General features: G+C 43.7%; 5 protein-coding genes across 9 annotated transcripts; 2 read left to right on the top strand and 3 right to left on the bottom strand.

Moving 5' to 3' along the window:
• Positions 1–7,108: 7,108 nt before the first annotated feature.
• fam83d (family with sequence similarity 83 member D) lies at positions 7,109–14,913 on the bottom strand. The gene is made up of 4 exons (XM_054785851.1): positions 13,766–14,913; positions 12,515–12,682; positions 12,260–12,384; positions 7,109–9,419 (listed from the first exon to the last, which is right to left on the bottom strand). The coding sequence occupies exons 1-4, from the start codon at positions 14,240–14,242 to the stop codon at positions 8,609–8,611; spliced, it is 1,581 nt and encodes a 526-aa protein (XP_054641826.1). The 5' UTR covers positions 14,243–14,913; the 3' UTR covers positions 7,109–8,608.
• A 5,678-nt stretch (positions 14,914–20,591) lies between these two features.
• Positions 20,592–51,072, top strand: zhx3a (zinc fingers and homeoboxes 3a). 2 transcript variants are annotated; one of them, XM_054783675.1, is made up of 3 exons: positions 20,593–20,913; positions 38,693–41,470; positions 48,292–51,072. In XM_054783675.1, the coding sequence occupies exons 2-3, from the start codon at positions 38,853–38,855 to the stop codon at positions 48,323–48,325; spliced, it is 2,652 nt and encodes an 883-aa protein (XP_054639650.1). In that variant the 5' UTR covers positions 20,593–20,913; positions 38,693–38,852; the 3' UTR covers positions 48,326–51,072. The 2 variants fall into 2 exon arrangements, with proteins under 2 accessions (XP_054639651.1, XP_054639650.1); XM_054783676.1 differs by lacking the exon at positions 48,292–51,072 and having other exon boundaries at positions 20,592–20,913; positions 38,693–41,474.
• A 425-nt stretch (positions 51,073–51,497) lies between these two features.
• Positions 51,498–70,426, bottom strand: top1a (DNA topoisomerase Ia). The gene is made up of 21 exons (XM_054783677.1): positions 70,277–70,426; positions 69,781–69,805; positions 68,189–68,279; positions 67,973–68,075; positions 67,839–67,891; positions 67,630–67,728; positions 67,149–67,218; positions 61,441–61,532; positions 61,259–61,374; positions 61,067–61,188; positions 60,853–60,975; positions 60,099–60,286; positions 59,874–60,018; positions 59,022–59,165; positions 58,765–58,950; positions 57,226–57,294; positions 57,030–57,144; positions 56,794–56,921; positions 56,498–56,592; positions 56,260–56,409; positions 51,498–54,149 (listed from the first exon to the last, which is right to left on the bottom strand). Exons 1-21 carry the CDS (start codon positions 70,307–70,309, stop codon positions 54,047–54,049), a joined length of 2,250 nt encoding a protein of 749 aa, XP_054639652.1. The 5' UTR covers positions 70,310–70,426; the 3' UTR covers positions 51,498–54,046.
• A 1,680-nt stretch (positions 70,427–72,106) lies between these two features.
• On the bottom strand, positions 72,107–86,782 carry cyldb (cylindromatosis (turban tumor syndrome), b). 4 transcript variants are annotated; one of them, XM_054785836.1, is made up of 14 exons: positions 86,637–86,777; positions 86,096–86,565; positions 85,780–85,909; positions 85,246–85,490; positions 84,984–85,152; positions 78,064–78,196; positions 77,824–77,928; positions 77,571–77,650; positions 76,583–76,649; positions 76,370–76,502; positions 76,179–76,287; positions 73,722–73,840; positions 73,457–73,637; positions 72,107–73,287 (listed from the first exon to the last, which is right to left on the bottom strand). In XM_054785836.1, exons 2-14 carry the CDS (start codon positions 86,528–86,530, stop codon positions 73,082–73,084), a joined length of 2,112 nt encoding a protein of 703 aa, XP_054641811.1. In that variant the 5' UTR covers positions 86,531–86,565; positions 86,637–86,777; the 3' UTR covers positions 72,107–73,081. The 4 variants fall into 4 exon arrangements, with proteins under 4 accessions (XP_054641811.1, XP_054641812.1, XP_054641810.1 ...); XM_054785835.1 differs by having other exon boundaries at positions 72,108–73,287; positions 73,457–73,661; positions 86,641–86,782; XM_054785834.1 differs by having other exon boundaries at positions 72,108–73,287; positions 73,457–73,661.
• A 16,105-nt stretch (positions 86,783–102,887) lies between these two features.
• Positions 102,888–106,162, top strand: snai1a (snail family zinc finger 1a). Its single transcript, XM_054784697.1, has 3 exons — positions 102,888–103,139; positions 103,528–104,046; positions 104,474–106,162. The coding sequence occupies exons 1-3, from the start codon at positions 103,064–103,066 to the stop codon at positions 104,656–104,658; spliced, it is 780 nt and encodes a 259-aa protein (XP_054640672.1). The 5' UTR covers positions 102,888–103,063; the 3' UTR covers positions 104,659–106,162.
• The last annotated feature ends 28,697 nt before the right edge of the window (positions 106,163–134,859 follow it).

Raw genomic sequence — 134,859 nt, forward strand, 5'->3', positions numbered from 1 at the left:
TGCCAATTTAGATGAAAAAGTCCTACATTTACAAGAATAAAGTTGTACATTTACAAGAAAGAAATTTCGTAAATTTCCGACTTTTTCCTTGTAAATTGTACATTTTCTTGTAAATTTACGAAAAAAAGCCTTGCATTTCTGACAATGAAGTCGCATATTTAGGAAAAAAAAGTTTATTTATGAGAATAAAATCCTAAATTTACGAGAAAAAAGTTGTCAATTTACAAGAAAAAAAGTCATAATATGACCTTTTCCCAAGGCCAAAGGTCACATGAGCCCCCCCTTTTCTTCGCTACGACGGCGTATGAAAATAATGTGAGATTCCGAGAACCAAGTGGTTCGTTTACGTGCATTTTGAAAGCACAGCGAAACCGTGAGGAGATCCTGACGCCGGTTCTTGTGCTCTTTGTCCACGACCGTGGCCTCCTGTTGCAGTATGATAATGCACGGCCCCGTGCTGCAGGGTGTTCCTGGAAGCTGACTACGTCCCAGTTCTGGCATGTGCAGCACGCTCACCCAGTGAGCGTGTTTGGGGCGCTCTGGTGGTCACAGCAGATATTCCGGCTCACCCGTGCCTCTCATGGGGACAGGCGGTATAGAAAATGGATGGTGGCACAAAGAAAAGAGGGGCAAAACACTTTAGACGTGCGGCGTGCAGGTTGTTGTGCTGGTGCCGTGCTGGACTCGGGTGGTTCCGTGACCACATCCTGAGTCACCGCTTCGCACGGGTTGTTGTGTTTCAGCGGCTATCAGCGGCCTCCCGCTCTCTGATAACTTGCGTTCCTCGCTGCGTCAGCTGCTGGGAATATGCCGCATCGTAAACACAATACATGCGATGCCCCCCCCCCCCGATACTTCAGCTCAAGTGTCAAGGCACCACAGCTGCTTCTAACGGGCCCGTCCCGTAAATCTCTGGAGAATGGCTGTTGTGAGGGGTGGCTGCTGAGGAGCAGCTGTGCCCGGCTAAATATAACGTGAAGGCCTCTGCCTTCGACAGTCGACATGCAGCTCAGCACAGAGAGCTGATCAACAATGCCCCCCACCTGCATGGGCCCGCCCGAGGCCCGGCATCAGCACGATGGCACAGGAAGCCAACGTTGACTCAACAAGAGGATCACCACCACACACTCACACTTTGGACTTTTGCGGGGCAAAACATTCACAATCAGCACCTCGTGGTCAGAGGCAGAGCGCTCCCTGCTTGGTGGGGGTGACAGCCAGCAGCCAACCTGGGGGGGGACTCACACTAATCCCATTTTATCAGTGTTTTCTCTTGGTTGTGTTGGTTCTGTCAGTGGAAGTACGAACTGTAGATGCTGATGCTGATGCTGATGCTGACCTGCTGGCTCAGCCTGTGACTCCCACCTGTTTGGTCCGGATGCAGGGGGGGGGCATTTGAATAGTTTTCATTTAGTAAACGACCCGATATGCTAAGAAGCTGTGCATATTTACAGAAAAAACAGCTGGCTTCTCAGCGTTGTGCTCCAGGCAAGGAGTGCACCACTATTAGTGTTGTTAGTGTCAACACTTCCACTTTTTCAAATGTTGCTGTTGTTCTTTGAGCACACGCCACGGGCCAGCAGAAACCGTATCGTTCAAAAAACACTTAGTTGAGCCTGGCGTGAGTTTATGAGTAGATACATGTGGGATCAAAAATACACATTCTAGTCACCAGGAACAAAAGTGTAGCTTTGTCGTTTTAGGCAAATTCAAGCAACAAAATGTTTCAACACCAGCTGACATTTTTTCAAAAGGAACATCCTTTGGCAACTTTCACATCCAGTGGAACCTCGGTGAGGGTCATTAATCCCATCCGATGAAAGCTGGAACATAACCCAACTCTAATATTCAATAATAAATATCAATAATAAGTTCAAAAACTACAGTAATCAAATCCAACTTTATTTCTACAGAACCTCACAGCATCCCAATGCTGACCGAGGTGCTTCACAAAAGAGCCGGTTCTTTGGCTCGGCTCACTAGACTTCTGGCTGCCAAGTGGCAACTCAGACTTTGTTGTGGTGAATTCATGTATTGCCAAACGATGCGTATCGTATGTGTTACCAATGTAAAAAAATACATGATGTCAAATGTTATATTATTTCAATGGATGCATTTAGAAACTCGATGAGCGGCTATAAAAATATTAGGGGTGTCTGATAATATCGGCCCGATGTTAGCATAAAAATTTGATATCAGTAGACATCGGTTTCAGGATATTAAAAATATGCTGTACAGATGGACATTTTAATGTTCACATGTCCAGGATGACACACATAAAGTGTCAGTGCCTCTGACTGGCCTGAAGTCGGCTAGCTCCTCACGTTAGCATCCGGGATGCTAGCTGTTAGCCATTCAGTGAAGCACAAATAAGCTCCACCACTTGCCAGCTGTATGTATGTATGTATGTATATACTTACATATGTATGTACTGTATGTATGTATATATGTATGTATGTACATAGGTATGTATGTATATACAGTACATATACTTACATATACTTACGTATGTATATACATATGTATGTACATAGGTATGTATGTATATACATACACTTACATATACTTACGTATGTATATACATATGTATGTACATAGGTATGTATATACATATACTTACATATACTTACGTATGTATATACATATGTATGTACATAGTTATGTACGTATATAGATACATACATACAGCTGGCAAGAACATCAAGACCTTCAGGGAGTGCAGCTTATTTGTACATACATACATAAGTATATATGTACGTATGTACATACATACATACAGCTGGCAAGGATGTCAAGACCTTCAGGAAACAATCCAACAATCCAACGCTTGGTGAATTCTGCTTGCACCCTTCTTGAAAGGAATCCAAACAAACGGCGGCTAGCTATCGGCTGGTAGTGTCTTAAAACCGCAAACACAACAGCCTGGGCTGCCGGCGAACTGACTGTCTGGCTAGCTAGCACCCTGGTGTGTTTTGCCACCAGCCCAGCCTCTAGACGCTCCACCACTTGCTTCTCTCGCGATACCCGGCGCATGCCTCCGCAATCGATTCATCTAAAGATTTATGGCTCAATATTATCGATCGAATATTATTATTGAATTCTTTTACCGGCGAATCGTTTGCTCCCCAAACCGCATATCGGGTCACATGGGTTTAACGTTCACATCCCTAATTTGAGTCAAATTGATTTTCCATTGATGAGATGATAGTAAAGATGTCTCAGGTAGCAAACACGCTGTGCCCAATCAGTAACGGCAGTGGCCTAACACGCTGATGTTCATAAGTGCACTCATCCATCGTGTGATGAGTGCACTCTGTCTGCGTCATCCTGATCAATTCGGTGACGAGGGGGAGGCTGTGGAAGACACCAAGCAGACCAACTGGCCAACTGCTCTCCTAGTGTCCCAAAAGGACAATGTTGGTAGACTCGTACTGCTTGCTCTTCCTCACGGGTGACAAACTGCAAAGCACGTTTTACAGACCCGCCATTTATTCATATCCTATCCCAATAACCCACAATGATAATAACAAGGTACTTTTCAAAATGTCAAAAATCTTGATTTGTAACATCATGGAAGATTAAAGGCACTTGTGAAAAGATGGGATTTGGTTAGTGGTCCCCTACGGACGTACAGTATCAGTGTAGCGTTCACGTTTACAGTGTACTGTATACATATACTGTATACTGTATATGTATATCCTGCCATTCCTAAATTCTTTCATCTGTAAAATCTTCACCAGCTATGAAAGCTGATGTCAGGAATCCACACTTCAAGGTACGCAAAGAAGCAATGAATGCATGCCGCTGTGCATCTACACCAGCCTCCGAAAACTACAAGGTCTTCTTGATGAATTAAAAAGGGTAATTGGACATTTGCATCACACTTGACTTGTGATTCCAGACATGCTGGCTAACTGGATGAGAGCCTAACGCTAACAATATTTGGACGGAAGCGATGTTACACCTTTTGTCAGACACGCTGACGTCTACAAGGACTTCAGCCAGCATGCAACCGGCGCTTCGCTTCTCTTGGGAGCGTAAGGTGACCTGAAGAGGACGCCATCAGTCAAATGCTGCTTGTGTCTTCATGCTATGGCTGTATAATAATAATCATCATCATAATAATAATGCATCACATTTGTGTCATGCTTTTCTACACACTCAAACCAAATTTAAGAGATGCAGAAAGAAATAAACAATAGTCTAATAAAGTACCAAAATTATTGTAGTAACATTATGTGTATATATATATATATATACTGTATATACTATCATACTGTATTATAATATACCATCATAATAGAATTGGGTGACTATCACGGCATTTCTTCACTTATTGGCGAGGAGAAATCACATGATTGTACATCTGCTGTGTTTAAATTACGTTTGTCACACTTAAATGTTTCAGATCATCAAAGAAATGTAAATTTTAGCCAATGACAACACAACTCAACACTTGATGCACTTTTTCAATGAAGCGTTTTACACACACACACATGTATATACCGTATGTGTAGTGTAAAATGTATCATTCCTGAACGTTAGGGCTGCAGAAGTGCAGCAGCGTTGCAGATATGCAAGAGGAGGGCACTCTCTGGTGGTTGCAACCTGCTAGTGATGCTTTAGTGCAGCAACACCCTTTCTAAGAAAGCAGGCCCCAATGCAGGGGGGGGGAAGCCCAGAACAAAATCCTTGATACTGCTTTTTCATTTTTCATCACGCGTGAGATGAAATATGAAAAGGTTTTGTGTTTACCTGTGAGCCTAAACTAATAGGTGCAGACTGTTGCGCTGTGCATCCCCCACCGCTTCCCTAATTACAGCCAGTGTTGCTTTGCAGCAGCCTATTAAAATCAAATAGCGTTCTCTCCCATATTACCCCCATTGTATTTGCTCATGGATCAGTCCCCTTCAGCTGTGCTCTTTTACATAATGAACGCAGAGGCTTTTGATGTGTTTGCCTGCTAGGAGATGCACGCTCCACAGGAGGAGGCGCCGCAGGGCCTGTTGTCCTCACCTTCTTCCTTTAGAATCATTTCAAGCGCCGCCTGAATCGAGCCCGAGTAGTCGTAATGTAGCGTGATGCAAGTGAAACGCATGAAAACAAGCCGCGGCGTAACATTGTTTTCGCCAGGAACCAGTCGTCTGGTGATTAGCGTTAACGATGTGAACGTGCAGCCGCTTGTTCCATGCATAGGCTGAAAGAGGAAGACGTGCTGAGACGCTTTGAGTCAGACAAACGCTTAAATGCATGTTTCTAACTACTCTGGACTCATTTAAAGCCTCGCTATTCACATCGAACAAAAGGCTTTTGTTGGGTTTGATTTGCCAAAGCGAGAGACGAGCTGGTAAAAACACCTGATTTGATTCAATTCATCCCTCAGCAAAGTACATTCAAGCAACCACCGAGCCGTCTCCTTTCCAAATGGAGTCGTGTGTCGCATGCAGACAATGTCATGGCAGCTCCAGCAGAGCATGTCGTGTCCTGCGTGTGGTTGGAGGCATGTGTTGCCTGTGTACGCCACCACAACGGCCTTGGAGTAAAAACCATCCAAGCAGGGACTGAAGTGTCCACTTTCAGCTTTAATGGAACGTTTCACTAAGATGTGGCATTTACCGTTCATTTTCAGTGACTCAAATATATTTGCACAATTGTCTCACAGGACGTTCATCTTCCAGGGGTGTCCACACGTTTTCCACCGAGGGCCGCATGATGCTCCACGTATATAACCCTGTCCTGCCATTTATCTTCCTCTTCATGAAATACCGGCAAAATGAGCACCAGTGGTGATTAATCGTGATTAATTCATTTGAGCACTGTGAATTATGTGATAAAAATGCAATCATTTCACAGCCTTCATTTTTATACTTACTGTACATATTTCTAAAATGTGCTCCAAGGGCTAGAAAATTGTAGCATGCAGTCATGGAGAAGACAATGAGAGCAGCCTTGTTTCTGCAGCTTATTGATGCACTAAAGGTGCGTTTGTTCGGACAAATATAACGAGGATAGCAAATGTAACTCATCAGAGTTTCATTTAAGAGCTGACATCTAGCGACTTCCATGCTTTTCTTACATGAGTTCTTCCTTGAATAGCTCTAGCATTGTACTGCCAAAACATCTCTTATGAGCTGTTCTTGTTGTCAGCGTTATATTAGTCCACACAAAGGTACCTTTAGTTGTATCAGGCCTTCAAATGGATCAATGAACTAAGAAACAAGGCTGCCCGAACCATGTTTTCCATGACCGAAGGCCGCGTAGTGAAAAAAATCTTAGGATGCTGGGGGCTGTTTTGATATAATCCTGTCATTTATCTTTCTGGTAATAAAATACAGTAAAAATGAGCATATTTCATCCATAGTTGCAAATGGTGATCAACTCATTCAACCCCAGCCATTCTTCAAAGACCATTAGGACTGATCTTTCAAGGCACACAGATGATTGTGTTGTGTGCTTATATCAACATGGAACCTACCAAAACAAACATTACGCTCCCGTCTTTCAGCAGAAAAAGAACGTTTGTTTCTACCTTTTTTGCCTTCTTTAGTAATCAGCAGTAGAACATCGGTAAGTTTCAGGAAAATATCAGTCCCTGACTAAAACAGGGGGGAAAGCAGCTTCTGGTGAAAAGATACATTTCAAGCATAACTTTCACTTTGACACATATGTTTCGCTTTTGTGGCAGCTCAAATATCTAAACGACACCAACATAGACAGCAAAATAACTATTTACAAATGTAACACCATCAACTGTTTACAATTTGGAATTGAACTATGTGTGTGCGCGTGCGTTAAAATGTCCCTACGATGCGTAAACCTTCTGCACGCTACACTCCTCGACGCTCTCTCGCTTCCTCCTTGCTGTCGAGTGCGTTAATGCATGCAAAAGATCCATGCCGAGCGCTCATCAAATGCATCCCTCCCACCTTGTGGCCGTTTTTGCCTGAAAAGTGACTTCTTTTAGTCTGTAGTTGCGTCATCACCTCTTTTTGCCTCTCGTGCAAAAAAATGAAGAAAAAAAAAACGTATTAATATGTCTTTGGTATCGAATGAGTTAATCATGATTAACTGTGATTAATTTGAGTACACATTTTTAATCATTGTCACGGCAAGTTTATTTCTAGAGCCCACAAGGTAGTTCACAGTGCTTTACAGAAAAGAAGGGTACAATCACTTCATAAAACATAAAATCATTCCATAAAACCCAAAAAATCCAAATGAATGAAAAGTGAAGAGCACAGATCAAATACTCTACACTACACTCATTGTTATATTGAAAAGTTTGCTACAAAAACCCTTGTATGCATTTGAAGACAAAGCTTTGTGTTATTCTCACTAGCATCAGCATTTCAGCCTTTTCTCTGCCCTTTTTCCCCATTTTTGCAAGTTTTGGTTTTTATAATTTTATATCTGCAACGTCCCGCGGGCCGCACTTTGGACACCCGTGATCCACATGAAGCAAATGAAAATTGGGAGGTGGCGTTAAGATGAGTTGGCATTTGTCTACCATTTTAAAAGTCATAGAGATCCCATTAAGCTGTGGGGGGGGGGAATACTTTGGATTGATCTTTTTGTCGTCATTTAGTGTTTCATATTTTCCAAAAGCTGAAAACTGTGAAAAAAGTTGCTGATGGGAAATGAACAAAACGAGCACAAATAACCCAAATGCAAAAAGTAATGAACGCGTTGTTTTGGGCCGTGTAAGCGCCGGATGCTCCTTCTCCTGGGTGGATTCCTAAATCTGCATACATCCGTGTGGAACAGTCGCACCTCGGGCGGCGAAACATTGGACACATCAAGCTCAGCGGGACTAAACGTGAACACACTTCTCACTACCAGAGCCAAGACTCTGATGTGTTTTGATCATTCACAGCGGGACCTTCGGTGCACGATAGGAAGTTGAAAACACCGCTCATGCCAGGCTCAGCAGCGTTAGCGCCCATGCAAAGCTGCTATTATGTTGAGATTCAGGAGGACGTTCAGCAGAGCATTGCTAATGTGGAGTTATGCACAAATTCCTACCCCCTGCTTCTTCTCCTGTCTGGAAATCTGATATTTCCTGACTGCTTTGTAAGACTGTGTGAGCTGCTGTTGAATAAGTGTGTGTAAATAATCAGTCTGCCTCATCTACGCTCACGATCAATGACACGGCTTCTCCAAAGAGGTGCCAGTGTCCCAGGCGCTGTCTCCACTCATTTAGTCAAGACTGCAGCGCAAAAGACACCCGTGCTTATTGTCGTTGTCGTGCCACGTTGGCAGGGTTTGCTTCCTCGTGTGCTCTGAAGCTTCTGATCCCGTCATTTTATGACAACTTGTTTGCAATTAAAAAAGAATAAAACGGGGCTTAAAGTGAACACGGCACGCAACTAACGAGCAAACAGGCCACTTTATTATTAGCAAGGCACAATGACGAAGTATATTTAGATGCATTTACCGCAGCCGTGTTTGATGAAATCAGCACAAAGGCACGTTGCCATTTCACTGAAGGTCGTTCATTACAGTGACAGTCATCTTGCACAACGTCTGCACAGCGTTAAGTAGTATTTCCTAAGAACTGCGTAGAAAGGACTCAAAGAAAAACAAGCTGAAGTCAGACCGGTGAGCACGTCTAGCACTTGACCATGGCTTGATCAACACCCAGTCCGGGGTCCGTCCACAGCATATCTTTCTGCACCGCCTGTCTACCACGAGTCATTGCGGCCATGTCTGCTAGCTCTCGCCGCTGGGACAGGGCGGCCATCATGTGCTCCAGCTTGGAGCGGATGGCCGAGTAGTGGTGCTGGCGCTCTTTGGTCAGATTGTGAAGACAGTCCTTCAAGGTGCCAGCCGGAGCCGCTTGGCTGGGAGAGGTTGCCTGCTTCTGGCTCCGGGTGCCGATGTCCGGAGCCAGGCCAAGGTTCCGCGCAAGATGGAGGTCGGTCTGCGTGTCGCCGTCTGCCACGGACAAGCTAGCCTGAGTGGCCACATGGCAGAGCACTACGTTCGGGGCGGCGAGCTCGCTTTCTGCAGGCCGCTCTGCCGGGGAACTCAAAGCACCGGCAAGGACTTCTTCTTGAATGTTCTTCTGCTCCGACCAGTCATCACTCGTGGTAGACTTGTCTGATGCGGCGCTGACGCTTTTACCCGCTTCTGGAGCAGAAGCCTCACGGTGCGGATGCGGTGATGATGCTGGGAGCTTGCCGGTCACACGCACCAACTCCACAGGCCTCTCCCTCCTCAGGTACGGGGAGGAAGTGAGCAGATGTCTGGTGGGAATGTGCTCAAAGATTCCACTGTTTCGGACACTGGGAGGTGCTCGTGTGTTTATGGGTAGAGACTGTGCATAAAGAATCCGGAACTCTTCATCAAATTTCTCTGTTATCTGCCCAGAAAGCTCGATCAGGTTGCTGGTGTTCAGTTTGCCGTCAGTCCAGTCAAACCTGCATGGAAGATGGAGAGTTAACATCGTGAAAGGCGATGTCAGACGTTACAGCCTTTAATGGGATAGTTCAGACATCCCCATCAGCGGTGTAGTCCATCAACGCCACTGACCCCCACTCGGTCCCTTAAGTCCAGTTCTGAGGCCTCACGAGGAAATCTGGCCAAAAGTCTGCATACAAGAAACCCAAAATGTGCGTACGGACAAAAATACTCAGGCCTAGAAAAAAGTGGCGTACGCACACATTCACGCAATTTGTGCTTCACCTGCTGTCCAAATGTGCGCACGCAACTCCACCCTTCTCCTAACCCTCGAATTCGCCATAAATGGTCGATGCAAAGTGGCTCATGAATGCGGCATCCATATTTAATCACCCTTGATTGCATTTCCCTCGCTTCCTCTGAATCACGGCTGCTGAGAAGCCGAAGACAAAGAAGCGGACCGTCACCGAGACTGAGATGGAAATCTTAGTTGGAGAGCTGGAGGCCGGTAAAACCATCATATGTGGGGGCCACAGCAGCGGCACTACCAACAAGAAGAAGATGCAACAGTTGATGTACTACACCGCCGATGGGGATGTCATACAACGTCATGTCAAAAAACCCAACTGTCCCTTTAAGACAGATAGGGCGGAGTGTAGCTCATGTGCAAGGGTTTGGGCTTTGAAAATGGAGGATCGTTGTTCAAGTCCCGCTGTGGACAAAATCTAAACCAAGCAGGTGATGGAGAGATGCTGCTGTGCTTCCTGACTACTGACATCTCCGTGGCGTGCCGGCGTCTGTGTGGTCTGCTGCTGCGTGTCGCTCAACAAGCAAATCAATCGCACATCAACATAGTTTCATTTCTCTTTTGCACGCATCTGATTCGTCGTGCATTGAAGACGTGAAATGGGAACGTCCATGTTAAATTCCAATTGCTACCACATGTGCAGGCTAGATTAGAACCACATGAAACTTTTGACAGATCCTCCATACACATTTTTCCCCAAATGGGAAGCTATTATACATGGATGGTTCTTTTTTATGTATTTCACTCATCACAAACTTAGTTTTATTTGTGTTTGCTGACAGTCTTGTGAAATGGATAACTACTTTGATGGTGTTCTATGCATGCTGTGAGCATGATAACTTGTCATACTTGCTGTATTTTCATCCTTTTAACTCATTCGGTCCCCGACACTTTTCAAATGGCAACCCCTTCAGTTAGCGGCCGTTATGACCGATCTTTCAAGTCACACAGAATATTGGGTTCTACGGCTTTATCAACATGGAACCTACCAAAAGAAACATTCGACTCCTGCCTTTCATCAGAAAAACAACGTTTGTTCCTACCTTTTGAGTTGAACATAGCATTGAACATAGTTAAGTTTCAGGAAAATATCAGTTCCCAACTAAAAAAAAGGGAGAAAAGCAGCTTTTTGTGAAAAGATACATTTCAAGAATAACTTTTAATTTAACTTAATTTTTTGCCTTAGTGACCGCTCAAATATCTAAACAACTATACCAACACAAAAAAGGCTGGTTTTACATCAAAAGAACAATTTATTTACAAATATAACACCATCAACTATTTACAATTTTCACATTTGGAACACAACTGTGTGCGTGCACACGTGTGTGCGTGTGTTAAAATTTCCCTACAATGCATAAACTTCTGCACGCTGTTCTTCCACTTCCTCCTTACTATGTATGTTTTCCCCCATTCAAATTCTTATCAAACACGCTTCTGCCACTTTGTGGCTCTTTTTATGGCTTAAAAGTGACATCCATTGGTGTGCACTTGTGTTACCACCTCTTTTTGCCTCTTGCGTCTTCGGGATCGGCGTGTTCGAGTTTATAAAAACGTGTTTTAGAAGCCGGCCGGGCAAGAAGAGAGCGTGAAACATTGGCGCAGTCGTGACCGACATGATTTGGTGGCGTAATAAATGTGAAGCTTGCCAAGTCATGCCGACAGAAAGGATGGCAAGGCTTTGTGTACTTGGCGAGGAGGGCATTGCTCCAAATGTGAAGTGTGTTAGTGGGGACTTGCATCGTCACCTCTTTTTGCCTCTCGTGCACAAAAATGTAAAAGACATGTAAATACGTGGTTGGGGTCGGGAGTCTGATCTTTATTTTGGTAGGTTCCATGTTTATGTTGCCATAGAACACAATATTCTGTGTGCCTTGAAAGATCAATCCAAACAGACTAAAATGGCCGCCACTGAAGGGCTTGTCTTCCGAAAACTGTTTGGGATCGAATGAGTGAAGGCAGGTCAGTTATGTCAATGCAACATTGTTGGCGTTTTTTGGAGGGTCGAGAGTGGAAATAGGCGTGTCCCCTTATGTGCATTGTTAGCGTCCTAGAACACACAGAAAAGGGGAAGACGTGTCTTCATCTTTCACAGGAGGATTGTGGATGACATTGTGGTGCACTTTTTTAAGTGCAGTTGAACTTTAAATATGAATGAAATAAAATGAGACATGAACAAAAACAAACTAGAGAAGCACTCAGAGAGCACAGACCTTTGTCAAGCGCACACGGTGAGGTCTGGGGATCTCACAGCCAAGCACAAAGAGCAAGATCTCGGCCGGGCCCCCTTCCGGCCAACGTCACCGGAGGAACAATGTGACTACAGCGCCCCCGGTGGCAGCCGTTCAGAACTTAGAAAACATCTGTTCCAAATGGTCAAGGACTCATTCCATGACGATGCTTGACAACTGAAGCGATGCGTCATGAAATCTGTTCATTCTTTTTGAATAACCCTGGACTTTTGGAAGAATGTCAGTTCATCGCATGAAATCCTGGCGGATGAAATGAAAACATCCCTGAAATCCACTTGCAATGAATAAATGGTTAGCGTACCTGTATGAGCCTGTAGCCGCTCGGATGCCGTCAATAAGCATGAAGCGCTCATGAACTCTCCCGGTGATCCTCGCTCCGGATCTCGTGTAATAAGTCGTACCAGTTATGGTTCGCACTCTCATTTGCTTTAAGGATTAAAAAAAAAAAGAATGAAACAAAAGAGCAGTCAGCAGACTTGCCCGGTTACATCAACTCTCAAAGGAAATATTTGGATTTAATACTACCAGATGTTCACTTAAGGAACCAGAAGCCTACCTGAAGGTCATCCAAGCACACACCGATGTTTCTGCACATCTTGAGGAAAGAGGGACAGCTTGACCGGTCCAGCAGAACGTAAACGGGGACTTTGCGGGCAGAACATGCCTCTTGGAGATCCTTAAAGATATCCAGGTCTGTCAGGGAGTCTGTAACTATGGCAATCACCTGCAGTGGAAAATTACAGAAGCGTTCCATCAGAATTATCGTAGGGCTGCTGCAGCAGCAGTGCTTTTTCAGATGTCGAGCGGATTGTGTTGTCATTGTTATCAAATGCAAGGCCTCACTGAAACAGAATTGTGAATCTCAGTCAGATGCCCTCTTTCAACAGTGGTCTGTTACCATGGCAATCTGCAGTAACACTTGGTCAGCAAACAAGCGACCTTTCCCCCCCCCAAAAAAGAGACAAGTGCCTTTTATGAGGGATTTGTTTTGCACCGAGATTTTCCACGTTCACCAAGAGGGGTGGAATTTCACATGCTGTTGTGTGCGGAGGATTAGATATGGATGTTAACGTTAATCTCAGATTTAAGACTCCAGTCTGGTCATAGACACATACAATCTCATCTGCCTTATTTGAATGAAAATGCATGGATTATTTGAAGGAGGATGTGCCAAAACAGAGAAGTGATAATTATGCACAGTTGCAGTCTTTTGTACAGTAAACTCTGCGTGCTACAAGTTCCTTGGCGTGACAAAAGGCTATTATCTGACATCTTAGTTCATACAAAAAGTCCAGATTTAAAGTCTTTTTCTACAAAACAGACAAAGAAAGAATCAGAATTTTTAACGCTCTCCAACAAAAGTGCAACTTAAAATGACAGCAGCAGAGCAAGTCGAGGCACATCTGCTGCAAGGCCTGAGGTGCTGCCGAAGCCACAGCTCCTCCTCAACTGTCTTTTCCTTCTTGCAAGACTAGACTGGGTTGTCAGCTCAAATAAGGCATTATGACGCCTCTATGAATATTCATCCTGCTTTTGATTGCACTTCCCTTTGGTCATTTAGGTGTCATTAAAACCTGCAGGAAAGAAAATGAGCTGATCAAACAACACACCATGGGGATCATCCAGTATGACAACTTTTAGTTTAGAAAATATATTTTTTATTCTAATTCATTAACTGCATTCGTGAGGAAGGGCTTGACCCTCTTAATACTGCATATGCAGGTGACAACATTAATAATACTTCAGGTTGATTTACAAGTAGAAAATATTCCAATAAAACGCATAGCTGGTCATAGTCAAGCTGTACCTCTCTGGCACTGCTGATCATATTCCTGACAGCCTCCTTGCAGGCGTAAATACTCTCCCCGTAACTGGGCTGGAAGTGCGCCACGGCCCTGGTGACTCCCCGGTAAGAGCCTGCAGTGAAGGCCGGCCAGCCGATCTCTAGCGGCGGCGGCTCCACGTCCGACACCTCGGGGAAATAAGTGACGGACGAGCAGTCCATTGAGCTGCTGAGCGACTGCTCCAGCGCCTGGTCCTCGCCGAGGAATGACACGCAACGCGGGGCCACGGCGTCGCCGAGGATCCGTTGGATCTCCTCGTCCGAGAGGAAGTTCGCAATGTCCTCTTTCCTGAGGAAGTCCAGAAAGTTGTCGACCCCCCCGGACAGCAGCTCCTCCAAGGCGAGCCGGTGTCTCTCATTGTACACCTCCTGTATGTTCGACTCTCTGTGCGTTGAGCTCACCCGAAGCGGCGAGTCTTCCAGACACTGAGACAGCGCCATTTCTTCTTCCCTGTTCAAAGCCCGAAAGCGCCTAACCGTCCCACGGGTGGAGGCTTTTTCACCCACAGGTATACGGGTTCGTATTTTGTGGTTTAACGCTGTTCCCCCCTGTCCTGTATCGCGATTGGTTGTCTAGAAACTCTCGTACTCGGATTGTGGCGCTTGATTGGCCAAGCGGGACTGTCATTTTAATGTAAACACTATTTGATTGGCTGGTTTGGATGCAAACACGGTTCGTGGAAGTCCCTTTGCTCTGCCCTCCTTCGACAGAGCACAGCAGAAGGTTTCACTCTGTAGTGTTTCCTCTGTCCTTAAACGCGTCGTTCTAAAAAAAAAATCACGAGGTGAACTTGAACTTTATTGGTTCTATAAATGTTAACAACATAGCCGATATATGTGGAAGATGCATCCTGTCTACAGGGTTTCTACGACATTTACTTCCTGTTAAAAACCCTTTGCTTCTGTGTGTAAGAATAGCTTTAGCACGGCTGTCCAACACTGAACTAGTTTTACTGTCCTGTGATCACGTCCTGCTATCTCACCTCGGGGTGGGCGAATCGATCCAAATATCGACCGTATCGATACCAATGGTCGATAAGATTGATGATTTACACTTCTTCTTTTTTCTGTTTATTTTTATGTCGTTGTGTTGTCCACATCGTTGCTATTGATACTTTTATATACTATATTGTTACATCGTTTACACACTCAGTTTTTGGACACAGGAGGGATTTGGTGGCAAAAAGTCAAAGATTTGAATGAGAACCAACAGTTTTTGCTGTTGTTCAATTATTTAGCACTATATTGACTTTATTTTGCCCAAACAATAGTGTGTAATAAAAGGAATAATTGTGTTATTTTGTTGATATTGTTCCAAAACACGTGTTTGCCTAAAATATTTGCCCTGTGTTTTTAATGTGATTACAATCCCGTTTAATACAATAAAGGCAAAATCACAAAGTCATCGGATCGGCACCAACATTTGCAGTATCGCCCAGCCCTAATCTAATCTACCTGTGGGCACAAAAGTGGAATCAAATGTAGGTATTTTAAAGAAATAAATGGCGGACATTCTTATACTAACGGGGAATTTAGCCATGCATATACAACTTGTTCAACCATGGGGCACATATATATATATATATATATATATATATATATATATATATACATATATATATATATATGTATATATATACATATATATAAATATATATATATATATATATACATATATATATATGTATATATATATATATGTCTGCTGCTTGTTCCACATAATAACATTTCTTTCTGCAGATTACTCTCCTGCATTGCCCAATTTAATCACTGGTATTGTTTGTTGACATGACTCTTTTATTACTAGTTGATATTCCCTCAGAAGTGATATGAATGTCGAACTGAAATGCCAGCTAGAGAATGGAATGTAGGGCTATAATGCGGCTTGATACGTCACGGCAACGCCAATAAACCATGCATCTGTGGCAGAGTCATCTTAACAAGTTAGTCATACAATCTTCCTGTGAATCCAAGACATTTATCATCACCGCTTCACTGCAGAAAAGGACAATATTTCATAACCAATAAGTGCTCGGACTGACAAAAGTAATAACTCGCTCACCCCACACCAACCCTGCACTTTACCGAGTTGAGAAACAGCAACGCTGTCACATGTTTTTCTGTGTGGTCGTATCCAATTCACACAAATACAGGACAGTAGATCCTCACTATTTGCAAAGATCACGTTCCGAGAGCCCCTGCAAATAGCGCAAAACCGCCAAAAATGCCTATTTTTGGCACTAAGCCCTACAATATACCTCACACTTATTAAACACGTTTTCAATTGTAAAATGTAACCTGTTTGATAGGAGAACAGATCATAGGGATCATAGTCGCAGTCTAGCCCAGGGATGGGCAAACTGCAGCTCGGGGGCCACATCAGGCCCGCTAAGCGTCTTAATCCAGCCCATTGGGAATTTCCAAATTCCTTTTTTAAACCATTAACATGGAAAGTGGGGCTGGCAACATGACTTGCAGGGCTATTGTGGCACGCTTGAGTCACCAAAATAGTCAGACGCAATCTGTAGAAAAATCTTGTAGAAAAAAAGCCATCCAAACAACACAACATGTCAACACACACAACGCACAAAGTATCCTACTTACTGCACCATGTGGGCATTCAAACAAATATCTACCACGCCTGGTCTAGCCCCTACCGCTACAACCACGCTTCCGTCTCCTGTGGTGCCACGTCCATGTAGCTCTAAAGCGGTGGTACACGACTCCGCTGCTACGCAAGCCGCTGGGTCCTCCCAGCTAGCAGTCTGAGATGACGCAGGCATTCCTCCAACGCCTCATTTACATAATCCACACTGCTGGAACTCCAGAAACGACTTGCATTCACCTCGCCGCAATGATTGTTTGAGTCCGTATGGCAACAAAGTTGACTGTTGAAAGACGCACGTGCATGCTGCGTTATTACGCTGTACATAAATTATTACCGATTTAAGCCTGCATTATGCTGCTGCATATTCACCACACTGTCCCTTCAAATGCCGTCTTGATTCATTTATAGCTCTTTGCCTGGGTTCAGTGTGTGATGTGCAGTTCTCTGCTGAAACACTAGGGGCAGTGTTTTCCAGAGAGTCAACTCAGGCAGCAACAATGACGGCGATTTGATTTAGTAGCTTGTTAGCCTCCTTCGTTGCAAGTGAGCAATGGCAATCAAGGAGAGTTGGGGAGTGTCATCAGTGAGTGTCATTTTTATTGCAAATGTTGATGTGAAATTGGGGGTGCACAATACACTACGCAGGAGGGTTTGGAGGGGGAGGAGTAAGATGGCGTAGTATATGCTGGCGCTTTGACACGTGAGTATAATCCAGGCATGAGTGTAAATGTGATGGGTTTTATGCAAAAAAAAAGTGGCTATTTTCGGAGAGAACACACACAAATGTGCGGGTTTTCCCCACAAAAACAGATCAAAAATTCTGAATTGCAAAAAGGAGGGGATGACCTGCACTTACTAACCCCCTTGATCCATAATGATTGCATATTTAGAAACCATGTGCAGGAGCTAAATGTTTTACGTGTACGTTTTAGGCCACTTAATGGCCTGAGTCCATTTAATATCCCGGTCTTGGCAAAAACACACACTTGGTGGAATACTGGTCCTTCATCTCAGTCGCATTTGTGTCCAAGACAGGACACTGGTGCCCCCTCCTGCCTCACGTGCTTGTCTTGGCGGTGACATTACACAAGAACCGGTCTATACATTGAAGTTTGGCCAGACGACAAATTTTGGTTTTGATCGGATACCAAATGAATACAGGCCAGTATTGCTGATACCAACACGGATACTTTTTACTCGGACATTTTTTAGCTCATTGATTGATTTTGTGACTTTTGCCTCTACATTGTTGACCATGACTATAATCAGACTAAAATAAAAAAATGTATCAACACATTTACTGAACAATTGAATAATATTTAATACAACATCCATCTTCTATGCCGCTTATCCTCACTAGGGGATGCTGGAGCCTATCCCAGCAAGAGGTGGGTTACTTAATACAACAATATCAACAAAGACGCCTCCCTGGTGAGGTGTTCCAGGCATGCCAGGCCAGGACAAGGCCCGGGGGCAGACCTCGGACACGCTGGAGGGATTATGTTTCACAGCTGGCCCGGGAATGCCTCAGTGTCCTCCCGGTGAAACTGGGACTGGGAAGTCTGGACTTCCTTACTGAGACTGCTCCCCCCCGCGGCCCGGACCCGGATAAGCGGAAGAAAATGGACGGATAATAAAAGTATTCTCTTTTATTACGTACAATTTTTTGAGCTAAATTAAGTTGTGCAAAATCCATCCATCCGTTTTCTTTCTTTCTTATCCGGGTCCAGGTTGTGGGGGCAGCAGTCTCAGTAGGGAAGGCCAGATTTCCTGGTCTCTGGCTACCTCCTCCAGTTCCACCGGGCGGACCCCTTGGCCTTCCCAGGCCAGCTGTAAGACATAACCCCTCCAGTTTGTCCTAGGCCTACCCTGGGGCCTCCTCCCAGCTGGCATGCCTGGAACACCTCACCAGGGAGGCGTCCAGGAGGCACCTGAAGGAGCAGCGCCTCTACTCAAAGCTCCTCCTGGAGCTCCTCACCTCACCCCATCTGTTAGGGTGAGTCCAGCCACCGTAAGGAGGAAACACATTTCAGACGCTTGCATCCGCGATCTTGTTAATTCAGGTCACGACCCAAAGCTCATGACCATAGGAGAGGGTAGGAATGTAGATGGACCCGCAAATCAAGAGCTTTGCTTTCTGGCTCAGCTCTTTCTTCACCACGACGGTCCGGTACAGTGAAGGCATAAGTGCAGACACTGCGCCGATCCGCCTCCAGCCTTCCCTCGCTCTTGAGATGCTTGAACCCCTCCACCTGGAGCACAACCTCACTCCCAACCCTTGGGTGCAATCCAGCCTTTTCCCGCCGAGGACCATGGCCTCAGATTTGGAGGTGCTGAGCCTCATCCCAGAAGCTTGACATTCAGCTGCAAACCTCCTCGGTAAACGCTGAAGCTCACAGCTTGATGAGGCCATCAGGACCACATCGTCCACAAAGAGCAAAGATGAGACCGTAAGGACCCCAAACTGGACACCCACAGCACTTTGGCTGCCCCCAGATGTTCCGTTCAGAAAAATAATGAACTGATGACAAAGGGCAGCTTTGGCGAAGGCTGAACTTGCTGCTGGCAATGTGAACCAGACTCCTGCTCCGGTTGTACAAGGACGGTGAAATGCCTTTTCCAAATCCACAATGAGCATACAGACTGGTTGGCCTTGCAGGGGTGTCATGCTGGCACGACGTTCCATGACCAGGGTGAACACCACATTCCACCTCCTGTGGCTAACGGTGGTACTTTCGTCTCCAGCACTGCGTAACAGGGAGGCTGATGAGTGGGATCCCCCGTAGTTGTAACAATGTCAGCAAATGATTCCCTTTTATGACACACAACTGAGCAAAATAAGGTCAATCATGCAAAATACAGCGTTCCCTCGTTTATGGCGGGGGATAGGTTCCCAAAATAGCCCACAATAAGTGAAGTTCGCAGAGCAGCCACTTTATTTGTTTCCAATGATTGTATATGTTTGAAGGCTGTAAAAGCCCCCACCATACACTTGATACACTTCTCTCTGACAGGCATGAACATTTGATCACATTTAAACACTCAAAGTTCACATTTCCTTGGAATTGTAATGATCAACCTACCAGGTGAGACACAAGAAATGATTATTGTTATTTGTATTTTTTATTTATTTTAATTTATTGAATGAACAAACGGCAGAAGAAAGAAGCAACAACCCCAGCTCCACCCCAGTCCAGCTCCACAATACCCGAGGAGACAAAAATCCACACCAAGCAATCAAAAAGAGAAGACACGCAAACACACCATCCAAAAATACAAACAAAAGCAATTCAAATAATAGCAATCAGCAATCACAACAACAATAACAATAATATATCATAAACTATCATCTTCAACAAGAAATTATGAAGTGACTCCTCCTCTGTTTTTGTATCCTTGTTAAAACATGTTGCTCCTGCCGTCGTCGTCCTCCTTGAACCGAACATTCATTTAGCCTGTTCGCTTCTTCTTCTATTGTTTATTGGTGGTTAGCAAGCAGCTCACACAGTTAGCTAGTTTATAGTTAGCTAGCCATTGACCACAACAGGAAACGGAAGGAGATTGAGTGACAATGGTCTACAGCCAATCAGAACGCAGAGCACAACGGGCAGGTTCTCCCTTAGCCAATCAGGACTGTTGTGGCTCTACTGGTACAGGCACGGAAACACATCCTGAGACCAGGTGGATCTCCCACATGAGTGTGCAGCACCCTCGACTGGTAGCAGTGGGAAATACAATAACACACACAACAGAGCACCGATAGATAGATCCTCTAATACGCCACAAGGACGCACAACACAACGCGCATTCATATGCTGTTAAAAAAACATGCAAAATTGCACTTTTAAAAATCCGTCAAATAGAGAATCCATGAAAGGTGAACCGCGATGTAGCGAGGGATTACTGCAACTACACACAGCCAAAGCCATGAACGACTTTTCGCCCCCCAGAACTTATTCCCTGGATTTGTTAACAACATTTAAATATACTTGAAACACAACAAAAAAACACTGATATGTGAAAATAGACGATATCACGCCGGTATCGATCTGATGCCAATACTATACCGCCGCGGTAGCGGTAATATCGATGTGTGGATCGACCGGCCCAACTCTCGTCTATACGTCCCCCCCTCCTTTTTATTACACACACACGCACACACGCACACACACACATCCATCCCCGCCCCTCTCCAAAATTTGAGATGAAAGGGCTTTTGGATTTTGGATGACGCTCCCAATCACGTGCTCCTAGGAAATACACTCGCTATCATTTTTTTGGAGCTGCCTCGTCCTGCATGGCGGACAGTAGTTGTTGAGCAGCTCATGTCATGTAATGTACCTTGCCGTGGTCACTGACGGGTTCACGCCAGTTCACCGGGTTCACTTGAGGAGAGCCCCCACCGCCCTGCTCGCCTCTTCTGCTCCAAGCTCGGCCGATCGGAGCTCATCCAATATTATTCATTTCTATATATTCATGTCGGATTCCATCTGGCCGCGCTGAGGTAAGGACACATCGACTCTTTCGGAGGCGGAGCAGCCGAGCTCCAAAGTTGTTTACCAAAATGTACGTCTCGCTCTCGGAATTGTGGATGTTGATCGGGTGTAGTTTACATGAAGTCGCCTATGTATAAAATGGCGACAGGAGGTGGAGGGGGTGTTTTTTAATTTTTGGGAGGAGGGTTGACTACACTAAAGGTCGCATAGGGTGCCAGCTGGCCGTTGGCGAGTGTCTCCGAGGTTGTGTGAATGGACTTGGAATGGCTTTACGCGTCACTTTGTCACACTTGGAGCCCGCCGTGCCGCCGCTGTAGGCTCCAGTGTGGCGGATACGATGATTTCGGTGGCACAAGCGCCGTCTTTCCTCGGTCCTCCGCCGAGCAGTGCGGGCTCAACATACAGCCTCCATACGCACGTCCTCCTGTGGTAGGCCTGAATGCACAGGCAGGACGCTTTCTTTCATTTCCTCCTCTTCCTCCCACCAACATGTGCTTCTGCCCTACTCACTCACACCCACTCACGCACGCACACACGCACGCATAACACTGGCAGAAATGACTTGCTCTTTTCTACATGTTTTGCACACTGTGGGTTGTCCTCGAGCTGTTGAACGTATCACTTCCGGTATAGGAATGTATTTCTCCCCCCCCCACTGCACATAATTATTGACCCAGCTTTGGAAAGCATGTGCCCCCTCTGCCTTAAGGGGAGGGACCGCTGTGCTGAGTAATGTTGCCACTGTGGACCGTGCAATGTGGGTCCACCAAACAAGAGGCCAAATGAATCGTGGCAGCTAGACGGGTATGATTCACTGGCACATTTGGGAACGGGCTTGAATTATTTCACCATGTGAGGGCGTTACATATAATGTAGGTCAAGGAAAGGACTGAGGTTTTCCACGGGGGCGTGCTCCGTACTCCATCTGTGGGTGTGCGCACGCTGACCAGCAAGTCGTGGTAGACGAGCTCTTGGCTTGTTGTCGTTTTGGCAGCTTGGCCCGGTGAGTACTGTGTGCGTGGAGGTTTTCACTCCAGCAGGATGTACACTGGGAACAGGCTCCCGTGTCTTCAGAAGCGCTCTAATGAGGCCAGCCAGCCTCCCTTTCATCCCTCGCTCTGCACTGTCACAAATAGGACTACAGTAGGGGTCCCTTTTTGTCCTTCGGTGGTAAAATGTACAGTAAAGTACCCCATAGGGCTAAATGCTGGAGTGCACGCCAACTGTTTTTTTCAGGGCCAAGAAAGTGGAGGTATGTTCCCAAGCTGTCAAATGTGAGACACAAAAGCGGATACCACCCGGCGTGGGGCTATTGTACCACTTTGTACAAGTCCATCGCGATGACTGCAATTTAGAGCCAATTCTTTCCATGCAAAATATTGGAAATACAAATAACCAAATCACCAAATAACCGAAGACAGGCCCATCTTACAGCCCTTTTTAAGTGCACAGGTCACGTTTAAACGACACTTTCAACTCCTTCACAAGTGGAAAACAATTAGCAGCCAAACATACAAACAAAGGAGATTACTGCTTTACTGGTGAGTCTTTTCTGGGGGGGGTCCCGATCCACATTTTTTGGCTTCCGATCCAATCCGATTTTTTTTGTAGTCTTGTCGATCCAATTCGGTACTGATCTTTTTTTTTTTTTAACAATAAGGTTTTGTTCCAAACATGAATGTGTGGAATTGAATGTGGTTATGAAAATAGCATTCAAAAGAATGCAAGCAAAGTATTGCTGAATGTACTTTTTTATTCCACAGCATGAGCAACAATATTGTTTGGCTTTTGGAACAAACGTCTGGGAGTCAGCTCCCTAATCCAATAAAAGATCCAATTGTAAAAAATGGGCATAGAAAATACTTTTAGGGTAGGACCAATCATTTGACATGCTTATAGATCCATTTGTGGTGTGATTTAGAATATGACTTATTTTTTAACAAACTCTCTTATTGTAATGTAATTTATTGACAGTCCCTAGAATAAACAACACTGTCTGTGAGCGCGCACCATTTAGCACTGTGCTGTTTATATTTGCCGACTGTAAACGCCTCAGTAAGCGTTGACTGTTGAGACGAAGGCTCCGCTGCACGAGGCATCTCCATCGGTAGGTTTTTTTTTCTCCAGTTGAGAAAACTGACCATGTCGGTGGTCGGTGTTCATTCCGTTTAAAACCAGAATGTTCCCACACCGAGGCTGTCGGCTGTGGCATTCGCCCCGAAAACCATCGCCTCTGCGCCTTCTTCGTGTTAGCGTATGCTGCCTCACGAAGCTAACTGCTAACCCTCTGTAGCCACCCACTCGTCACCCTGCCTCCACAAAGAGGTTGAACGATATGAGTGCTCACTCTCTCCGTTCATTCTACTGGGGAACCAATGCGCACGGATGAAACACTTATTGACCTGTTTTGTTTTTTTATCGTTGGATGAATCGATGTATCGCTTATCGTGACAGGCCTGCCAGGGACACACTACAGGTGGTCCTTGGGTAACGTATGAGCTTTGGTGCATGTTGGATCTTCTACCTAAATGGCACTGTAGCTCAGTGAAGGCCTGAGTCAGTCACACTGTACACACGAAGGACATAAAATACTGCAATAAAACACTTAAGACAAGAATGAAAAGAAACATGAATAAAAAGCGCGTTAACGGTAGTAACTAATGTATTTCATTGATCATGTTATTACGTAATTAACGCATGTGCATCACGTCAAGCCACACCTCTCTGTTAGGACGGCAGACGGAAGCGTAGCGTAGCGTCCCCACACCGCCACGCACGAGTCTGCTGCTTTTTAATAACTTTACTCTGACCTGCACACATCAGCAGCGGTGCAAGTCACAAACACGTCTCCAGTCCTCCTCGGAACCGCACTTCCTCATCGGCACTGGACCACCGCGGGGGCCGTTCACCGTCGCTCCAAAAATCACAATGATGTCTTTTTATCATGCCTGTATGTGTGGTACATAAATAAACAGAAAGACTCACTAGTGTAACGCTTCCTGCGGAAGTACAGTTTGCTGCACTTTAGTATGCTTGGAAACCCCAGAAAATACATCTACACGCAAAGCTCAACTGAAATTACGTGGTGTCTTTGAACGCAACACTTCTGGGCTCCTAAGTGCTACTATTAGCGTTAGGCAAGCACATTTTCACATATATGTGCTATCTTTTAGTTCATTTGGGGCTATATATATATATATATATATATATATATATATATATATATATATATATATATATATATATATATATATATATATATATCTTTATATTTGCATGCTGTCATTTATCTTTTTATTCATGTTATGTTTTTGTTTATAAAATACAGTAAAAATAGGCATATTTCACACATTGATTGATTGAAATGTTTATTTTGAATATATTTGAATCAGGCGCAAAACAAACAATAAAGAAAGCACAGTTTTCCTCTCTCTCAAAAAAAAATCCAATAAATAAGAATCAATGGAAAAAAGAAAAATAAAATTGTATATTCAAAAAGGAGTGAGAAGAAGTAAAACTTATTTACTCCCACCCCCTCCTTAAGCAAATATTAAATCAACCTCTTTCCATCTCTAACACACACACACACACACACACACACACACACACACACAAAGAGATAAATAAATATAATCACATGACATTGGTTGGTTGGTTTGGTTTAGTTTGGTTTAGTTTATTTGAACATGAAGGTTCCAATGGAATACATCTCATGAATCATTCTTTGACAGTTCCACATGTCCAAAAGGAGTAGGAAGAAGCAAAGCTTATTTAATCCTACCCCCCATCCAAATCTACATCTAGTACAGTACATGTTGTTCACTTCCTGGATTCCATGTCGTGTTTTCTGTGATAGTCAGGATAATACATAATCCATATTGGTAAGTCCCAAAAAATAAGTAAATAAGTAATAATAGTAATAATAAGTGATAATAAATAAATAATTAGATAAATATGAGTAAAGAATTTTTTTTTCTTTAAACAAAACAAAACAAGAAATAGCAAACCTGACAGAACATCATTGTGATGATGAAGACTCTTCTGCTTGTATTTAGCAAACATCAACTGCTTGTATTGTTGATGAATGTGCTCATCTCTGTACTTTGTTGGACTTCCTTACTCAATCCCTTCCATAGTTTAATTCCACACACGGAAATGCTGTGGCTTTTCAGCGTAGTTCTCACATATAAATGTTTTAGGTTTCATCTTCCTCTAAGATCATATTTCTCCTCTCTGATTGAGAAATACTTTATTAGGTTTTTGGGTAACGAGTTGTTATTAACTTTATACATTATTCTAGCAGTTTGAAAGTGTACTAAATCTGCTAAATCTAAATCTGTGTGATATTAAAAATAAAGGTTTGTATGTTGTCTATACTTGGTATTATGAATGATCATCACTAATATGTGATATTAAAAGTGATTTTTGGTCAAGAACATATTTTGCTTTATTCAATATTGAGATATTTCTCACCACCTTTTGCTGTATATTTTTAATATGAGATTTCCAACTCATGTTTTCATCTATTACAACCCCAAGGAATTTATATTCTTCCACTTTTTCAATATCCACTCCATTAATTTGTATTTGGTCGTACGTGTCCTTTCTACTATTACCAAATAGCATTATTTTAGTTTTACTTAAGTTCAAGGATAATCTGTTCCTGTCAAACCATGACTTTAATATGACCTTTTCATCCTTGACCTTTTAATGAGTTCTTGTGTGCTTTCACCAGAACAGAAAGCGGTGGTATCATCGGCGAATAAGACCAATTTTAAGTTGTTTGTTACTTTACAAATGTCGTTAATGTACAAGTTAAACAGTTTTGGTCCCAGTATGGACCCCTGGGGTACTCCACACGTGGTGTATAAACCCCCAGATGTATATTCTCCTAGCTTTACTAATTGTTTCCTCTTTGCTAGGTAGCTTTTAACCCAATTCAAAACTAATCCTCTAATTCTGTACCTTTCTAACTTTGATATTAAGATAGTGTAATTAATTGTATGGAAGGCTTTTGTCAGATCCATGAATACAGCAGCTTCACATCTTCTGTTGTCCATAGCAGTAGTGATTTCCTCCGTGATTTCCATCAGTGCCATTTGCGCATAGAGCAGCCTGACTGGCCACACCTCCTTCATCCTGGCACCTTTTAAGAATCCTATTTTTTAAAATTTCATCTGAAACTGTGTCATGTTTGTCCGTGGCTTCATCCTCCACACTAAACCGCTTCAGAAGTGATAAACACAAAGCTTTTCTGGTGGTACCAAACCTTGGTTCTTTAAAGTTACATTTTCTTCCTTAGATTGGAACACGCGTCCTGATGTTTGAACAACTGCCGGATATTCCCTGGGAGTAGTTTATTTTGTGCTTGGAACATCATTATTAGTGATTCATTTGATTCAAATTTCTAATCATTTGACAGCCCAAATAAAAAGCCATTCAAAATAAAAGCCTTTCCACTGTGCTGCTGTTGTTACTGTCGCTTTCATAGGAGCAGGTCCTTTAACATGCTGCAGAGACCCGGCGCTGTAGTGCAGTTTCGTGTTCCCTGAGTGAGCGTTGGCCGTGTGTGGGCAGGACGGCGATGGCTCCCCGCAGTGAGGATGGTTGACTTTGCCGATGCTGTTTCGGTGTGGCTCGGCCGTCGGTAGCCGCTTTTGTTTTCGCAATAAAGAGATTGTCGCTCGACCACCATGCTTCCAATACAATGTCTGTACTTACCAGTGGTGGGATCAGCACGGCTGCGTGTGAGCCGCACATGTCCGCCGTAACCGGCGATCCAGTCAGTCTCGTGTTTTCAGGCCAAAGCAAAGTTTGTTATTATTTTACTGGGAGCCTGTGCGTAGCCGCCAAAACGCTTGTGTACAGTGGCAGGCGGAAGCATGAAATGCTCTTCCACCACATGGCAGGAGTTGCCACCTGTTGCCGTGGCTATTTTCCTTTGGTGGTTTTCCGATGTCCTCACGAGGGTTGCAGGGGTTTGCCCGGGATGTTTCTAACGTAAAATATGCGCCTTGGCTCCATAAAAGTTGAGGAACACTGCTTTGATGACCTGAAGTCTTCAAACTGCTGATTATTGTGCATCTTTGGAGGCGTGTTTTGCATATTGGAACTCTTTCTGTTCCAGTATGGCCGCCATAGAGCGTTTGTATCCAGCGACAAAGTGGCAAGACTGGTGGCACATGGCACCTCCGTGTACCTTCTCTGGTGTTCTGGCAGCACCTTGCCGGTATCGTGCTTGCGCTTGTGCCTCCCACAGCTCCAAATGAGTCCCCTGCCTGAGAATACCAAGGGAGGTCATATGGTCATGGTTTGCAGATTTAGCTGACTTGGAGCGTTCAACATTCCTCAACTTCTCAGAAGAGAATCAACTATCTTAATGCCAAACCGATCACATTTCCTGCTGGTTTTCATACAAACAAGCATTCACGACGCCAGCGGATTCTCACAGAAATGCACGGGGCCGCGATATAGAGTCCTGTTTGTTTCCCGGGAAGGACGGGGTCTTACAGTACGCAGGTGCAATCTAGTCGGGCCTTTCAGCTCAGCCTTTTTCTTTTTTTAGTGTGGCTTTTGTGTCGTTCTTTGCCATATCGAAGCTCGGCCCGCTCCAAAGCCTCACTAAAACAGCATGTTTGCACAGTTCCAAGCAAAAGAAACACTTGTGCTCGGGGGGTGGGGGGGGGAGAAAAACCGTGGGACTTGTGGGGAAAGAACCCCTGCCACTTTCTCTGTCCCATGCAGGAGGTGGCAGTTGCCAAGCGTAGAGGAGGCTGTGATGTCAGCCATTTTAGGATGGACAGTACAATGTGTGGTACGCCGCCATCTTTCTCACTTTTCTTCTTAAGTCGCCAAATGAATGCCTGTAGTCTTGGCTACAGAACTGAAGAAGTTATTCATGAAAAGTGATGCAAAAGGATGCGTGACTCAGATATTTTTTTTTTCGGCGCGCCATGGTTTATTTGTCCGTCATTCATGTGGGCCGCAGATAGAAGGCTTTGTAGAACAATGTGCGCTTTCCACAGCGACTCATGACAGCACCAGGAGGACGTGCAAGGAGACGTTACAAGTACGTCCCATCGACAAACATGCACATGAGGTCTTCTGCGACACGTTCGCTTGTGCTGTTTCTTTAATCAAACCCTTGGAAGAGTGGAGTTTATGTCGCCGAGGAAGAAAACGCCTCAGACCTCACCCGAAGTGGCCTGAAAGAGACTCGGACCGTGAATGGACTTTTCACTGATGTGGCTGGCGGGCCCGTGTGGATTAAAGTTTGTCCTGCGCCGGATGCAGTCCGAGGAATTCAGTGTGTATGAGTCTTGAGGTTGGTGGGTGTGGGCGAGTGTCTCGGCTGTGTGTGTGTGTGTGGCAAAGTGGGCAAGGGGAGGAGAAGGGTTGCCATGGTAATGTTAACACATGAGTGGCACGACCGACCGGTCTCCCAGTGGACGGGGCTACAGTCGTGGAGGTAAAGGAGGAGTGGGGGGGTTGTGTGTGTGAATGGGAGAGAGAAAGGAGGAAGACGAAGGCGAGATGGCTGACAGCACCTGCGCCGCAGACGTTCAGACACACGAGCACGTCCCCGTAGTGTTTAAAAAAGAAAAGAGAGAGCGCAGACGAGACGAAGACGATCTGAGGTCACGTTTTGTCTCGAGCTGGACAGCCGGCGTGGACGGCGCTCTATTAACGCTGTGCTAATCACCCTGACATCTCCCACTTGTGTTTCAGCACACGTATCGCTCCAGCCGCACACGCCTTCACGCCGCCAGGCGTACGGTGACACGCACCAGGCGAAACCCATCCACTCTTCTACTGTAAAAGAAAACCACACGTCGGTCCCAGCGTGTCTGGCGATGGGCACGGGGGACGAACGGCAAATGCAACAGTCGCACTTTATTTCCGAGCTGGCGGCGTCGGACCACGTTTGCCTCATAAATGAGCCGCCATTGTTTCCAATTGGTGCAAGACAATAATTGTCAGTGTCTGGCTTATATTTAGGTGTCCGGCTGATCCCCTCACATGACATTCAGCTCGCTATTGGACACCCGGGCACGAAATTCCCCCTCTAGACAGATTTTCTGATCCTCCAAATGGATCTGTCATGGCTCTTCCCTCTTGACTCCATTTATAGACAGATTTAACAGCAGCAAAAGAAACCCACGCTGGATCACTGTCTGTGCAAATTAACCACCAAATGTTTGGAGAGTGAAGGATTGTTGTCTTTCTGGCTTTTAGCTCTTCTGCAACAGCGGCATCAAGAGACTCCTTGCCAGTTATTTGGCTCAAAGAGAAAGATTTGAGAACGTCGAAGGCGCTAAATGTTGCCGAGGTGAGGAGGGAGTGTGTGACGGTGTGTCGACGCCCGACTAGGAGGTGTCAGCGGGGAGGAATATTGAAAGAGCGCAGCCTGTCATCATCATCAGTCATCCTCACGCTTTACTCCCAGACGTCTGAGCCTCGTCTTCCTTTGTCCCGCTTCTTCCTCCTGCCTCCACGCTTCCCTTCATGTGACAGGCGGCGTGGTGCAAAACACAAATCTGTGTTTGTTCATGTCAACTGTAGCTGACCCAACAATCTGGGAGTGTCTGAATCAGCGGGCTGTTTTGAATTAAATTTTAATGTCTAGCAACCACTTTGCAGCCTCGCCTCTCTTTCCGGCGGTGGCGCGCTGCGGACCGGCCGCGTTTTTCACGTTGTAATATTCTAATTGCTGCAGCAGTTTATGAAGTGATGAAAGGACGCCCGTGCTGCTGCACTCGGCCGTATAAAAGTGGAGATTATAATGCTACGTTAATGACATGTGAATATGGAAATGACAGCGTAAAAGCACACAGGAGGGGCCCTGCTTTAAACCGTAATGCTGCTGTTAAATCAAGGCTGAAGGTATAAAACACACTACGATTCAGTCTAATCCCATTTGGATGTTTTTGAGCGGCGCGGGCTGAGTTGAGCTGAACAACGAGGCTGTGTGCTTCCTCCGAGGTGCATGTGACACCCTGTGGGGACAGCGTTGTCCACCTTGTCACCAAAACACAAATCCTGGCTTTTCATGGGCAACGTTCAATGGCGCCCTGTCTTGGGAAGCCCTTGTTTTGTGTCCAACGGCACATCGTGCTCTCCAGATAAAGCGGCCATTATTTTGATAGGTGACTTGACTCTTTCATGTGGCGTTGCCAACCGTTAGCTCGTCTCGGGTTGTCCCGTGGTTGGAGCGAGCTGCTTTTTTACCTCTGAATGTCTCCAGCTGTGCATTTCTATGCCGGGTGTTGCCTACTCTTTCCCGCTCGGTTGGTGTTTTGTACGTCACGGCCTCGAGGGAGAAAAGATACATGGACCCATTTAGGCAAAACACACACCTTTGCGCACAGAGGAGATGGTCATGTGATGCGCATGAATGACAGGCCTGGGGTGTTTTTAAAGTGGTGAGGAAGCCATATGAGCGCTGCACATGCCAACACGCAGCATGTACGCCATCAAGGTCTTGAGTATTATGCAGAGTGGAAAACACAAGAGGTGCCCCCCACCCCCCCAGTGATTGAAAACAATTGTATATTATTTTTTAATCAAATGAATTTCTATGTTGATTTGAATGGACGTATTGTATTATTCCTCGCAGGCTTTCATGACTTTTACGCAGCACCAAGGAAGGATGTATTCATGTGTTTACACGAGACCTTTTTTTGGTTCAAAACTGGCATTTTGGCAGCTTTTTTTTTTCCTTTCACGACAACAGTGTTTGCAAGCTTTAGGGCGGCACAAACGATTGCATTGTGGATGCACGCTAACCTGATCTCATTTCTAAATAATGAGCATTTAAAAAAAGGATCATTATAGTAACGCACAATGTATTACGTAATGTACTACGTGCGTGTGTGTACAGCATCCTCTTATTATTTTATCATTCTAAACAAACACTGACATTTTACTCACACTGCATTGTCTTTGGCGTGGCGGCCGACACTTCCTCCTCGCTCCCCCCTCACCCCAGCAGGCCCTGACCTGCGAGACGCGCTGACTATCATTCATCAGCGATGGCGCTCATTAATTGACTTGTCTTTTATTATGGCGTGAATGGAATGTGTAGTGAGCGCATTATTTTGTCTTTCAATTCGTTTCTATTTAAACAAGAAAGAAGTCCCCCGTCAACTGTCCTTGTGGGACATCCCACGGTGGTGTGTGTGTGTGTGTGTGTGTGTGTGTGTGTGTGTGTGTGAGAAAACAATCAATCAATCAAAAAATTGTAATCTCAACCGTGAGCAAGAAAACGGTGAGTCACACTTTTTACAGCGCATTCCCAACCCTGATATCGCGTGTGGGTGAGCCTGGCCTGACGCACGTTGGTGAGTTCCAGCGTCTGGAGGTCTTTTTGGAGCCCCGCATGAATGAGAGTAGTTTGTGCACACAAAACTTAAGAAATAAATAAACAAACATTTTGCTCCATCGCTCTTGTGTCTACAGGCCCTGAGGTTTTTAGGAAAAGTTTCACAAACAGTCCAAAAAAAGTACTTGAAACCATCTCAGGGCACATTGACCAGGGGTCGGCAACCTTTAGCATGAAAAGAGCCGTTTTGCCTCCTCTTCCAGTAACAAAACAAAAACAAAAAGTCTGGATCTGCAAAACATGAAACTTTTTTCAAACGTTACCTGCGACACCGAGCAGCAGTCATTGAAACACTGACCTCTGGAAGCCTCCTTCAGGGGTTCCCGTTTTTCTTTAAAATGAAAAGTTGAACACCAAAAAGCTCATCAGAGTTCACATTTGTGCATGTGAGTGTTGTTCGCCTGCCATCAGTAACCGTTCCACTGGTCCCATCCTCGACTGTCTTTGCAGAGAGAGGCGTTCTTTCTTTTTCTCAATCATTTCCTGTCGATGTTTTAATTGGGACAATAGATGCTGTGATGTTTTGAAGAACCATTCACATTTCCCCTGCTTTGGTGTTAAACAGAATCAGCAAAGGGAGCCGCAACAAAGGGGCTGAAGAACCGCATGAGCCTCCGGAGCCACGGGTTGCTGACCCCTGACATAGTCCTTTTAAAAATGCCTGAAAATGCTGTATTTGCACGTCAGGCCAAAAACACTACACTAGGGATGTCCCGATCCACATTTTTTGACTTCCGATCCAATCCCATTTTTTTTATGGTCTTGCTGATCCGATCCTTGTTTTGTTTTTTTGTTTTTTTAATAATAAGCTTTTGTTCCAACATGAATGTGTGGAATTGAATGTTGATACCTGAAATGTCCAGATGGCCAGTGGGGTGGCCACGCCCACCCATGGCCACCACGTAGCTGCGCCACAGCAGTGCGGGGCACAGTGAGGGGGAACTAGGGGGAGCCCAATATGTGAAAGTAAGTTCACCAGGGGACACCTTGGACATGTGTGCATGGTGGTGTTGCCTTTTCTTCTTCTTGTGGGTGGCGGGAGTCGAGCGGCAACCGGCTTTGAGGAGCATTCCCTCACCTACCGTGTTGGCGCGTGGCCCACAGTTGGCATCGTGCTGCGGATAATATCAGTGCACGATATCACAGAGCAACAAGCTCAGTATGTAAGTTTTGCCTTCGGATTTGAAGTATGCAATTCGCCATGACTGTGAAGTATTCCGTGTTGCTCTTCGCGTGTTGCGGCTCTGCCTTAAAGGAAAAGTGCGCTTTTTATTGAATTTTGCCCATCATTCACAATCCTCATGTGAAACATGAACACATATTTATTTCCATTTTCTGTGCGTTCTAACGAGAGAAAGTGAATTAGCATGAGCCAGCTAGCAATGCATGTCATGGGAGGCACCTATTTTGAGGCTAAAGCCCAAACAAAAAACACCAACGGTGTTCCATTTCCATAAGTGAGCTGTGTTGTTGTAGCAGCTAACAGGAAAAACTACATTTATCTGGTGGACTAACACGACGCCTCGCTAGCCGCTAGTCTCAGGCCACTGCGATGGGACAGACACAAGAGTGGATACTACTGGCTCTCCATTTCGCTACGAAGACGCAACAAGATGCTCGTCAGCGTTTTTACCTGATGAGGCGGTATCGTGCACGAGTATTGTGCCGGAGGACACCGCCCTCCCGATGACAGCGGACATTGGAAGTGTCGTCGCTGCTGACGGAAGTAGCTTTAGCTCCGATGGACTATGTCGAATTATTGCGCCAAGCAAAGAAGTTTTACATCATGAAAATGTACTGTAAGTATTTCATGGTATCATCAATGTACCTGTATGTGCATGATCACAGCAGGGATATGAAACCAGAAAAACGTAGAGGTTTTTTTTAGAGGGCTTCATAGTCGAAACGGGTGCCTCCCATGACGTGCATTGTTAGCTGGCTCATGCTAACTCATATTCAGAAGTATTGATGAAAGACGCCTTTCTCCCCCTCGCATAACCAGCGCTTTATGTCACGTTCCTCATGACGGGTTGGATAGTAGTTCTGGTTTTCATGTAGTTCCCTCTGATTTTGTGTTTCCTGCTTGGCAGCTGGTCTGTGGTGGCTGGAGAGCGCGTGCAGCAGTACCCGTTTCTCAGCGCTACTATTTGCAGTATTTGTCTTATTTTGCACAAGCGCTGTTTATTTGTGAAACACATCCGGTGGAAGAAACATAATGTCTGATTAGTTTGAGGGAGGCGCTGCTCTCGGTGTTGCTAATGAAGTGCTGGACGGTATCGGATATCGGTAAGAACGCCAGCGGCGCTCATATTTGCGTGTTGCATATTGTTTCGCTGAGTTGCGCCTCAATCGCGTAGTTTCTTTAGTTTTGGCAAAATTTGTGGCGTTTTGCGGGTGAAAAAAGGTGCACGTCAAGGGCATTTTTGTGGTGCAAATGTATTACTCTTTTCAATGCATGTTGTTTGGAGAAGCCAAACTCTTTCCCTAAATGACCCAACAACTAAGCAGAACTACAGTAAGTCACTTGGGGGGGAGTCATACTACTTCATGTCCAAAAAATACAAAGCATCCCTTTAAGTCCTCCATTTTCACAATAATGACAATAACTTCAAAGAGCTGTCAAGTCCCGTTATTGGCTTTTTTTCAGATATCCGATATGCCGATATTGTCCAACTGTCAATTTCTGATCCCGATATCTACCGATACAGATACCGATCTGTGTAACATCACATATCTCCTGTCGTGGAAGGACTGGACTGGACAGGACTGCACTTTATTACCTTATTATGTACTTTGGATGTATTATTGCACTTTAAATTAGACGTGATCTGTTAGGATTTATTTATTTATTCTATTTTCTTATCTGTCATGTCTTGCCTCAGTCGTTTTGTTTTGTGATGAAGTGATCGGGGGGGGGCATGGCTCAGGTGGTAGAGTGGTGGTCTCCCAACCTGAAGGTTGCGGGTTCTTCCTGTAATTGTGTTGAAGTGTCCTCGGGCAAGATAGCGAACCCCCAGTTGCTCCTGGGGCTGCGTCATCAGTCACTAAATGGGCTAACAGCGCTTCGAATGTCTTGGAGGTGGGAAAGCGCGACATAAGTGAAAGACCATTCACCATTAAGTTCATTATGACAGAGCTGCTGCCAGAGATGTCCGCCATCTCCTGGTGTAACGTATTAACCACATGAGGCATATTAGCAGCGTATTCAGCAACGTTGCCACTTAAAGGGCTACATTGGCTTTCATTTCACCGATATTACACATGTGGCCGATATTATCGGACATCCCTACATGCTTGAGTTTTCACCAGTCATTTATTTACATCCATCCGTCTCCAGTGAGCCCAACATGCATGTTTGGACTGCGAGAAGAAGCTGGAGAACACAGCTGGAATTTGAACCTAGAACCCTCTCGCTGTGTGGCATCAGTGTCTCCATCTGCATCTACAAAGAGAGTCTTCACAGCTAACGTTGATTTGTTGCTCCAAAAGCATAACGGCATCTTTCATGCAGATGTTTCACATGTGCATGACGCCGTCCGTCTGTTGCGCGAACACACTTGTAAATCCTTTGTTCAGGGAACAAACCTGGTGTCCTTAGCAGGGGTTAATTGAGTGTTCCATCAGAGGATATCATGACCTGTCTGGCAGCAAAACATACAGCACATGCCTGAGTCTGGATGCAGTGAGGCGGGATTACCGCATAAGATGCTGGTGACCTACTTTTTTTTTTACTGTTTGTTTTGTTTTGTTTCTTTCTTTTTTTAAAATGTATTTTATGTCCGAAGGCAGCAGTTGTAAAATGAAAAACAATAAATAAGAAGTAGCTTGTCACCGTGCAGGTCAGCGAGTGCCGCCGGGCGGTCATTTGAGGGTTTTAATTCAGGAACAGGTTCATCTTTTATTTAGCAGCCGGCCCGCCGTGGTGGCTGCTTTAAAATGAACGACGGTGGAAGTGCTCCTCAGTGTGTCCCAGTGCCACGTGATCGCGGGAAGACCAGTGAAAAATATGTAACTATATAACCAGACCCGCGTGAACGCCTGATGTCAGCACTTTATTGTACCAATGTTGGAGTTCTGCTCTCAGCGGCGTGATGAGCTTAGTTAGACGGGATTCACTCTCCCAAGCACGCCACACGTCAACTGTTCTGCAGCCCAGGAAAAGAAAAGAAGAGAAATATGATCGGCGGTTCCGTGTGTGTCACAAGTTCATGCAGAGGGCAGAGGGTGAAGAATTTACTTCACTTTTTTTCCCCCCCATTTTTTTCTCTTGTCTTTGACTTTCCATCCGTCCGCAAAGATTCAAGCCAGCTGTCTTGCTGATGCCACGCAAAGCCACAATTCAGTTCTTTTTTTGCCCCGCAAATTTGAATATGTATGACTTGGTGAGGGGCATATTTTTCACCTCATAATAATACGCGGGAGAAAGGAGAGAAATTCATGACTGGAGTGTTAGAAGACACAGCGGGTGAGGTTTGCACATGGATTTGTGCATTCAGCGTGATGTGTGCTTTGCTTGTATGCATGCTTTTTCAGCAAATGTGCGACATGATCGTTTGAGCCGGCAGAATGAATTTCAAATGTATTTATAACGCTGGCTGGAATACAACACAAAAACACCCGTCATAATATTAGGTACCCCTCAAAACCTGCACAGGAGCTTCATAGGTACCAAAGCACGCTACGAGTTGTCAAAAATAGCTATTATGTGGGTAAAAATTCAGTGATAAAATAAATATAAGGATAAGTCATACTTGCACACATTTATACAATCAAAACATCAAGTATTCACTTTAAACGATCCGCTTGTCTTAATTCCATTTTATGGATGCACTCATTTGTGAAGCACAGTTGCACCCAAAATGATTCAACCCTCGTGAATTTGTTTGCACGCCTTATAAACTTGCAATAGCCAACAAAAAACATTTCATGATCACAATTTATTTCTTATTTTCATTAAAGTTACAAGGAGGGTTTGGTACTTTTGAGCGCAGACAAAAACGGACACGTTACGCTTTGCAGATGTGCGTTACTACAAACGACATCCACACTTAGAATAAACGTATTGTTCATATATTAGTTTATCTTTCTTTCTTCTTATTAGTGCCTCATTAAGTGTCTCTTGAAAACTAGAGCCCAGATAATGTTGGAAAAGGAATTGTACTAAATAAAACAATGTAGAATCATCATGATAGAGTTGTGAAGACCCCCTGTACGGTACCCTGCATGTACTTCAGTAGGCTTCACGCAAAAGTGCACTTTTTGTGGAATGTTGCCCGTCGTCATGAACACACGTCTTTCTCTTTTCTGTGCGTTCTAAAGATATAAAAACGGATAAAAAATGACTGCACGTAACGGGACACACCTGTGCCGCTATTAAAAGACCTCCAAAAACCTCCAACAAGGTCTTCTGCTTTTCTATCCATGCTGTGAGCATTTAGTAACAGGCTCATTCATGATAACATGGAACACTTGTAGTATTTTCTCATATTTCTGTCCTTTTAACTCATTCCATCCCAGCTGTTTTTCAAAAGGCAACCCCTTCAGTCGCGGCCGTTTTGATTCTGTGTTGTGTGGCAACATAAACATGGAACCTACCAAAAGAAACATTACACTCCCGTCTTTCAGCAGAAAAAGAAAGTTACTTTCTACCTTTTTGTGTTCTTTAGTCATCAGCAGTAGAACATACTGGAGGTACGTTTCAGGAAAATATCAGTTCCTGACTAAAAAAGGGAGAAAAGCAGCTTTTTGTGAAAAGATACATTCCACACATAACTTTCACTTTGACACCAATATTTTTTGCTTTTGTGACGGCTCAGATATCTAAACAACTATACCAACATAAACAACACAAAAAACATCAAAATAACTGTTTATTAAAAATAAAACACCAACTATTTACAATGTTCCCATTTGGAACTACACTGTGTGTGCATGGGTGTGCCGTGTGTGTGCATGCGTTAAATTTTCCCAACAATGCGGTGTGGCGAGGTGTCACTACGCCAGTCATGTAGTTCTTGGGCGTAACAATGTTGGTAATAATAATCTCACTGTGGCTTGGTTAATATGTAAACGGAGCGTTGTTGGCGCTTTTTGGAGTTTTTTTCACCAGGTTTTATAGGCGGAATGGGTGCATTCCTAGCTGCCTCTTTTTAGCTGTTTTTATATCTTTAGAACGCACAGAAAAGGGAAACATGTATGTGCTCATGTCTCACATAAAAATTGTGGATGTTGGCCAGCATTTTTTTTTTAATAAAAAAAAAAAGAGCAGTTTTCCTTTAACACACCCTCTGGAAAAAAAGGAAATACAGCAAGGAGAAATACACAAGCCGGTGTGCATATTTTTGTATAATTTTACTTGCAAACAGCTGGAAAGGGCTGGATAGATGCGGCACTATCAATCAAGGTGGGGGTAGAACACACACCACTCAATAGGCTGAAAATCCCAGAGGAAGCGTGCGGCTAATATTTATTCGCTGCTAATACACTCCTTTCCTTGAGGGAGCCAGGTGGCGTCTGGCAACAAATATCGCGCTCTCATTCAAACCCTGAAAATCACATTAGAGGGTATGCACCCTGGCTATAGTCAGCGTGCCAGCCTACACCATAATTACGGGGTTTTTTTGGTTTTTAACGGCGTTGGTTCCGTGAAGCCCTACTAAAAATAACCGTGGACACATGCCATTAATAATTAGCCGAGCCAAAGCTAAGGCAGCAGTCAAGGAAGACAACAAATATGGCAGAGATGAGACGCTGTCATTGTTGGCGCTGTTGGTTTTCATGCTCTCTTTTTGAATTGATAAAAAGTGACAGCAAGACAGAAGTCTGAAAATCCAAATAAATAAACACAACCCTGACAGGTGATGTTGATTGTGTGTGTGTGTGTGTGTGTGTGTGTGTGTGTGTGTGTGTGTGTGTGTTGCCCTCAGCCCTGATCTTGTTGAAATGCCGTTGTGTTTGTATAGTCACTTGCATTTCAAAAACACCCCTTTTTTAAAGAATAGTCAGACAAATCATCAATGTACACTTTGATGCTATCAATAGCTTCTCAAACAAGGGTGTCAAATATCTGCCTTCCATCGATACGTAGTGCTGCAATTTGATATAAGCTTCTTTCACTGGAAGCCAAAGGAAACAACGGCCCTGGAGGTGTTTTACTTCAATGCAACACCGCCTACACTGTCACACTGTATTTCCACCTACACTTATTACTCTGCGTGGGGATATTAGCTTCCTCCGTTCACGGCTTACTGTTGTTATCTGTCACGTAGAAACACTTTGTGTGCGCGCAGCTCAGGTGGGTTACGCAGCTGCATCTTGCCACTCCTGCGCCGTCCTGTTCAGCGACGACTGCTGTTTCAGTTTGACCGATGGATTTGATTTGCCGCTTTGTCTGTTGTGTCGCACAGGTTCCCTGGGAGCTTTTCGAGTCGGACAAGGGTCCCGCAGCAGCAGAAGGCATGAAGCAACACTGTGGCTGATCCATGACACTAAACTCCACTCGCCCTCTGCTCTCATCAAACCGGACAATCAATCACTGTCTCACTCCCATCTCCACGAAGCTGCACCATGGCCAGCAAGAGGAAATCCACCGTGCCCTGCATGATACCATCCAAATCCAAACATGTGCGCGAGGAAATCATACTGGGCTCGCTGCCAGAACTCCTACCGACAATCCCAGAAGACGGCATACTCAGCATCTCTGGAGTAGAGTCTGGCCACGTCTCTCACAGCTCATCCAAATCTGAATGTGGCAGCGAGGTGCAGAAAGGAGGCACGTACAGCTGCCCACCGTGCTCTTTCCAGTCCAGAGATTTAAACTACTTTTTGGATCACATGCACAACTGCCACTTAGACTTCAGGGCCCAGCCCACCTTCTACTGCCTGAACTGCGGGGTCTCGGTTGTCCGCTTTGAGGCGCTGGCCCTGCATAATGCCAACACCCATCCTAGGATCATGGAGGGCTTGATGACCGCCTCCCTGAGCGTCAACAAGAGGGATGGCGTTACAACAGTGGAGCAAAGCCTCTTCACGGACAACGAGGACGACTACAGAGAACCCGGACTCTCCCTCAGCAAAACCCCCATCGCAAAGATGATGAAAGCCAAGGGAGAGCACAAAAAGATTGTAGTATCTCACACCGTGGAAGTGTTGAAGAAAGCCAGCGGGAAGGACGTGGACCCCAACATGCTGACAAATGTGCCTGAACTCCAAAACGGGGCTCTCAGTATTTCTGGTGCCCAAGCTATGCCGAGGTCAACTGTTAGTCACATGCTTGCGACGACAGTGTCCAACCCAGTCTTTCACCAGCACACTCCCTCCCTGTATTCCCCCCCCCCCTCCGATTCCCACAAAGACCTTCCAAAGGTGATGATCCCTCTTAGCAGCATCCCCACCTACGATGCCGCCATGGACACCAGCAGCTTTCTGAAGACATCCTTTGGCAAGTTTCCCTACCCGACCAAAGCTGAGCTCTGCTACCTGACGGTGGTGTCGGAGTTCCCCGAAGAGCAAATCAAACTGTGGTTTACCGCCCAAAGACTCAAGCAGGGCATTAGCTGGTCTCCGGAAGAAATCGAGGAGGCCAGGAGGAAGATGTTCAACACCGTGTTCCAGGGTGGAGCGCCCCAGAAGCAACCCGCCCCGCAGCGTCATGTCAATCACATTGTTACTCACCACACCGTCACAGCTCCTCCGGGTTCTAAAGGACCAAACTTTAACACGGCCAAAGTTCCCTACGGCGGTATGAAAACCAGACCTGTTGGAGTCGTAGCCAAGCAGGCCAAAATGTCAACTCATCCTCACGTCACAAGGGTGTCGTACTCCACTCCCATTCTCCCCCAGAAGGTTCCGTCTGTATTCAGAACAACACAGGTACTGACCAAGAGTATTCAACCCGCTGCAGATCCCGACAAGAGCGACGGCCTGGGAATGGATGCGGTGGTGGCCGGAAGCAATCGCAGCAGCAGTAGCAGCAGCACCTGCAGCAGTAGCAGCAGCATCACCAGCTATTCCGGCAGCAGTAACGGTGGGGAGAGCGTCTTCAGGAAAACGGTGAATAGCGCCATCCCGGCCGACGGCGTCAACAGCTTTGCCGCTTGCTGCACCAGCATTAGCAATAACGATTTGCACTGCGTTGCTACCGCCAATGACAAACGCAACAATTCACCGACAGGACTGGAAGAGAGTCATGTCGTCCTAAACAACACCAGCAATGTAAATGTCTCCTATAACAATCATGACAGCGGCATCGGCGCTCCTCAAGAGCAGGCAGACGCCTTGAGGAAGGATGAGCAACTCCATGCGAACGACAGCAGTATTACCGTAGAAAAGCCCGCCTCCAAAGACAGTGTTCCCCGCCTGAACCACGCCAGCACTTCCCCGACTCAAAGCACCAGCACCACCGTCATCACAAAAAGCACTTTGTCTGTGATGGATCAGGGCAAACGCAACAAGGAGTTTAGCATAAAAGGCATGTCAATCTTGCAGCAGCTCATCAAGGACGACGACCTTTTTCCCGCAGACAGGAGCTGCTCCGAGCTGAAAACCGAACCCGTCAAGATCAACTTCAAGAGGCTGAAAATGAATGAAAGCGAAAGCACGTCGGAGATTGCGCATCAAGAACACAAGTCAGAGATAGCCGAAGGGTCCTTCTCACCACCCTGGGCCAACAAGAACCCCCGGCAGCTGCGCATCCTTCGCCAGGCTTTCTCCGGCACGCGCTGGCCCAACAGCCAGCAGTACGAGGAGCTGAGCAACCAGACGGGCCTTCCCAAGTCCGAGGTGGTGCGCTGGTTCAGCGACAGCCGGCACAGCCACAAGAATGGACAGCTCAAGTGGCTGGAGACCTATCTGCGACCTCCTGTGGAGGCAGAGGAGGCTAGAGGTCAAGGAGACGCTGAAGCCAAATCGCCGGCTGCCAAAAAGAAGCTTCTCGAACAAGATGTGAACAAAGCCCTTGAAGGAGAAGCGGGACTAAACACTGGCCAGCGGGTTCTATGGCAGGGTTCAAACTCGCCGCTGCGGGGTCTGATGGGGTCTGAGGGGAGCAGCGAGCTAATCAAAGCTGAGACCTCCGCACAGCCGGGAGTCTTGAAGGACCCCTGGCCAGACAGAGTAGAGGACCACCAGAAGCTGCCTGCCACTCAGCCGCTCATTCAACAACCCAATGATGCCAACAAGACCAGGTGACTAGAACGTTTTTCTATGCCTTTTGCCCTGGGGTGGGTTCTTGCATGCAGACAGGCATGTTCTCTCCGTGCTTGTGTGGGTTTACTCTGGCTTACGTTGGTTCCGGGCCGTCAGGGCAGCGTACTGAAGAAATTGGAGTCTTGTGAAAGTTTGGAGCGCTTGTGTATATTTTCAGAACAAACAACCTGCAGCTCAGCTTTCGCTGTTTTTTCCTCTCTCTTTTTCTCCGTATCTTACATTGATTTTTGCTCACTTTTCCATTTTTGCTGTTTTTTTTCATCTCGTCATTTTTTGTCTCCTAGTTCTCCAAAAACTTTTTTTGTTTTGTTTCTCGTGATGTCACGGCGATTAATATTTCGATGTTACGCATTTAAAATGTTGCAATGACATTCTCGGGAAATTACTACTGTTTTTTCTCATAAAATTACTATTTTTTGTCTTACTATGACTTTATTCTAATATTTGGACCTTTTACGACTTTTCTTTCTCGTACGATTACAACTTCTTTGTCTTGCTATTATGATTTTATTCTTCTAATACAGGGGTCACCAACGTGGTGCCCGCGGGCACCAGGTAGCCCCCACGACCACATGAGGTGCCCGCAAGGCTGCTTTTCATTCAGTTGTTCAGTTAATAATGAAAGAACAGTAGAAAGAAATGCATTGTGAAATACAACATGTGAGTTGTGGACACCAGCATTTTGTTCATGTTCTGGTAAAACAAGCATATTTGCTTTGTTTGGCTTTAAAATAAGCTCTGAAAATAAATGTTAGAAAAATGAGTAGCTCTTGGCCATTTTCATTTTGTAAAAGTAGCTCTCACGAGGAAAAACGTTGGTGACCCCTGATCTAATTAATCGATTATGTTTTCATAAAATGACATCTTTTTTTCCGCATTGATTACAAATTTTTGTCTTAATATCATGACTTTATTCTCCCAACGTATCCCATATTTCAACTTTATTCTGATCAAATTATGACGTCTTTTTTTCTCTTAGTATTATGTCTTTATTGTGTCAATATTTCCACTTTGATACTCTGATAAAACTACAACTTTTGTACATGTTTGTTGTCTTATGATAAATTTACTCTCCTAATATTTCGACTATAGTCTCATAAGATTACATTTTTCTCTTAATGTTTTGACTTTATTGCCTTAATATTTTGTTTTTATTCTAATTAAAATACGACTTTTTTCCCCCTGAAAGATTACAATTATTTTGTCTTAATATTTTGACTTTGTCTTAATATTTTGTCTTTATTCTACTGTAATTAAAATACAACTTTTTTCCCCCATAAGATTACAATTATTCTGTCTTAATATTTTTACTTTATTGTCCCAGTATTTAAAATTTATTCTGATAAAATTCCGACTTTTGTTCTCGTAAGATTACAACTTTTTTGTCTTACGATTAATTTACTCTCAATATTTTGGACTTTATTCTCATAAGATTCCAACATTTTTCTCTTAATAATATGACTTTATTATCTTAATATTTTGTTTTTATTCGAATTAAAATACGACTTCCCCCCCCCCCCCGAAAGATTACAATTATTTTGTCTTAATATTTTGACTTTGTCTTAATATTTTGTCTTTATTCCAATAAAAATATGACCTTTTCCTCCCCGTAAGATTACAATTATTTTGTCTTAATATTATGTCTTTATCCTCCCAGTATTTTGACTTTATTCTTGTAAAATTCCAACTTTTGTTCCCATAAGATTACAACTTTTTTGTCTTATTATGATGGATTTACTCTCCTAATATTTTGACTTTATTCTCGTAAAATGACAACTTTTTTTCCTGTTACGATTGCTATTTTTTGTCTTAATATAATGACTTTATTCTCCTAATATTTTGACTTTGTCGTAAAATTCCTGTTGTGATTCCTGCCACGCGCTGCAAGTGGCCCCCAGGCTGCACGTGGACACGCCTGTGTTGCGTTCATGGTCCATACAGTTCGTGTGAATGTGAGCGTGGATGCGTGTTTTGTTTGCGTGCGGTGTCTCAAACTGGCATTTTGTTGTCTCCTTTGGTGTCGTGACAGCCTGCCTTCCTCGCCAGGCCTGACAAGAGCAAAGCAGGAGGTTGTGTTGGTCTCGGTTGCAGACGTCCATGTTTCCCACAAATGTGTGTTGTCCACATAGTCTGTGAATAAGAGAATGCTTGAATTCTACCACATGACCAGCCTTTAAATACTGAAATGCGCTTGTGAAAGGGTTAGTTTGGGTTTTTTAACACCGGGTTACACTTTTGGCATACGCGTCATCTGCTGGTGTCTCAGTGCCGCACCGGCTGGATGACGAGAGGGTTCATTCTGCATGCTTCTATAGTGGAATGAACGGAGAGAGTGGGCCCTCCTGCCCTCTCATTCAGCCTCTTTGTGGAGGCGGGGCTACTAGTGAGTGGACACAGAGGATTTAGCAGTTAGCTTTGTGAGGCAGCATACGCTAACATGGATGACGGCACAAAAGCAATAGTTTGAAAGTCGAATGCCACAGCCGCAGTGTGGGAAAATTTTGGTTTTAAACAGAATGAACACGGACGGCCGACACAGACAGTTTTCTCAACTGGGAAAAAAAAAATACCGAGGTGCTCGGGCAGCGGAGCCCTCGTCCCGACAGTCAACGCTTACTGAGGCGATTGGGCAGCAAATGTAAACAAAACAGTGAAAAATGGCTGGCTATGTTGCAAAAACATACGAACAGGCAACTTCTGTGTCCAGCTAATGTCTCACACAGGTACACCCTACACCATACTTGAGTACCATCTAGTGGTTCAAAGGTGAATTACACCCATCATGACAATTAATGAAAAAAGGGTCAAAAAAGTGAAAAAGATGGCGCCCCTGTGTTTGGCTGTCCGTCTGCCTCTGCTGTTTTTTTCGCTGTTCGTGTTTGCTATAAGGAGTGTCTCACTGCTGCAGGTCTACGATCGCCTGACACTTCTTAATATTCGTGAGTCTTTGGAGAACGTGTCTTTATGTCACTTTGGTGGACATTCAAAGTCGTCTCCGCCTTTCCTGGCGTCCATACCTCCACATCTGCTGCGACTTCCCTGCTGCCTTCCCCGCAACAACCGCCGCAGAAAACGCGGAAGACGCGGAGGAGTGCTTACCAAGCTGAAATCCTACTTGCCGTCTTCCCGTCACGATACCTGTCGCCAACCAGCTGGATCCTCCTCTGACTACAGAGGCTACGATCTGCGGGGTTCCACTGAGCACAGATATCGATGGCTCCGGCCGGTCCTCCATGACACCGAGGCGCTGCTTCCGTGTTGTCGGCCCGTGCGGATCTCCCAGCGGGGCTGTGTGCCGGCGAATCTCCGCTCGCTCAGCCGCCTCCCTCACCTGGCTGACGGACGCTCGGTTCATACCGCGCTGATTAACGTCAGATCTCTTATGAATAAAACATTTATTCTGAATGACTTCTTCATGACTCATGACCTGGATTTCCTCCTGCTGACTGAGACCTGGTTGCTTCTCGGAGCAATTGTAGACACGGCTATATCTGATCACCTCCCCATTATCTTTGACTTTGCTGCCCCCCCACCCGCCAATAAGCCTGTTTCTTCAGCCCTCAGACGCCGCATCTTCAGTCCATTAACAGCTGGAGAGTTTGCTGCTGCCTTCAGGGACTCTCAGCTACATACTGTCACTAGGCTGGTTCCTCCTCTCTGTCCAGACAGCCTACTCTCCACCTTCCATTCTACATGTCCTGAGATTCTGGACTCTGTTGCCCCTTTTCGGCAAAAAAGCACTAAAACCAAGTCTGATCCCTGGTTGAACGACCACACCCGGCTGCTCAGACAACAATGTAGACAGGCTGAACGGCGGTGGAAAAAAGACAGATGGGGTTGGTTGGTTGAGGGACAGATTGGCCACCTATCAGAGAGCCCTGAAGGAGGCAAAGTCCAAATATCTGTCCTCCATTATAACCAACAGCTCTCACCAACCAAGACTCTTATTTAAAACCATTGACTCTGTTATTAATCCACGCCCCACTATTCTGTCTGATGCCACCACCACAACATGTGAAGAGTTTGTCTCATTGTTCTCTGACAAAGTGGCATCTATCAGGAAGAACATCAGCAGCTCAGGGATGTCTTCTGAGGATGTACATGGTCCTCCTGCACAGACTGCCGTCTTTGAGCGGTTTGAGACCATTTCTCTGGTGTCTCTCACCAAGGTGGTTAGTGGCATGGAACCCACTAACTGTCCCCTAGATGTCATCCCAGCCAAGTTTTTAAAAAGAGGTTTTTAATTCTGTTGGGTCAAGTTTGCTTGTTTTTATAAACACCTGTCTTAACTTAGGATCTGTCCCAGCTGCCTTCAAACATGCTGTGGTTAGACCCCTCTTAAAAAAACCTCATCTCGACCCCTCTGTGCTGTCCAATTTTAGGCCTGTCTCACACTTGCCCTTTCTTTCAAAGGTTTTAGAAAAAGTTGTTTTTACTCAGTTACAAACTTTCCTAGAGATGAACTCTGTTCTTGATAAATTCCAGTCTGGTTTTAGATCCCGACATAGCACTGAGTCGGCGCTGTTAAAGGTGCACAATGACATTGCCCTGTCTGTTGATGCTGGGAATCCCGCCGTGTTGGTGCTGCTGGACCTCACAGCGACCTTTGATACAGTTGACCATGCAGTCCTGGTATCCCGCCTGGAGCGCTGTGTCGGCATCCAAGGCATTGCTCTCCAGTGGTTTAGGTCAAACCTGGCTAATAGGAGCTTCTCCGTTATGATAGGTGACCTCTGCTCCTCCCATGCGTCCCTCTCGTGCGGGGTGCCACAGGGATCCATCCTTGGCCCTGTTCTGTTTTGTCTGTATTTATTACCCCTGGGTTCAATTTTGGAAAGACACAATTTGTCTTTTCATCTCTATGCTGACGACCTGCAGATATATCTGCCTATTAGACCCACTGACAATACTGCGATTGTATTACTGATGTAAAGCAGTGGCTGGATCAGAACTTTTTACATTTAAATGACAGCAAAACAGAGTGTATTTTATTTGGTATGTCACCAACATTGCACACTGTTGCAGCGAACTTCGGCTCTCTGGCCCCCTTTTTTAAACCTGATGTCAAAAATCTTGGGGTCATATTCGATAGTGGACTTAAATTCGACAAACAGATTAGCTGTGTCATTAGGACGAGCTTCTTTCAGCTCCGTCTTCTGGCTAAAGTGAAGCCTTTTTTAGGTCAGCAGGATCTTGAGAAAGCGATCCATGCTTTCATCAGCTCAAGACTGGACTACTGCAACGCACTTTACGTTGGCCTGAGCCAGACCTCAATTTCGCGTCTGCAGTTGGTCCAGAACGCTGCTGCCCGGTTTTTAACAAACACGCCCAGACGTGAGCACATCACCCCGGTGCTGTCATCACTCCACTGGCTTCCAGTTCGTTTTAGAATCGATTTTAAAATTATAGTATTTGTTTTTAATGCCATTAACGGCCTTGCTCCGTCGTACCTGTCGGAGCTTTTAACTATCCGCAATCACGGCAGGGCCCTGCGTTCCTCGGGACAGCTTCTGTTGGAAGTCCCACGGGCAAAATACAAACAGTGGGGCGAACGCTGTTTGTCCGTCGCTGCTCCCAGACTGTGGAACAAACTGCCCACTAATATTCACACCACTACTGAAGTCGGCCTTTTTAAATCGAAATTGAAAACTCATTTATTTAGACAGGCGTACAACACCGACTAGGGCGGTCTTGTATTTATTTTCATTTGATGCATATTTAGTTCTTGTTGACTCCCATTTTATGTACTTTTAAAGGCTTTTAGCACTCTGCAGCACTCAAGCACTTTCTCATAGAGTTTTTATTTTGTTTTTACTTTGTGTTCATGTTTTATGTATCGTCTTATTGTAAAGCACTTTGGGAGCCCGTGGGCTATTGTAAAGCGCTATATAAATAAACTTTGATTGATTGATTGAAAAGTGCTGATAATATCGATTATCGACCAGCAAAATTTGTTATCTTGACAGGCCAAGGTGTTGTCCTTTTGGCCCTTACTGGGACTTACTGGGAATCCCATTACAGCAATCCCTCGCCACTTGCACTTCAAAAATACACAAATGATGAACTCGTACTTTTGGCATGGTTGAATGCAGCCTAGTATTCGTTAAAAAGCATGCGTATGTTTGCCTAAATGAAGCATTTTCAAGCATAAAAATGTCTAAATGAACCAAAATACAAGCATGAGGCATTCAGAAGATGATATGCAGTGTTGTACATTGGCCACTAGGTGTCAGCAACCATACATTGATGAGACAATACACGGCACAGGACGTACGGTCCAGAAACTGGAAGTACAAAAGGAACAACAACAAGGAACTCTCCTCATGCTAACGTGTCAGTCTACCTGTGTATTATGTCTTATTTTCTCTTATCATGTCCACCATATTGGCTAATGGGAGTGTAAAGGTGACTCTAGGGGTGTTATTTCATGTCTAGAGGACTCTAATCATGTTAAAAACTGTATTTAGTAGGTCTTAAAGAGGTTTAAAAAGTGCACTTTTTTGGAACGTTGCCCATCATCCACAATCGTCACATGAAGTATCAACATCCCTCTTCTGTGCGTTCAAGCGGGTTATTGCTAGTATCCCGCTTATTATCCTTAAAAAAGACACCCATGCTGCTCTCAGCCTATCAAGGGTCTCTGTTTCCACATCTATTTTTAGCAAAGCGGGAGTGAATTATAGATTGAGCGTGCATGCTAATACGTGTGAATAAATCATGACCGCTGAGATTGAGGGGGGCTTCTGCGTAACCTTCCTCACCTGTGTGTCCGTGTTGTGTGTTTGTGCGTCCGTGTCAGGGACCGCCTGAGGATGGAGCTGCTGGAGGCGTGATGAAGCCGACCCAAACACGCGTACGAGGCTGGTTCGCTCCCTGGCCGAACTGGGAAAAAAGAAAAGAAAAGAAAAGAAAAGAAAAAAAAAGAGTATTTGTAATGACAGCAAATGTGATTGTAGCTGGACCGTAAGACTCTGACTGTAACTGTGAATACCCCCCACCCCCCGCTCTTCCTCTTCCTCCTCCATCTGCCATCACTTCCTCCCATCGTCTGAAGAAAGAACTCGTCACCTTCTTGAGTCCTGTGATGTTTCAGCCTTTCATGCTTCTTGGTGGTCGTGTGGCGAGGGCGCACAACCGGGTCAGTACGAGGGATCAAAGACAAGAACGACAAGACGCACACTGACTGGAAAAGTGACTTGAATGAACGCAAATAGGATAGGATGAGGCCGAGAGATAACGTCTTGGGGTCAGCGTGAGAAATCTATCTATCTATCTATCTATCTCTCTCTCTATATATATATATATATAAATATAAATATATATATATATATATATGATGAAAACTGCACTTTGGAGGGGGTTTGTACTGATACTGACTGAATGGACAAAAGATGTGTCAAAGAAATGTTATTGTTGGCTTTGTGATATTTTTTACTTTTTTAGCAACCAGTACTTCAGCACTGCCTTGAATTTGACCTTTTCTTTGTTTTTGTTTCTCTTGGCTTTTTCAATTCTATTTACTCTTCTATAGTCACTGTAAGTCCAGATGCAATCAAGCAGATCTGTATCAGTGTTGGTGATCACTTTGTGGTTGGGCTACACGCAAACTAGACCGCATTCGATGCACTAATGAAGACAGCGACGCTGAAAATCACACGGCCCCGCTGCAAAGGCATTGACGTCTTTGCGCCGGATCGATACACTACAACGCCCTGCAAACGAAACAGAGACAAGCCTGTCACGCTAACGTTGCCTTACTCAGCTCTGTCCATTTGTTTATGTGACCCGTCTGTCCATCATCTCGCTTTCCAGCTGCTGTGCTGTCCGTAAATGTACACACACACACACACACACACACACACACACACAAAACAAGCCAGTGCATCAAGGATTGCTGTCGGTCTGTATCTGTGAAAACTCTTGTGCTGCTTTGTGTACACTTGGAGATGTTTGGTTTGAGCTGTAACTGTAATATGGTATCAAACGGTATCGTGACTGACTGGCCAAGCAAAATTCTCAATTGGATCCTTTGACGCTGACAGAGTGAGATGTCCGTGGAGCTAGAGAGCCAAATAAGGAGAAATTCTCTGGATTTTCTACAAAAGCTACCAGTCACTACGTGGATATCCTATGAAGCTGCATCCTTGTCAAGCTGCTAATAGCCAAGAACGGTGCTATACCATCCAAAGTGAAATCTCCTACCAGCAGTGTATGCACTTGTGTGGAATGTTACACATTTCTTTTGCTTTGAGATCAATGGAATCTGGACTTACGGTGTAATGATCACTCACGAGGAAAAAAAGAAAACAAACATTTTATGAAATAGCCTGATCATAAAGCACTGTTGTATCATCCTTTCTACACTTTCTCTGAATCTTTACAGAATAAAGCAAATACTCACCAAGCAGAAGCTTTCTGTCGTTTCTTCAAATACCCCGACACGCCAAAAAGTCCTACATTTACCAGAAAAAACTCCTAAATTCATGAGAATAAACGTCCCGCATTTACCACAATAAAGCCCTAAGTTTACGAGAAAAAAGTTGTACATTTACACGAGCAAATTTGCTAACTGACAAGAAAAAAAGTCACGAGAATAAGTCATACATTTAGAAGAAAAGTTGTAAACTTAGAGAAAAAAATCGAACGTATAGGAGGAAAACAAGTCGCAAATTTACATGAATAAAGTCGTAAGGTTACTAGAAAAAAAGTTATAAATATGAGAATAAATTCGTAAATTTACAAGAAAAAAAGTCAAATTTACAAGAATAAGTTGTAAATTTATGAGAAATGTCAAAAATGTACAAGAAAAGTCATAAATTTATGAGAATAAAATCATAAGTTTACAAGAAAAAAAATTGTAAATTTAGGAGAATAAAGTTGTACGTTTACGAGAAAAAAGTCCTAAGTTTACTAGAAAAAAAGTTATAAATTACAAGAATAAATGTGTAAATTTACAAGAAAAGTCAAATTTACAGGAATAAGTTGTACATTTATGAGAAATTTCATAAATGTACAAGAAAAGTTGTACATTTATGAGAATAAAATCTTTACGAGAAAAAAGTTGTAAATTTACTAATAAAATCGGAAATTTACAAGAATGAATTCGTGAGTGTACGAGAATAAAGTCAAGTTACGCGAAAAAGTCAAATTTACAAGAAAAAAAGTCGTACGTGGACGAGAAAAAAATCGTAAATTTAGAAGAATAAAGTCATATATTTATGAGAAAAAAGTTGTAAAATTACAAGAAAAAAAGGTGCAAAGTTGCGGTGGCATGGCTCAGCTGCTCGAGTGGTGGTCTCCCAACCTGAAGGTTGCTGGTTCGATCCTCCATCATCCTGTGATCATGCTGAGTGTCCTCGGGGAAGATACTTAGCTGTCTCAGGCAATGCCTGTTATGAAGGAATATTAAAATAATCTGAGATTTTGAGAATAAAGTAAATTTACGACTTTATTCTTGTATAATTACAAGTTGTTTTCTCGTACATTGACGACTTTATTCTTGTATATGTAAAATAAACTGGAGGCTAACTGGTTAGCTGGCTAGCTTGCTAGCTTGCGGCCGTCTGGAGCCCCTGCAATATAAGAGTTATGCAATGTGATGTAAATAAGAGAATAAAAAGAATAATAGGAGTGTAAAGGCGACTATAGGCGTGTTATTTCATGTCTACGGGGCTCTAATAATGTTAAGAACCGTATTTACACAGTCATAAACAGGTTTTCGATGCTCCAACAACGAACATATTCCATTTATTAACATTGAATCCGTTCGTGATGGAAATTTCGTCTCTTTTTAGAGAGTTGGCTCTTTTGGCTCGGCTCACTAAAAACCGTCTCTTTCGCCTCAGATTTTCTTTCTTAAATTTAGTGTAAAATTAATTACCAGTGTAAAAAAATACATGATATCAAATGTTTATTTAAATGGATTTATTTCAACCGCAATGGACAGCTACAAAAATGTGTTATATTATAAAAACAAAGACCCATCTCAATAGACAAATTTGGTCAAAATAGGTCAAATCTCTTCATACAAATTTCTCACAAACGAATCAGCTTTTAAGAGCACCGCAGCGTGTTTAACCCGAAGCCCCTGCTCAGTGTGGACACAGACACTCCCCTTTTACAGAGAAAAAGAGGAAGAAAAAAAATCTAGTCGGCTCTCAATTGACTCCCAACGACGCGCATCGGTTCCTCTCGTTCATTTGAAAAAGCTGCTCTTAGAGCCGGTTCGTTCGCGACCGACACATCACCATAACGCTGCATGAAGCCATGACGTCAGCCGTGGCGTGTCACACATGATAGAGTACAAAACGGTTATGCTCCCATTCTGTCTGGAAGTTTTGGGCGTAAGTTTAGAAGAAATAAATTCAAGGCCAACAGGGTAGCTCGCTAGTTTGCGGACGTCTGGGGTTCTTGGGCAATGTGACGTAAACAATAAATTCTAGGTTAAAGATGACCGTAGACGTGTTATTTTGCATCTACAGGGTTCTAATAAAATAAAGTCAAACTGGTTTTCTATGCTCCAACAACGAAGTTATTAACATTGAATCCCATATCACGACAGGTCTGCAACCAATTCACGGCAATAAAAGAGGGACGACTGTATTTATTTATATATTGTTTCCAAACTCTGGCAATAAGTTATCGGACACATGAGGGCAACAGGGGCAAAAAGCCAAAATAAAAAAGGACTTGAACGAGAGCCCTCTGTCTAGTTACTTTGCTCAAGCTGTAATAAAATTAATTGTATTCTTTTTGCCTAAAATGTCTGCTCTTTGTCTTATTGTGATTAGAATCACGATCAGAAGACTAAAGGCAATAGCACACAATCATTCCCGCCAGTATCGCCTTCTGTACATTTGAAATGAACGAGCACCGAGCAGTGCTTTGAGGGCCCCCTGCTGGTGAGCAGTTGACAGCACAGTCGCCAAACTGGCACAATAAAAGGCGTTCCAGCTCGTTTCCATTTCTTTTTTTGTTGTCTGGAAGGCAAGATGGGAGGTTGGCCTGAAAAGCGTATTTGGTAGACAATGAGTCCCCTAGTGAAGGGACAGGACAGGAAACGGCGCTTTGGGTACGGTGGCATCATGTGGGGCTGCCAGATGTCACTTCTGAGTTTGAATCCATCCCGTGACTGGAATCAGCAAGAGTACAAGTCGTGTTTATTTTGTGAATTATGTGGAAATTGATTTAGGAGAAGTTTAACCGGAGCGCCACAGGGTGACAATTTTAATCAGACCCAAGGACAGGCATGGTCGATGTTGGGGGGTAAAAAAAAACAACAAAAAACCCCCCACAACAAACCAAAGAAAAATGTTTTTGTGTGTAGCGTTTTATTTGTTGACTTAACCTACAATGAGCATAAAACTTAACATGATCGAATGCTAGGACATAAAAGGTAAAAGAGGAATAGGATGTTGACTTTACAGCTACTTACATCAACGTTCCTATCCTAAGAGTGGAATCAAATGAATTCACATTAAAATGTTACACTGCTTTATCCTCATTCTTTACACAATTAAAAACTACCTAAAATTGTAACAGATTGGTGATTTTTTTGTTTGTTTTTGGCAAAGTTGATATCCCTCTCACACACACACACACACACACACACACACACACACACACACACACACACCTCTCTTCAGTGAGGAACACTTTTCCACTCACAGATTTAAATACATCGTCTTCAAGTAACAGGGGTTCTTTTTTTTCCTTGGAACAAATGAAGTTAAATTGGGACATGGACTTGGTTAAGCAGCCGCTTCGGAGGGGTGGGGCTTGCCACCGACGGGATACAAATGATTGGTTCACATTGACACTGAAAAAGAAGTCCCTGATGAAAGGCTGTAAAACGTAGATTCACATTCTGCTTGCGCAAGTCATGGTTGACATGGTTGCAGTGTTCCTCCCCACCCGCACAAAGCTTGCCCACTTCCCAGACAAGCTCAACTATTTCTAAATAAAATCACCCAAAAACAGACAGCTTTTATGGTTGGGGGCCCACACACACACACACACACACACACACACACTCAAATCAAGCTCACATTTCTCCTTGTCCTCAGAAGGCCTGTGGGTGGTATTAAGGAATTGATTTGTTTGAAGTGTATCTATCAAAATATAGACTCATTAATAATAATAATAATAATAATACATGAGGGGGCTAAAATAACAGCAAGTGAAGATACAATGATACAAAGCATTTTCTTTTTTTGCTTAATACAGAAGCAATAGAACCACAGAGTTCAAAGTTCAGGCATGGTCTCCAGAAGGAGAAAATGGGTGGAGGGAGGGGTCGGTCATCCAATGACTGCCACTATGCCTTGATGCAGAGTTGTGGGTTTAGTTCCGCAGTGATGCCTGATCTCAGAACAGATGTTTCGACTGCCCAAACACCCTCCTGCCACGTGATTATGGACCCCCATCTCATCTTTTGTCTTTTTTTTTTCCCTGCTAAAACCTCCTGAAATTCCTTATCAGCTGTGTCCATTGAGAAAAATTCATTATAGTAAAAAGAAAGATCCGAATAAAAAGTTAAAACCACAACCTGGGATTTAAAATTCAAAGTCATCATCTGCCATGTCGATGGCCCAGGCGAACTTCTCACGCTGGGTTTTGTTGTAGATCTTCTCAACGGGAATGCCCCACTTCTTACACCTGTCAAGAGGAACATAGGATGCTGCATGGGATGCTTTGGATTCCAACTGACTTGCCGGTCCTTTTTTTGTTTGTTTTGAAATAAGCTTTTGTTCCAAACATGAATGTGTGGAATTGAATGTGGTTATGAAAATAGCTCTTCAAAGAACGCAAGCAAAGTATTGCTGAATGTTCTTTACTGTTCCACAGCATGACCAACAATGTTGTGGCTTTTGGAACAAACCTCTGGGAGTCAGCTCCCTAATCCAACAACAGATACTATTGCAAGAAATGGGTGTGCAAAATACTTTTAGGGTGGGACTAATCGTGTGACATGGTTATACATCAATTTGTGCTGTGACTTAGAATGACTTGCTTTTTTTAAAATTTATTTATTTATTACAAAGTCAGTTAAGCTAAGCTAGGATGTGCTGTTATTTTGTAGGCCGGAAGTGTTGTGTGTGTGTGTGTGTGTGTGTGTGTGTGTGTGTGTGTGTGTGTGTGTGTGTGTGTGTTGAAGTCACCGTTTTGAGGGAGTCACCCACCCGCTCGGTTACACTTTTTATCGCAGTGGTGTTTTATTGACGGTCCCTAGTATAAACAACCAGTGGTTAGAGCGGCACTTCCCGTGTGAGCTCCCCGCACCATGACAGCAGTCCGGTCACTACCGAGCCCAACATCCAACACACTAAGTTCACCATGGTACACGGCGGACATGTCTGCATGGCGGTGTCGCCTTTTCTTCTTCTTGCGGGTGGCGGGAGTCGAGTGGCAACCGGCTTTGAGGCGCATTACCTCACCTTCCGTGTTGGACTGTGGCCCACAGTTACGAACGCTATACGGCAACCGAATTGACCTGATCTCGTGGCAGCAGCCGATATCATCCGATCTTCAAAATGCAGAGGCTCGGCAGTCGATCCCGATCCTGAAGATCGGATGGGAACATCCGTAGTGTCCGACAATATCAGCCATAAAAACAAGATCTCTGATCATATTGGTGTCAGGTTTTTTGCTGATAATGATATAGGTGCACAAATGGTGTCTTTCCACACTTTTTAATCTAATATGTTGCGTGCATGCGCGATGTTCTAAATGGGCCCAGTTCTCCACTTACTATTCATTTACTTTGTTCTTATAAGGATGTTTGTGCCACATTAAAAACGGTAGCTAGTCAGCATTATTTACAAGTGCTTGTTATTTCTGTTATTTTATCTGGGTTCCAACTAAAAGTTCTGAATGGCTTTGGATGAAATTGTCAGGGATTGTCAAAAACGGGATATGGAAGAACTGATTCAATTTTGGGGGGGTTGATTCGGATCACCGGCTGGATCCAGTAATTTTTGAAAGGATTCTTTGCGAGATAAGACCGTTTTCAGCATTTCTACATAGAACTCCACACAAAATAGTCAGAGCACTTGGAAAAAAAAAAATACAGAACAAGTTTCCAACCGGTTCTACAAAATATCAAAAACTGATCCAGATAATGTACAATTATTATTTTGGTGTGAATCACAATATTGGGGGGGGGGGTCGCTACGTTTACATGCAGTCGATATTCGGGTTAAGATCAATATTCCGGTTTCTGAAATATTGGGAATAACCCGCTTACCTGCGCGACGTTTGCTTGCATGTGGCCATGTTTACAAGTAGTTCCTGCCAAAGACAAGATTCCTTTCCAATAGAACATGTACACAACACAAAGTAATGTTCCTTTCCACATGACCCAACATTGGGGTTAGAAAAGGAGTAAGCCATGGGTAATATTTGGGGTTTTAAAAAGCAAAATATAAGCATATTCCAGTCTTCCAAAAGGGTTATTGGTGTGCATGACCGTGCACAACCAGGTTATTGCTAATATCGCAGTTCTGATGGGGTTATTGGACTGCATGTAAATGTACTATATGGCATTTGGGAGGTCTGTGCTCTCCGAGTGCTTCTCTAGTTTGTGAAATGCATCCAGTGGCATCACTGATGTGTTCATTACGACAGTTTGAGGGAAGATCTGCTGCTTCTATCAGTATGGGTTGATGTCGGCATTGGAAAGGAGTATGGGTGTAACAAAGGCAATGTTGAGCATCTCTAACTTCAAGCATGACTATGCAGTAAATGCTTTGCTTCCCACATCACTTACCAAGCCACAGAGATGCGAGGGTCGAGATAGTTGAGCTTTGAAGTGCCAAGCGCAATTTGCTTGTTCTCTTCACGATCGGTCGCCTGCACTTCCAGCTTCATCAGCTGCTCCTCTATCCTCTGAACGGCCTTCTTTTTGGTCTCCACAGCCCTGTGAGGTGAACGTTCACGGGTGACATGACCTGACAGGACCGACCAGCCTGGCGACGTCGGCATCAGTTCTCGATAAGTGGACTTACTTTTTGGACTTTTCATCTTTCCGTACTTTGGCATCAGCCTTGGCGCTCTTCAGCTCCCTTTTCGCATCAGACAGCTGGTCCCTTTTAGCTTCGATCTGAGACAAATGAAGGTGACGCCACTCAGACTGATTGTACTTTGTTACATGATCTGCATGCTAATGAGCATGTGTACGGATGCCCTTCACAAAGGAGATAACAGCAGGAATCATCATCATTGTTGGAAACGTGCAGGGGATGTGACATGACTTCCTGTGCCAGAACCATCAACCACCAGCAGTCAAGCCACACTAGCTCACCTTAGTCTGCAGATTCTGCATAGACTTCTCAAACGTCTTAGGTGGAGCCCTCTGGTGGTTACACAGGATGGCCACAGCTCGGTTGGCCCTGTTGTAGGACAGGATCTTGGCTGGGACGTTCTCATCCGCTAGAAAAGGGACACAGATTTGATGTGACCATAGTGAAATGCTTCATTGAAAGCCTTCCTGTAACTGATGTCATCAATCTAAAAAGAGCCATGCCGATGGCAGCATACCACTTGTGAGCTCTTTTAGCTGCTGTTGCAGGGTAATTGAGGCGTTGTATGTACGGAAAACTTTGGCTGTCAGACCGTCCATCAGCTCCTGAAGGTGCTTGTTGAGAATTGAAGTCTGAAGAAATACAAGTAGAAGGAATGGAACATTGAGCACTGTGCCCAAATATTTAAAGACAGTAAATGCTTGCTGGCTTACATTCAGGCGATCAAACAAGTCGTCATCTGGCTCCTTGTTCTCCATGAACAACTGAAGATTTTTAAATACCTAAGAGGACCCAAACAAAGCAACAAAAATAATGACGTGTTTGAACGTTCAGATAGTGCTGCTTCAGAATGCAATCTTTACCAATTATATTGGGGGTGGAGGGGGTGCCCCCACACTCAATGGTGCCCCCAGCTAACCCTAGAAGGTCATGCTATTTTTTTTTAAGCCATGCCAGAACACACAAAAAATTTTTTAAACCCTTAAATGTCCTCCGAGGTATACTCACTCCAAGTAAATGGAAAGCTGTCCTTGAACCATTTGCAGTCGAGGCATGGCTTTGTGCTCATGCTGACATTTCTCCAACAGTCACAATCTGTCTACATGATACCGGGTAGCGAGACTTTTAATGCACCGAAAAATAAGGACTTTTTCAGGTTTGCCTACATTTTCCAGAAACACGTGCCTTCAAAACAACAGGCTTGGAGGCATTGACTGGAAAACGCAAGCATCTTACCTGCTGTTATTTTGTGACAATCCTACAACAACAACAAAAGTATGTAGTAGGGATGCTCTGATTAAGTTTTTATGCTGCCGATACCAATACCGATTATCCATGAGTGAAACTGGCCGACAGAGATCACATACAGGTAGATGAAGTGTAAATGTTTAAAGGTTTCTTGTTTTACAACATGAAAATGGCCTAGAGCTACTCATTTATCATCATAGCTTATTTCAAGGCAAACAAAGAGAATATGCTTGTTGTACCAGAACATGAACAACACGCTGGTATCCACAACTCACATTTTGCATTTCTTTCTAGTTTTCTCACATTATGAACTGAAAATCTGAATGAAAAGCAGGCTTGCAGTCGGCAAAGCTGGTGTCGTCCTCCGCCGCCGGGCAGTCCAATGAATCCAACCACTTTTCGTGCTATCCTCCTAACACCTCAGACTGTCACGGGCTCGCGTCCTGCGTTTTGGCTAATTAGCCGCCGCCCGACCGATGATCACATTGCGAGCATCAAAAACTCACCACACTCTGCCAAGTGCCCGCCCCCCAGATGCAGCACCAAACTCAGACTTTTAAAAGGCACCACCCAGTGAGATATTAGCATGATTTGCACAGTGCAAAACTGCTATCACTCTCACGACAGTAAGTCTCACATGGCAGACATGATTGTGTTGGTTTTGTGAAGGGAAAGTGGGTGGGAGACGGTCGCGATAGGCCGAGTGCTGCAATGGGGGCTGAGCTGATCGGCAAGGTGGTAGGCGTTAAAAAGCAAGTATTAGCGTTTTGTTGCTTTTACAACAAAAGTCAACCCATCCAGCAAAGCAATCACATTAATTATGACTCAACATTTGAGTGAGTTTTCTGTGGTATTTGGTTGTGGATTATTTTGGAGTAGTGACAAACAGATGAGGTGCATAGTTAATAGACACAGCTGGCGAGAAGCATTATATGACTGTTGGTCAAAAGGTGCCATCTCATCAATCTCTATCCAAGTTGTAAACCTAGCGGGACGTTGCTTACCCTTTTCTCCACAGGGACTTTGTTGTAGTAGCGGATGGAATCTTTACCCAGGAAGTCAAACTCCACCACAAACTCTTGACCATCATTCTCTGGGTAGAGTTTGAGGTGCTCAACTCTAAGTGAGCAGCAGCCTACGGTGTCAGCCGTCTCTCCTTCCTCTTTCTCGTTGCCTGCTCTCAGGGCCAACTGCAGCACATCATAAGCAGGTTTGCCATTACATGTGTGAGCTGCACGCACACGTGCATCAAGTAGCTCACCTTGTCAATGAAGTAGAGCGCCACGGCCCTCTGTCGGATTCTCATCTCCTTGGACTTCCAGTCATCACGATACTGGGTTCTGATGCGGTCCACGCATTTCTTCAGTCTACGAGCTGTTTCATATTTCTGCCAGTCTTTCTCTCCCTGCAGACAAAGCACATAAACAGTTACAATTAAAGAGGAAACAAAACATCAAAATTTCTAAAATAGAAAAAAAAAAATTCTAAATTCGGTCACTTTGATGTCGTACAATAGCCTCAATCACTAGCTGGAACAAAACAAATTCTAAATAAAAATGCATGTCGACCTGAACCACTGACAAAAGTTGGGGAAAAAACTTAAACTCCTTTCTTATGGAGCGTGAGTGAAAGCTAGCGGGGTTAGCTTACATTAGCACAGCATGTTAGTGCGGCTGCGCGTGCAGGAGTGTGTTTATACTATGTTGTGTTTGACCGCTTGCTGATGCAAACCAGGGTTTTATGATGCCCGCTGACGACATGCAAGTTGTGAGCAAAATAAGGAGAGGCACGTTTATTCTTGTTCGCAGCTCGTCTTAAATAAGAGAGCTGGTCGCCAGAGGTGTGCAGAGGCTGACATCCCAACGTTTCTGAAATACTGGACAAAATTGGCCAATGGTGTATTGCATCGATAAATGTAAGGATTTTTGCATTTAATTAGCATGCATTTTCTTTACTGTCACACAATTACACACTGGTGGTAAAATAAGTAAAAGTTCAAAAACAAAATTTAAGAAATTTTAACGGGAAAAAAAATTGGAAAAAAAAAAATTTGGGAAGAGATTTGATAGGGCCCTGCAAGTAAAGTATAAAGCCAAGTGTAGCACAAGCCTACCTTAATCCTTGAGCTGGGGTTCAACATAATGTACTTTATGGAGCCTTGGATGTTCTCAGTCCACGACACCAGCCAGGTCACCTTGTTATCGTGACGAACCTCTTTCCATTTAGTGCCTGGTGGCGGCTGTGGGTGCTTGGAGTCCCTGTGTGCGTAATAATTCGATATGTTTGTGCAACAGACAAAAGAAAAAAAAGCCTTCTGGCCTTCAGGAAAAGTACTAACTTGCTGCAGTTGACGATGATATCTTTAGGTCTGATTCGACGTTTAAGCATGCCCATTTTGGGATGGTCCCCACGACCACGGAACAGACCGGGAGGCTCAATGCGGAAGTTGGCAATGCGTTCCCTGTGGTTGTCCATGATGCAGAAGCCGTACTCTTGCAGAATGCGCTCATTTTCCTCCTTAATTTTCTGGTAGGTAACAAAGGCATGAGGAATGAGAAAATGCAAGCAGTGTGAAAAAGATTACTGCAGGTCTCATAAAGGGGAAAATAATGATGCACACAAACGGTAATTGGTGGATCAGGTGCGCTAGGTATGCAACAGCAACAACATGCGCGCTTGGCTCGTATTTGTAGGCTTCAACATGGAAGACAGCTGGGTTTCCATCACAACACGACTACATGTTTGATGGAGGTGTGTGTCACTGTTGACTCCCTGGAGATGGTGGTGATGTGGGTATTGGATAGTGTGCAAACATTTCCAATATGTTACAAGCTTATTTAAAATGTGTTGTGAACAAGCAAAAACAAGAAGTATAAGTTACATGTTCATAAACTGCAAATAAATATTTACAATAGGGTGTTGAATAATATTGAGTGTGAGGAATTTGTCAAAATATAAGCAACTATCAATTTTTCATATGAATCTTTTCATGCCATGTTCCTGACTAATTCCAAGATGGCTCCAGTGATGTTCGTCAATGGCAAGATGTCAGTGTGGGGGCAGTTTAACAGCGCTGCTTCATAGACGTGTACCAGTTTTTCCTCTTTAGACATGGCCTTCCTTGCTTCAGATTGAGCCTTGAAGTACTCGGCCATCTCAGAGAAGTTGCACTTCTTCAAGTCTGTGATCTTAGCCTTTTCCTCCGATGTCATTTCCTGAATTGGAAAGATATCCAATGAAATAAAGAGACAGAAGTGTATCTCATCAAGAGAGGACTGCCGCAGCTTTTTGTTTTTTTCCACCTACTTTACGCCAATCTTTAAAAAAGTTTTTGCGAAAGATGTCCTTTGTGGTGTACTCGTGGTCTAGCATTTTGGCAAAGAATGTGGCTACCTCTTCTGCCTCCGGACTGAGCTTCATGGGCTTACCTTAAAAAGATCAAATTTGTTCATTAGCCATTGACGTTTGGTGTGATGTAAAGTACTCAAGGTTTCTTACCATCATAGTAGAAGATGACATTGCTAGGGAGGGGTTCATAAGGTGGTGCAAAAACTGGTCCTTTGTGCTCCAGAAATTTCCATTTGACACCATCCGTGTACCTCTCCTCTTCCCACCTGGAATGAGTGTCAAATGTAAAGCTTGAAAGCATGCACAAACCTATCCACCAAACCACAACTCACCACTTCCACTTCTCCTCTGGTTCCTTCTTTGCTTTCTTTTTTCCATCAGCAGTTTCTCCTTTTTTATCTTTAGTCTTTTTAGACTTGACATCCTAAAAAGGGAAGTGAGTGAACTGAGTTGACATTGACCAAAAAAAAGAAAGAAAAAAAAAGAACCCCTCCAGAAACACTTTCTGATGGAGCTTGGTCCGGTACAGCTACCGCATTACTGCAGACGCTGTGCCGATCCACCTGTTGACCTCACGCTCCAACCTTCCCTCGCTCGTGAACAACACTCCGAGATACTTGAACTCCTCCACCTGTGGTAAGATCTCCCTCCCAAACTACATGTGCAAAATCCCAATAAGTTTTGCAATAAGTTAAAAATTGTCGTTTTTTTTATGAATCTTCTGTTATTTATGAACCTTCAAGTTCCTTGGCACACACATCAGCGAGGACCTCACCTGGTCTCACAACACCTAACAAATTCTGAAGAAGTCCCAAAGGAGACTGTACTTCCTGAGAAGACTGAGGAAATTTGGCATGTCCACCACAATCCTGAGTTGCTTCTACAGATGCACCATCGAAAGCGTCCTTACCGCCTCCATCACTGTTTGGTACGGTAACTGTACAACACGTGATAGGAAGGCACTCCAGCGGGTGATCAAGACCTCACAGAACATTGTTGGGGCAGCCCTCCCCTCACTGCAAGACATTTATAAAACTAGAGTCCTACGAAGAACACACAACCTCATCAAGGACAGCACACATCCACAACACTCATTATTCACACTCCTACCGTCAGGCAGACGCTACAGGAGTTTGAAGTCTAGGACCACAAGGCTGGCAAACAGCTTTTACCCACAGGCCATCAGGCTTCTCAACCAAGCACTCACACACGCCACACGCAACACACACTCATAGCACTTAATTTATTTACTTATTTGTATATTTATTTGTATTAATGTCTGTTCTTTTTGTTGTTGCTTAATTTATTGGTATATATGTTTGTTTCTTATGTTCTTATTCTTTCTTGTTTTCTTTCTTTTCTTGGGAGAATGAACAGAATAAGATTTTCATTGCATAGTATAACTGCTGTTTTACCATGCACATGACAATAAAACTCTTGAATCTTGAATTTATTGTTATTTAACTTATTACTATTTATGTGGTGCAGAGTGACCGCCCCCTCCTGTCAATTTCGTTGTATCCTTGTGCATCAACAATAAAAGGCTATTCTATTATATTCAAAAGGAATCAAATCTATCCTACTGCTAAAGTTTCTTTATTGGGGTGTGACGGTACATCAATCTGTACCTTGGTTTTAAGGTCATGGTTTGGTTCAACAGCGGAACAAAATGCATAAAAAAAATAATTACGTTTGTCTAAACTGCTTTGATGGCAAAATAAAAACAAAAATTAATAACAAAAAAAATCTAAACTATACACATTTTACAAGGTTTCTTTTTAGGCAAGCGCATTAATACAGACAACTGCAGCAGTTTGAAGAGTGTGAATTATGAGAGTTCTTTATTGCCTCAAAAACATACAATAAACTTTTCTTTTTTCCACCACAAAAAAAACATACCACCACCGGCTAGTAGATGTAACCAATAGTAGTTCAGGGTTATGGGACTAGGAAAAACAAAATTCAGATAAGTAGTTAGACCCTTTTTCTTTGGGGTTTTGTCACAGCCGACAGCAGTAGTACACAACCGCTCGATGGTGACTGATTCTCAGTCAGTCAATCACAACAGCATATAGTAGCTTACTTTGACACGGCTCCTTACTGTGCGTGCACACACACAAAATTTGGTCATTTTCAAAAGAAGACTGAGAAGGTTGCTGCTATTCAGGACATTCAACTATCTCGGAATTCTCCGACAGTGTGAGGTAATGGAAGAGGATGTCGAACAGCGATTTAAGGAGGACACGTGTGTGTTTCTCTCTCCAGTGCGACTGATGTGCGTGTGGCAGGTTTGCCGTTTCCTTACAATGTTTTTTGATGATTTGCCATTGAAAGGACATACAAGAGGCAAAAGATGCTTTCAAAGCTACTTGGCGTTCCTGACAGTTCTCACCGGCATGCTTAATGATTTGAAATTACAGCACCGGTGTCATGTGATCAACACTATTAGTTCATTGAACACATTTAAAAAGCAGGCTGCAACTGCTTTTGAGTCGGCGGTAAGGCGAGACTTTGGTCACATGAAAGCGGCACTCCAGCCTCATGGCAAAGATTCTGCACAGCTTGACAGTGCACATTATGAGCAGCAAGTTCAGAGCATCTCATTAGAATTTGAGAAACATTTTCCTGACTTTACATCCATGGAGCCTGCTGCCAGCTATGTGTTTTCCATTGCAGGAGAGCATCAATGTGGATTACACCATTTCCAACATAGCATCACTGTTTCTACTGGACAGGTCTGCTGTTGAGAGGGAGATTGCCATTATGCAGTGTGACAATGAGATCAAATTCAGGGCAACACCTTGCAAGAAAGAAAGGAGACCTCTGGAACAGAAATATCCCAACCTCAGGATTTGCTTTGAACTTGAAATTTTTGGATTATCTTATCCATGTGAGACAGTTTCCTCTCGCATGAAAATCAAGGTGAAACACTGGTCCACAACAGCCACCTTGTGGCTGGCCTAAGGCTTGCAACCAGCTTCTACTGCCCTGCTGAGAAACTAGCTGCCCCCTCCCAAAGCCAGAGGTCCCCACTGAGGTAGAAAAATACATTTTTGTGAAATTGCTTTGCAACTCAAACTACTTTATATCTGAATGGTTTACTTGTTGTGTGCGTGTTAAATGCAGAGCTCTGCAAAAGGACACTTATATGGCTTCCCATACGGTATGCACTACTTTATTATACAGCAGCACTGTAGCAAATCCTTTCACAGGGATTATAATTCTCATTAATTTTCATCTAATCTGAATAGCAGTTGCCATTTTGGTGAGTGTAATTTGTGTTAAACTCTCCAGCAAGCCATACTGCTTTCATCTGAAAAGGCCTATTTATCTGAATTACTGTCATTTGCAGACAAGAGCGCATCGCTATATAAGCCACACCCAAATTTAGAAGGGGGGGGTGTTCATATATAGGCTGCACCAGTCTATGAACCGCAGCTTTCCACATCGTAACATGGAATATTTACTACACAGAAATAGGTTTACTTTTTTTTTTTTTTAAACTTACAATGAAAAGTGCCCCCCCACCAAACAAAAGGCAGGGTGGGAAAAACAGCTAGTTAAACAGTAGCCTACCAGAATCACTCACCGTCTTCACCCTCCTCCTGGGAACTAAAACCACTAAAGTCATCATCTTCAGTGTCTGAATAAAACAGCCCAATAATTCCTTCGTCACGCACTTTGTCAGTCTCTCTTTTGTTGTTGCTGTGTGTCACTTTCGTCTTGAGGCAAATTAGCCCTAGTGTTTGCACTGTCCTCTTCATTACGCAGTAGTCCAGCCTTTTGAAACTGCTCAACGCTGTCCGGATCCACTGACAGACTTGAGCACAAGTTGCTTTTTGCAAGCGGCCAGTTTTGGTAAATGATTCCTCACCACGAGTCATCCAAGCCTCCCACTCACCTCTGTGTGCCACTGTAAATGCACGAGTCACACTGATGTCGAGTGGCTGCAAATACTTTGGGTCCCCAGCAATCACAGCTGGAATTGAGTTTCTCCACTTGATGTCTGCTTTCACAAAATCTGTTATATGGGCCCTCATGCTGTCCTAAACGAGCCATGCTTTTTTCCCCCGCTAAAAATCCCCCCGGTCGCTTGCCGTAGCACTCCGTCAGCCATTCCTTCATTAGGCTTTCTATCATCCACCCTTTCTTGTTGACTTTCACAATAATTTCTGTCAGGAGTTTTTTCTTTTGGCGTCGCCATCCATCTGCTTGAATATCACCAGTGTTGGAAGCTTTTGTCCAGATGCTGTGCAGCCTAGAACACAAGTGAAATGCGCTGTCTCATCACCATTTGTTTTCAGTGTGACGGACGATTTACCTTTCTTGTTCACAGTCCTAGTAAGAGGCAGGTCAAACGCCAAGGGCACCTCCCTCATCCATATTTATGGCGCTACCTGGTTGCATGGAATTCTCGGCCATCTTTGTTGGATTGTATTTCCGGAAGTTTGTAACTTTTTCCTCGAAGTTGGGGAGTTGCTGGCAGTCGTGCGTGCCCTGATGAACAATCCTTTTCGTCTCATGAATCAGACACCATGACCTACAACATCTTCAATCTTCTTTTCAGTGGCGATTGTTTTGGCTTTTAGTCGGGTCTGCACAGTGAAACACCTCGGCCGCGTGCTCTCTTCACGCAGTCTTCCAGCATGTTTTCAAGTACTGTACAGCTCTTTTTGCATTGTGTTAGCTTTTCACACTGCCATCTAACCATAGACTCATTGATGCCAATCTTACGTGCAGCAGCCCTCTTTCCTTCTTCCTTCCCTCTTTCACAGCCAATTCCATCACCTTTAACTTGAAAGCTGCGTCATATGCATTTCTTGGTGTGTTTTCCATGAGGATGTGTGCATGAAGAGCAAAATGTCTGTTCTGAAGTATACGAGATGTTGCAAGATTAAAAAGGTGACCATATTACCCGCAGGATTCAATGCGTGATAAAAAAAAGTAGCTGCTTATACATTGGAAATTACGGTACAAATTAGGGATGCAACTATTCCTCCTTTAATTTGAGTACCTCGATTACCAAAAAAAAAAGAAATCGCTTACATCACCAATGCGCTTAAGTCACGCACGCAGTGGATGAAGGAGGAAGCGGATGGCGCGGTAAGGTTGAAGAGGCGAGAGAGTGTGACAAGGAAACTAAAGGAACAAACAAAAACAGAATTTTGTCGCCAAACAAAATGTCAAAGAGACAGAAAATGTGGCTAAACAGCAAGTTCAACACTGACGTATATCCGTTGTAACACGGCGCTTACATACCACAACAGCACATCGTATATGTTGCATCATCTCCTCCCGAAAGGAGCGGAAGGCAAACGTAGCGTTAATCTGTGAGGTTAAGGTTAATGTACCTTACTAATGTAACATTAGCTGTGTGGAGGGCTAGCTTTCTCTTAATTATGGCTACTTGCCAATGTGTGGCACTTTATTACCACCGTAATGTGACTTGATACAGGCTTTATTTCATCTGCAAAAACACAGCATTGTGGTGGAAAATAAAAACATTTTAGCTCACTCATCAGTTGCTGCTCATTTCGAGCAAACAGTAGTGCAACGGAACAAGGAAGTGCGTGTCTCACTTAGTTGAGAGTAACAGGTGTCGTATTTTACTTTGAACACTGCAACAAGTCATTATTTAATTACGAATATTTGTCTTATTTCTAGTCAATAGTTAGTCTGGGATGGATGAATTCATCTCCAAAAGCACCATCATGTAGTCCATCAGACCCAGGAAAATACACTTTGTTCCTATGCACAATGTCTATGTAAGAAAAAGCGCTTCATTATCGAAAAATAGAAATGAAATAATTCAACCAATTGGTTGTTCATTACTTAGTGAAATGTTTTATTTTCACTTGTGTATTTATAATTGCACTTTAACCAAGCAAAAGTATGTTTTTTGTGAATACTGGATGAATCAAACACTTTCAGTAGAATACTTCATTACTAAAACATTCTATAGATGCAGCCCTCGTACAAAAGGAATACGTTTTAAAAAGTAGAAAGTATAGCCGAGTTGCATGGCATGGTTGGCACTTACCTCTGTTTGTTTCCTTTTCTTGTCCTTCTTGTCATTTTCTGTCTTTACTTTTTTGGCCTTAAAGTCGTAACTGAAACAAACACCAAGTCAGCAAATAATTCTGGTCACCTTAAAGGGGTAGCTCCCATTTTTGGACATGAGGTTACATGACATCCCCATCAGCAGTGTAGTGTACCAATGGTGACTTCCCTTCCCTTCCCCCAACCCCCCTTTTTTTGTGTTAGCAACAGTTTTGTGATGCAAATGTATTAGTTTTTTGAACGCATATTGTTTTGAGTAGCAAAACACTACAGCAACTAACCGTAACTACGTTCCTCTTTGCTGAAATCCGACCAGAACTCTGCTCGTGGAACAAAGTGGGGGGGTAAGTCACTGTCGATACACCACACTACTAATGGGGATGTCATACAACATGTCCAAAAATCCAAACCATCCCTTTAAGAACTACATTGATTACGTTGCACGTGTATAGGTCACTCACTCGTCATCATCATCCCGATCCCGCTCTCTTTTTAGAGACTTCTCGTGTTTAGGGGAGTGGTAAAAGTCATCCTCAGGCTCACACTTAACATGCGGAGGGCTAAAAAAAAATAAAATAAATAAATAAATAAAAATTTTAAATCACAATCAAGCTTTCAAGCTTTGATTTATGCATGAGGATTCCTTCAAATAAAAACTGGGCACACGTACCTTGCAAAACCATTCTCTTTCTCCTTTTTGACTTTACCATCAAGGACTTTTATCTGTTAAATAAATGCATCAGCTGATACCAATATTTTATTCTGGTAAACACGACCTCTCGTTACATGTTCCATGCGGCTCACCTTCTTCTCCTTGTGCTTGTCCTTGTATTTATCTGTGCTGCCATCTTTGTGCTTGATCCTTTCCTTATCTTTGTCTCTGTGTTTTTTGTCAGACGAGTGGTCACTTGTGTGTCAATTAAAACAAAAACAAATCTATTTAGTGGAACGACCTTTAAGCAGCACACAAGGCAGGAAGGTATGCATTTTTTTAAAAATGTGGCGATACTGAGGCATTACCCATTGCCATGCTTTAGTTTTTCCCGTTCCTTATCCTTCTTGTGGTCCTTGTGTTTGTGTTCTTTATATTTATCTTTATGCTTGTGGGAATCTAAAAGAAGAAAACAAGCTTCTTACATACAAGTAATGATCACCATCAGGTTGCCAGTATTTCTACACAACATGCCTCATTTCAGTGAGGATTTTATTTAAAAATATATGAACAACCGCCTCAGAGTACCCCCTCGTGGCTACAGGAGCCGTTGTTTGAGATCATGTGAACCGGTGACAGGTCAAAACATGCAAGTGAGCAAAGTTTTTTATTTTGTGGCTCAACCAAGGCAGATACAAACTGGGAATTTTATTATAGGAGATAAATTAGAGTTAGCAGCAACGCATTTCAGGTGTTTTAATGTGCACAAAGTTGACTGCGTTTCCCCAAATGAATCCTGAAGGTTGTCACTATAGTTCTATAGTGTGCACGTCTATGGAAACACTACACCATGCATGTGATTATTCAGAGTCAATAGCTTAACAGCATTCATTCAATGATCACTTCATATGTTACACCCTCACACAGCCACAACAAAAGTAATCACATACGTGCACAAATGCATTTTGATGCACAAGCTAAACTGCCTGAAAACTACAGTTCAGGTGTATGATTAAAAAAAATGCATGTAGCCACTAATCAGTCGTCATAATGCATTCAAATCGGTGAGCGCTTAAAGTACAAAGAACAAGAACATTTACTCAAGCTGTTAATTGTGGGTGGTGCAACAGCCTTTCCATACAGAATAAGCAGAAATCCTTCTGCACACTGTCAGTGTGATTGAAACAACTGTTTGTATCATTAGATGATGCTGCACAGGCTTGAGACTCCTAGTGTTACTTTTAGTCAACTCCAATGGGGAATAATAATAATAATAATAATAATAATAATAAAATAGAATTTAAAATCAATTCCCTTCATCCGTGCGTATTGGGTAACCTAATTGCAATTAAAAAGTCAACGATCAGCTTAGAAAGAAGTCAAAAGTCTGGCTGGTGCTGTCAAAAGTTGGTCTCTCCTCGGAAGGAGGATTTAACCCCCCGTGGCCGAAACACCAGTAATAATGTCAGAAATAAGGATACCGGCATCGCACGTAACATGAAGTCGCTCATTGTGGCTTTAGAGGCTGCCTGGAGCCCTTGCAGTTGCTCTCAGCCACGCACAGCGCTCGGCGAGGGTTCAGCTTGCAGCAGTCAGGCCGCTGCGCCGAAAAAGAAAATGGCGCAGAGACTAAGTCCTCAACCCCCAAACCCTCACTTTCAGGTGGAAAATGTACCAATTTAAGCTCGCCAACTGGTACATTTAACGCAATCAATCGATAAAACACCTCCACTTTTGTCCAAATAGTGATTCGGGTTAAGAATAATATATTCAGAACAGCTGTGGCAAGACCTCCCTTTTGAACAATAGACGCTTGTGAGTGAAAGAGAGGACTTAGTCTCTGGACGCCATTTCTGTCCTCTCTGCTCTAAACTAATCTCATGTTGTATTTTATCGCCGGAGATGTGTACAAATGAGATCAAATAAATTATGATGTACACAATAAACGTAACACGCTTACCGTTGACACGAGAGCCACTGTCAATCTGGAAAAAAAGCAACAAAACAGATAATGGTTACATTTCGTAAATGCTAACCAGCCGGCTAACTAACTTTGAACTTGCTGGATGGCAAAGCGACAGTATCTTAGCTTCCCGGCTAGGTGAGTTAGCTTGCTACGCTGGCTAGTAATATGACTTAGCGGCTAATAGGCTACACAGACTGCTAAAGCTAAATGCTAACGCCACATTAAATGGAGCCTCACCGCACTCTTCATTCGTGTTCATGTCTGACCACAGACAATGATATGATATCTCGTCTGGTCAATAACACCATTTCGATAAGTTGTCAATACGGTTATGGACAAGACGAGCCGGCTTGAAAACACTCTGCCAGGGCGAATTAGCACACTGTTCACAGTTAGCTAAGTTACCCTGTCAAGCCAAACAATTCCAATGGTAGCAAACATGTACGCGTTAACCACTAATGATGGAGTTAGAAAATGCGATCAGCGTTACCTGGTCCTCGTTGTGGAAATGGTCCCCACTCATTTCCTAAGCGGTGATTGACTGGGGGAAAAAACAAAAAATGAGAAACGTGAGGGGCTTAAACACACCGGCGAGCAAATGCAGGCAGAATGAAGAAAGGACTGGATTGTGTAAGACACTAAGTCCAGTTTGTTGTAAAGTGCGCATGTGCATACATTTAAATGGTAGCAGTAGCGAGGCTCCTCCTTTGACGAAACGTGTTGCTCTTTTAGCTGAAGTCCCCCCAAGCGCACTGCCTTGCGGTGTACACAACTACACAACATTAACAATCTGTAAGAACTCGAAAAATTGTTGCGTCGGTTGTTCATATACTTGGCCATCATTGCGTCAAATTGTGTTTAATTCCGCCTCTTCCACGCCTGGTAATAATTCATGAAAATAATCCTTGTTTGAAGGACAAGCTTCTTTCAGGTCTTGTGTGCTATGACTTCAAACATGGAGGTGCTCAGAATGTGTCCGAGAACACACAGCAGACCAACCTGCCCTCAATAACCTTGAACGCGCACAGCCCTATCATATGACAACTCAAGACTTTCACACTACAGTTGATGTGCAACCATGAACTAAATGTTTCTGACTATGTTACCTGGACATGTTCAAAGCACGTTTTCCATCTAGTGTTCACTCATTTAAAAGCCAGCAGTAGTGCCCGTGCAGCTCGCGTGGTTGCCATTGACTATGAACGAATTAACTGATCAAAGTATCTGATGTGCAGGTTGTCAGTTCAAGAGTAACTAGAACGGTTGGATGGACCTGCGAGCAAGCAAAAGAACATGACGTGATTGACGTCTCGTTCCTCAGTTTGATGAAGTCCTGCTGTCTACGCAAGCCCACTTACCCCCACCAGAGGGCATTCAATGTTCGTTACTATAGTCACTATAACCTCCCGCAAGCCCCAAGATTCTTTTTTTTTTAAGGATTAATGATAAATTGTCAAAACCGGTGTTAAAGACACACGATTCCTCTCAGTGTTTGAAATCCTTAGGTCCAAGTAATGAAGGCATGCTACTCTGAGGTAGTGAATAAAATGTCTAACTGCAGTGTTTCATACATTTAATGATATGCACAACGCTATTGTTTATAGTAAATACAACACAAGTAATTTTTTGTGTGCTCATGGAGGCTTCAAATATATTGCTCACCACTGTCAATCTAGTTTTAACATTAACAGGGGCGGAGCCACACATGTTTCATTGGGGCGGCCAAGGTGAGACCATTACTCTCGTAGGGGTGGCAATAAGTTGATACCTGAATTGTCTGGATGGCCGTTGTGGTGGCCGGAGAGTGACCCGTAGCTCCGCCACTGCTTTTGGAGCGTCTACGAGAGCAATTAATAGCTGAGCAGGACATGTTTTCAATGCAGTTTCTGGATTCTGCTCAACATCATGGCAGCCAAACCCGCACAGGGCATACTACGGAAGTGGAAGAGGATCACCTCTCCCGTTTTAACTCTAGACTCCTTGATTTACGTGCTCACTCATGATGCTGCAGAGAGCTTCTGTTATTAACAGATGTGCTGAATCATGCTTCAGAATTTAAAGAGTGAAAACTTGACCGGAACCGACTAAAGTAATCATGGAAAACTTACCCACCGCCTGCAGTTCATGCCATACGCACTTTTATTGACAGCTGGAAAGTTGTGTGCTGCAGTGAAATGTGTCCAAGCGGAAACGGGGGTTAGGCTGAGCTAATGTTCTTCACCACAGAGCCGCGTTTGTCAAAATTGGGCCCCCAACCGTGGTTAGCTCCGCCACTGAACATTAATAATACTCCACAGCACCAGTCAGAAGATTATTATTTGAATTTATTACATAAAAGGGGAAACATGAAACCCTTTACATGCTACATTTACAATCTTGGCTTCAATGACCGCAATTCATGACAAAAGCAACACTAAATGACAGGCAAGAAAAAATATTTCCAGTTTTAAAGTCATTGTTTCACTGCTCACTTTGCTGTCAAACAAAACGATAGAGAGCCGCCACACGCTGCGCTCCCTCGCTTAGTCAGTCCACAACTCTGCGGCCCAGCTTTTAACAGGAACCCAAAAGAGACAGCATATCGCCCTAATTCTCACCTCCCTGCACTGGTTGCTGCTTCGTTTTAGAATTGAGTTCAAGATTTGATTCTTTGTTTTTAAGGCGTTCAATGGACTGGCCCATCAATACATTTCGGACCCCCTGCAAATGTACACTCCAGTGCGCACATTGAGGCCAGCTCCAACTAGTGATGCCCAAGACCAGAACACTCTCCCCCCTCATGTAAAAACGGCCCCCACAAAGGAATGCTTTAAGTCTCATCTTAAAACCCACTTTCATTCTCTGGCTTTTAACTGGGCGTGAGTTGTGTGGTCCTCCGTGTCTTTTATTCTTCTCTTTTTTTGGTTTTATTCATACAACTCTTTATTTTTATCTATTTCTTTTATTTATTGTTTCTTATTTATTGTTTTACTTCTTGTTTTAAATATAGTAATGTTTTAAATGTCTTTGTTAAATTTGATTTATTCGTTTTTACTGCAGTAATGTGTACTTTTCCGTCATATTTATTGTTTGACCAGTCTGTGCAGCACTTTGGAAACAGTGTTTATCAAACGTGCTAAATAAATAATGTGGGTTGGATACCGTTTTCTTCCTGAACATGATTGCATTTTACAGCATTTCAATACACAGACACCCATTGCTGCTGTTTGGATGCAATAAGCAAAATCTGGTTGATAAAGTGCAACGTTATTACTAAGGCACTGCTGCAACAACATGGTGTCCTTGTCCTCAACATTTAAGGATCCTGATAGTTTGAATTGGAAACCGGCATGGTTGGGTTCTGGTATAAAAACATGTAGGAGTCACACAGCAGCCTTCGCACAAGTGCAGGAGCATACGAAGGGTCGGTCCGGGCCTGCTCCTCCTCCGACTGGGACAGGAAGTTACCCAGCTCCGGACACGCTCGGATCTCGGGGATGCTGAAGCCCCTTTGGTCGTCACCTGCAAACAAGAGCGGTGGTAAGATTGTGATATTACAGATTGAGAAGAGGTAGAACAGTCAACGGCGTCACGCTGCCATCTTATCTGTCTTGGCTGAGGCTGTTTTATCCAAAGAGAAACACACGGGTCATGGGTTTCACTTACAAACCAAAACATGAAATATCCTCACCACATCTGTCCGCCATGCTGTCAAAGAAGAGCCAGGAGTGTGGGTCTGAGCCAAATTTGACAAAGGACACATAGTGGCTGGTGTGAATGCAAAGCACAGCAAACAGCTGCATCGTGTGCCCGGGCGCAGGGGAAGCCGTGGCGACCTCAGCTGGAACTGACAGAGGCTTTGGAGAATGCCCCTGTCGTGAGGGATGAGTGTGCACCTTTAAAATAAGGTGCAATTAATAAACGTGTTTAACAACAACCACGATTATTTGCCTTACCTGTGTGTTGCAGGTGCCGCAGTACTGTTTGATTCTCCCTTGATGGAGTTTATGATCTGGCAGACACTGGAGACACTCATGCGCTGCCAACTGGCCACAGATGAAACACTGCCTGGGAGCTGTGAGAATACACACCCATGAGGGACCGTGTGACTGAACAGCTATTTGATGCCCTAACGCAGGGGTCACCGACCCATCCATCGCGAGCTACTGGTCAATCTTTGAGACTTTGCCGGCCTATCGCGAGAATATTTTGGGGGGTGGGGGGTGGGGAATGTGTTACTACATTATCAGTGCCCTCCCCTCCCGGACAGTGACAAACAGGCACGCATTTTGACCACTGAACACGCCTGAAAGCTCCCGCAAGGAGCCCGGCTCCCAAAACCCGACCGGAGGTATCAGCACATGTACACCGGATCGCCTCGCCGCAAAAACCATGTAGTGGTTAAGTGAGGGCGAGTGAGTGAGTGACAGAGCGCAGCGACATGCCTGTGCGCACATCAGTAGTTGCACGTTAAAATCTGCCTTTGCTACCTCAAAATTAAATATAACTCCATACATGTGCGCCTCCAAAAAATTCCTCAAGCTGCGGCTCATTAGGGCTGCGTTGCGTTGACTAGTCTCTCTCTCCTCACCATTGCTTGCCCACGAGACTGAGCCAACAAGCAGAGATGCAGTTTGCTCATGGCCCCCACGCCACAAGCCCGACGCAGGCAGGGGTGGCCAAAGTGCGCTAGTGGGCCATCGGCGGGCCATGGCTCATTTGTCATTGCATCACTGCAAAAACAAAATAAAATTTAAACAGCAGCAAAACTGGAAAAAATAGAACCACATACACAATAAAAAAAAGTTGAAATGTTGACACCAACACCCAATAATAACACAAAACTATCTATTGAAGATGAAGCTTGAAATATCTCGCACTTTTTACTTGACTTTCAGTGTCCAGAAGTGTTTGCCCCCTTCCTGATTTATTTTTTTTTGCATGTTTGTCACACTTAAATGTTTCTGATCATCAAACAAATGTAAATATTAGTCAATGACAACACAACTCAACACTTGATGCACCTTTTCAATGAAACATTTTATTATTAAGGGAGAAAAAACATCCAAAGCTACATGTCCCCACCTCCGTTAAACATAACAGCTGACTTGAGATCTATCAGTGTGGAAAAGGTTATAAAGCCATTTCTAAAGCTTTGGGACTCCAGCCAACCACAGTGAGAGCCATTATCCACAAATGGCCAAAACATGGAACAGTGGTGAACCTTCCCAGGTGTGGCCGGCCAACCGAAATGACCCCAAGAGTGCACCCACGACTCATCCGAGAGGTCACAAAAGACCCCACAACAACATCCAAAGAACTGCAGGCCTCACTCGCCTCAGTTAAGATCAGTGTTCATGAATCCACCATAAGAACTGGGCAAAAATGGCCTGCATGGCAGAGTTCCAAGACCAAAACCACTGCTGAACAAAAACAGCATTAAGGCTGGTCTCAATTTGGCCAGAAAACATCTTGATGATCCCCAAGACCTTTGGGAAAATACTCAAAAGTGGAACTTTCTGGAAGGTGTGTGTCCCATTACATCTGGCATTTCAGAAAAAGAACCACATAGCCACAGTAAAACGTGGTGGTGGTAGTGTGATGGTCTTCAGGACCTGGAAGACTTGCTGTGATGAATGGAAGCATGAATTGTGCTAAAGGAGAATGTTGGTGACCTCAAGCTGAAAGCAACTTGGGTTCTGCAGCAGGACAATGATCCAAAACACACCAGCAAGTCCACCTCTGAATGGATGAAGACTTTGGAGTGGTCTAGTCCAAGTCCTGACCTGAATCCTATTGAGATGCTGTGGCATGACCTTAACAAGGAAAAGCCTCCAATGTGGCTGAATGACAACAATTGTGCAAAATTCCTCCCCAGCGCTGGAAGAGACTCATTGCAAGTTATCACAAACGCTTGATTGCAGTTGTTGCTGCTAAGGGGGGCCAACCACTTATTAGCTTTAGGGGGACATCACTTTTGCACACAGAGACATGCAGCTTTGGATTTTCCATCCATCCATCATTTTCTATGCCGCTTATCATCATTAGAGTCGCGGGGTTATGCTGGAGCCTACCCAGCTGACTTTGGGTGTACACGGGGGGTACACCCTGGACTGGTGGCCAGCCAATGGCAGGGCACATATAGACAAACAACCATTCACACTCACAGTGTGCTTTGGATGTTTTTTCTCCCATAATAATAAAACGTTTCATTGAAAAAGTGCATGAAGTGTTGAGCTGTCATTGACTAATATTTACATCTGTTTGATGATCTGAAACATTGAAGTATATATATTTCCTGGTTGGGGTGAGGGTGGGTAGATCGGCCAAGTGGTGGGGGTGGTTCACGGCCCAGACCAGGGATGTTTGTCTCAAAAAGGTTGGTGACCACTGCTCTAACGTCTGCTGCTTACAGTTGTGAAGGAGATCCGTAAGGTCCAGCTCCATGGAGGGAATGATGTGAGAAAACATTTTATATTTGTTTCCAAACCTTGGCATCTGAACTATCAGACATGATGGCATCTAAAGTAAAACAACAACTGGCATTAGAGTCACATTATCGTATGGTGGAACAGTTCATGTTTATTCTTCCTCTTTGCTGTACCTCTTCAAACTTCACGTCACACGACAGACAGGAAGCGTCCATTAACTGTTGAACGGTGGGTATGTGTGCCATCTGCTCTTTTTCCAGAAAGATCTGGAAAGTGTAAGCCCCCTGGTAACTTTCACCTCTGGACCTAGAAGAAACCTGTATACAGTAACCCAAATCTGACGTACAAGGACCTGATCATTAAAACTGGATTGCACAAGGTCATACCGGAGTTTAAGCAGCGGCTCAATGCCAAGAACCTTCTGGAAGAGAACTGTGATGAACTCCTCTGGATCTGCAAGCAAATACAAAAAGAGTTACAGTATGACTTGATACACCGAGCAGACCATCTGTTCCAAGTAGGGATGTCCCCATCCAAATATTTTGGCTTTTGATCCAATTTTTTTTATAGTCCTGCCTTTTTTTTAATTTGTGGAATTGAATATGGCATTAAAAAGAATGCAAGCAAAGTTTTGCTGAATGTACTTTTTTATTCCACAGCATGACCAACAATATTGTTTGGCTTTTGGAACAAACCTGCGAGTCAGCTCTCTAATCCAATAAAAGATCCAATAAAAGTCCATTCAATAAAAGATAAAATTGCAAAAAATAGGTGTGCAAAATACTTTTAGGGTAGGACTAATCATGTGACATGGTTATACATCAATTTGTGGTGTGATTTATAATATATCACTTTTTTTTTTAACAAACTCTCTTCAGCATAATAATTTATTGACGGTTCCTAGTATAAACAACCAGTGGTTGCAGCAGCAGAGGCGGAGTCAGAAATGTTTCATTGGAGTGGCCGAGGTGAGACCATTACTCACATAGGAGTGGCAAGAAGTGGACACCTGAAATGTCTAGATGGCCGGTGGGGTGGCCGCACCCACCGCTGGGCACCACGTAGCTCTGCCAACGTGAAACTAAGTTCATCAGGGTACACCTGAGACATGTCTGCATGGTGGTGTTTCCTTTTCTTCTTCTTGCGGGGTAGCGGGGGACGAGTGGCAACCGGCTTTGAGGTGCATTACCTCACCTGCCATGTCGGAGTGTGGCTCACAGTTACAAACACTACATGGCAACCGGATCGGCCCGATCTCGTGGCGGAAGCCGATATTATCCAACCTTCAAAATATAGCGGACCGGCAGCCGATCCCGATCCTGAAGATGGGATGGGGACATCTCTATTTACAAAAGCATTTAGAAAAATATGAACCTTTTTCCTCTGTTCGAAATGTGTCACAGCCAAGCTGATTGCGGAAATTCATCACACTCGCAGCAGGCACAAACCCTTGTCTGCAATGAAGGCATTGTCTGTCAGTGAGTTTCCATTCAAAAAAACTAAACACTGTACACAACCAAGCAGAGAAACACAACCTCTCATCCAAGCACGTTAGCGGGCAAACACATTCCATGTCTTTGTACTAATTGTAAACACTTTGGTAAAAGCAACACGGGAAGTTTCATACCTGCGTAAACGGTTGACTATTTTTCTCAGCGTGGAAGTAACGGCCTGCACCGAGTCAGCAGGTGTCTGGCAGATATTATCCAGGGTCACAGAGGAGCTGACCAAACTGAGGAAAGGAAACAGCTCAGTATTTCTCTGGATCTTGCTTGACTCCTTTGTCACTTCTCCTGGCAATCTTAAAGCTCGGCGGTGAGGTAACAATGCTACGCTACTTAACTTCAGGGCGTTGAACTGGTTTTACCTGAAGAGAGTGGCATCCAGATAACAGGAGTTGATGTGACCCTGAATCCCTTTCATTCTTCCCACCAACAGAGACGTGACCTCCGATTCGGGAATGGGTGCCACATATTCCTCAGAGTCCACATATGGAGGTACTAGAGCAAACAAAAACGCTGACTGTAAATACTTTGTGAGAAATATCATGAGCAAACGTGTGTCACTTTCAAACTGTTTGCAACGAACATAAAACATGTTCATAAAAGTTTTAATCTTAACCCTGTGAGCTCCAAAGCCGCAAAATTGCGACATTGCTGAAATGAAAGGGGACCTATTACACTCATTTATGGGCCTTTGTATTGAGTTGTGGACTCTATAGAGCAGCTACACATGATAACCCGCACAGAAAGCTTTCTAGATCTTCCAGACTCTGCACCTCTTCCTGCAGTGTTTCCTGTCTCCCGCCCAAACGGTCTGTGTAATTTACTCCACCCCAGCCTTCCTCCCGCCGAGCCCGCTGCGCTGTGATCGGTCACGCTCCCGAGGACTTCCGAACAGCTGCCGAACCCCTTTTGTCCGATGACTTACACAAAATAAGCACAGTAGGACACTGATAAATTGCAGGAATGCATAGGAGGCAGCAGAGGTGTTCAAGATCCCGCTGATGATGATGATGGCTGGGTTTGCTTGAGAGATGAGGAAGAGTATCACAAGTGGATCAGACATTTTGATGGATATCGTGGAGACGGGCATCTGATCATTTCTGAGCCTGGTGGCGTCATGGTATGCAAATTAGATGAGTGAATTTGCTCCCATCACAAACTTGGGGTCATACTGCTGATGTTTCTCATGTACAGTCTGCCTTTTTCCCTAACCAATGTCAAGCTACAAGCTTTTCAACTAGTCTTTTTGGTTTGGTTTAGTTTATTTGAACATGAAGGTTCCAATGGAATACATCTCATGAATCATTCTTTGACAGTTCCACATGTCCAAAAGGAGTAGGAAGAAGCAAAGCTTATTTAATCCTACCCCCCATCTATTCTACATCTAGTACAGTACATGTTGTTCACTTCCTGGATTCCATGTCGTGTTTTCTGTGATAGTCAGGATAATACATAATCCATATTGGTAAGTCCCAAAAAATAAGTAAATAAGTAATAATAGTAATAATAAGTGATAATAAATAAATAATTAGATAAATATGAGTAAAGAATTTTTTTTTCTTTAAACAAAACAAAACAAGAAATAGCAAACCTGACAGAACATCATTGTGATGATGAAGACTCTTCTGCTTGTATTTAGCAAACATCAACTGCTTGTATTGTTGATGAATGTGCTCATCTCTGTACTTTGTTGGACTTCCTTACTCAATCCCTTCCATAGTTTCATTCCACACACGGAAATGCTGTGGCTTTTCAGCGTAGTTCTCACATATAAATGTTTTAGGTTTCATCTTCCTCTAAGATCATATTTCTCCTCTCTGATTGAGAAATACTTTATTAGGTTTTTGGGTAACGAGTTGTTATTAACTTTATACATTATTCTAGCGGTTTGAAAGTGTACTAAATCTGCTAAATCTAAATCTGTGTGATATTAAAAATAAAGGTTTGTATGTTGTCTATACTTGGTATTATGAATGATCATCACTAATATGTGATATTAAAAATAAAGGTGGAGTGATTTTTGGTCAAGAACATATTTTGCTTTATTCAATATAGAGATATTTCTCACCACCTTTTGTTGTATATTTTTAATATGAGATTTCCAACTCATGATTTCATCTATTACAACCCCAAGGAATTTATATTCTTCCACTTTTTCAATATCCACTCCATTAATTTGTATTTGGTCATACGTGTCCTTTCTACTATTACCAAATAGCATTATTTTAGTTTTACTTAAGTTCAGAGATAATCTGTTCCTGTCAAACCATGACTTTAATATGACCTTTTCATCCTTGACCTTTTTAATGAGTTCTTGTGTGCTTTCACCAGAACAGAAAGCGGTGGTATCATCGGCGAATAAGACCAATTTTAAGTCCTTTGTTACTTTACAAATGTCGTTGATATACAAATTAAATAGTTTTGGTCCCAGTATGGACCCCTGGGGTACTCCACACGTGGTGTATAAACCCCCAGATGTATATTCTCCTAGCTTTACAAATTGCTTCCTGTTTGCTAGGTAGCTTTTAACCCAATTCAAAACTAATCCTCTAATTCTGTACCTTTCTAATTTTAAAATTAAGATATTGTGATTAATTGTATCGAAGGCTTTTGTCAGATCCATGAATACAGCAGCTTCACATCTTCTGTTGTCCATAGCAGTAGTGATTTCCTCCGTGATTTCCATCAGTGCCATAGAAGTTGAAATGTTGGCTCTGTAACCATATTGACTGCTAGCCAATAATTCATTCTTATTAATACATTTGTCCAACCTATTATTAAATAGCTTCTCCACAATTTTAGAGAATTGTGGTAACAAGGAAACTGGTCGATAATTTGTAAATTGGTGTTTGTCTCCTTTTTTGAAAATTGGAACCACCTTGGCTGTTTTCATTTTGCTTGGAAATATTCCAGTCTGAAATGATAAGTTACTAATCTATGTTAACGGGTCTGCGATCTCATTGATGACCCTTTTCATTGTTTCCATTTCCATTCCATGACAATCAGTTGATGTTTTTGCCTTAAAATGGTTAACAATGTCAGTGATCTCCTTTTTGGTTACAGCAGTGAGAAACATAGAATTAAGATTCCTATCAATGATATCATTCCCTTCATCAATTGTGTCTTGTTTTGGAATTTCTTCTTCCAGTTTTTGTCCAATATTTACAAAATATTCATTAAACATTTCAGCTACCGCATTCATGTCATTCCTGTAAGTGTTTCCAACCATGAAATAGGGAGGATAGTCTGCTTTCTTAAAGTTGTTCTTTATAATACTATTTAAGATGCCCCAAGTTGCTCTCATGTTATTTCTGTTCTTATTTAGTACGTGACTATAATATTCCCTCTTACACACTCTCAAGATAGTTGTCAACTTATTTTTGTAAGTCTTATACTTTTGTTCTGCTTCTTTAGTTTGTTGAATGATAAATGTCCTGTATGATGTGTTCTTCTTCTTACAGGCGTTTTTTAGTCCTTTTGTCATCCATGGCTGGTTGTTTCTCTTTTGCTTCTTGGACTTTTCTTGCCAGGGACAGTTCTTATCGTAGAGCTCCATATAAGTACCAAGGAAGCTGTCATATGCCTCATCCACATCTATTGCACTGTAGATACTCTCCCAACTTTGTTCTTCTAGTCCTATCTTGAAGGCCCGGATGCTGTCCTCTGTACGCAATCTTTGAAAAGTCTTTTTTGTCTCCACCTGTTTTTCTTATAATGTTCATTGTAGATTGTGAACACTGGAAGATGATCACTGATGTCACTCATTAGCAGGCCACTGATGGTGTTGTTATCCAAGTCATTGGTGAATATATTATCAATGAGGGTGGCACAGTGCTCTGTTATTCTACTTGGTCTAATGATTTTAGGATATAAACTCAAACTATACATTGTATCTATGAAGTCGTCTATTTCCTTGTACTTGTGTGAGTTCAAGAGGTCAATATTGAAGTCTCCACATATAAAAATAGTTTTTTGACCTCCTGTATGTCTGTAAACGTTGTCTTAATCCAATCCTCAAACATTCCAATCTTTGACTTTGGAGTTCTGTACACACAACTATAGTCATGTCAAAACTGAATAGTTTCATGAAAAAACTTAATGACGGGTTAACGACGCACACATCAAACAGTTAAGTTATAACGTAGTCCTTCAAAATGACTGACGGATGATTTCAGGAACTATCAAAAACCCAATGACAGTGACAGCAGCATGCATCAGTTCACGATTCTCATCGTGCCTAAAAAATACTTTATATTTGGGTTTCGCACCCCAAATGTAAATTCATAAAAAAATGGCGAGCCAATAAAAATGGACCGATTGTGAGCTCCCACAGCAAGCTGCTTTAAACGCCTGCAATTGCGACGTTCTTCTCACAATCAGCCTGTCATTCTTTGTTATGCCGGCAGCAACAGATATTTTTACTACAGTCCTCAATCTAGGTCTGTCACGATAATCCATATACACTAAGTCCCCAACTAACGAACACAATTGGTTCCAGACGATCGTTCTTATGTCGAATTGTTCTTAAGTAGGGGAAAAGGTAATATTAGCAATGATATAGGTACTACATGTACGTGTATACATATACAGTATATGTGTATGTATGTAAATATGAGTTTGGATGCAGTAGTAATATTAAACCAGGATAATTAATGAAAAAAACAATAATAAAAGTGATATAATAATACGTAATGATAAATGTTATTTACCTTTGAAGAGGAGTGGTCGAGCATACGTCGTTGTGGTGGAGGAGGAGGAGTTATTGAAAAAAAGTACAAATGGTGGTGGTGGTTAGACTCTTCTAAAAGAGGTAGTGTTCTGTGGGTGGTGTAGAATTAAGCAGGCCTATTAACTCTTCATAAACTTTAATCACACGCTCTGTCCGGGTTGTATCATACAGCTAAAACTTAGCTTTCTACTTGTATTTACCGGTAGCTTTCTCTGCCCAGTGTCTGTTGGTCCCATTAGCAGTGCCACAGTGCCCTCTGCTGGTTAAGCATGTAGCAGTACACTAGGTCCCCAATTTACGAAAATCCAACTTGCAAACATTCATGGATACGAACACAAGCCGACTGGTCTATACAGTAGTACCTCGCATAACGTAAACCTCCTTTTACGTAAATTCCACTGAACGTAAAGAATTTATGTAAAGTTTTTGCATCGTATTACGGAAGAAATTCCATTTAACGTAAAGCGTCAAGTCAGTGCACTTGTTTAATAAAGTTGATTTAAAAAAAAAAAAAAGAGTACACTTGGTGACGCCTTCTGATGCTTCACGCTCTCATTGGCTGATTTTCGGGGCACCGCCTACACTCTCATCTCATTGGCTGACTTGTGAGAGACAGGCTTCTCCCTTCAAACTCCTTCCTCTTCGTAGTCACCCTGAAACTAACTTAAACAATTAAGTTAAGTTACAAATGAAAATTTTGCACACAGCATTATCGTGTAGTGCGTGTGCGTTTGTCTGTGAGACCAGCTGACTCTTTGACCCTTTGAGTCGCGTTTCGACTCAGGCTAGTCCTCCTCCTCCTCCTCCTCTCCACTTGCGTTCTCCTGAACGGTAGGATTGTTTTTGTTTTTCAGTTTTATTCATTTACAGTAATCTTATTTATTACCTTATTTTATATTGGAATGTTACTGTACTATGTTTTGCTAACGTTTTCTTATATTTTCCCACCATATTTGGTGGATTTAGAATATTTTGAAGTGCCAAAGGGGTGAGATTGGAAAGATCTTGGAACGGATTAGGCTATGTACATCTATTTTACGCTTCCTATAACACAAAAACCCTATAACATAAAGGCTCTCGGAACGAATTATTTACGTTGTAGGGGCGTCTACTGTATTTTATTTTATTTTGCCTTGAAGTCGCTCCATCAGTAATTATACTGCTACATGCTTGACCAGTAGAGGGCACTGTGGCACTGCTAATGGGACCAACAGGAGAGAAAGACGAGGAAGAGGAGAGACGAAGGCTAAGTTGCAGTTGTTTGATACAACCCAGACAGAGCGTGTGATTAAAGTTTATGAAGAGTTAATAGGCCTGCTTAATTCTACACCACCCACAGAACACTACCTCTTTTAGAAGAGTCTAACCACCACCACCATTTGTCCTTTTTTTCAATAACTCCTCCTCCTCCACGATGACGTATGCTCGACCACTCCTCTTCAAAGGTAAATAACATTTATCATTACGTATTATTATATCACTTTTATTATTTTTTTTTATTATCCTGGTTTAATATTACTACTGCATCCAAACTCATATTTACATACATACACATATACTGTATATGTGTACACGTACATGTAGTACCTATATCATTGCTAATATTACCTTTTGTTGGACTTACGAACAAATCGACTTGCGAACGGTCGTCTGAAACCAATTGTGTTCTTAAGTAGGGGAACTAGTGTATAAATATTGAGTTACTAAAAGGCAAAATACATGAAAATATACACCAGTCAGCTTGCGTTCGTATCTCCGAATGTTCGCAAGTCGGATGTTCGTAAGTTGAGGAACTAGTGTATCGATCAATCGAACGATTAAAAAAAACAACAAAAAAAACAGGTTGATCATTTTGACAGCCTCCATAAATTGCATATACGCATGTCTGTTCCTTTTCCTCGTCTCGCTGTGCCACACTATATTCTATAGTGGAATGAACGGAGAGAGTGAACCCTCCTGTCAGCCATTCAGCCTCTTTGTCCCAGTATGTGCAGGCGCGGGCTACTAGTGACTGGATTATCGATGGCAATGTGCAGCACAATTACAGACCAGAAGCATTTGTTATCGTCCCTCTCAATATCGCGGTTCGATTATTGCTCCCTCGCTATAGTGCGATTTTTTCAGAAATTAATTAAATCATTAATGAGCACTGTTTGGTGGTAGACTATGGCCTATTATTAGTCAAGCACATTGAAATACAAGTGAAATGTAGTATTCTGACCTCTATGCGGCAGCAGTGACACATTGACTTCATCAATGTCAATGTGATTACATTTGAAGCGAAAAATCCAACATTGACAGCCTGATCTGAACCATTATGGAAATCAACCAATCCTCGTAAATGTGTCTTGTAAACAAAAAGTACTTTTGGATGCGGGTGTTCTCTTACAGAATAATACTAGCACCCTTGTCTGGTAAAAGTTAAAAACAGTTTGTAGGTGTGGCTCGAGAGAATAGCAACTCCCTCACCTGCCTTCTACCACCATGATTGAAATGTAATTATAAAAGACAGATTAATTAATGCACATTGTTGGACTGCATCAAGCAACTAACCTGTAGGTATTTGGATTTGGCTGGTGGTGTCGCTTGCTGTTGAAGAGCAGGCAAACCTGCTATCGGGGCTGCATTTGGTGACAGGGACAAACAAAGCTCTGCTTTTTTTGCAGGTGAACAGTCGCTGGCCTCCGTATATCCCATCAGAGCAGCCGTTCACGTCATAGTCCTGAAAGTATTAAGACAAAAAAGAGATTTAAATCCTGCAAAGAATCAAAAGACATCATGGTGTTAAAGCCTGGAATGAGTTACTTTGACTCACCAGTTCAATCCCGGCCCACTCGGCTGTCTTTCCTCCGGGGATGCCAAGCCATCTCAGGACGCCGTACACCGTGACCCCCGTGTTGGACACCACCTCCACCAAGGACCCCACTTCCAGAGGCGCACGCGACGTGCTGTGACTTTGACTCGGAATGACGCTCTGCTGCGTGTGGGTTGCTTTCACTCGTCCATTGGCACCAATATTTGGCATGGAGTTGATGCGTGCCACCGTTCTTTTGTTTGTTCCTGTGGAGAATGTAGGGAGGTTCCCGGTTAAATAATCGTACCACTTATCTGTAATCTTGAGATATGCTGCTGCTGCTGCTGCTCAAGTTGACCTCCGGCTAACACGGCACAGGTAGACAATATGTTTGAGGTATGTACACAACTCGAGAGAGCTGAACACACGCCATGCCATGCCATGTGATGACACCACTCGTCTGCATTCCTGAGCCACTGGACCAGTTTTTCCACAACCCCGAAGGGACATTTCACTTAGCATTTTCTGATGGTGCCACACCGGCCCCATGCATACCGTGATATTGGCCGTCTCCCCAGTTTAGTCCGAGCGGGACAGAGTACGATGGGACCACCTGGATGATGTCCGCCGCGCTGAACAGGGTTGGAGGAGCAGGCTTTTTAGATGATAAAGTCTGATCACTGTCCTGAAAGACAAAACCAAACCCAGATGCTTGAACGGTGCCCAAAGTACACAGTTTCACTTGTATGCACTACTAATCCTCATAACTACTCAATGTCATATGGATGGACTCAGTCTGTCAAGTTATGTAACAATATCACATGATCATGACGCACGTGTTCAATTCAAACGGTAAAACAACAAAACCCACCACAAATTCCACCTCAAAGGCCAACATCTGCAGGTCATCTTTGCTCTCCTTCTTCCCAACCCGCATCAGGTTCTTCACCAGTCCTGGTTTATGGCCCTTCTTGCTCTTCACCACCACCAGGTCATCCACAGTCAGCTCGCAGATGGCTGAGAACAGCTGAGGGTTGCACAGCAGCTCCAGGCGTTTGCTTACGGAGGAGACGAAGAGCAGTAGCTGGGCCTGATAGCGAGTCAAGGGGTAAGTGTCCTCCCTCCGCACCACGCCGCCCTTCTTGGGGCTCCCGGCGTTAGAGCCCCCGCAGTACAGGAGCCCCATCAGCTCCCCGCCGTGCGTCTCTGCCTCCTCCCGGCCGATGCAACCTCGGGAGAAGCCCTTCCTCGACTTCCCACGTATTACGATGAAAAACTTCTCCTTTAACACCGGACTGGGCTCCATTGAAACCCGATACGGTCACCAGGTGTGATACGGAACTGAAATGTAACAATACATAGATATAAACATACATTGTACGTTGCGTATAGGTTGTTAAATTAGGCATTACCTACTAGCTGGGTTACTTCCTCGCCAATAGCTTTGTGTCGAGCCAGAAACAATTAGTCGTCAGCTTGTCATGTTTGAAAAATTCACAAACCCTCCTCCTACTTACTCCTGACGAGGTGACTGCGAGTTTCTTCTTCGATTGTTCAAATGGTGACCCGGCTGTGACCGGCCACGCCCACCCGCCTCAGCTCTTCTTCTCCACCCTAAACACTGCACACGTGTCATGGCAGCGCGTGACTGCAGCTTAGATTAGATAATTGAGCATGTTTTTGTGACCCTGCGGATGTAGCCAGTTCCTCTACCTCAAGGACGGAAATGCAACTTTTTTTAATCAGAAAATCTGACATATCAGGTGCTTATTTGTTCCTGTTGTTGCTATAATGAACTGGCATCAGTGGCTGAATAATAACCATCACTACATGTGGGGCTGGCGTGACCTTTTACTTGACTTTTTATGTACAAACTTTGGAAAAGGAACACCAGATTATTCCAGAAGTGTAATTACTATGAATAGATGTACAGGATGACTGAATTGGTCACTCTTGTTACTTTTGTCCTCTGTAAAGAACATGTGTCTCGCAGCCTTGTTTCAAAACAAGCATAAAGGCCGCTGTGCTGTGCAAAAGGACATGCTGGGCTGAAAGGTGTTGGGGTTCGTGCAAGATGTGCCTTCCCAAAATGGCTGCCATACCGAACGGCATGTTCGGGAAAGGAAGTCAGTTTTGGACTTAGACTTTTTGATCCACAAGGGAAACTGCTTGGTTACAGTAGCTCAACTGCAGAAGAAAAAGACAAACACTAAATAAAATGCAATTTTTATTCTGGAAGCGTTGCTGTTGTCCTGTTGTTATGACATTTATCCAGTTTTTAGGTACAAATTGAATGTTTAATGGTAGGTTTGGTGACATACAACTACAACTTTTAAGATACTTAACACATTTTTCTAATGTCCTTTGTAGTGGACCTCCTAGAGGACCTCCTACTTTTTCTTGTAAAATTATTGAGATGGCTGATCAAGATGCCGAAATAGGTCTGAAAAAGTGGACTGTAAATATGTAATACAGTGTTCCCCCGTTTATCGTGGGGGATAGGTTCCCAAATAGCCTGCAATAAGTGAAATCCGCGAAGTAGCCAACTATTTTTTTTTTGCAATGATTATATACTGTATGTTTTAAGGCTGTAAAAGCCCCCACCATACACTCAATACACTTTTCCCAGACAAGCAATAACATGGTCTCACATTTCTCTCTTGTTTAAACACCCCCCAAAAAAAGTTCAAACCTTCATTTGAATTTTAATGATCAACTTACTAGGTTGGACAAGAGAAATGATTACGCCACTCACGTGTATTTCACTCCTCTGACCGTGCCTTGTCGTCCTGCCGCCGTTCCGATGTACTGTAATGTTTTTGTATCCTTGTTAAAACATATTGCTGCAGTCCTCCTTCGAATTGAAGATTCATTTACAAGCTAGCAAGCAAGCTAGCAATGACACAGGAGACAGGGCGGCACTAAGAAGATTGATTGACAATGGTCTACAGCCAATCAGGACACAGAAACAACTGGCGCTGCAGCCAGACAAGAAAGGGAAGAGAGAGAGAGAGAGAGAGAGAGAGAGACACTCAACTTCCCACAATGCAATTCTTCTTAAAGGGCCAGGCTCGGCCTGTAACAGTTCAGAGACTGTAATAAAAGAAACAAAAGAAGCACTAAAAAAATTCCACAGCACAGAGAATCCGTGAAAAAGGTGAACCGCGATAGAGCGAGGGAACACTGTATATGGAAATGGGAATATAAAACTATTTAATTAAAGCTAGAAACTGCTTGACATGTTCAGTCGTTTATTCTATAAATAAAATGCACTGTTCTGCTCATTAAAACAATGAAAAAGATGAAATCGTTATTCAGCTGGCGCTAGATGCTGTTGTCCACATGTGTAAAAAAAACACCCAAAATAGTTATCTCATGCAAAGTAGAATTGCAGCTTTTGGGGCTCAGGTGGTTAAAGAGTAAACAGCTGACACAAAGGCTGTTTTCTGGTTCTGGGCGTTTTCGCCAGCCTGTGTTCTGTATGTGCCCGTGCATATTCTCATTCATCCAGGTCGTTGTATTCTTAGAGTGCTGAATCCATCCCAACTGGACTGTTCAGGTTGTCTTAGATGACATTCCGCCTCTCATCCGAGCAGGTTTCATCAGTTCAAGCTCAAAGACTACCTAATTAGGACAGCTCTCGTCTGAGGGGATGGTGCAGGATTGAAAGTATTTATCATCTGGGGTGGAGGCACACCCCAAACAAGAATGGTTTCACTCTTCTGTGGTGCAAAGCAACGTTAAGATTCAATACAGTGTTCCGTATGCATGTGATGGATCACAGGAACACTGATCCCTTTAAATGCGATGGAAGAAATATTCCCAGATGTTATGAGCCCACTTTAAAACGCTAGTTTCTAAATCAGAATAGACTTAGAAAAGCATATCCCTGTGACCCAAATTCACTCGAATATGCAGTACATTGTGAAATATTGACTTACCAAGTTACGCTTAAAGGGGACCTGTTTTGCTTTTCCTCTTTTCTGACCTATCAATGTTGTTACAATGTTGTCTCGTGTTAAACGATGCCGACGCGTCAGATAATGAGGTTTGCGCATTTGGAAGTGAGACCTGAAAGCCGTTTTGGACACCTCTGCCAGCTGTGTTTTACAAAGTTCCATTGACGTCAATGCAACCCAGACTTCCTTATATGGGCATGCCCAGGCAAACGCTTTAACGTGTTCATGACACCAAAACACCTTCATCTTGTTGTTTTCTCTGTGAAAAGTAACACTGAAGGGCATATTTCCTGTGTTAGTTGTGTGTGGGTTGGGAATGAGGTCCTTTCCCAGGTGGGGGGTTCAATTATCTCCGGGTCTCGTTCACCAGTGAGGGAAGGTTGGAGCGTGAGGTCGACAGGTGGATCGGCGCGGCGTCTGCATTAATGCGCTCGCTGTACCGGACCATCGCGGTGGCGAGAGAAAGCTCTCAGTTTACCCCCCCATCTGTGTTCCCACCCTCACCTGGACTCACCCGCAGAGATAGGGGGAGGCACTCAGAGTAGAGCCGCCGCTCCTTCACTTGGAGAGGAGCCAGTTGAGGTGGCTCGGGCATCTAGTCCGGATGCATGCCCGGCCGAGAGAAGGCCCCGGGGCAGACCTAGGACACGCTGGAGAGATTATGTCTCACAGCTGGCTTTGGTGTCCTCCCGGTGGAACTGAAACCAGGTGACCGAGGACCAGGAAGTCTGGACTTCCCTACTGAGACTGTTGCCCCGACGACCCGCGGAAGCGGAAGAAAATGATGACGGCAAGTACAGGAGCCCGTCGGCCTATATACACAGCACTTTTTTATTATCGCTTTTCATTATATGGAAAAACCCCATACCGATATCAACTGATATTTCATTTTTATGCCGATATCGGTGGGCCGATGTTATCGGACATCCTTAGTTTTTATTTTTGTTGGGAGAAAGAGGAGGCTCAATGTCCCACACTTTGAAAATCCCTAAATGTCTTAAAGCACTTACTCTGCGTCTGACCCAAACTTTGGAAGAGGCTGGCCTATACTGTACCCATAGATCCTTCAAATGGGTCAAAATAGGTCAAATGCCAAGGGTAGGGAAGTAGTTCGGTATTTGCGGCATACCTCTTTAAAGGTTGATACTTTTTCACTCATTTCTTATGAGGTAATACTGGTGCCTAAAGGTATGAAAGCACTACTGTATATACCTCATCACTATTACTGTGTGTGTACAGCAATAGTGATGAGGTAGCCTACATACCTCGTCACTATCATACCTCATGACTATAGAATACAAGTCCTTAGGCATGGAGCAGAAGCATTCCCAGCAGCTGTTCTACAGGGTAGAGTGCTTTGAGTGACATGTTTGTCCTCACGCTCCACTCGTGATACGTCCTACCGTGTGATGCAGCTGGCATGTAGTCTGACAGTATCTTGATGCACATCAGTTTTATGTAACAACCTTGACGCTCCTCAAACAGCGCTAGCACGCTAGCATGCTTTTTAAGAAAAATGTGACAAAAGTAGATACTGTGAGCATTTCTTGATAATTCAACAGCGTATTTACACGTTATGTTGAAGTATAAGACCACGAGACTCTTCATGCAACAACAAGAATCTCCCGAGTGACATCTCGGTTCCTCAGGACTCCACGGACAACTCTTCTCAACCTGGCATCTCTGTGGGCGCTTCCATTCAAGGTCGTCACCCTACCTTGTGGAAACATTGCCGACAATGAAACATGAAGATACGCAGTTGAACGGGAACAAGTCTTGTCATCAATATTTGGACACTCACACTGCACAATTGGTCCATCTGGTTGCTCCACAAATCCTGTCTGTGAGAAGCTCAGTGCCATGGAGGTCCCGCAGATACCCCAAGCTGGTGCCACAATTGCATCTTACCAGGCTGGATTCTGTTTCTCTATTCAAAGAACAAACCGAGTACAGCGTTCCCTCGCCCCATCGAGTCACCTTTCAAGGACTCGCGGTTTCACTTTTTTTTTTTTTTTTTTACAGCGTATGAATGCGCAGTGGTCTGTGTCCTTATTGGCTAAAGGAGACTCCTTCGTGCCGAACTGTTCTGTTTCCTGTGGTGTGATGGCTAGCAAACAGGTAACAGAGACTATGTTTGCATGTTTTCTCTTCGACGAAACCCACAATGAAACGTTGTGCACCCAAAAGGCAGAGGAAGATGCTAACCTTCGCACAGGAAGTTGGACTTGTGGACATGCTGAAGGACGGTAGACGTTATGCGGCTGCAGGCCGCCATTACGGAATACTGTAAATGAATCTTGGGTTGGAGGAGGAGGATACAGCAACAATGTGTTTCACCAAGGATACAAAAAAGCTTCTGATCTGTTCTGATATGTTCTCTTGGGTGCTCGGATCACTCGCTTTGTTGGTTTCAAATTGCCTGCCAGTTTTGTTTGGCCGGGTCAAATCAAGGATGAGAGCGATGCCTGAGCGAGTTATGATTCTGCTCCCAAATGCTCCCCTCAGAGAACTGCGAAAACAGTAAATAAAACAGTAAATCCATGAGCGATAAGGTGAAGGAACGCCAGCGTGCACAGAAGCAAATACCACACTTATGTTGTCACCCTAGTTAATGACATTACTGACCATCTTCCGGTGTTTACGATTTACAATGAAAACTATAAAAAGAGAAAGAAGGACGATATCAGGACATTCAGGAGATCACATCCAGAGGAAAGTATTAGCTCCTTTAGGAAAGATTTGGAAAAACCAAGATGGGAGTGTGTATATAGTGAGAATGATGTGAACGAGGCGTATAAAAACTTTCTTAATGTTTACATGAAGTGCTATAGCAGACATTGTCCACTGAGAGAAGTCTTTAATAAGCAAAGAAAGAGAAATCAGCCATGGATGACCAAGGGACTACTAAACGCCTGGAAGGAGAAAAATACACGATATAGGAGATTTATCATGGAAAACACTAAAGAAGCAGGAAACATATATAAAACATAGAAAAATACACGATATAGGAGATTTATCATTGAAAACACGAAAGAAGCAGGAAACATATATAAAACATAGAAAAATACACGATATAGGAGATTTATCATTGAAAACACGAAAGAAGCAGGAAACATATATAAAACATAGAAAAATACACGATATAGGAGATTTATCATTCAATACACTAAAGAAGCAGGAAACATATAAAACACAGAAAAATACACGATATAGGAGATTTATCATTGAAAACACTAAAGAAGCAGGAAACATATATAAAACATAGAAAAATACACGATATAGGAGATTTATCATTGAAAACACGAAAGAAGCAGGAAAAATAAGTGAATGAAAGAAAGAATGAAGAAAGAAAGAATATTCTAGTCAATTATTAAAGAAGACCAACATGAGCAACCAGAGCAACGTGGGGCATTTAAACAGTATTATACGGAACGGTGCTAAGGAAGCAGACTACCCTCACTATTTCATAGACGGACATGATAAATATGACAACATGAATGAGGTAGTTGAAAAGTTCAACAACTACTTTGTTAATATTGGAGCGGAACTGGAAACAAAGATCCCAAATGACCCCCAGTAGAGGAAAGGAATGCCAACTCCATGTTCCTCACTAACGTTACACAAAAGGACATCATTGATGTTGTTCATAAATTCAAAGCCAAAACATCAACAATTGCAACGGAATAGAAATGGAAAGGATAAAAAGGGTTATAAATGCGATTGCACAACCGCTAACGTACCTTAGCAACCTATCATTCCAGACAGGTCAATTCCCAAACAAAATGAAAAGAGCTAAAGTAGTTCCAATTATTACAAATGGGAACAAACATCAATTCATAAACTACCGACCAGTGTCCTTATTGCCACAACTTTCCAAAATCATTGAAAAACTACTTCATAACAGGTTGGACAATTTAATCAATAAAAATGAGTTACTAGCAGACAGCCAATACGGATACAGAACTAACATTTCAACTTCCATAGCACTGGTTGGAATTACAGAGGAAATCACCAATGATGGGAATTACAAGCGCAATGTGTTCTGGAGACAGCACACCAGAGCTAGTACAACAAATCACAGATGAACCAACTCTACTAAAAAGATGGTTTGATCAAAACAGGCTATCCCTGAACCTGAGTGAAACCAAAGTAATGCTGTTTGGTAAGTGTACAAAGGAAGCGTATCAGCAAATCCAAATTGATGGTGTAGACATTGACAGGGTGAACCAAAATACATTACAAACAAGAACCTTCACCCAAAAACGTAAAACAATTCTTATCAACAAGAGAGGAGAAATATGATGTGAGGGGAAAATGTAAGCTAAAACACTTCAATGCACGGACAACACTGAACACTTCCAGCATTTCTGGATGTGCAATCAAGTTGTGGAACGGATTGAGTGAGGAACTCAAACAAGGCACAACAATGAGCCATTTGAAGAAAAAGTACAAGCAGTTGATGTTCACAAAATACAAAGAAGAAGAGACCTGAACTACTGTGTACATAAAATACTACAGTATATCTAACCACTACTACACTGACTACTAACTCTTCATTGTGGAGAGTACATGGTCTGTACTCCCTCATCATCAACCTACCATTCTGTCCACCATCTTATCAGTTATTATCATCAATCTGTAGCTTCCTTTTAGTAAGTAAAAACCTTGGCTATGATTGCACTACATTGTCATGTAGACCTACAAAGTACACTTGGAAGAACAAGAGGTGAATAAATGTATTGCAACTGATGTGAAACTGATGAGGGGTAGGATTAAATAAGCTTTGCTCTTCCTACTCCTTTTTGGACATGCAAAACTGTGAACTGTATTGTGTGATGTGCTACTGTTTGACTTGTATGCATGTTCAGGATGAATTAAAACCATGAAACCATTAAACCCTGCCTTGGACGCCATGACGTCATCTGGTCCCATGACTGCTACTTGTGCAGCCATTAGCTTGGTCTTTTGGATGGCGTGGACTCTGACTTGGTGGTTCTAGCTATGGCCCACATGGGCAACTGCCCAGGGCGGCATTTGAAAGAAAAGAAATTCCCATTTACTAATGCTCATCAAGTCAGCACATATGTGTGGCAGATGGGCGCCCCCTACAGGCGAGATACTCGCGCCCCCATGTTGGTCAAACGTCCACCACGTGATGTGGATCTAACCAAAGAAGAAGGGAGGAGCAGGTGCCGCTGGGCCTCAGCCCTCAGGTTAATTACAATGTAAATAACGTAAATTACAACAGTAATTGCTCAAAAATAAAACATATTTAATAGTTTATATTACATTATATGAATTATATCGGAGACCAAGAGTCTCAAACATGTTATTTCACTCGGAAAATATGAAATAAAAGGGAAGGAACTGTGAGTTGGTTTAGCCTTGACTGCTAGTCGGTTACGGTGGGAGATGATGGTAAAAGTGCTGTTCATTTGCGTCAGCAAAACATGGAAAATACAAAGTCAAAGCCATCAGGTGCACAACTTAGAAAGAACAGGAAAGAAGGAGAGGAGAAACGGCCATTCGATAAAAGGTACACACTGCTTCCATCCGCACAGGGTGTCACTGATTGGTGGAGATCTAAATCTTCTGGTGAAGCACGTGAACAGAACGAGTTCTTCAAGAGCGGGACAGAACAAACACACATGTAACCATTCATGATTTTAAGTTGGGACATAAAAACATGCAAAGAAAGGGAAGAGGAAAACAACAAAAGACAGGCGGGGGTGTCTTCAGCTGGTCACTGACAAATGTCAGCATGTCAGTTAAAAATGTGAAATGTTTCGAGTGTACAAGTGGAAGTGTGTGTTCTTAGCTGCCGTGCAGCGAGAAGATATACTCCTGTTAGTAACTTCCACGTTCACTACGGCTGAATATAAACCAGGTTGTGCAAAGTACAACCCCCCCTCACATCTCGAAATGTGGAGAAACACAGCTGGTATGATGACCTCACACCCAATTAAATCCCCCCCACTTGCAGGTACAGTCTTCCCTCGTTTATGGCGGGGGACAGATAGCCCGCAATAAGTGAAATCCCCCAAGTAGCCTACTGTGTTTGTTTCCAATGATTCTGTATGTTTTAAGGCTGTAAAAGCCCCCACCATACACTTGATACACTTTTCTCAGACAGTCATGAACATTTTCTCACATTTCTGTCTTGTTTAACCTTAAAGTTCACATTTCCTTTGAATTTTAATGATCAGCCTACTAGGTTGGACACAAGAAACGATTAAGTGACTCACGTGTATTTCACTCCTCTGACAGTCGGTTTGACAGACAGTTTGTCCTGGCGTCGTTCAGCTGTAGCTTTTTGGTATCCTTGTTCAAACATATTGCTCCTGCCATCGTCCAACTCATTTAGCCGGTTAGCTTCTTCTTCTACTGTTAATTGGCAGTTGGCAAGCAGCTCACAGTTAGCTAGTTTGCTAGCGACTATTGACCACAACAGGAAACGGCCGAAGGGGATTGATTGACAATGGTCGACAGCCAATCAGGATCGAGAAAACAATGGGCGGGTTCTCCCTCAGCCAATCAGGACTGTTGTGGCTCTATATTTAGCAGGCTATTGTCTACGTGGGTTCCTACTATGCTGTTACAGACATTTAAACACATACTGAGAGGAGGTGGAGCCCACATGAGTATACAGCACCCTCTACTGGTAGCAGTGGTAAATACAATAACACTCACATGCAACAGAGCACCCATAGATCTCGCTAATACACCACAAGGACACACAACACAATGCACGTTCATAAAATATGCAAAATTGCACTTAAAAATGCGCACGAAAGGTGAACGGCGATGTAGCGGGGGAACAATGGAAGCCATTTCCACATCCTGAATTGATGTTAATAAAGCACATGCTGCAAGGGTAATCTACGTTTGTTTTTGTTTTTTTACTCTTTTAACACAAATACATGTAAGTAAAAGATTTAACACATCACAAATCACTTCAGAGATACAATCTGTATGGACAACATGCATCCACACAAATAGTGCATGTCATTAAAAGCAATGATTATGGTGCGAAATAAAGATGGTTGGAGCGTAGCTGCCAATTCATTCCCCAAAAAAAGTGCAATACTCAACTACAGCAAATTTTTTAGGCTACGCTATTTACTCATCGCACTTGCAGAGCTTCAGTGGCCGAGGGCGCGGTGACCCGGCTGTTGGAGAGGGAAGGAGTGGTGTTGGAAGCCTTGTCGAACACGATTCTGGCGCAGAATAGCATTTCGGGACATGTGATGGCTGGACGTGCAGGACTTTGTCACGCAGGTCAACTTGGTGAGCTCCTGCAAAGCTCCGGGTGGAGAAAGCAATGCTGAGATTACTCGACTCTTCCTGGCAGCACCTCCGCTTTCATCTGTGGACTGCTTGCTCTCTGGATCTGTTACGCTGACAGAAACACATCACATAGAAGTCATTCTTGATGAAACCCTGATCAAAATACTCTAGACCAGGGGTCACCAACGTTCTTCCTCGTGAGAGCTACTTTTACAAAATGAAAATGGCCAAGAGCTACTCATTTTTCTAACATTTATTTTCAGAGCTTATTTTAAAGCCAAACAAAGCGAATATGCTTGTTTTACCAGAACATGAACAAAATGCTGGTGTCCACAACTCACATGTTGTATTTCACAATGCATTTCCTTCTACTGTTCTTTCATTATTAACTGAACACCTGAATGAAAAGCAGCCTTGTGGGCACCTCATGTGGTCGTGGGGGCTACCTGGTGCCCGCGGGCACCACGTTGGTGACCCCTGCTCTAGAAGGTGATGATCCACATCTCACTTGAACACATTTCATTTTCTCATTTATTTACCTTGCATCCGGATGTCCTTGTGTAGCAGGAAGTGTATTAGCGGCGGTGTCTGAGGGTACGGTGTGGGCCGCTACACTCTGGGCCCCAACGGATGGTGCCTCTACGAAGAAACAAGTTGATTGAACAATAGACCGTAATGAGGATGTTTTGGAAGTAAGGACGTACAGTTGTCACTCGCTAGAGCGCACCCTCACTCTATCCTGGTTTTTCACAAAGTACCGTATTTGATGCATGCATATTTAAGCAAATTGTACTCATTCTTGGCCTGAATGGAACATTTTCAAGCATTAAAATGTCAAAATGAAGTAACTAAATGAGGTCAAATACAAACACAATGCAGACGAAGCATTCTGATTGTGAATGTAGTGCTGCATTCTACACTGGCCACTAGGTACTGTTTGGTACGGTAACTGTACAACACGTGATAGGAAGGCACTCCAGCGGGTGATCAAGACCTCACAGAACATTGTTGGGGCAGCCCTCCCCTCACTGCAAGACATTTATAAAACTAGAGTCCTACGAAGAACACACAACCTCATCAAGGACAGCACACATCCACAACACTCATTATTCACACTCCTACCGTCAGGCAGACGCTACAGGAGTTTGAAGTCCAGGACCACAAGGCTGGCAAACAGCTTTTACCCACAGGCCATCAGGCTTCTCAACCAAGCACTCACACACGCCGCACGCAACACACACTCATAGCACTTTATTTATTTATTACTTATTTATTTGTATATTTATTTGTATGAATGTCTCTTCTTTTTGTTGCTTAATTTATTGGTATTAATGTTTCTTATGTTCTTATTCTTTCTTGTGTTTTCTTTCTTTTCTTGGGAGAATGAACAGAATAAGATTTCATTGCATAGTAGAACTGCTGTTTTACTATGCATATGACAATAAAACTCTCTTGAATAGGTGTCGCTGTTTGGCGAGACAAGGGCCAGACTGATCGCACAATAATGATGACATAATCATCATAAGAATAAGACGGGCTACTGCTGGGGCCATAAAGCACAACCAGCTAAAACTCAACTCTGAACCGCCGACGTCACCTTCTGTCCTCCACACATTAAGGTCCGCTAGGGAACACATTTATTTTATTTTTGTTTTATTTGCGTCCTAAATGGCTTATTTGCTTTCCACACATACACAGAACTTGCACAAAGGGTTACTCAAAATAATGACGTCACCGTCAAAGCAGCGTGTTATGGCGCCACCCTGTGGAATATTTACAATAATCCACAAATAAGGTTAGAATCCACATTTATGAATAATTCAAACTCATATTGGTGGGATATCTCAATTCTGTCCTCCCTGCGATTATTTCCAAAATAAAATGAGTTACGGCCAGGCTGGCTTCTTAAAATGTAATACATTTTAAAATGAGCCAAATGAGTAAATTTTTTTGCACGGCTCTTTGAAAGAAACGGCTCACCGAGATCCGCCTTCCCTCAAAGAGCCATAAATGCCATCTCTAATTGTGTTCTGCGTCCTGATTGGCTACAGGGCTGTAGGCCAACATCAATCAATCTCCTCGGTGCCTTCCTGTGCAGGATGGAATGCGTCGGCCTTGCCAAGTTGACATAAATGTTGGATCGCGAGCAGTGTGACTCTGAAGTGCTGTTTGTGTGCAAGTTTGATGTCGACCAAACATTCTGCACCGTCAACGGCACCTGCGGTTGCACCCAAACAGCAGGGGAGGAAGCTAACCATCGCACAAGAATTTGACTTGTGGACATGCTGAAGGAAGGTGGAAGTTACGCAGCTGTAGGGCACCATTACGGAATACTGTAAACGAATCTTTGGTTCATGAAGAGGAAAATACAAAGACACGAGCGATATGTTTTAACACGGACACAAAAACGGTACAGCCAAAATACAAGAGGCACTGTCAGAGGAGTGACATACGCACGAGTCACTTAATCATTTCTCGTGTCCAACCTCGTAGGTTGATCATTAAAATTCAAAGGAAATTTGAACTTTGAAGGTGTTTAAACAAGACAGAAATGGGAGAACATGTTAAGTTGTTTTTTTCTTTTGGAGACTTTTTCAGACGATTTTGTAGGCGGAATAAGCGAGTCCCACACGTGCAGTAATGAGCTGGCTCTTTTTTATCTGTTTTTATATCTTACAAACGCACAGAAAAGAGAAAGACGTATGCGTTCATGTCTCCCGTAAGGATTGTGGATGATGGGCAAAATTCCCCAAAAAGTGCGCTTTTCCTTTAAAGAACAAACAAGCTTCACCTCAGCTTTGCGTTACGTGCCATGACGTGCATTTTTATGGGCATTATTATGCGAAGACTTAAACTTTTCTGGTGTATTTTTTACAAAACTTTTCTTGTTTAACTGTGCCGCGGCCCATTTAAAAACAAGCTGTATGATTTAGCACATGATTACAGAATATTTTGGAAACATGAAATATTCTAACATGTTGAAAGGGGTCAATATTGGGGTAATTTCTTTGGCCATTGGGTCATTTTCTTTGTACGGTGGGAGTCTGGTTAGCATGTCAACTTCACAGATTGGGGGTTGAGGGATGGATGGATGCTAATTCCAACCATTATGCTAACGCATCACAGCCCTAAAAGGGCTAATAGCAAATTAGCAGCGTGATGGATGGATGGATATGCTGCTTAAACAGCAGTGCGCTACATGGGCGACCGTGAGAAAAGGTAAAAATGGAAATGCCGTCTGAGAAATGATCCTTTTGCCAGTATGAAGTGTGCTCTAAGTGTACTGCAAATATCTACAGTAGTTCCACGTGTTCATGTGGCTGAAGAAGAACCAACCTTGATGACTGACCACAAGCCATTCTTCCTCCACGACCTCTTCAGACTGGACATCCTCAGGGGTGGCCTCCTGTCCTCCGAAAAGCAGGCGAGCAAGTTTTTTCAACATCGCTGCTTCTCCCAGACCTCTTCTGTTGAACTGAGGAGGATGTTACAAATACTGATTGGTCTCATGCACACAAGACAACGATCTTCTTTTTTAAAGTTTGCAAAAACTTGATTTCTCATCATCTTTCCAACAGACACGCAGTTTTTATTTGCAGTCAGCTGGCTAAAATGTCCTATGAAACATCGAGTTTGAATAATAGGCCACACCCCCCAGAAATTCATTGTTCGGGTCCATCCGTCTCGAGACATGGGGAGGGTCCTTCATGAAGAAATAGCAACGCCAGCCTTTTAATACGTCTTCCAATGTGAGCGGTTTGCAGATTAACATTAATGTTCAGTGACAACAATACGATGCACGGGACAACAATAATGTTACTGAATTAAATCAATAACATTAATGAAAGTATAATAATTACTAACAGTTCATAACATCAAAGCGCTACAACCATTACATTTACAAATACATATTTTCATAGACACAACAAAATAAAAATGAGACAATCTGCAATAAAGTAACATGCATGTATGTGTAGATCCATAGCCGATATGATTAGCTTATACAGTATAAGTTGGTGTGATTGATCAGTTCAACTGTACGCTACGATCAATCTTGTTGTGAACAATAGCACCTGAACAGATTGCGAGTCTTACCTGATGTTAATGCTTGTCAATTTCACCGACTGTCTTTCGGTAAATGTTAGATTTTGACAAAAGTCCGCGAATCTTCAACGCCGGTAAACGCGGAGAGCTGTTGTTTGTAATTCAAATATTCCACCAATGGGAAATCAGTGGCTACGCCTCTGTCTCCACCCACACGACGAACCACCAATAAAAGTCCACACTCTTACTTACAGCACTGAGGATTGGTCAAAGAGCAAGATAGTTACGCGCATACAGTGTATTTCATACTTGTCGGTTTGCCCCAATGCTAACAAATTACACACCAAAGGAAAAAACACAAGTATGTGTATTAACATGTGTGTTAAATGAGCACACGAATCAATTAGGACTTAATGCGGGTGATCTGAATGCGGAAACTAAACCTTTTCTAAGGCAGCAGTGCAAGCCAAGCTTCCACTAAAAACATCTTTGGACTAACGTGTTGGTGTGATGTCTAACAGTGCTTTAAAGATTACTAATACTTTTTTAAATATTCAGTCTGCGCTTTTTTCCAAACGTTTAAAAAACACAACGACCGTCCTGATAGAGGGACGTTCCCAATGACTGAGGTGATGTTTCACTACCGCTTCTGTCCGCCAGGGGGTGCGCTTGCTCCACTTGAAACAACGTCATCCAACAAGGGCGTCCCTATTGACAGCATGTGCTTCACGTCAAGTGTTTTCTTTGTTTACGCTAATAAAGTGTGACATGTTTTAAACAACATCAAGTAAACTATCCTTCTACTACCTCGGCACTGACAGTTGAGCTTAATGGCAAACGCCTGCCTAAAATTCCACAGGCCTGCCCAGAAAGTCAGAGGCATTTATAGTGAATACAGATGAAAAGAAACATGAAACAAATCCTCTCTGGACTTGAAGAGTTTTCCGTACATTTCCAACTCAGGCAGCTTTGGTGGCACAGACTGCCATAGAATGAACTTGATTCTTCCAACACAAAGTTGGCCGTCAAATATTTTAGCGAGAGCGAGCCAACACAGCAGGGGCGTCTAAAGTTGCTCCACTGAGAAAAATGACAGACAAATTGAAGGACGTGTGTCGCCAGTTTGATGCATTTTGTGCATTAAGGATGATAAAAGTAATCTAATGGAAAGTCTGAACACATGGGCAAAATGCTTATATTATAGTATCATTTTTCAAAATCATATTAAAATGTTTTATTTAATATTACTACATGAGATCAATGAAAATGGATTTTTTTAATTCTTTCATTGTAATTGATCTTGATATATTTGTATTTTTATTCATATTGTTATATTTGTTTATATTGCTATAGTATATGGAAATATCTAATATAGTATTTTTGTCATTTTTTATTTGTTGAATTTGTGTTGTTTATTTTGAATGAAATGAAACATTTTTTGTATAATATATGTTAATATTATATGTCCATTCGTTAGGGACACCTTGTATGCTACATTTTCTTCAGGTGACAAAGCAAATGAGTGCAACATCCCCACGGGCCGCACTTTGGACACCCCTGCAGTGCGGGATCTGTATTAAAATGTGGGCCTTACAGTAATGCTGTCGTTTACAGCCGTGTGGAACTGCGCTGCATCATACTGAGGGATGTTTCTTATGTTTTGCATGCAGCTAAATAAGGTAAGACTGCAGCCACAGTTATCATGAAATGAATGTGTCAGTGGTGGCATCATTCACTGGTGATATCGCTGTTCGGTACTGTTGCACTGGATCTCATTGAACTGCGTACATCATGTCATTTTGCTCTTCATAAAGCCACGGCAGGCCAGCTCCTCAGCTAATGTGATCTGGTGACTGTGTGCCACAGCATATGATTCCTACCATTTATAGACTCATCAATGAGGCATCTGTTGTGCGTGTGAATTCAACACTTCTGCTCGTCTGTTCTGCGTTCTGCGTTCTCTGCGTTGTGTTTCTCACCAGTGTCTGCAGCTGCTTGGTGAGGTACCACTTTCACGCATTGCGTATTCCAAGTAGTGCTTGAGATAGCTGGCGTGCTGGCACGTCTTGCGAGAATGGTGCAGTAATTCACGCTGATGTGTTTGCATAGTTTGCCGAGCTCCTTCACCCCGGCCCGTCTGCAGGTCAACACCGCTGGAATCCTGTCTGCAAACGCTGTGAGCTTCATGTTTGGGTTGTGGAGAGGGGTGCAAGGATGACGGCTTTTTCTTCCATAGCAGAGCAGCACTGTGGGAGGAGGAGGCGTGGAAGGAGGTGGGGAGGGCCCTCGGGGTGAGCACACCCCTGCCGCCTATGTCAGTATTTCAGAACAGAGGCCAGCATTTAGTCATTCTGCATGAAAGCTGCATGCTTACTGGTCTGCTGAATTTCTCTCCAGCTTTTGGACTATTGGACCATCTGTAGAGGTGTTTTTTTTAATGTTTCCAACTTGGCAGAGGATAATTTGAGTTAACCTACTCACTCCAAACAGCGCGCCATCGCCACCAGTGGATACTTTTACGCACTGTTTTTGAACACTCAAGAAGGACGATGCCTCGGTCTTTCCTGGTTAAAAAGTACTTTGCTAAACAAAAGCCAAACTACAGCGAACTGGAATATCAAAATGGTGAGTGCTGAAGTCTTCTATTTGAGTATTAAGAATCCCTTACGTAATTGTTGGAAAGCCCCCTGTCTCCAGCGTAGATGCAAGAACCGTGAATCATGTTCTGTAAATGCTGAGGGTTTTGGTTTTACCCTTCATTCATGTGCTAAAATACAAATCCACTAAGTTCTAAGTCGAGTTGTGGCCCGTTAGATGCGCTTTCCCCCCTTTACTGCCAGCAGACAGAGCTCCATTCATGCAACAAGCCCTTGTGAGGACGTGGGAGGAAACGGCCTATGAAGCCTTCCAATAGCTGCAACCTTACGCCCCAAAAAACTGCTCATCTGACTGGGAAGATGGACGGGTTTTGTCTTTATTTGACTTCATTTCTCTGAATGATTGTTTTTCTCAGATTCGTCACTGGACAGATATCCTCTCGCTGAGCTCTCATCAGGAAACAACACTTCCGCTGCCACCTGCTTGACAACCGGTCTGGTGTGGGACCTCAGTGTCCTGCCCACTCTCTACTTACCCACCTCCCAAACAGAGCCCTCCACCGCCCCAGGCCCTTTGGACCTTAGCTCCCCATCCAGCCTCAGCAGCAACGCCAGCAGTAGCGGCGAGGAGGACGAAGGCCGCACTTCGGACCCCCCCAGCCCGGAACCCGTGCACACGTACGCCCCTCGTCAGCGAATGAAATGCACCGGTGTCATGGCCCACGCCAGTCCTCCAGAGGAAGAGGAGGAGAGGGAGGCCCCCATCACAGCAAGCAGGCCTGCTTTTCTCTGCAAACATTGCCCCAAAGAGTACACCAGCCTGGGGGCTCTGAAGATGCACATCCGCTCACACACCCTGCCCTGTGTGTGCACCACGTGTGGAAAGGCCTTCTCCAGGCCGTGGCTGCTGCGCGGGCACATCCGCACACACACAGGTGAGCCTCCAACATTCAGGGTGGCGGGTCAGGGGGCGGGGGGTGTGGTATCCATGACAATCAATGCAATGTCTTCACCAGACGCAATCACCCGGGGAAGCCCTCTGTGGCCTCATTGATCGCTCATTGTGTTTCATGCGCCAACAACAATGCGTCCCTCGCTAATGATCCTGTGGTTGCTTCTGGGGAAGACGGCAGAATGGAGACAAAGCTTTGAAGAATGCCTCAAATGACTCTTGTCTTATCACTGAGTACTTGCAGCAACTTGTGAGCGTGCTAATCTCGTTTGGCTCTGATTTAATCATGCTAATGCGGTCGGGCCTCCATGCATTTATTCATTATCTACAGCGTTTGCGGGAGTCGGGTGTTAATGGGATGTCCTTGTGAATGGTAACACGCTCCCCTCTTTTTGTGTTGCCCTCCGCAGGCGAGCGTCCGTTCTCCTGCCCTCACTGCAACCGAGCGTTCGCCGATCGCTCCAATCTGCGAGCTCACCTGCAGACCCACGCCGAGGTGAAGAAGTACCAGTGCGGCGTCTGCTCTCGCACCTTCAGCCGCATGTCATTGCTGCAGAAACACAGCTCCTCGGGGTGCTGCTCCGCCTCGGTGTGAGACGCCGCAGGGGGCCGGATGTGGCGGGACAAAGCCCCGAGCTCAGGATAGTGGAGAACTTGTGGCCACGGACAGGGAGACATGATAATAGCAGCTTTAAGAAACCTGGAAGGATGTAGTCTTCATTGGGGATGTCGGCTGTGCAAGCCTCTTAGCTCTTCTGTGCAGTTTTTCCATGCTGGCTTGAAGCTGTTGGACCAAATCTGAACCGAGCGGACACTCTACTTGATATCAGCCCCTTTGTTGCCATTGTGTGCATTCCAAAGACCAAATATGTACTCAACTCATTGGGCTGAAAGGTGTTGTTTCCTGTCTCCGTCCTGGTGCCGGACAGCTCAGGATCACAGCCCAGATACAGCTGCTGAGAGGTAGGGGTGCGTGGGTGGTATAAACCTCTCAGTGTGCCTCCAAACACGCACACACACAAAAGCCATGGCGCACACAGCTGTCCCTGGTGCTGTGGTGTAGATAGACGAGGCGCTAACAGGTGCTCCGGCAGTGACCTTCGCCCATCGCCCTTGCTTTAAATAAAGACGCAGCGTGTCCTCACAAAGGAAAATTGTCTTTCTGAGAGCTGAGCATCATCTTAAGGGATAGTAGGGATTTTTTGGCATGAAGTTGTGTGACACCCCCATCAGCAGTGTAGTACACCGGCAGTGACTCACCCCCCCACTTGGTCCCGCGAGTCCGGTTCTGGTCGGAGGTCCGTGACGAGGAACGTGGTTCCGCTTAGTTGCTGGGTCGTTTAAGTCAAGAGTTTGGCTTCGCAAAACAACATGCGTTGAAAAGAGTGATACATTTGCATCACAAAAACACATGTAAACAAGATGGCCGCGGCGCCCCGGCGTCTTCATCACATACACAAGAACGCACAGGCGCCAGTGCGCAGGGATACAAATATGCCGCCGAGCCATTTGTGAGGTCGGATTTTTTTGGAGGAGGCAAATGTATCACTCTTTTCAAGGCATGTTGTTTTGGGGAGACAAACCCCAGCCTCTTCCTGCAACTACGTTCTTCACCAAAATCCCACCAGAACTGGACTTAGGGGACCGAGTGGGTGTGGGGGGATAAGTCTCTGTTGACGGACCACACGGTGATGGGGGTGTCATACAACGTCCCGTGAAAAAATGCCACCTATCCCTTTAAGCCTGTATTTTGACGACACCTTTAATCTGATAGGAAAAACGTGCTGCACTGAAGGTTACCACAGTGTTAATAATAGCAGTCAAAGCCATACGTGAAATGATTTGTGTCTTTATCTTTTGTCTTTTTCTCTTTACCTCATTACTATTGGTGGCTTTAATCAATGTTTGCAGTATTCACAAAAAGGCTGGGACCAAAGATTTGCAGAGTTTACACCATGAAGACATGGTTGCCTCTTATCAAGACAATTTGAAAATGTCCTCAACATTTGTGGCGGCGTTTTATCGTGCAATGTCTTATTTCCATTGCGTACCCTGCTTGTGTGTTCACTATTTTGTGTATATGTCAAATACGATTGTGATTTGCATTCAATAAAGTAATTTATGTTTATTAATACTTGTTTGGGTGGTGGAGGAGCCACGGTGTGTCGCACCTGCCGTGATGTGGAAATGAAAGCGGTTGATACGTTACGGTTAAACAAGGTCTGTCTAATCATTAACCGGCACGTCAGCATCTTGATATCGCACGTGTGGAGCGCACCGGCCATTGTTTGGAAGCGCAGCTCTGCAGATGTGCAGGTGAGCACACGGCATGACGGACGCGAACCGATGAGCCCACCTGTTGTCAGTTTCCACCTGCCGTCTACTTCTCGCTGTTGCCACTGTGCAAACACGGCCGTGACATCAGGTACACCGACAGTCCGTGGTTTCATCTTTGGGAGAAATGCCTTTCAGTGTAACAAGAATAACACAGCTGAGCTTTTTTAATGCAGATGTCTTTGGATCTTGCAAGTGTTGCAGGTGTACCGGATGTTGGGATGCTTTATTTGTTTAAGGTGGGCTTAAAGGGATAGGTGGGCGTTTTGGACATGACACCCCCATCAGGAGTGTAGTACATCAACAGCCACTTTACCCCCTCCCCCACTTGGTCCCTTGAGTCCGGTTCTGGTTGGATTTCCGTGACGAGGAATGTAGTTCCGCTTAGTTGCTGGGTCATTGAAGTAAAGAGTTTGTCTTCTCAAAACAATATGCGTTGAAAAGAGTAACTTTTGCATCACAAAAATGCCTCCTCCAAAAAATCAGACCTCAGAAATGGTTCTGCGTTATATTTGTCTTCCGCCGTATCCCTGTCCACTGTCTCCTGTCCGTTCTTGTGTACGTATGTTGTCCGCGGCTAGATTTGGGTGGCGGTCAAGGGGAGTCCTGATCTTCTTGGGATGTCGATCAAGCTGTCACTGAAATCATTGGAGGTTTTACAGACATGTTGATTCTCGCAGCAGTACGGGACAAAGTGCGTTCCTTGTCGGCTCCTACGTGACACAGCGCACGCGCACATTCATGTCATGTCTGTGTTGTCTTGCCATGAACTGTCATGCGGCCGCCGCACGGCCACGGGTTTTTATAATTGGCTTTGAAAGCCATTCATTGGCGTATGCCGATCACGTGTTATTTATGGAAATCGGCTGATACTAATCGGTGGGCGATCTGTGGAAGCATCCCTGAAGGAAAGTGTTCAAAAAGACATCAAAAAGGAACTAGGACTTAAGCAAGGACGCTAGAACCCTTGCAGTGTTACGGACAAGGAAGACATAAAGATAGTGACATTAGCAATAAATAGGAAAAAAACATGAAAGGATGCTGACTTCCAGCTGCATCAAGTCTTAGTGAGTCGTGTCTTTAATTCCGCTCCCCCCCCGTGTAACTTTCAGTTGGTACGATGTGTTCTTATGATTGGGATGAAAAACCCACTTCTGTGTTCAATGAAGCCAACGTGAACCCTAAAGAAGATTCCCTTGCAACATCTCCATCCAGTTAGTCGTTTGCAGTCTCGTGCAACTGCATTGCATCATGGTGGGGGGTGTTTTAGAAGAAATATGCAGCATATTGTGTCCCCGTTGTGTGGCTAAATAAGGTAGCTGAATGAGGGAACAACAACTCCCAGTGTGGTGCAGTGAAGCTCTGCAGCAGGGCTGCACAAGCTTTTTCCTCCAAGGGCTGCAGACTGACAAATGAAAGGAGGCGGGGGCCGCTTTTACATTTTGTAATTCCCATCTCATTATTAGTAGGAATGAGCTTTTCTGCTCATATTACACTTTTTTTGGATTGTTTTTCCATTTTTGCTGTGTTTATTTCTCTTTTTTTGACAAATATTTTGACTTTCTTTTTGTACATTTTTCTCTTTTAATATTACGTCTTTATTGTCGTAATAATTAGCCTTTATTATTGTAATATTCTAACTTTCACCCATGCTAAATTGTTTAAACTGTTTTAAAAGTGACATTTTTAGTCTTTAATATTTCTTGATTTATTAGGAACGATGCACATTGATGAACATGTGCAGACGATACAGACGTAAATATGCCAGATAAGCGCTAGTTGCCATCTGTAGTCCCCTGGCAGGTAACAAGAAATAACAGTAAAGAATGTAAAATTAATACACAATCAACAAAAAAAGACAGAACAGAACATGAACAGACTAAAAAAAGGCTAAAAGTGGTCACAGACGTGGTTTTGTTTCATCCACATCTTGAGTGGTGTAGAAGATTGCGTACGTCTGGCAACCTCTTCCGATGTTTGCGACGTTTTACTGACAGCACTGCTTGTCCAAAAGCGGTACCCCGCGGTCCCCACGCGCTGTGGCCCCTCATTATATTGGATTATGACTATTTTTTGTAAAATTCCTGCTCTTTTTTCCATTTTTACTGTTGTTATTTTTCGTTACCTTGTTTAATTGTATTTTTACAACTAAAAATGTAAGGACCAATACTAGAACTACTGCGTGCCATACATGGCCCTTGGGCCGCACTTTGGACACCCCTGTTCTACAGCAGCGCAAACCCTAACCGCAGTACGCTGTTACCCCCCCTTCGCAGATTCTGTTATTTTTTTGTGCTTTTTTTCATGACAGCATCTGAACGCCGTTACAGGCCGAGCCTGGCCCTTTAAGAACAACTGCATTGTGGGAAGTTGAGTGTCTGTACCGCCCATTGTTTTCCGCGTCCTGATTGGCTGTAGACCACTGTCAATCAATCTCCTTCGTGCCCTAGATTGTAAGTTCACCCAAAACGCTAGAGTACAGCGGAACGGCGCCAGGACAAAAGGCACGGTCGCGGGAGTGAAATACGCGTGAGTCACTTCGTCATTCCTTGTGTCCGACCTGTAGGTTGATGATTCAAATTCAAAGGAAGGTTTGAACTTTTTGAGAGTGTTTAAACAAGTGAGAAAATGTTCATGCCTGTCTGACAAAAGTGTACAAAGTGGATGTGGGGAGGGCTTTTACAGCCTTAAAACATATAGAATCAACCATTCAAGTTGGATACTTTTATTTTGGGAACCTATCCCCCATGATAAGCAACGTTAAGTCTGTTGACACTGCCAACCTTCCCATCAATATGAATGCTCACCAAAGCCCTGGAATTGATCTGGAATTCAAACGCTGTCATGGCTGCAGCATACGTGTCGTTTGTTTGTACTCTTTCCTCATCCGGGAGAGTAGAACTTGTCGTTCTAGACAATGAGTCAGAGAGCGCGCAGACTGGAAGCTCACATTCCCGTGGCTCCCTTTGCCGTCCGTCGCTAAGTCAGCCCGCCAGTCAGGCGGTCGGGCCGCGTGGGCTGAAGCCCAGGCGAGCCGAGCCAACCCAGAGTGAGGTAAACTGTTCCACGGCAGTTTCTTATTTCCTCCTGACTCAGGGATATGTGTGCGGCCCCCCCGGCAGGACAACTGCCGTACAGCCTCACGCACGCACACATTCATATGTTAAAGACATGAATGATTGTCAGACATCTGCAACGAGTCCACCGTGGGTTTGAAATCAATGACGGCGGCTCACTTTTGGCAACGACGGCCTCGCTGTTGTGTTTAATGGGCTCAGCTGTTGCCAGTTAGTTCAGGACGACTTTCAAAATGTCAGCTGGCAACAGGAACATCTTCTTGCTGTAAGACTTTTGTCTTCGCTCATCTTTGCTTCTGGAAGATGTGAATTAAAACACTCGCTACGTCTTCTGAAACGCCGCCTCACCTCATAGTGCTCATGATGTCATCTTTTTTTCATCTGAAATCCCGCCTCGTTTCTCCCGCTGCTGTTGCCACAAAAGCAGTTGAGCTTTACTCGGCCCGAGCTCAGCCCTAAAACTTTTGCTGGACTTATTTCTGCCTTTTTATAGAGAAATGAAAACACGGCTTGTTCCTTGAGGAGCGCAGAGGCCCTGAATGTGAAACCTGAGAGCGTTTTCCTGCTGTGTGCTTCACAGTGCCAAAACACTCACTGTAATTTACCAAAAGTGGCTGCTATTTATGCCATAAACCATGTGTTTAACATTCCTCAACCCCGTCATGTTTGTGTATTCCTCGCTCCCTCTCTCTCCCAGTCACTCTCTGCACAAATTCTATTTATCTGTGTGTGTGCACGTGTGTGCATGTGTGTGTGTGTGTGCATGTGTCCCTCTTTGCAGAAGGATCATCTCTCTCCCTCTGAGACAAGGCCGGCAGGAAGTTGGAGTTTACATTGGCCTACTTTCTCCAAAAAAAGCAGCCTGGGCTGAGAAGCTCGAGAAGATCAAGTGCTGCGTTTCTTCTGCAGAACGACCACCCCCAGCCCCGTCAGCTGTCCCACCCACAGCTGCTCAAACGGCCGGGGTTTTGGGGTGGAGTTTGGTGGCTACCTACTTAAGTGTGTTCTCGGGTGTAGCAGCAGTTGGAAGTGTGCAGGAAAGGAAGTAGCATCCCATCAGCAGGACTCTTCAGTGCACTCATGACACACAGGCAGAGAGCACGCCTCGGAAACAGCCTCCGGCCACGGTGGCCTGCTCACATGCAGCAGATACGTGTAGGCTGTCTCTTCACACTTGTGACCATCACCTGAGAGTCACCGGTCATTTCGTTGATCTACTGTAGTCACATGACAGGCTGCTGGCTGTCTGCAAGGATCAATCTAAGCAGACTGCTGCGGCATGCTAGTTGGAAAGTGGGACACGGGAATAAAAACGTGTGTGTGTGTGTGTGTGTGTGTGGGGCGGGACACAGACACACCTTTATGTCCTGGGCCACGCGCACATGAATTTGGAGATTTTAAAAACACATCTTTTCTAATCGTTTTGGCAAATTACTTTAAAGTAGGACTGTCAAAAACAGCACATTAACGGCACTAACTCATTTTTTCATGACTCACGTTCCATTGTTTTTGTCTAATTAACGCATAACACCACGGCTCTGTCATATTCTGTGCGCCGTGTGTTGCAGCACACCACTGAGCCACCTGGGAGGAGGCACAGGACACACCTGTTTGCAGTTACCCAACTCGCCTTCTCAAGCTGCACTGTGGACTGCATTGGTTGCCAGATTGTTCCCTGCTCCTCCCAGCATTGTAGTTACCTGTGCTTAGCTACTTTCTGGTCTATTTTTCCTGCACTTTTGTAAGTCCCTGTTGTTCCCACTGAACTCAAAACTGCAATGGCCCCGATCGCTTGCTGCGCATTGGAGGCTTGAAGCCATAAGCCATAAGGCTTGAAGTATAGAAGTCGCCATGTTGTTTCACCCAAAACAAGAAAGGCTAACAACTAAGAGTTGGAGATGCCGTCTTGTGCTGCTATTAATTGCACAAATCGTGACACTCGTGAAAATCGCGAGAAGGGACTGACATTTCACAGGTACGTAAATGCAGCCTCTTGTGTTAGTTTTTTTCTCTGCTACCTTTTTAGCAGCTACTTTTTTACCTGCTAGTTTACAGTTTTTCTTCCCCGCAACTTGATCTGGCTTGTTTACTGTTGTACTTTGTATTTTGGTGTTTCCTGTGTTTTTCTACGTTTTTGTTAATAGTTTTTATTACACGGACGGTCTCACCTCTGCAATTGGGATCAAGTAGTCTTGGCATTGGCCATTCGGAACAAGCTCTCTGTTATGACGACAGAAGGCAGCACAGTGTAGCTCTGAGTCTTTATTCTTACCTGAACACATCCACAGCACTGCAGTCCTACACCATATACGTATCTCCTACTCCAAACAAACACATCTCCAGTCCATTCGCCATCGCAACAACACTTTCGCATTGTCACGAGACAGACCACGAGATGCATTCACGGACATTCCGAACATCACAACAAGGTCTTTATTATGCGTGTATGTGTGGTCTAAATAAACAGAAATGCACAGAAAAACAATAAGTGGATATTCTTATCACTCACTGTGTAACTCTTCATGAAGAAATACAATTTGCTGCATTTAAGTGTGCTCGGAAATCTCTGAAAATTCACACAAAAAATGTGATGTGGTGTCTTTGAAGGCAACTCCTTCAAAGACAAAAAAAAAAAAAAGGAAGGCAACTCCTCATTGCTCATAATAACAGTTAAAGTCTGATTGCAATATTCTGCCACTAAAGAAACCAGTGTTAGGTAAATAGATGTTCAGACACGTGTGCCATCTCTTACCTCCATTGCACTTTCCAGTTACTGTGGCGCTGTTAGTACATACTGTTAGTACATACACATGTACATAGTACATACACATGCACATAGTACATACACATGCACATAGTACATACACATGCACATAGTACATACACATGCACATAGTACATACACATGCACATAGTACATACACATGTACATAGTACATACACATGCACATAGTACATACACATGTACATAGTACATACACATGTACATAGTACATACACATGTACACAGTACATACACATGTACATAGTACATACACATGTACATAGTACATACACATGCACATAGTACATACACATGCACATAGTACATACACATGTACATAGTACATACACATGCACATAGTACATACACATGCACATAGTACATACACATGTACATAGTACATACACATGTACACAGTACATACACATGTACATAGTACATACACATGTACATAGTACATACACATGCACATAGTACATACACATGCACATAGTACATACACATGCACATAGTACATACACATGTACATAGTACATACACATGCACATAGTAGATACACATGCACATAGTACATACACATGCACATAGTACATACACATGTACATAGTACATACACATGCACATAGTACATACACATGTACATAGTACATACACATGCACATAGTACATACACATGCACATAGTACATACACATGCACATAGTACATACACATGTACATAGTACATACACATGCACATAGTACATACACATGCACATAGTACATACACATGCACATAGTACATACACATGTACATAGTACATACACATGCACATAGTACATACACATGTACATAGTACATACACATGTACATAGTACATACACATGTACATAGTACATACACATGCACATAGTACATACACATGCACATAGTACATACACATGCACATACTACATACACATGTACATAGTACATACACATGCACATAGTACATACACATGTACACAGTACATACACATGTACATAGTACATACACATGCACATAGTACATACACATGTACATAGTACATACACATGTACATAGTACATACACATGTACACAGTACATACACATGTACATAGTACATACACATGTACATAGTACATACACATGCACATAGTACATACACATGCACATAGTACATACACATGTACATAGTACATACACATGTACACAGTACATACACATGTACATAGTACATACACATGTACATAGTACATACACATGCACATAGTACATACACATGCACATAGTACATACACATGCACATAGTACATACACATGTACATAGTACATACACATGCACATAGTAGATACACATGCACATAGTACATACACATGCACATAGTACATACACATGTACGTAGTACATACACATGCACATAGTACATACACATGCACATAGTACATACACATGCACATAGTACATACACATGTACATAGTACATACACATGCACATAGTACATACACATGCACATAGTACATACACATGCACATAGTACATACACATGTACATGGTACATACACATGTACATAGTACATACACATGCACATAGTACATACACATGCACATAGTACATACACATGTACATAGTACATACACATGTACACAGTACATACACATGTACACAGTACATACACATGTACATAGTACATACACATGCACATAGTACATACACATGCACATAGTACATACACATGCACATAGTACATACACATGCACATAGTACATACACATGTACATAGTAGATACACATGCACATAGTACATACACATGCACATAGTACATACACATGCACATAGTACATACACATGTACATAGTACATACACATGCACATAGTACATACACATGTACATAGTACATACACATGTACATAGTACATACACATGTACATAGTACATACACATGTACACGGTACATACACATGTACACAGTACATACACATGCACACAGTACATACCCATGTACACAGTACATACACATGCACATAGTACATACACATGTACACAGTAAATACACATGCACATAGTACATACACATGTACACAGTACATACACATGCACATAGTACATACACATGTACATAGTACATACACATGCACATAGTACATACACATGCACATAGTACATACACATGTACACAGTACATACACATGCACATAGTACATACACATGTACACAGTACATACACATGCACATAGTACATACACATGTACATAGTACATACACATGTACATGGTACATACACATGCACATAGTACATACACATGCACATAGTACATAGTGAGTACATACACATACACTGTTATTACATACACATGTACATAGTACATACACATGTACATAGTACATAGTACATAGACATGGACTTAGTACATACACATGTACATAGTACATAGTACATACACATGTACATAGTACATAGTACATACACATGTACATAGTACATACACATGTACATAGTACATAGTACATACACATGTACTTAGTACATTCACATGTACATGGTACATACACATGCACATAGTACATACACATGCACATAGTACATAGTGAGTACATACACATACACTGTTATTACATACACATGTACATAGTACATACACATGTACATAGTACATACACATGGACTTAGTACATACACATGTACATAGTACATAGTACATACACATGTACATAGTACATAGTACATACACATGTACATAGTACATACACATGTACATAGTACATAGTACATACACATGTACTTAGTACATACACATGTACATGGTACATACACATGCACATAGTACATACACATGCACATAGTACATAGTGAGTACATACACATACACTGTTATTACATACACATGTACATAGTACATACACATGTACATAGTACATAGTACATACACATGGACTTAGTACATACACATGTACATAGTACATAGTACATACACATGTACATAGTACATACACATGTACATAGTACATAGTACATACACATGTACATAATACATAGTACATACACATGTACATAGTACATACACATGTACATAGTACAGAGTACATACACATGGACTTAGTACATACACATGTACATAGTACATACACATGTACATAGTACATAGTACATACACATGTACATAGTACATAGTACATACACATGTACATAGTACATAGTACATACACATGTACATAGTACATGACTAATCTTTACATTTGTTTGATGATCTGAAACACTTAAGTGTAACAAACATGCAAATAAAGAACTCAGGGAGGGGGCAAACACTTTTTCACACCACTGTATGTGGACAGAGATTTTTTTCAAACTCCCCTTGTTGAGAATTCTTTAATAAATGCAATAATAAATGAAATATCCGTGTTCTTGTGGACACGGCCTTAAAGTCAGGTTGCTGTTTTTCATAGCACCCAAGCTATGGCCCCATCCTCAGCTGTACTCCCACCTCCCACCTCATGTATCACTATAGTCATCCCCATTTAGGCTTAGCACCTTGCGTAAAAACACTTCATCGCTCATGATTCAGTGCTTTACCAAATGATGTGCTGTCTTCTTATAAACGTTCAAGTTCCGAGTGTTGTTTTAAACGTCAGAGTGCAGAGTGAAGTGATTCGGTGCCGAGGCAAAACCGCTGCATCTAGCAAATAAGAGAGCCAACAGCGGTAACGCCACAAGTGTGTTTAATGATGGACTTGATCAGGCTGTGGAGTTGCCCCGGGGCTGCGTCGGAGAAGTGGTTGGGTGGGTTTAAGGATCGGAGGGGGGTTGGGGTGCATATAAAGAGTAATGAATCACACACTCAGTCACAGGGTCGTCAGCTATGAATGTGCTCTCTGTTGGTTTTCCTGGAGCCTGGAGTTTACTAACTGATGACGCAGGCTGTACTTGATCAGAGACATGTGTTGCTGCACAGTCTTTGCCAGCGAGAAGCAGAGCGCTGCAAAGGGGAGGGGGGGACTGGCGTCTGGGTTCTCTGCTTTTCCTGTGTCCTTTGGGACATTGCCTCACATTGCAGTCGATGGGGAAGGAGATATTTGAGGAGGAGAAACGGAGGAAAAGAACGCCAACTTTTACTGGGACAGGAAACAAGACAAGTGTCAGAGTGTCTTGACTTAGCGTTGACTTAGCGTTCTTTCGTGTCAAAACTCCCCAATTCTTTTGCAGTATGTCAGAAAATTTAGGAGTAATCCAAGCAAACAAAAAATCTGACAAATGGTGATTTCTTCATAAGCAGCGTGCCTGTAACTTATCGGTTTATAGGTCAACAAGTCACATAGTAGAACACTGCTTCATCCGTGCTCAAGGGACAGGGGTGGGCAACCTTTCTGACTCGCGGGCCACACTGAGTTAACAAAATTGGCCGGGGGGGCCAGACATATATCTGATACACGCACACTAGTTTAAGCTTAACAGTCCAACTGTAATTATTTGTCTTATTTGATCTGTAAAAGTGTCATACAATCTGCTACGTGTGCTCGTGGCCCTTTTTTCAGGAGCACTTTAAACATCACATCACATCAAATAGCAACATTGAATCTTACATTTTTTGGACTGAATAAGACACCTGGAATGTACAGCGTTCCCTCGTTTATCACGGGGGATAGGTTCCCAAAATAGCCCGCAACAAGTGAAATCGGCAAAGTAGCCAACTATATTGGTTTCCAATGATTGTATATGTTTTAAGGCTGTAAAAGCCCCCACCATACACTTGACACACTTCTCTCAGCCAGGCATGAACATTTTCTCACATTTAAACGCTCAAATTTCAAATGTCGTTTGAATTTTAACGATCGACCTACTAGGTTGGACACAAGAAATGATTAAGTGACTCGTGTATTTCACCCCTCTGACTGTGTCTCCTCATCCTGGAGCCATTCGGCTGTAGAGGTTTTGAATCCTTGTTAAAACAAATTCCTTCTGTCGTCGTATTCTAGCTTCTTCTGTTTCTCTTATTGTTTACAGCATTGGCGTTAGCAAGCATCTCACACGGCTTCATTGTCGGACAAGGTTCAGTTCTCACTCTCACTCACTCAATTAGCTGATTTTACAGGTACCCAGAACTACTGGCCATCTGCAAATATTAGGAAACATGCCCCACCTGCTCCAGATTTAATCCCAAGCAGAGCTCTCAAAATGTGAAGATTTGCCCTCCCGGTGCCACCGTGCCCGTGGGTGGAACTGGTTGTTGCGTGGTCGTTGTTGTATCTCATGGTTCAGGGCTCGGACACGCCGCCACATCAACCAGGCCATCAGCGGAGGGGACAAATTCCCCCCGCCCTACCAGGCTGAAGGACTCCCCCTGCGCACAAGTAGGGGAGCCCTTGAGCTGGAGTTGGAGACCCTGGACGTAGTATTAGTAGTATTAGACGAAGTATTAGTAAAACAGAAAGAAAAACACTGCCATCGTTAAGTTTGCATACACACGCTCACCAAATATCATCTGTATCACAGAGGAATGCACCTGAGCAAATCTTTCCCAGACAAGGTGCAGGAGGACGTTGAGGAGTCCCCGCAGGCCGCAACATGAGGATTATGAAAGAACTGCTGCAGATTTCTGTGCACCTGCCGCAACATGTCCGTGCATAACAGCATGTAAACATCACGGCACGGCATGTTGGGAACACACTGGGCCTCATTCACGAACATCTTCTTAAAAGTCTTCTTAAGAAGTGTACTTAAGAAGGCGCGGGTTGGAAACTGCGCCACATTCACGACACGTTCTTAAGTAGGGATAATCGTTCGCACCGGTGTTCTTAGGTTGATGAATGCCAACTGCGATGCCCGTGCATGTGAGGCCTAATTTGCATAGGTCACCGCCTATTATTTCCTATATAAGGTCAAAAATGTGCCGTGCAACAGGCAGCTGGAGGCGGAGATGGCAACGCGCAAGGGCAAGACTGAGGAGCAGCTGGACAACAAACGAAAGAAAAACTTCAATTCTACTGAAATAGAGGTGCTTTTACAAGGAGTGACCGAACACAAGACCACCTTATTTTCACGTGTATCCACCGGTCATCAGGCCATCCAAAAAGAGTCGGCATGGAGCACCATTGCAGGAAACATAAATGCCGTTTCCACGGAGAAACGCGCCACCGCAGAGGTTAAAAAGAAGTGGTTTGACTTAAAATAGACTAAAAAAAAGATTGGACTGCACCGGAGGGATCTGGAGGAAACGGGAGGCGGGCCATCAATCAGAAACCAAACCATTTCGGAAACTCTAGAAAATATTTACACAATCATGATGGAAAAATAAAGTCAAAATACATAGTTTGTGTGTGACAATGTATTTTTTCTGTGGTTACATTTGATTAGACGCTGCCTAATTAATACAGCAGCCCCGTGCTCTGGCTCAAGACGTGGCTGGGGGCGCATGTCGTTATCTGGGGGTGCTCCGTGCGCAATAGACACACCACGTTTCATTGCGATGTTATTCTGATGATCCTGCACCCCTGCAAGAACAGAGAGGGAAGCCTGAAGCCTGAAGCGGGACATCAAATATTGGTGGCTTTCAGCAAATAAATCTAATGGTCCCTTTACATTCTCTCTCTGCGCAGCGCACGTCCAGCCAGCCTTTTTTTTTGATGAATTGGGATTTGAATATATATTTATCCATCAGTATATTTTAGTTGTTTTGATGATAAATAATTGTTGGGATATTTTATTTGCACTACATTTTTGGGATCAGGTTGCAAAATCCATCATGAGGGCGATTGTGCATTGAAAGTGCAAGCTTTGCTTGTGCGTAAGAGTCCTCCTGAGCGTTCGTAGAATTTGTTCTTAGATCTAAGAACTGTGAGTTAAGAACGTTTCGTGAATGAGGCCCATCGTCCCTTGTCGTTTGTGCTGTAAAAGCTTGGACTTAATACAAGTGGGGTGAAGCATATGGCAAGCCTGGTCATGCCAGAGCATAACATGGCAGACATTTGCACCCGACAGGAAGACGGCTGTTCATGAGGGGCCATCGTTTCACATGAAACCTCCTCAAAGCGCTTAAAGACCATTCTAGGGTTTTGTTTGACACGGAGGAGCGCTTCACATTTGTCTCTTGAAAGATCAAAGGCAATCATGTGACTAGTGAACACCATTGATGCTTCATGAGCCAACTCTTTGCTATCTAACTATGCCATGTTGTGCCACTGCTGGCATGCCCTGTCTGATAGGGCATGTATGTTTGGGTTCCATGTGCATAAGGCGGGTAGCTCTTTATAGGGCAAGAAAGGAACCATATTTGCTTATTTGAGTGGATGTTGAAAATGTACCCGTGTGTGTCAATATAAGGCAGTAGAACAGCATCACTGCTACCAGACAATAATATTACATGAAGGATTATCTAATAATGTTGCCCTGCCATTGACTGGCACACACACACGCACACACACACACATAAAATCAGCCTCAGCGAGGCCATCAACAATTCATGTTTTTACAGTCAATGATAGCCATCAGTAGCAGCTAAACTTTGGCAAATTGCTATCATTTTCTGACAACAAACACAACTAGTGAGCGTGGGTGTGTTAGGCCAGTGCACTCACAGCAGGAAGAGGAGGGAACTAGCAGGAGGTTCCAATGTTGGCGCCCTCTAGGCTGCTGGAGGAACCCGCTGCATGCAGTCCATTTAATACTGCCAAGCTTTTAGTTTGTAGCCTGAACAGAAAGTCACTGTGTGCATGTTTTAGCAACGGAATTGCTACAACTACAACACGTGGACATTTACGGGACAATTGTTCATAGAAATGCCCCGTTTGGGTGTCAGATTTCATGTTGGGAACAGCAGTCGGCCGTGTATGTTGACACTGCCTTTGCGGGAACGTCATATTCATAACAATAATAACACGGTGGCCCGGGACTGGAATGAGTTGTCTGACATGGACGGGTTGGCGACAGAAGCGGGATCAACTTAACTCTATTTGTGTGGTGTAATGCATGTGACACGATATTCAACAGAGTGAGTTTGGGGATTGAAATGAATAAATGACATTATTATGATTACTGGACATGTTGTCACACTGTTCTCCACTCTTCATCCTGGGACACACACACACACACACACACACACACACACAAGTGTGTACACAGAGGAGCATTACTCCGTGTGGGAGGCCATTGCTCCAGCTGGTTATGATGGAAAACACCCGGCTCTCCCATAGACACCGCACCAGTCGTCCCTGTCATTGTGACACACCACGGCCATCACCCAGCCACCCCCAAACACAGTCTTCAAGGCTCCAGCGGTGGAACAAGGCCCTCCAAACAATAGGTACACACAGGCTAGTAAGCAAGCGCTGGCACCAGCCTGAGTCCTCCCAGCAAGCAGCACATGTTGAAGTCATTATCCTGCTGCTTGTTAAGTCATTACTCTATAGCTTGTTATTTTCCCAAGCAAGAGAAAGCACTCCATCCACAAAGGAGTGCTGAGAGATTTGCCACCCGACTCGGCCTTGGGATATGGGAAGTTACCCTGAAATTTGAAGAATGCGTCGAGGGGAAAATCATCTTGTGGGACACAGAACGTGTTTGCATGGTGGATTCTGCCAAGACGCCCATTGGGAGGGTGTATTCCAGGCATTATTGATGACGCTGCAGAAAAGGGACGTAGGGGATTTGACATAGTCCAGGAGCTCTGACATATTCATGGTGGATCTCAGACATCTGCTTTCCATTTCCCCCTTTCCCAAGACGGTGATTGCCGGCAGCGAGGCTTTTCAATGAAATCGTCTATCTCACTTCCTGTGTGACCAGTTTAGCACCACAAAGCCCAACGCAGGTATTATCCACACGGAACGGTTTCAGCCTCTCATCTGCCCGGGAACGCCATTCCGGGTGACCTGAAGCGGTATTTTTTGAAAACGGCTTCCAGAGCGTGAAAATCTGAAAAAATGACAGGCAATACGAGAACGAAAATAAGATCTCACTCAGGACTACACCTCTTTCCCCCCTCATTGACACCACCTTCAGAGTTTATTGGCAGGAACACCCCGTGAGCAGACATTTTCACAACATCCTTCCCTCTCAGCTCCAACCTGTGAGCCGCCACGCTCTCACCACACTGCTAATGGGTGACACATGCCCCTAAGCTGCACCGCTCACACCTAAGATCAAAGCCCTGGAAGAAGAGGAGGGGACCGCTTGGGCGCCCCTCGTCCTTTTTGAGCCGTTCCTCTTTGACACCCACGTGATACGTCTGATGGCGGCCAAATGGCCAAGCACCTGTCCTTTCTGCATTGAGCACGAGCGGGAATGTGGCTGGCTTGTGCCTCCCCATTCACAGCATCCATATCAAGCCAGGCAATGTGTATTCCAGCTGTGGACGATGAGAGATCGGATAACACCATCCAGATATGTTGCATGTCCTTGTGAGAGCCAGGAGTGTGAAATGATACTGACTCGGTCCCTTTTCCCTTAAACCTGTGGCTAGGACATATTGAAGAAGGAAATGGAATTATGGGAATCTGACTGCATTAGTTGAGTGTCTCACCCAAACGTTGAACACTGAAATACGGTTCTTACGGCTGAAGAGAAGGCAGACTAGAGAAGGGGGAGGCCAGCCTGGGCAAAGGCAGGAAATCCCAATGCAGCATGAACTATTTTTCTCCAGTTCCACCAGAACAGCCCTTTGTAGCATTGGCCCGCCCCCTCTATTGGGCCTCTGTCTCTGATAACCATCCACTGCTGTTGGAGGAGGCAACCGCAGCACTAGCGCCTTGAGAAAAACAATCCAAACCTCTGTCACACACATATGTAGTCAGTTCACTTGTGGGCCATTACTCAGCAGTGCTGGGGGTTGCGGATTGGGGATCAAAAGCTTGGGGTTCCCCTAAATCTCAGCACAATGTCCTGCTGTGGTTAGGCCATAGACAGCGAGGCACCTTATTTCACACAGACCCCCCCAAATGCCAAAAACACTCAAGGGAAAAAAGAAACATGCATACGCTGTGAAATACTCCTGTTTTGTTCCTGCTGTGGGTTTCATGCAAAGCTGCCATCTCTCTCTTCTGTCCGTGTCTTCTGTGCTTCATGACAAACATTCCTCGTCAATTATCGCAAATCTCCGCTCCGTATCACTTGATCACGGAAGATGCACATGCTCTTCATGTGATTCCAATGAGGAGCTGAATTGTGTACGCCTCCCCCATTTCACTGTGACAAACATTCCTTTTCATTAAGACGAGGTCGGTTCGAGGAACGGAAGAGGGCACTGAAGGACCAGAAACAGCAAGAAAAACAACCCCAGCAAAGGTTTGCTTGCTTCTGAATTCATCAAATCCACCACTCGTGCAGGGCGGGAACCAGGAAGAAAGCCTGCGATTGGCCTGGATCTCTTTGATCAGGGGTGTCCAGTCTTTTCCAACTGAGGGCTGCATGATGAAAAATCAAAGGTTGACATTTACGATATCACTTTTTTCAAATCCAATTCAATACTTGTATATGCTTGAGACTGAATGTATCTTTAAGATCTTTATGAGCAAGCACAGTATTACTTGAGGTTATGATAACAATTTAATGCCACTATCCTTCCAAGTCCTCCGAAATGATGTTGTATTTTGTATTTTAATTGCTGGATTATTCCAAATTTGTGTGTGTAAAGGCGTCCCCATTTCTTACTACTTTCTTACTACATACTTAAGGTGCAACAACATGAGCCGTTTTTATTTGTTTCTAAAAAAGAGAGCAGTCAATAAACTAACTGGTAGGAAATGATAGTTTTCAATATCTACCCATGGATCCTCATTAGTGTTATTCATATTTCGGTCAATATACAGTACATACAGTGCTGGGGAAAAGTGGTTGCCCCCATCCTGATTTCCTATTTTTTTTGCATGTGTGTCCCACTTCAATGTTTCAGATCATCAAACCAATGTAAATATTAGTTAGAGACAACACAACTCAACACAAAATGCACTTTTTTAATGAAACTTTTTATTATTAAAGGACAAAAAGATCCAAAGCTACATCGCCCTGTGTGAAAAAGTGACTCCACCATAAGAAAGACACTGGGCAAAAACGGCCTGCATGGCAGAGTTCCAAGACCAAAACCACTGCTGAACAAAAACAGCATTAAGGCTCGCCTCAATTTTGCCAGAAAACATCTTGATGATCCCCAAGACCTTTGGGAAAATACTCAAAAGTGGAACTTCCTGGAAGGTGTGTGTCCCATTACATCTGGCATTTCATAAAAAGAACCACATAGCCACAGTAAAACATGGTGGTGGTAGTGTGATGGTCTTCAGGACCTGGAAGACTTGCTGTGATCAATGGAAGCATGAATTGTGCTGAAGGAGAATGTTGGTGACCTCAAGCTGAAAGCAACTTGGGTTCTGCAGCAGGACAATGATCCAAAACACACCAGCAAGTCCACCTCTGAATGGATGAAGACTTTGGAGTGGTCTAGTCCAAGTCCTGACCTGAATCCTATTGAGATGCTGTGGCATGACCTTCAAAAGGAAAAGCCTCCAATGTGGCTGAATGACAACAATTGTGCTAAATTCCTCCCCAGCGCTGGAAGAGACTCATTGCAAGTTATCACAAACGCTTGATTGCAGTTGTTGCTGCTAAGGGGGGCCAACCACTTATTAGCTTTAGGGGGACATCAGTTTTTCACACAGAGACATGCAGCTTTGGATGTTTTTGGATTTGGACATGCAAAAAAAAAAAAGAAATCAGGAAAGGGGCAAACATTTTAACACACCACTGTATATATGATGTTATGTGCATATACTGTATATGTTTTATACATGTCGTATGTATATAATTGTTATCATTGTTACCCATATAAAATGGGCATTGCTTTACATTTAAATCAATGTGACTCATTTTATTAGTTGTAAGAATAATAGCTTGTTTTAATATAATGTGTTTTGGCTTTTTCTCTTTACATTGTGCCGTTTTGCTAAATTTTTCCCATTCTTGCTGGTTTATTTTGGTTTAATTTTATTTCAATCATGTGCAGGAGCCAATAAAAAATGAGCCACGGTAATTTGAAGGGCTGCATCATATTGCGGTACAGTAGACAAATAGAGTACATGACTGTAACAGGAGTTGACAAATAACATGATAAAAGCATCATGATCGCCTGTCCAACGGAACATAAAGGCAGAATATTTGATGCTTTTGGAATGGATCTCATGACTTTGGTGTGAATGAAGTGATAATACGCCAGCTCTTGCGATACAAAACCTTCACTTGTCCAGGGAGCGTCAGCAGCCTCAGCAGAAGAACTTTTTTCCATTCTCAGCTGTCACATGGTTTCATTTCAACGAAAATGTTCAAATGATTAGAAAAAAGTTGCAAAACTAAAAACAGATTTGCGCCTCACAAGCCTTTTTCCTGTCTCTCCCCTCCTATTAATCAATGCAAGGCCATTCATTGATCTGCTGTCCCAAAGAGTAAACATGTTGATGAAGGGGCTGAAAGTGTTTCCACCTGCATCAGCTACAGCAACATGATGCTTGCCGTCAGGTAAGGACTAAATGATGTCATACAACAGACAGACAACCAGCGCAAGTACTTCACATGCCTTTTGCTATCTGATGCATGTTTACGTTGCTGCTGTGGTGCTTTACTTTGGCATCACTTTGCGAGCAGGCACCTTGCAACAGCTGCTTTGAATTATCCGTGGGGTCGGGGGGGTAGTCGGCCGGAGGAGGCGGAGGGGAGGTGTAGAGACTCCTGGCGCCAGGATCGGGCCAGCGGGTCAGAGAGGATGACGACTACCAAAATACTAGCAGGCAACCGTCCGCCTGCAGAGAAGGGGGTGTTCCTGACTCGCACGGCTCTCGGCTACAGGATGGGCAGGCAAGTGGCCGACCGTGGGGGCTTTTGTGACTGTGAGAGGGACGCTCCTACTTCCACTTCCTATGCGATAGCCCCTTCCTGTCATTGAGAAACAACTATTTCAATCACTCTTTGTTCAAATGAGCAATATTCTAAACTGTGAAGCCATCAGCAGGGTCGTAGAAGAGACAGGCATGGACAGACGCTCACTTTGGGTGCACGTCTCATTTCTTCATTAACTCAAACCCCAGTTCCCTCACTCGCTAAATTCCTGTGGACCACATGTGAGCAGACCCGGAAAGGCTTGAGAATATCCTGAGCTGACAGTAGAAGGTGCTGTTTTTGGTCATCGGTGGAGTTGACAAACAACATGAAAAAAACCAGCATAATCATCCTTAAAGAGTCCACAAACTTACAGAGCTTCATCAGCATCATTTCACAAACAACGCTTTATTTCGGTGTGAAAAGATGTTATAGTGTGCAGCTAAAATGATCAGTGACTGTGTTAGATGGAATTTCTAATGCAAACACAACAGGTTCGCTTGTTCTACAAACTTTCAAGAGTCTGCAGCTGAATTTCCGAGCTTCCTGGCAATCCAACTAATTTATGAGTCACTGTTACAAAACTTCCTCCCATTCAGGCTGCCTTTGCTGGCCTGGTAGTCAAGTCAGAGTCCAAAATTATTGACCGGCCAAAACTACCAGGCGACCACACCGCCTGGGACTCCCAAAATCACCCAACTTGACAGCAACTTCCATGCTCTCTTAAAGTCCAAAAAAGTTGTGTATTTGTGCATAATTGTACACATTCCATCTCTGATGTGCGTTTTCAGTTTTGCTGCAGGTTGCCTTTAAGAATTTCTTTGCTTCTCTTGTTCGACTCCACCTTCTGCAGCTCAGAATGCATTCTGACCACAAAAAATGAGTGTGGGATATTTTTTTCTGACTGGCGTCAATGGAAGTGTAGACCTCAGCGCCCCCCGTCGTTTAAGCGACGTATTGTCCAAATATGCTGGTTCTCGCTTAAACCAAACTGGTTCCCAAACTTCTCACAGTGGCGCACCCCCTCAGACATTTCACCTGAAGCCACGCGCCCCCTACTCCCACTGAAACACTTCACAAACATCAACCTTTTTTCATCTTCATTAACTTGAAATATTGAACATGATTCATTTGATAGCAAGTCATTCTGGTTCAAACGTCTGTTCTTTGCATTGTAACGCTGAGATTTTTGACGTTTTACACGAGCATTTAGGCGCTAATTGCTTCTCATTTTTATTCACGTACCCCCCACGGCGTACCCCACTTTGGGAACCTAGGACGTAAACCAAACTGATAAAAGCTACGAAACAGGAGTTTGCCGCCCTCTGCTGGCTATAAAGTATTTAACGCCCTGCAGACAAAAGCAGCAAGAAGAAAGCAAATTTTTGTAAATTTATTATTAATTCAATATTAAAACAAATCTACATTTATTATTAATTTTTATTATCGTTTTTTATATTTTTAACAGTTTGTATTCTTTATTTTTCTTTATTACTGCACATATACTTTTTCATATATTTTTTTCTACTCCCACTTGATTGTCCTTTCAGCGCTGGTTAAGCTATCTATCTAGAACTGCACATTAGCTATTTTTTTCCTCTTCCTGTTAGAAAATGATGACACCTCAACACACACGCAGGCAAGAAATATGCAAAGCTTAGTTGTTGACAACAAATTGCAATTCATATTTTTACCAGTAGGGGGCACCATTGGTCAGTCAAGTCTTTTGAGTCATTCTTGGTTGAAGGGATATACAAAAAGTACACGGCGTTAGCACTCTTCAGTGCAAGACGGTAGCTCTGTCGTGTTTAGATGTTTCAGCTGCGTTTGTCTTTTCCCTCATGTAAGAGGAGAACCTGACAACTTGGAGATGACAACAGGCCGCTGACACGCTGTGGTGTGGCGGGAGATAAGAGGAGAACGGAGACTCACAGTAACAGCTGTCCAAATGTCTGGCCTGTTGCCGTGAAGCAGCCCTGCTGAATTCCAAGCTGATCCTTCTGTTACGTCTCAGAGAGGCAAGCATCCCCCCAGGACCGCCTTCACCTGCTCCTGTTTTTGGCCCCACATCCTGCTCGCCATCGCAGGGCCTCACAACACCGCTTTAGATTGCTGCTAAATGTTGTCCCGCTCGCTCAGGGGCCCCCTTGGAGGGAGCCAGGTGGGACTGAAGAATCTATACTCAAGAATTTGGAAGTTGAAGTGCAAGGGTGAATAAATAAGATATCTGACCAGATGACGGGATGTGATGTAATGTCATATCATTTTTTTCAGAAGTCAATTAAAATTCATTGTCAAAACCCGATTAGTTGTTTGTGAGCAACTAATGTGTTTTGGCTTTGGAAATGGGAACATTACATTGATTTATAGCACTCTAAATGTGATGTACATAATATATGAAATGGCACAACAACGTTTAAAATACTGTTATTCAAAATGTAGATTGTTACAAACAGAAGAGTGTTGACCAAAAAGTGCAGTCGTGCCTCGCTGCATCACGGTTCCAACATTGCTCCCTCATTCTATTTTTAGTTTTTCGGAAATTAGTTAATGAAAAAATGACTACTGTTTGGTGGTTGACTGTGGACTGGCATTAGTCAAAAAATATTGAAAAAGTAGTGTAGTGTTGTGGCCACTAGGCGTCAGTAACGTTACTTGACATTAGATTACTTTCCCTTCACACTGCATGTCGTCATATGGGTAGCTGGTCAGCCGTGGCGTGTCCCACAAGACATACTGTACGTCCCCTCCCACGTTTTTCTGGAGTGGTAGGTTTTCGTTTCTTACTTTATCCTTGTTTGAAACACTTTCCCAAGTTAGAAGAAGTAAACTAGAGAGGCTGACAAGTTAGCTCGATAGCTTGCTATGCTAGCGGCGGCCGTCTCTTGTGTCCCTTCAGCGATCCCGTAGCCTGAGCATTATATATAATATAACATATAATATAACATAATTATATAATATATAAAATAATAATTATATAAGCACGTGGGGGCCACACAAACTACTGAGAATCATTTTGAGTTGCTACAATGACATTTTAGCCAAATGGACCAGTGTGCTGCATCATTTTTTCACTTTCATTTTTGGGGTGTCTTTGATTTCCCCCCTCTATAGGTTGATCATTTTCATTTCTATCAAATGATGTGGCATCATTTTGTTACTAATACATCACCCACTTATTATCAGGAAACATATTCAACATCATTTTCCCCCCAGTGTCGATCTGATGTGTTTTCCAAGTGTTCCTCTCATTTTTTTGAGCAGTATTTAACGCCGAGTGATTTGTGAGGTCTGATTTTTTTTTTGAGGAGGCATTTTTGTGATGCAAATGAATTACTCTTTTCAATGCATATTGTTTGGAGAAGACCAACTCTTGACTTAAATGACCCAGCAACGAATCAGAAATATGTTCCTCGTCACCAGAAGCGGATTCATGGGACCAATTGGGGGCGGGGTGGTAAGTCACTGTTGATGTACTACACCGCTGATGGGGGTGCCATACAACTTCATGCCAAAAACTGTCCCTTGAAGATTTGAGAACTTACAACATAATCAATCTTTTTATTGTCTTACATTATGTCCATGCTGCAAGTGGAGAAATTACAGGCTCTCTTTTCTTGGTTCCATAAATTATTTTGAGCTTTTTTCACCACTGGAAAAATACACACTAAAGCATTTTCTAGCAAGATGTTTGAGAGGATGGTATTTCTCTGCTTAAGAAAAAAACTCCAGCTGAATCCTCCAGATGAATCCATCACTGCACTCTGCTTATGGTTGTTAACATTCAGATATCTCTGCCTTTGATGTGTTTTATTTTATATATTTACAGTCCATATCTTATACGTAACGGGATATGACGTTTATGTCAGCTCTACGTGCATTGTGTACGTTTTTCCGTAGCTCAGTGTTGGTGAATAAAGACGATAGAAGCGTCCATATGGAAGCATCCGCATGCTAACGGAAGCATTTTAAAAAAAAACATATATTACACATATGAAGTATGTTTATTGACCATTTAAAAAATACTAACTACCACAGCACGTGACATCGCAGAAGCGCTGTCGTAAAAATGTGCTAAAGGAGGAAGTGACGTAGGTCGCGCACATGTGCTTAAAAGATGGATTGCGTAATGACAAGCCATGCGCAAATACAGTCGCAGGAAATACACGCCATCAACTGTCATTTATAGCGGTATATAAAAATGATCCCCCAAGCCTAATATTGTCATGTATTTGTGAGATTTTTTCATTAGAAGTTAAAATCTCGTCACGTCTCATTCTCCTCGACGCAATCTTGTCTCGTGACACCCCGGGTGTACATGTTGCGAGTTTTTGAAGATAATCTCACTTTGGAGACTGCTTGCTTTGCATATTAAAGTGTTCGGGTCAGCAGGCCGTTTGGTTCATTGCGGCAACGGGATTGATTTGAATGCAACTTTTGATTTGTCGCACCAACGTTTACCCCAGTGCGCCCATTGTTTCCGTACCGTAACCGCTTGATTCAATTCGGTTCAACTCCCGGCACGTTCGCATGCGTGTGAGCAGTTGCCAGGAGTGACAGGTGAGAAAATGCGTGTGCGCGTGTGTAGAAATGACACAGCAAGGCCCCGGGGGCCTGTGGTAACCAAGAGACAGTTATCATTCACATGAGCCGGACACCCGCATCCTAGACGTCTGTCCGGCGCTCTCACTGAACTGACAGCAAACATCTTTTGATGGAAGATGAACAAGATTTCTTGCGATTGACTAGCAAACAGTCCAGGAAAGTCAGCTGGGATAGGCGTCGGGTCAGGGGTGTCCAAAGTGCAGCCATTTTTAGCCATTTTTTAATTGACCCTCTGCATATTTAAAAAAAGAAAATAAATTCATTCTAAATGAATAATAAATATGACACTAGCTGGTTTGTAATCCTCAACACAAAGCAACAATGCGTACGTGTTATGCAGATAGCTTCGTATAGATTGCCCTCCGATGGACTGGTTTCAGCATCTTTAATGCATAAAGCGTATGGTGTGTGAACGGAGCATGTTTATACAGTAGCTGTGACTGTGAAAGTCCCAAAGGTGACGTGTCGTAGAAACATGTAAGTGATGCACTGGCGTGTGATTTAACAGAGTGGAGATGGACTACTACGTTCCCATCAATCATAATGTGTATGCAGCCTTGTTAACTCTTTGCCTCAGTTTTATTGGACCAATGAGGCGCTCTCTAAGATCCTGGAGTGCGTCAGATTGTCTGCGGGCCTATGTTTGGATAAGGCAGCATGTCCATTGTCTCTGGTGCCCCGGCTGGGTCGAGGTATGCCTCCGTCGTCCTGAAATAGAAAGACAGCTGAGAACTGCCATGCATAGTGAGGGCAGGGCTGGCCGTGTGAGCCGGGCCGACCGACTCAGACGACAATGAGAGATGTGGCTATTGTCTGGAGCCACAGGCTAATAGCTACAATACTGATTAGCTGTGTGTGTGTGTGTGTGTGTGTGTGTGTCAGGGGGGCACAGCCCGTGTGGGAGAATAATTGGGGCTTTAGGGTGTGTTTGTGCCACGCGCCAGCCCGTCTCCACCGCGATGACCCGACAGCTAAGACCCGAGCCCACAGCAGTGCTGCGAGGCATTGTGGTCACGGCACGAGGCGATTACAGAAATATCCACCAGCGATGAATGCTTTGATCCAAACGCAGCCTCACCGACCTTTTGATTCTTCCGAGGCGCTGTGATATTTACTGCCTCCAGCAAAGCAACCTTGAGTTACGCACAACATTAAAAACACCTTCCGTAGAAAGCATGCATCTCCAAATATCAAGCCTTTGTCTTTTCATCCAAATAACTGGCAAACATTATTTTTTGTTGTTTTATGGATAAAAAGAAACACAAAATCTGCATTTGGTAACTTTTGGTCAGAATGGACAACTTGCATGACAAGGCATTAAGAATGGTAATGATAACAATCCAAAATCCAATCAAATAAAAAATATATCTATTTTATCATTCTAATACACAACTTAGCATTTTTTAAAAGTTACTTTTCAGGTGAAAACATTTGACAGTAACGGTGTTGATACTTGTACTGTATTTGTAAACAAGAGATATAACTTGGGCCGCACGGTGGTCTAGTGGTTAGCATGTTGGCCAACACAGTAACAGCCTGGGTTCGATTCTCCCCTGGGCATTTCTGTGTGGAGTTTGCATGTTCTCCCCGTGTGCGCGTGGGTTTTCTCCGGGTACTCCGGCTTCCTCCCACATTCCAAAAACATGCATGTTAGCTTCATTGGTGACTCTAAATTGTCCATAGGTATGAATGTGAGTGTGAATGGTTGTTTGTCTATATGTGCCCTGCCATTGGCTGGCGACCAGTCCAGGGTGTACCCCGCCTGTCGCCCGAAGTCAGCTGGGATAGGCTCCAGCATGCCCCCGCGACCCTAATGAGGAAGAAGCGGTATAGAAAATGGATGGATGGATGTATAACTGTTCTATGTTATACATTCTATTATATGCTATTGTACACCAGAAAATCCGTTTCAATATGAAATTATATGATGGCGGTTTTTATTCAATAATTAAATCAACGCAGAAAACAAGTATCATATCATATCATTTCATAAGTTCATATCATTTAGCCAGTAGCAGGGGTGCGGCCAGGAATTCTGGGGGAAAAAATCATGCCCCCCTTATTAATTAATTACTACATTTATTAGTAATAACCCATTTTTTGGGTCAAGGGACCTTGGAATTGTCCTGACTTTCCCCCTTTATACGGCACACCCGGCCAATAGCACTCATCAACGTATCAGTAATCCATGTGATTGGTATCGGCCGATTTCAGTGCTGGATGATCGGGATCGGCCGCATAAAACCTCCTACTATTATGTCATATTTGGAGTTATTATCAAGAGCAAATGAAATGATAATGCTGTATGATGGCAGTCATTATTGAATATGTGGTACCTCTGTTTTTGTTATGAATTCATTCCAAAAGGTTCCACAAAAGCCACATTTTCCCTGAAGAAATAATGTCCATACAATCAATCTGTCCCAGACCACCAAAACATCAACAAAATATACATTTTCCATCCATCCATTTTCTATACCGCTTCGTCCTCATTAGGGTCGCGGGGGCATGCTGGAGCCTATCCCAGCTGACTTCGGGCGACAGGCGGGGTACACCCTGGACTGGTCGCCAGCCAATCGTAGGGCAAAAATATACATTTTATGGAAAATAATGACAGTTTTGCATGCACAAAACAATGTGAAATAATTATACATGACGAATGGGTGGAACTTATTGTTGACGTGGACGCCCCATACATCCTGGTGGGATCATACTCTATAACAGGGGTGTCAAACTGGTGCCATGGAAGGCCGAGACACTGCAGGTTTTCTTTCCAGCCAGTCACTAAAGCAGGTGATTTTAATGATCAACACCTTCAGTTGGAGGGAAGGAGCTCATCAATTAAATCACCTGCTGAAGAAACTGCTTGGAGAGAAAACCTGCAGCGTCTCGGCCCTCCAGGGCAGCAGTTTGACACGTGTGATCTATAGTGTTTTTCACCATCTTCATCAAAGTGCTGGCCCTCGCGACTGTGTGGGTTATTTAGCAGTCATGCGCAATACGAGAATGCACGGACAGTGACTCAGCGACGTGTGGGGCGCTCTGCTTGGCCACTCGAACAATACGGTAGAGGGCAAATGGACTAGTTCAGGTGCATGCGAGCTACTTTTAAAATAACCAAGTCTCAAAGATCTACCTCCTACTATAGATATAGAATTGACTATATTTCTAAATATGAGTATTTATGTACACTGCACATGTATACCGGGGTGCATGCATGCAAGTTATAAGTCAACATGATCTATCTGTCGCTATAAAACATATAACAACTTTGAAACTACCACACTAAACACTAATGATTAGTATTTCACAGTCACATTTCAAATTTTACAGGTCATCAAAGTGACAATAAAGATTACGTCATAGTTGTGTACATAACCTGAGTACCGCTAATATGTCCGTCAAAACGGCTAGGTCACGTGCATGACGCACACGGTGCATTACGCCCAGTTAGCGTTTGCTGTCAAACATTCCCCAAATACAAGAACTGAAGATGGTTTCAGCAACGGCCACATTTTCCAATTCATCATGAAATAATAGCTTAAGAAAGGGAAGTGTAGAAAAACACGCATTTCTGTAGTGGAGTTCATGACACCAAGCAAAGCCAACAAAGGGTACACTTTTCTTTCTACGTAACTCGCCGCTACAAGTGAACGGATAACTTTTGGTATACATATAAGCATCTTACAGCTCAGTTAGTTGATCAATAATCAGAGGATGAAAGTTGCCTGTCTGTGTGTACTTTGACACGTGACGTTCACCATTGCCGCGGGGGAGCAAGAGCGAATCAGGAGGGGAGCTTAAAGTCAGCTGACTGATGTCATGTGACATCTACAAAGTGACCTTTACGCCATCGACCCAAACTACCTTTACGATCGAGCGGTAGCTCGCGATGGACGAAAACCGAGGTTTGACGGTACGTGAACCAAGGCAGAAAACAAGTCAAAAAAAGCCCCCCTGTCATCTCTATTTTGACAGCCTTCCAACATTTACGAGATATTTTGAAAGGCAGCAGCAGCAGTTGCATTTTTGATCTTCCGGTATTTGACTCGGTGATGAACGCCCGCACCTGTGCGGAGGTCCGGCGTGGAGGTGGAGTCGGGCTGCGTCAAGTGCGATTAAGCGCTGATGAAAACGCCTGCGACCATAATTCCCAGTCTCCCTCCATCTCGCAGCCTAATCCTGCAGGCATTTGGCGCATGATGATCTAAAGCAACTGTCAGCGGCCCACAGATCAAGTCTTGATGCCCAAAATGTCGTCTCCTCGCTCGCACATCACAAGCGTGACAGCCGGGCCCGATCCCTAGAATGGAGGCGTGGGGGTCTGGTCCACCGTTCACTCCAGTTATTTTATATGAGAAGGTAACTCAAACCTGCACAAATGTCTGGTTGGGAAAACACGAGCGTAGTCAGGCCCGGCCACATTAGCGTAAATGATTTAGAAGGACACTGGGGACGTAAGGAGAAGCCTGGAGAAGTCAGCTGTTGCGGAGAGATGTGCTGGGGGACGGCACTAGCGCCGTGTGTTTGTGTTTACACACTTATTTCAAGCCAGCAGCTCTGGGGACTTTGTGGATTCATCTCGCCCTGCGTGTGTTATCAGCATGCCAGCTTTTCAAACGGTGCAGCGAGTGACATAGTACACAAAGCAGCCTCCCTGAAGAAGCCCTCGTCCCAGAATAGCTCCGGCCCCCTCTATATCTCGCAAAGTTTCAGCCATCGCGGCGACACCTCACAGTCTGCCACGGCAACACAGATAACGGCATCGACATAAAAAACCCCCCCAAAAAAACGGCCATCTTGAGACCGTAAGTGTTTGGAGGCGGCTCGTGACCGTAAGGCTGCAGATGGGTTCATCTTGGCGCTTTTGGAAGAATCCGCAGCGTCCAGGCGCTGTGAGGAATGCTGGACTCTGGCTTTGTCTATTCTGAGAGCCTGTGGTACACTTTCCCTCCCCCTCCCTGAGCCGCACCGTCACCCCGCTCCCATACCAACCTCTCCCCTTGCTCTCAAGGTCAGATCCAGGAGAGCCAGCATACGAGGGCCGCCATGAAATGACCCTGTAAATGAAACGACAAAGGGCGCGTGTGCCCGTGTAACGCATCCAAGGCCGACGTGGCGAACCTTGGAGCCACATTCCCAATCACTTTATTTCATATGGTCAGTCACACTTTGTTTGTA

Source organism: Dunckerocampus dactyliophorus, chromosome 8 (assembly GCF_027744805.1).
Source record: "Dunckerocampus dactyliophorus isolate RoL2022-P2 chromosome 8, RoL_Ddac_1.1, whole genome shotgun sequence".
Lineage (NCBI taxonomy): Eukaryota > Metazoa > Chordata > Actinopteri > Syngnathiformes > Syngnathidae > Dunckerocampus > Dunckerocampus dactyliophorus.

What these genes read in the sequence shown, in the direction of transcription:
- fam83d (XM_054785851.1), bottom strand. Translation starts at nt 14,242, where the DNA reads ATGGCGCTGTCTCAGTGTCTGGAAGACTCGCCGCTTCGGGTGAGCTCA. An exon ending in TGATCAGCAGTGCCAGAGAG is followed by an intron (nt 12,683 to 13,765) that starts GTACAGCTTGAC and finishes TTTCCACTGCAG; the next exon opens with GTGATTGCCATAGTTACAGA. An exon ending in TGTGCTTGGATGACCTTCAG is followed by an intron (nt 12,385 to 12,514) that starts GTAGGCTTCTGG and finishes TAATCCTTAAAG; the next exon opens with CAAATGAGAGTGCGAACCAT.
- zhx3a (XM_054783675.1), top strand. Translation starts at nt 38,853, where the DNA reads ATGGCCAGCAAGAGGAAATCCACCGTGCCCTGCATGATACCATCCAAA. An exon ending in AATGATGCCAACAAGACCAG is followed by an intron (nt 41,471 to 48,291) that starts GTGACTAGAACG and finishes CGTCCGTGTCAG; the next exon opens with GGACCGCCTGAGGATGGAGC.
- top1a (XM_054783677.1), bottom strand. Translation starts at nt 70,309, where the DNA reads ATGAGTGGGGACCATTTCCACAACGAGGACCAG. An exon ending in ATTTCCACAACGAGGACCAG is followed by an intron (nt 69,806 to 70,276) that starts GTAACGCTGATC and finishes CTTTTTTTCCAG; the next exon opens with ATTGACAGTGGCTCTCGTGT. An exon ending in TTTTTAAAGATTGGCGTAAA is followed by an intron (nt 60,976 to 61,066) that starts GTAGGTGGAAAA and finishes TTTCCAATTCAG; the next exon opens with GAAATGACATCGGAGGAAAA.
- cyldb (XM_054785835.1), bottom strand. Translation starts at nt 86,530, where the DNA reads ATGGAGCCCAGTCCGGTGTTAAAGGAGAAGTTTTTCATCGTAATACGT. An exon ending in GCGGCACCTGCAACACACAG is followed by an intron (nt 73,662 to 73,721) that starts GTAAGGCAAATA and finishes CTTATTTTAAAG; the next exon opens with GTGCACACTCATCCCTCACG. An exon ending in CAGCATGGCGGACAGATGTG is followed by an intron (nt 73,288 to 73,456) that starts GTGAGGATATTT and finishes TCTTGTTTGCAG; the next exon opens with GTGACGACCAAAGGGGCTTC.
- snai1a (XM_054784697.1), top strand. Translation starts at nt 103,064, where the DNA reads ATGCCTCGGTCTTTCCTGGTTAAAAAGTACTTTGCTAAACAAAAGCCA. An exon ending in CGAACTGGAATATCAAAATG is followed by an intron (nt 103,140 to 103,527) that starts GTGAGTGCTGAA and finishes TGTTTTTCTCAG; the next exon opens with ATTCGTCACTGGACAGATAT. An exon ending in GCACATCCGCACACACACAG is followed by an intron (nt 104,047 to 104,473) that starts GTGAGCCTCCAA and finishes TGCCCTCCGCAG; the next exon opens with GCGAGCGTCCGTTCTCCTGC.